Below are 124,718 nucleotides of genomic sequence, written 5' to 3'. Positions count from 1 at the left end.
ACTAAAACTGCAGAGTACAAAATCTGGTGCAGATGTGCATACCAACCGATCAGCTTCTAACTTCATCTTATTCAATTAAGCTTTGACAAAAAAAAAATAAAACTGGAAGCTGGATTCTATGCAGAGCTGCAGCAGATTTTGCACTCTCAAGTTTTAGTAAATCAATCCCTGTGTGTCTCTAATGCCGCGTACACACGGTCGGATTTTCCGATGGGAAATGTTGGATGTGAGCTTATTGGCTGAAAGTCCAGCCGGGTGTATGCTCCATCGAATATTTGTTGTTGGACATTCGAATATTTGTTGTTGGACTTTCCGCCAACAAATGTTGGCTTGCAGGTTCTCAAATTTTCCGCCAACAAAACTTTATTGTCGGAATTTCCGATCATGTGTACACAAGTCTATCGCACAAAAGTTCATGCATGCTCAGAAGCAGAAGCGGTCCGTCTTGTAAACTAGCGTTCATAATGAAGAATTAACATTAGTGACGTGGCAAATTATGAAATCTCCAAATGCAGCACACAATTCTCTTCTTATTTAATGGGATAATAATGAAGCTGCTTTGCTGGTGATACTGATGGAGTTATTGCAAACAAATTTTCAAAGGCTTTTTTTTTCAAGTGATATCAAGAATAATTATAATAATAATAATAGCATTAAATGAAAAACACAAAAAGAAAAGCGTGAATCAACATTCACCAAACTTACGTGAAATTAGCAGAAGGAGCCCAATGGGTGGCGCTAAAGAGCTGAAAAACACATAGTATGTCTAGTACGTCACTACGTTCGTAATTGTTGGCCAACATTTGTGTGACCGGGTGTATATGCAAGACAAATTGGAGCCAACAGCCTTCGAACAAAATTCCACGGTTTTGTTGTCGGAAAGTCCAATCGTGTGTACGGGGCATAAGGCTGTGATAGGGACTATACTTCTTCAGGGCCATAGACTGATGAGTGATTCTGTGTTCCTGGCGGTGTACTGATATGGGTGCATAGTAAGTGGAGTTAAAAAATACACTTTTCACTCACATTCAAAGGCAAAAAAAAAAACTAAACCTGCAGCTGCTTCAGATGAAATTCCTTATTAGGCGTAGTACAATTTTGCTCCAACAGGGAATAAATATAATTTATGATCCACAAAGAATGCAGATAACACTCTGAATCAATATTCAACATTTTTTATACTAGTAACCATTAATGATTCGTCCATATTTATGAGTAAAATAAGAATAATTTGTAAATAGTTTTTGTATTTCCCATGTTGCTTTAATCAGAACATAGGACTGAATTGAAGTCCGCAGTGACACGTTATCATATAATCCACTTGTTGGGATCTAATTTATCCAGATGACTATCTTTTAATGTATTCACTGATAGCGCACAATATGCAGAGTGTGTGTTGGGGGGAGGCTAACCCATTGGCTAATCATATTTCAATCGGCCATACAGCTGCTAGAACGAGGATGTAGAGACCCCATTAAGTCAGGAATGAGATGTTTGCTCGGTATAATCTATACTGATCTGGAACAGCCAAATCTCATTTACATCTACACCTTGAAGTCGCCGAGACCATTACTGGGGAACAATCCAAGAAATGAATTATTCAGCACGGTACAGAATTATGTATTAGCACAGAATTTCCAGGAACACAGGCACACAATCAGCAACTAAATAAAATTATTTTGGTCTCATTCTCAATGTTGTCTTATCGGAGCTGATCTTATTCAAAGTGAGGCAGAAATGAATTATAATCATTCCAATTATCTTCAAGATAGTTTCTATAGGACACAGGTTGTCAAAGGGAAAAAAGTATTTTCTTGCTGCTCTGTGGCTCCATTTTCCAGTCGGTTTGTCCTTCCTGCTGCTTGAGTAACTTTGTGTGTCCCCCCTCTCCTTTTGCATACTGGGATTGCATTATGCGCTCATGATGCACATAGACAACATTGGTGTGGATAAGATCGCAGTATATTCAGGTACAGTGATCATCCTTAAAGGGCAACTCCAGGCCACAGCAAATTCCATCCAGGAAGCACTGAACCGTATTAGGGGGTGATCAACCTAGGGTGGCAGTGGTGCTCCTTTATATATAGCATGCAGTAAGTGAGCATTGTCACCCTAAGAGAGGTCATGTTTGACTTTCAGGATCACCCACTGAAGTAAATAAAGCCTCACAAAGTAAACTAACACACCTTATACATCTAAGGACTAGCAAACTGTCATAATTTACATGTTTTGTTCTGGATTTAGATACACTTTAAAAATGAAAAAAATAAAATAATCGTGACTGGCTAGCAAAGTATTCAAATGCACATGCACCAAGTTAATGGTGCATGTAATGGTATTTATTATTGGAATCTCTATTTCAAGGAAAAGCATATGATGAAATCTTGTACTTGTGCTAGTGCTTGAACTAATGTGTATTTGCTAAAAAAAAAATATATATATATATATATATATATATATATATATATATATATATATATATAGATATAGATATATAGATATATGCAAGGTACAATGCCCAACTACCTACATTTCACAAAGGCTTTCTGCAAATTAAGGTTCATTTAAGGATAGCTGTGTGCAATTGATGCCATCTTATTTTTATGTATGGTCAACACAGACAAAATGGAAACAGTGGTTAAGCCGCGTACACACGGGCGGACTGTATGGCCTACTTAGTCCATCATACAATCCGACGGACAGTCCGTCATACTTTCGAATGAACGGACTTGACCACACACGGATGCACAAACAGTCCGTCGAAAGCTTGCGCGATGACGTATACAGCGCGTACGACGGGACTAGAAATAGGAAGTCCAATACACAGCAATGCACCCTTCCGCCGTGTAAATCCTTTCTGAGCATGCGCCATTCTTAGTCCGTCGAACTAGCCTACTCACGAGCGGATTGTCCGCTGAAACCAAAGTATGACGGACAGAATTTCGAAAAATCCGAAATACTTAGTACGCCAGACTGCACGCTGAAAAAGTCCGCTGAAGCCCACACACGAGTGGACTGTCCGCTGAAATGTGTTTCGACGGACTAAGTAGGCCATACAGTCCGCCCGTGTGTACGCGGCATTAGAGAGACCCACAAATTCACCTTTTTATTTTAGGCAAGTCATGGTTGCGGGAGCATAAATTCTATAGCAAACCATACATACATATTTTTGTTTGGTAAATTCTGCGAGTATGCCATTTGCTTGTTTACGCATCATCAATGCTCCAATCCTTTAATATATCAGGCCTATTGCAGTCAACTCAATTTATTTTACTCTGGGTTTTTGTTTTGTTTTGTTGGGTTTTTGTTGGGATCGCTATAAAATCTCAACAAAAAGCATGACTTTTAAAGCTTGTATAGATTTTCTATGATTACCAAGGTTTGTTGCCTCAGTCCATAGACATGCTGGTAGGATATCTAGCTTCTGCCCACAATTGTACTTCATTTGCGGGGATGTTCTAAAGTTCCAAGTAACATGTCAACACCCTATAAATGCAAGTGAGAACTAAAATGTATTTTACAATTTGAAAAGGAGCTTGATTTTATGAACTACAATAATATTCTGATCCAATTGATTGCTTCTTAAACCCTTTTAAACATCACCAACTTCTTGCTGTCCTTTAATTCATTTAAATTAATTAAAAAAAAGGAAATAGGGTTGTGACTGCCATTGTCTACATCCAATGTAATCCAATGAGTTGACCACAATCTTATTTATTGAGTTCCTTTCCAAACATGATTCAGTTGGTATCCTACATTGTCTTCTCGGTTGCCTCTGTTGGTCTTGAATTCTGGTAACTGAAGTCAGTCCATCATCCTTGGGTTTTTATTCCACTTTTCAATTAATTGTCTGGGTCATTGTGAATGAAACTTTCTACTTCGCTTGATAGGGTCTTTGAAGTGACCACAAATGCTCACTTTATATATCCACATATGCTGTATAAAGGCAGATTAGGCCTAATCTTTTGAGAAATGCCCTGTGTGTAAGGCACAGATAATTCCCAGGTTCAATGGTATTGTACAAATACAGTTTCCAATGGAAATGGTGAAAGATGTAGATATCCCCATTTTATCTATATATATGATTGTTGTCATAACAAGATTTAAAATTAGGCATAGTATGCAAATCCCTGCTAATGGCAGGGACAAACAAGCAGCAGAAAAATGTATTTCTGTACAATTTTTTTCTCCATTGTCAAAACAACTTTCATCATATATGAGGTTATTTACATACTAGTAAAGTAATCTATGCTATGTTATGACCAGGAAAACAATTATTGTCTAAAAGAAGTCATGTTAACATAGAGCGGTGACTTAGAGGCCAAAAGTTGTGTGCCTACAGGGTCCAGTGATGAAAAACCTACCTTGGTCATTGTATAATCATTATTGTTGTCCTCAAAGTGATTTAGCAGCTCAACACACATGTGTACTCTATGCTCAAACCTTTCAAAGATCAATTTTCCCACTGGTCGAATTAAGAGGTCCGTTTTTATTTGTTTTTTGGCCTCTGGATATAATAGGATATGGGCTCATACCCCTAAAAACAATTACAGTGCCTCTCTGAAGACGAACTGACTTAAAAAGCAGAGTAACAGAGCTGGTAAGAATTGCATGGCTTGGTAAGTTGGACTCCAAAAACTGGTTTGAGCATGCATTAAGGGCATAAAACAGTTCATTAGTTCCAAAGATAAAGACATAACTTGCAAAACATTTCCAGGAAAATAAAATTAGTGATTTCCTATCAAATATCATAATATGTAAGACTCATGGGAAGTTAAAGAAGTTGTAAATGCAGGAAAAAAAAAAAACTGTAAAACAAAGGCATAATAAACTAGTATGCATCGCATACTAGCTCATTATGATATACTTACCTTAGAACGAAGCCTTCCAGCAGCGCCCGTACACCACTGAGCTGACTGACATATTTTCCAGAGATACTTCCGGGTTTGCGGGCTTTGACACTGTGAGTGGCATGTGTGCAGGAGCCGCCATTCACAGCACAGGGCTTGGAAGGAACAGCACCCATGGCTGTTCCTTCAGAGCGCATGAGTCAGTGATGTCACTGGCTGCAGGTAATGTAAATATCTCCTAAATGGTTTAGAAGATATTTACACTACCTATAGGTAAGCCTTATTATAGGCTTAACGATAGGTAAATGTCAGCAGAGGAAATTTAAGTCCTCTTTAAATGTCTACAGATATTGTAGAAAATACATGTAAATATCATCCATATTCAACAGAACTTCAACAACTGTCCAATTTGGTTGTTTAAAGTAGACTTAAAGGAAACATTTTTTTTTTCATTTTGGATAGAGTAAGGTAGGGTTATAACACCTGTAAATTCTATTTTTGCCATCTGTGCCATATTAGGGAGATTTCCCTTTACTCCCTGCCCTACAGCCAAAACAGGAAGTGAGAGAAAATTCCTCTAAATCTAAAATTCCTCCAAATCTAAAATCCATCCCTGGTTGCAACTAGGGTAATCAGAACTAGCATCCCCATTGGAAGATATTCCCACTATTCATGTTATGGGACCAACCCAAAATTTGGCATATTCTTTGACTTTCACTTTCAGGGATACTGGTAAACAGGACTAATAGAAAGGGTTAGTCTCCCTAAATGATAGCTATAAAACCCTGGGGAGTATTATAATTCCTCTCCACCTTATCCACAAAAAAAAACATTTATATATAGATATACCTTAAGATCTAACATACTGGTAACCTTCCTGTGGGAATCAAGCGATTGCCATACTTAATTATTTTGAATATTCTTTGGTCATTAGAATATCTAAATGCACAAAGTCCATATCTGTCCACATATCTGTCTACATATGTGGTCATACTATGACTTTACATTTATCCTCTACAGAATCTGGACATTCAGCAAAAGTGTTATGTCCATGTTTTGTGTATATTTGTCTATATGGATGTATGATACCAGGTAACCCACGATCAAGCACCAGTCAGATCCAGAGGCCTAAATATTATGTTTGTGGCTTTAAATTTGACCTCTAAGGCTGGCCAATTCTCTTGCACAATTTCCCTTTAGATTTTCCAAAAAACATGTAATATGAGGTCAGAACTAAACAACTTTCAATTGTATCCAATTAGACAGGCCCTTGCATTACATAATTTAAAGTAAATCTTAAGGAAAATTGTACAAGAGAATTGAACATGTATGGCCAGCCTAAGACCCTTGATGGCCTCGGCCCCATAAAGTCATCTGCTGTTGCTCACTGGTAAAAAGGCTGTTGACAAACAGCAAACATCACATCAAAGGTCTGGGACATTTTCATGCACAAAGCATCAACTTGACGGTTCTCACAGTCTCTGATATTATATTTGTGACACCTCCTCTTTTTTGTTCTCAGCAACACTCCTTAGAATGAATCATTTGCTCTATTCTTTTTAATTGTGATAGCCAATTAGCCATCAAGTATGCCCCAGTTGCCTGTAACGGAGCATTAAACTGGCCTTTATTTAATGCTAATTTACCATAGCTGTTTTGTTTAACTTTGCAGTATAAGCACCAGGTTTTGTAACAAAAAAAAGGTATAATTTAATGTGGAGTTGCTCTGTGCTCAGCAAGGCTCCTCTTTTTTACTCCGCACACCCAGTTCTGCTGGGCAGGAAGAGCCGAAGCCTTATTTCCGAACACCTGGAGCCTACAAAACAGAAAATTAGCATTGATATAGATTTAGTTGAAATGTAATCTCTTAAATCTGTCCAAGATTCGGAGAGATAATTACACTTTCACTGAATTGCCAAGGGTCAGAGTCTCTGTGGACCTGAGGAGTTGATTTACTAACAATAGTGTAACATTAAAAAAAAAAAAAAATAGTGTCGGAGATTATAATGTTAATATATTCAGCCACAAGGGACTGAGAAGTAATGTTCAACTCATTCAGTATAAGTTGATTCCTTTGCCTGTGTAGAGATACTAATCCCTTGCAGCAGTTAATTACAAAGAAAAGTTATGTTTAAAATTACACAAGCAGTACTAATCGATTGTAATAGAATATTGGCAGCGTCTTTCTCAGCTAAGCCATGAAAGAGTGTAAATAGAAAAAAGAGGAGAGAAGGGCTAAAAAGAGAAAGAGAATCATCTACTAAAAGAGTTTTCCATTAAATGATTCACCAATATGGTTTTGACACTCATTTTTAATTTACTATTTTATCTTTTGTATAGAGATTACTTATTTTGATGATTTAGATTATACAGAACTATTGATATCATTCCCTGGCCCTAAAAAGCCTAAAATACCTACCGTAGTCATGCAAACATTCTAGACTAGATAATAAGGGATCTACTAGTATGTCTTCAGCAAAGACAGATAAGTCAGAATGGGATCCTGGGCAAAATAACTTTGAGCTTTGATTCCTCCATCCCTTCCATAGACATTTATTTGCCCTATTTGCTTTGTCCAACTAAATCAGACACCACAAGTACATCCACTCTTGTAAAATGGCAGGTAGGGGCACAATTTTGACCAATTGCACAATCCTCCAGTTTACTGTAGGAGTAAGAAGGTTTTAGTTGGGCCACCTGGACATCCGCCAGGCCCTAAACTCATGGCTAGTTTGCCATGGGGATGATCGAGTTCTGTTTTTTTTTTTCAGGAAGAAACTGGCGCAGCTGTAGTAAATCCACAAGAAAATGGGAATAACGTGTAAATGTCCACCAGTGGGAAGAGGATCCAGGGTCTTGGTGGTGTAAACGAGCTTAAACTTTGAGTAGTAGCCTAGAAACGCCCATAGAGACTTTATGCAGTGTTATTATATTTTAAATGATGGTTGGCAATATGTAAGTAATACTGAAATCAAAATATGGAATTTAGGATTTCAGGTATGTGAAACCATTACCCCCATGGCAACATTACCCTTTGTGTAATGTGATTCTACTGCGAATTGGACCCTCATGGTAATATGACCCCTTTAGGAAAGTGATTCTGTTAATATCAATTACAATCTGACTGTACAATCTTTATATATTCTCCTTTAAATTCATTATTGTAATAATGTGAGTACCTACCTAAACAACCTATTCCATTTGTATCGACCTACCAATAACTTGCACAGAATTGGTATTGGTGGCAGATTGTGTAGTCAGGTTGTAACATGTGATGAGTTTTATTCCTTTCAGAAGAAAAATATGTGAAAGAGGCAGGGATTCATATGCTTGTTCAAGCAATGTAGAAAGTCTAAGTATGGCAGCTCCCAACAATAACAGGACTTCCTCGAACGGCTGCCAGAGAATGGATCCAAATGTAAACAAACCAAATGGGCACCAGACCATAAGGTGAAAGAGCCCAAGGAAAAGTTTAGCAGTTCACAATTTAAACATCAAAAATGTTGAGGCCCACCCAACATTCCACCTTCATCAGAACTTAGAAAATTATATATACACTTGAATAAACTCAAAAAAGATCTATAACCGCATGAATCTATATTCAATCTGGTAAAAGGTGCTCCTTTGCTGTTGCAAGTAACACCATGTGGTCAAACAAATTACCTGTGTTGAGTCCATTCAAGTGTATATATCATCTTCTAAGCCAGTGGCCACCTTTCTAGTGCCGTGACCCCTTGATAAAATTTCCCATGTTGTGTGGACCCTTAACAGTAAAATTATTTTTGTAGCCTGGGTTGTCAGCACCCAAGGCAAGACATGTAATTTGTGCCCCTAACCCATGGACATTTAGCGTTCCCTGGGTCCCTTCCACTCGTACAGTATTTAAACCCTTTATGGTACATGTTCTCATTTCTTTCCCTTTTATCTGTTTCTATCCTAAATTTCTTGTTTTTTTTTTCCCCCATCCCTCTCTCTAGCCATTTCTCTTGTTCTTTCTCTTATTCTTTCTCTCCCTTTTTCTTTGTTCCTCCCCCTTTTTTCCTCTCCCTTCCATCTATTCTTTATTTTTGGTCCTTCTCTTACTCCTTGGTGAGAGTGGGGGGAATGGGATGAGTGACAACGCTGGGGGGGGGTTCTGATCAGCCAGCTTAGGTGCTCTTGATCAAGGTCATCTGCTGATCTGAGAACTGTAGTGGGGACTTTTAATGGCAACTATAATCACAGGTACTCACTGTGTCTCCTGCTTCACTGTGGCTCCGACTTTGTGATGTTCGTAGCAGTGACACCTATGCCGAAATCAAGAGGTAGGGTCTCCTCCAGCCTCTCCCACTTATCATTCCTCACCAGTCAGCTGACCTCTAGTCTCTGCCCCTCAGCCATGCCGTGAACTGAATGGGCAGCTGCAAAGAGGCTAAGTGGGCAGCTGCGGGCTCAAGGATCAGCCCAGCTGGGCGGCCACAGGCCCCAGGGACAGCCCTGCTGGGCGGCTGCAAAAAGACTGGGAGAGCGGTGCGGGCTTCAGGATTCGGTGACCCCTGGCAAATCATCATTCAACCCCCAGGTTGAGAACCACTGTTCTAAGCACTGATAAAGGGGAAGTGTGGTAGCCCCTGATATATATTGGATATTTTTAATGGTCGTCTGACACCCATTGATGTTCAATTACATTTAATGGTGTCAGTAGTCGCACCATTGCTGATGTCATCATGTTACTGGCCATTTGTGTAGTTTTTTGTCGAATGAGAAATTTTACTTCCAGCAACATGGTGTACCACCTCACTACCACTGAGATGTGAGAGCCTTCTCGATGAAATCCTGCCAGGACGTTGAATAGGATGTAGAGGTGCTGTTGAATTTCCCCCCATGTTCCCTACACTTAACAACCCTCAGTTTCTATCTGTGGTACACTGTAGAAAACCACCTACACTGACTGCACTATGGGAAGAAATTGATACATCATGCAGAGCATTTTCTGTGGACACTCTAGTCAGTGTTGTTCATGCAGTAGTTTGCCAAAATCAAAAATGTCTGGATGCTAATGGTGACCATTTTGAGCATCTAATGTGATTGCATTATTCAAGCACGACTTACAGCTACCCTTTGATGTTTATATAAATCTAGTAATAACATTTTTATGCATGTATTTTTTCATGTTGAAGTGTGTATAGATTATTTGGGCCCCTCTCTCTATATACATATATATTTTAGCTTCTTTAAATCTGTCTTTTAGGTATTATTTTAGCAGTCAAATGTAACTCCTGTACTCAAAAAAGTACCCACAGGGTGCACTATCCACTGCACCAACAGATGTTACTACTTAAAGGTACTGAACAGGCTGTAGCAGTGTTAATGGCTCCTCTCACACAGTCCCATTGGTGAGTGAAGCCAATGGAACTGTGTGGGAGGAGCCATTCTTCCTGAACCATTCTTCCTGGCCTGTGGGAGGAGCCATTACTTCCTGACCTGTAGTGACCACTGTCATTGACCACAATTCACATGTTTTTATACATGCCAGTCTTGAATGAATAAAGAGGAGGGTCTGAGACATTTCTGTACCACTGAATTACCTTTTTTGCCAAATGAAAACTATTATAAAGAAAGGTAGGATAGAGGTAAGATGGTACAACTGTTATTTTATCTTATCATGACCCCACCAGTATCACAAACCCATCATAATTTGACTTCTATTTTATATGACCCTTCTTGTCAAGTGACCTTAAGAATAGCTTGTTTCTATTCTAGTATGAGCTCCCTACTAATGTGGGTATACTGGTAATGTACCCTCTGTGGAAACATAATTCCAGTGATAACAATATCTAGAACATGATCCTCCTGGTAATAGTATCACCCCCGTGGTTAGATGACCGATCTACCCATGTTCCATGACACCTCCCTGAGGACATAAACTTTTTAGTAATTGTTCTATGCTGCCTGGTAGTATGGTCTATCTGGTAACATAATCCAACCGATAACAAGACACCCCCCCCCCCCACAGTAACATGACCCCCTCCCCCCCTTCAGCTATGTGGCACCATAACCCCATAACAACAGAACACTTCTGGGTATTGGACCTCATGATAATATGAACCTTATAGTAAAGTGATTCTCCTAGGTAATGTGGCAACTTCAGTTATGATTCAATAGGTGACATGATACTTCTGGTAGTATGATCCCTCTCATAATGTGGCACCATGGATAACTTGCCCCTTGGCTTCCCTTGCAATGTGATTCTTCTAGTACCATTATACCCCTACTAACCTAACCCCACCGCTAGCATGCTCTGCCTGGTGAAAAACAACTGTGTTTTCATACCGTGCTAAAATAATTACTGTAATACATAAAGTGACAAGTGAATAAATAAGTAATGAAAAAAGTCCAATAATCCACCACCAAAGGTTGAATTAAACCCACACAACATGCTGGTAAATCCTCTTAAAACATCAAAAAATGGCGATAAAATTGTGAAGTACTAATTCCTCCGGTGCATTAACTTCCACCAACCACTAGGTAGTCCTACTCACCGGATGAGGTTGACACCTATTACAGGAAGTCAAAAACGACAATGCATAAGGATATCCCCACATGACCCCTAATGATGTCAAATGTTGCTGATAAAACGTGTTGGTTCCAGTGATACATACCACGTCACTTCTGCCATTCTTTGGAGTGCAGGTGGAGCGCAAATGGCATCCCTGCCATACTTCAATACGTGATTTATGTAAGTGCAACCTATATATTCCTAATACATTTTATTGATGGTACTGCACTATGAGGAGCTTCTGTTCTTGTTTTTCCAATAAATATGCCATTTCCATTCGATGATTTGTGCAAATTTCTGAGCTGCCAGTCTCTGGATATCCTTATGCATTGCCGTTTTTGACTACCTGTAATAGGTGTCAACCCCGTCCAGTGAGTAGGACATCTACTTAGTGGTTGGTGGAAGGAAATGCACTGGAGGAATTAGTACTTCACAACTTTATCATCATTTTTGATGTTCTAAGAGGATTTACCAGCACTTTGTGTGGGTTTAATTCAACCTTTGGTGGTGGATTATTTGACTTTTTTTATTACTTATTTATTCACTTGTCACTTTATGTATTATAGTAATTATTTTAGCGAGGTATGAAAACACAGTTGTTTTTCTCTATACATTTTGGGGCCTTGAGCTTTACTACCAGCCGCTGTATTTATACACTGATTTTTGTATTATATATGTATTTTTTTGCATAATAATTTTTGCATTGTATATTTAAAAATCCAGGATGTGCAGGTTATAAGGCATTTTTAGATCCTTTTTTCTTTTTTAGCACATGATCTTTCTGGTAATGTGACTCCACCAGTAACCCAACTTGTAAGATGACTCTTCAGACCACCTGTTTTTTTTAGTAATGCAATCTCTTTCATGACATATGCATTATAGTACTAGGATTTTTATGGTAACGTGGCACCTCTTGTTACTGTGTTAGAAATAGGCCTTTTGGCATAACAGAAAAAACGTTTATGGAGTAGACAGAGAATGGGTAAAGCTTATGGCACTACGAATAACCATAGTTTACCCAACTATTAGGAGCAATGCTTCCAATTTTGCAATTTGGGCTATTTCTGAACTCCTGAGGAGCCAATACAATAGCCTCTGGTAGGCAGAATTGATCAACTTCACACAAAGACGTTTTCCACTTTATTGGAGAATTTTCCTCCATACCAGTCCAATTATTTCCCTCATTGTGGAGGAAAGGGTCAAAGACTTTGTGTACCACTATCAATAATTGGTGAGTATCCAGGTCTCAATGCTGAGTCGACTTCCTCAAGGATAAGTGAATACCTTCCCATACATTGTTCCCAGGTAGTTATCAAAGTGTATATGGCCACCATGACTACAAGGGCTCCGAAGCTCTGATTAAGATAAGTTAAAGGATTCAGATGCAATCAGAGAGAAACCATGTAAAAATGAAAGCAAGTTTGGCTTTGGATGAGCAGATATTGAGATATTGTACAGAGAATAATTGGTAGTGACCTAAATGTTCATATTAGAGTCCATTGGCATGCTGGTTGGCCCCACCAAAACTGGTAACACCTGGTTACAAAAATGGAATGATCACACAGCTTTGCCAAGATGCTAGAACATTCTTTACAGTATACATTGAACTACAAAGAGCATACAGAATACTCTTAATATCATCTTCAAAATAAGCCCTACTCAGACTGAAATTTGCCCAGTTATCCCACGTGATGCTTGAGTTGGAAGCATCACTTTTGCCCAACTGTATATAGCCACCATCTATTAAAAAGCACACACAGTAAACACATGTGAATGAGACAAATCATAGAATTCATATAATTAGGGGAGATAGGCCAGGAGCCTTATTGAACATTGTGGAGGTTAATCAAACATGAGATTTCCTAAAAAAAAATTCACAAGAAGGTCAACTGGAGGTGCTTAACCCCTTCACTGTCAGAGGCAAGCCAACCTTTACCCCTCTGGCGTTTGGTTTCAAGAAGACTTACAGTAATTGTTATTCATGCTACATTCCAGCGAAGCTACTCACCTGTCACTGTGCACTACCCCCAGCCACAGAAACACAGGAATACAACAAGCCATGCCCTATCGGTTAACGCTGTATTTACATGTAATGCTATTATGTAGCCTCATAACCTTTCACAGTCATCTGATACGTTCCATTCAATACACAGTCACAGTCTTTCTCTACATGACTGGCTTCTAAACAGGCTGAAAGTCAAAACACTTGGGCAGTATGTTTCTTCAGACAGATCAGCCCCAATTATACGTGGATTGTTCAATACAGCAAGACACGAGAATTCAGTATCTCTACACAAAGGTGTTTATTTCATATCAGCAAGGACAATGACAAGACATTGCAAAAGATTTTCTTAAAACGGCATGATCATTGCATTCTATCATATTATAATATTTTATGCTATTGATTTAATATATTTTTAATCAGATAGTAGTAGTAATGGTAATATTGTTGTTGATGATATTATTAATATTACTAATAGTTTTTTCAATATGTTTTTTTTTATTCCTTATTTAAATAATACCAATAATTTCCACAGCTCTTCACATGTTGAGAACATTATAAAGGGAATATACTGTATAAGTATCAAGATAATTTAAGAAGCACTTTAAAACAAATGCCCATAAGAGCTTACATTCTATAAGTAGAATGAGAGTACTTTTTTAAAACATGTTAAGCAGTATACTGCACATTGCAGGGATTAACTGCTAAAAATATATTCACATAAATACAATATAAATCCTGTATAACAATAATAATATTCACATACATAAAATTATTGATGATAAGAATGCAGCAAAAAACATATTTTAAAACAATTTAACCTTTGGCATTTAAATCATGGTGGTTGGTATACTAAAAGCATAGAGAATGTTCAGTTAACAAAGTGAATGTCCACTGAGCTTAGTAAATAAGATGAAGCTGTGTTTACTTTAATCAACCAATCACGTAATAGAAAAAATCCAATTTTTTTTATTTCCCTTGCACGTGATTAACTACTCAATGTACATACAGGTTTACATTTTTTACTATCATTCACCTTGTAAACTGTATGCTAGTAAACAGCCTATAATTCTTCAGTAAATCAACTTCACTATCTTCCATATAATCCAATATTTTAAAGGAAAATAAAAGGAATAAAAGACTTCTGTTGCTGATCTCCTTCTGAAAGTACTAGTTATCCAGCTGCCTGTGGCTTAACAAAATTTTTTGAAACATTGATACACAACAAGCATAAAGCAAGTGAAATCAGAGTCAAGCCAGGGATTCTATTGTACATGCTTGTTGCAGGTCAGTGACTCAGAAGGAGAGATTTACTAAAACTGGAGCACTCAGAAACTGGTGCAGCCATGCATAGTAGCCAATCAGCTTCTAACTTCAGCTTGTTCAATTAAGCTTTGACGATAAAACCTGGAAGTTGATTGGTTTCTATGCAGAGCAAAACCGGATTTTATATGGTCCAGTTTTAGTAAATCCCCCCCCCCCCCTCCCGAGAGTACAGAGACCACCGATACAACATGGCTGCCAGGCGTATAGTATTTTCAGCACTAGTAGTCACTATACATCTTCCTTAGCCTAGGTCCTATTTAATCCTGAGGCCTTTACACCATGTGCAACAGCAGCAGCAGCAGACTAAATCCAGAAGTGAAATCAAAGGCAACAACTGCATCTGGACTTTGTACATGTGTGGGTGGTAAATGTGCTTTATGAGTATGAAGAAGTAACTGGATGGTAAATGTTCAGCAAATATGCGATGTACACCTTTTAAAATATGTCCATAGTGTGTGGATGGGTGTAGGTGAGTTTTTCTGTACTAAATAATAAAACATGGTGCACCATATTACTTTCTTTGCCTATATAAATAATAATACAAACTGAAAAATTTATATATTATAAATTAGAGGAAATGAAAGCAAAAAATAAATAAAAAATACCCCACATATAACATATCAGGGTGTAAAAGCTTGAATTTAGAAGGAGCTAAAGTAGATGAGTGTGGCCTATGTAAAAAGCAGTATATTAAAAAAAATGGAGAAATATTAGAAAAGCATAGCTCAGATTAAAGAAGATTATTTATATGATAAGATTTAATTCTGAAATTATGGATTTATACTCAAAATGGAGTTATACTAAAGTAAAAACACCCAAACCTGATCTTTTAAGGTTTAAGACCCCTTTCACACTAAAGGCGTTTTTCAAGCGTTTTAACGCTAAAAAAATATGCGCCTGTAAAGCACCTGAAATGTGAGAATGTTTACAGAATGCCCCCCAGAAACAGCTTTTTCTGTTTGTGTGATTGGCTCACTGATTTTCCCAGAAGTCTACACTAAGATACAAGTCAGATTTCAGGCATCCCCTGAAACAAAAATTTCATTTTTGGTGAGATACTTTCAATAGGAACACCTCTAAAGGGATGCAGGCCCAGCAGCTTTCCTCATTATCCCCTTGAAGCTACTGCAGCTGATTGTTAGTTATGAAACCTCTCCCATTAGACTCACTTTCCACATAGACACAGAGAAGCACACATGGATTTCTTCAGAATAACAAAACGTAGGAATCTACAACAACGTTTGTTAAAATCCTTGCAATGTTCAAAGATCACCCAGAAGGGAATGTTTTTTTCCCAACAAAAGTGGAGTTACGCTTTAACAATTTTTTAATATAGAGTTTTGTAGATTAGCCACTAGAGGGAGCACTCAGCCACATAGGGGGAGTATTGTTTTTTGACAACCAACTGATTTATATGGCTTGATTAACGATAAAGCCTGATACACAGCACTAGTTTTTGGGTGTTTTCATTCAAACCCAGCAGGTTAAACAAAAAAAAAAAGGACAGCTCCACTTGGATCCGCTATTCTGATGATCCAACACAGCGATCTCTCTTTTGTGTTCCGATAGGGGGACTATGCCCCCCCCCCCCCCCTCACCAGAACACTTCGGTCAGCGCTCTCAGCCATTGGCTGAGAGCGCTGATCAGGTCAAACTGGCTGCCATACACCGAATATTGGCCGTTTTTTATTGAACCATCTGATGTCGTCCGACATTCGGCCATGTGCACTAGACTTAAGAATAGAGCATGTTAATTTTTTACTGAATGAGGTTAAGGTGTACTGACTTTAATTATCCAATCATGTTCAAGCATAAATCCTTTTTTTTTTAACTTGCGCATTATGGGTTATTCTATGCAAATGTAATTTTTAGTTAAGTTTACTTCATTTGCCAAGGTAAGTGAAAGAGCGCTTTGCAAACTGAACATGCTCTACTCCTTTAGTAAATCAACCCATAGACTTGCACAGTGAGAATGAAAAGTAAAGACCAACCAATTTAAAGCACAATGGCTTAATGGTTAGCACGCCTGCCTTGTAGTACTAGAGTCCTTGGTTTAAATCCCATTAAGGACACTATTTGTATGGATTTTGCATGTTCTCATGATACTTGTAGGTAAATTGTCTCCTGTCTATTTCAGTCCATTGTGTGTAGGTATTAATATAAGTTAGGAACCAGGGGCAGATGGACCATTGGGCCACTCGGGCACTGCCGAGGGCCCCATGCCACTTGGGGGCCCCATCAGGGTTGCCAGCCTCAGTAAAACCAGGGAAAGTATGTAAAAATCTGTGTTGTTTTTTTACATCTGTCTCTGAAATGTCCCTTACCGACATCCTTTTAATCTAAAAATACTGCGACTATAGCTGCCCCACCTCTCCAGTACCTTCTCGGCCAATAGAAACATGTCTGTGTATACTGTGTGATTGTGTACTGTGTGTTTGTGTATACTGTGTGGCCCCATAATCTTTGATTGCCTTGGGGCCCCATAATCTCCTATTGCCCGGGGGTCCCATGAGTTGTCAGTCCGCCCCTGTTAGGAACCTTAGATTGTAAGCTTCTTTAAGATCGGGGGCTGGTGTGAATGTACAATATGTAAAGTGCTGTGTAAATTTTTGGGGCTATATAAATATCTGTAATAAATAAGCACTGAAGAGCAATGCCAGTATATCAATTGAGCAAATATGGTGGCCCCTAAGTACAAATATCATCGCAAATCATATATAGAAATAAGGTTTAAAATGTGAACATAAATCAATATTTTTTTTACATTCAGCTGATCCCTTTTATTTGTAAATGTAAAAATATATAATAATATATGTTCTTTAAAAGTTTAATGACAATAGACAAGACATAGAGAAGCTTGGAAAAACTACACAAATCTATCCTTGAGTGAAATTCAGCATTTGCTTCACCAGGCTACAACCCATCACCTACCCTCCACCAGCACCCTCTAATATCTCATAAGTAGACCAGGCCCAACAGGAACCCACAAGCTCCTTCTAGAAGTCTCCCTAATCTTATATGTAACAGCAATCTATATGTTAATTGAAAACTTGTGAATTGGAAATTGAGGTGGCAAGTTGTAATTTGGCTTGTCAATGTCTAACAGCCCCCTCTATCTGGTGCCATGTTTTTTTTTTCTGGTGCCCCCCTGGCTCTCATTGTCACTCATTTGGCTCTGGCTTCTGTTTGATGGCCTCGGATGACAACTGTGGAAGTTTTATCCGTACAATTTATTTCATTACTGCGACCGGCGCGACTCATCACAGTCAATCACAGAGGACTCCCCTTGGCAGGTGTCAATCTCGCCCTGTTTTTTTGGATGAAGTCAGTCCATATTTAATCCAATTACAAGGGTCATGGCATCAGTGTAAATCCCCTTGTTGGAACTCTCCTCTTAGTCAAGATTTTAAAGTAAAAATCAGTGAGATCACATGGATGGGCTGATAAGGAAAGATGGGGGGGTGCTGGATTTGAATATCCCATGTTGAATTACACAGCAGATTTCTATTAAAAGAGTTATTCCATCCAGGATTGTGTGCAAATGAAATATCTTGTTATTTTGCTAAAGGAGAGTGGAGCTTAATGATGGGGGGGTGGGAGCATGGGGGGGTGGGGGTCTTTCCGCTCTATGCGCTTTCAAATACAATTGTAGATCGAACTCCAGCTTGTCAAGTTGAGCAAAAGTGCATTTTTAACATCCAGGACGTGACTGTCGACTTTCTGCGGATTGCCTCCAATCACCCCCAGGGAATCCAGCTAATGTCTCAGTCTAGAGCCAGGACTAGGGAGAGAGAGAAAACACAAATCAAGTATTGGACACAACCACGCTTGTTATTAAAATATCTCTAATGGGGAGGTGCAGAGCTGGAGACATAACACTGAATAAGGATTTTCTTTTGATGTTTAGAAAATGAACAGACACACCAAGATTACAATTTCACCAAGAAAACTTGTATCACAGTTAGCGCCTCAGCAGCGAACAGGCACAATTTTGACGCAAAAGGGGCAAAAGGAAAACTCAGCCTCACAGGGGTTAAATTGTCACTAAACTGGATGACTGGACCATACATACTGGTTTTCTTGTAACTAAATGGGCATAACTGTGATATATTACATTGTATTGGACAAACTAAAAGGCAATGGATAGAATTTGTTCTGAAAAGTCTTGTTATGTTTTTTGCGGATTTTATATAACTATATAACTATATAACTATATAACTATATATATATATATATATATATATATATATATATATATATATATATATATATATACATATATATATCATAAGAACTTCAGGGCTTATAACAACTGATGACGCAAAACAAGACTGAAAAGTATGAATGTATTTAGCCACAACATAATATTATTATCATTATTATTATTCCTAATATTTATAATAAGAATAATAGTAATGCATTATTATTATTATTATTAATAATAATAATAATAAAATATTAATGTCATTTATTAATCAATTATATATTTATCATGTTAATATCTATCCATCTCTATCACTCTCTCGCTTTCTCTCTTTATATATATATATATATATATATATATATATATATATATATATATATATAGTATATAGAGAGAGGGAGTGGGTGACAGATTACCAGGATTATATATTATATAGGTACAAAGATAGATGGGTAGATAGATAGATAGATAGATAGATAGATAGATAGATAGATAGATAGATAGATAGATAGATAGATAGATAGATAATTAATTGATATAATGGATACATTAAATATATATTATTAATATATTTTTGTTACTAATATTATTATTAAAAATAACAATAGATAGATTGACAGGCAGGAAGATAGACTGATAGATAAGTAGATAGATAGATAGATAGATAGATAGATAGATAGATAGATAGATAGATCGATAGATAGATAGATAGATAGATAGATAGATAGATAGATAGATAGATAGATAGATAGATAGATAGATAGATAGATAGATAGATAGATAGATAGATAGACTAAATTATTATTATTATTATTATTATTATTATTATTATTATTATTATTATTATTATTGTTGTTGTTATTGGTAGTGGTAGTAGTAGTAGTAGTAGTAGCAGTAAGTTGTTGTTGTTGCTACTATTATTATTATTATCAATTAATTGATTAATATACAGACAGAGTAGATAACATTGTTGATAGATAGATAGATAGATAGATAGATAGATAGATAGATAGATAGATAGATAGATAGATAGATAGATAGATAGATAGATAGATAGATAGATAGATAGATAGATAGATAGATAGATAGATAGATAGATAGATGGGTGGATGGATGGATAGATAGATAGATAGATAGATAGATAGATAGATAGATGTCTATACATTATGAAAGTAATAGCTATGTATGGATGAGTGATGTGGGTGGAGGATATGAGTCCAGGTGGATGTAGGTACACTGCACACAAGTGACGCCGGGGGAGCCCTGCCTGCCACTTACCGCTGTGCTCTCTGATGGGCAGGGGGCCTGGGCTGGTGCCGCAGCTCTGTGTTGCAGGGATGGTGGGATGAAGCTTCTCTGGGGCTCTGCAGTCTGTGCAATGCCACAGTAAACAATTTGTCTTGATGCGCTTATTATTATTGCTCAGGTTCTGCTTGGATAGAGAATTAAAGCTCATTATTACAGAGTGTGTGTGCTGAGAATTGCTCAGTCTATGTGAACACATGGGCTCAGGGCATCCTTCAAAACTTCACATCGCTAACTCACTCCAAACTGGCATTAGACACTTCTAAGAGATCCAGAACTGCGCCTGGATGACAGCACCCGGTGCAAAATCCCATCACCCTCCACTGATTGGGGTGGAGGGGCATCAATTTATACATCTTATACATTGTCTGTCTGAAGGTACAGTGCATGGCCATAGGGGTATTGCTCCAGCTTTGTTATCACATGCAGTATAAATTATATATTTAGTAGGAGTTACATTTATTGTATAATAGGTATAGTTTTCATATAGCACAATTACAGTTATTGTGTATCTGTATGTGTATAGAGAGAGAGGAAAGAAAGAAAGAAAGAAAGAAAGAAAGAAAGAAAGAAAGAAAGAAAGAAAGAAAGAAAGAAAGAAAGAAAGAAAGAAAGACAAGGTATACTGTGTATAGTAATATTAAATAAATTATAGCCAAAGCATATTTATGGTTGTAGCATTTATAAATAATTGAAGTGCAAACAGCTATAATAACTATACAGTATTCTGTTTTATAGGTTAGTAATATAAAATGGTATAGCTTTCCTATAGTGTAAACGAAATAATATTCCATTTATAACAGTTTATAAATATTGCTTACATTATTATATTACATTTGAATTAGTCATAATAAGTAAAAATACAAAAATGTATATAGAGCAGTGAAGTAGTAAGGTGGTCACACCTGAAAAAAGAATGAGACTGATTTCCAGAGGTTACAGCATTTTGCCAATAGTTGCTCGCTGATTTGTCGGATTTATTTGATTTCTGATTTATCGGATTTTGATCTCTGATCTATCTGAGGGTAACGGTGGGTTCTTATTGGTTTAATAAATACCTATTGTAGGACCCCCATTAAAACCCCTTAACAAACTAGCTTACAACCAGTCTATGAGGTCCAGTTAAAGTCATGAGTGATCCAGTTGTTCTTTGCTATACCATATTCTATTCTCCATATCTTTGGAAGTGGCTCAGTGGGTATGAAAATATCAATTAGGGGTAGCCTTGCCAATTTAACCCTCTGTGTTCCCTGGGGTGGATGGTGATGCTGTGCAAACTAATATTATCTAAAACCACTCGGAAAAGCATAACCATAACGAGGTCTAGTTATACTGGAGATGGATGTAGGGTGTGAATGAGTTTTACAGCCTCAAAAACTTTTTTTTCGACATCCTTTCTACATAAATTATGAAGCATTCACATGTGGACCTCAAAGGCATCTGTAGAACTTATGAACTTGTTTTATTCATTATGTCACCCTGTGTTTAATTTTTTGGGTGTTGGCAGTTTTGCCCTATCTAGGTTGGTGCTAAAGGTCACGTTGTCAGTTAATCTATATGGGAAAAAGTAATACTAATAATAGATAAGGTGACATTTGAGGGGGGAGGGGTGGGAACAAAGAGAGAGAGAGAAAGATAGAAAAGAGGATAGAAAGAGGAAGAAAGAGAAAGCATGAGGGGAACAATAGGAAATATAGAGACAGAAAGAGTAATAGGAGAATGAGAAAATGAGAGGGGGCAGGGAGAAGGGGGCATGGTAGACACATTGGATAGAAGAGAGAGAGAAAAAGAGAGGAAGAAGAGGAAGAAGGGAGGGCAGAGGAGTTAAAGAGACAGAAATCAGATCGAGAAAGATGGATAGGAGGGAGAAGAGAGAGGGAGAGAGATAGAGATGGAGAGATAGAGAGGGGGAGAGAAAGAGAGGGGGGAGAAGGAAGGAGAGAGAGAGAGACTGACATAAGAAAGAGTGAAAGATATGAAGGAGAAAATGAGAGAGAGATGGAGAGAAAGAGAGAGAGAGAGAAGGGGATGCAGGAGTGAAAGAGCTAGAGAAGAGGGAGAGGAGCCAAGAGAAATGGAGAGGTATAGTGAATGGAGAGAGAGGAGGTGGTAGAGGGATAACAGAATACCAGAAAAAGAAAAAGGGGGGCAAGGAGAGACCAAGACAGAAACATTTATTGCAGACTCTTTCCTGAAACCTCTGACATTCAGTACTATAAATAATAATTATTTATAAGTGAAGGTGTGTGATTAGCATTGCTGTATAAAAATAAATTATGTGTGTGGGTTTTTGTGAAACCCAAAATATTTTACTCTACTGCATATGTACATGTTATTAATATCTGTTGTTGAATGTAATGTTTATAGTCAAACCAAGAGCACATTTTATGTACTTGTTGTAACTGTTGTATAATATTTAATATCTCTTTATTACTGTGTGTAGATAGTGGAGCCGGCAGACGGTTTCACGCCTGATCAGCTCCTGGAGAGCTCCAGTTTGGACAGAGGCAGGAGAAGCACCTGGTCCTACTCCGGATCCATCTCCTGCTATTGACAGCCAGATAAGCAGCCGGGAGCCTCGGTGTTTCCAGCGCTTTCTTCAAGAACCCTGCTGGGTTGCAGGGAATCCGAGTCCCTTAATGGCAGCAGCCCCTAATGACACCTTTGTGACAGCTCTTTCCCAGGATGCCCTTTTAAGCCAGTGAAATATTAGCCACCAGCTTCCTGAGAAACCTGCTGGAGCACTACTGCACCTCTACTGTGTAATGTGAGCAAACAGCCAGGACATGGCCCTATCACCTTGTCACCATGACAGCTGCCCCTGGATGGATAAATTAATTTTGCTATTAACTATATATATATACAGTTAATAGCAAAATTAATTTTATCAATGAAAACGTGTAAACCTAAAATATTGACAAGACAAAACTATGCATGTTAAAAAGTTATATATATGTTTTATACAAGCAGTGACACGAGGTAGATATACAGTATATATAATAAATAGAGAGAGCGTTATATATATATATATATATATATATATATATATATATATATATATATATATATATATATATATATATACATTTTTATTTATTTATTTTTAGAAATAGATATCTTTCTAATCCTTCTATGCTCCATCCTGTCCATCTCTCTCTCTCTTCTCTCTCTCTATATATATATATATATATATATATATATATGTATACTATATTTTAGAAAGGTATTAGATAGATAGATAGATAGATAGATAGATAGATAGATAGATAGATAGATAGATAGATAGATAGATAGATAGATAGACAGAATACAGTGATAGGAAAATAGATAGATGTGTCTATGGAGAGAGTATATTGTTAATCTCTCTCTTTCTTTCTCTCTCTCTCCTCCACAGACGCGTTTATCTATTTCCATGTCTATCTATCTATCTATCTATCTATCTATCTATCTCTACACTTTTCTATACACTTTCCTTGTGTCTCCTATTTATTAAATAGTAACGTCCCCCTCTCTCTCTCATTCTCTCTCTCTCCCGCCCCCCCCCCCCTATCTATCTGTCTACTATCTATCTATCTATCTATCTATCTGTCTACTATCTATCTATCTATCTATCTATCTATCTATCTATCTATCTAGATAGACAGACAGACAGACAGACAGACAGACAGACAGACAGACAGATAGATAGATAGATAGATGTGTGTGTATCTAGAGAGAGAGAGAGAGAGAAACGCATGTTAATCTATCTCTCTCTCTCTCTCTCTCTCTCTCTCTCTCTCTCTCTCTCTCTCTCTCTCTCTCTCTCTCTCTCTCTATATATATATATATATATATATATATATATATATATATATATATATATATATATATATACACATAGATAGTAGATAGATAGTACACAGATAGTCTACATAGAGAGTAGACAGATAGTAGACATATAGATAGCAGAGAGCAGTAAAGAGAGAGACATTACTATTTAATAAATAGGAGGAGAAACAAGGAAGGTGTATACAAAAGAGCAGATAGATAGAAAGACAGATAGATAGATAGATAGATAGATAGATAGATAGATAGATAGATAGATAGATAGATAGATAGATAGACCACTACTCCTTATCTATATCCTATCCCCTTACACCTTATCCATTGCAGGCCATAAGTAAAGCTTCACCTAACACTTTAACCCCCTCTCTCCAGTGCAGGGTTAGATGCAGCCCAGGTGACAGTGCCATCGTGTCCTGGAAGTGACAGGTGAGTATATGTCACACGGCAGGCTGGGAGGTCATGTTTACAGAGCAATTAGCAAAAGTGACACAAATAGCTCCAGATGTGAGGACACACCGCCCAGCTGCTGCTTTAGGATCTCTCTATTCAGTGTTAAATCAATATGGAAAAACAGATAACACCTGAGCTCCCATAAAAAGCACACTCACCTCTCCTGACTGTCGGTGTACGGAGCACCCTATACTGCCATTACCCCTCACACTGTCATTATCACTTATAGGTCATCCCAGAGATAAGGAGAGATAACCTTACACAAATGACACACTCACTGCTCAGAGAACATGCAAGACAAGGGGGTATGAGTTGTATATACCTGTTAGAGAGAAGGGGGGGGGGGGGGGGCGAGAGATGTGTATCTATATTTCCTTTAATAATATTCCATATATTTTAGAGAGAGAGAGAGAGAATAGAGAAAATACATAATATGCAATATATATATAGAGAGAGAGAAAATATATAATGTGCAATGTATATACAAATAGACGATGCAATATATATATATATATATATATATATATATATATATATATATATATATATATATATATATATATATATATATATATAAATAGACGAGAGAATACATAATATGCAATATATATAAATGGACGAGAGAATACATAATATGCAATATATATAAATAGACGAGAGAATACATAATATGCAATATATATATAAATAGACGAGAGAATAAATAATATGCAATATATATATATAAATAGACAGGTAGAAAATACAAATTAAAATAAAATGCTTTGATGCAAAAATGTTTCTTAGCACATATTTGTCATCCATAATATAATGATAACAACAATAACAATAATAATAATAGTAATGACTATACCTTGTGTGAATTGTTAGAGATCCAGGCCTTGCTTGACTCCCAGTATATAGCTTGGACACAAGTAACTTGTGTCCCGTGATGTCAGAGGCGCGCTTCAGCCAATCAGTGCGCAGCTGGCACTGATATTAAGGGAAAGTTAAAGGCTAGGCGCACAGCCTCCTTTATTTCCCCTGTCACTGACATTTAAACTGTGTGGCAGATTCTTATGTAGAAATTGGAGATCAAACCTGCCAGTTAACGAACTATCAAGGAAAGCAAAAGTCCTGAAGTGGACAGATCCTGGGAACTGGGGCTCACAAGCTGCAACAGGTAATAATCCCTGGCCATGCTACTTTTACAAGGCTAACCTGATGCTTTTGTAGTTTTTGTTTGCTTTGCTTGTCGGTTGAGAAGGGACCTAGAATTAGATTTAGGAGGGTTTTGATTGTCACCCTGTCCTCTGCTGAATATTGTATGGTGTGTGGAGTCCTATGGAAGTTTTAAAGGGGAATATGATACATATTAACATTAGATAAAGAAAACGACCCTAGAAGATTTTACACCTTCAAAGGAAAATTGTTAAAACAGTTTGGTGAGACTGAGATGGGTTGTCTGGCTGCTTGTAGCTTTGAGAAACGAAAGAATGTGATCTGCATAGCTGAGGGAGCTTTAAATCCTCATAGTTTGTGATTTGATCCCTATTTCGGAAGAACTTGTAATTAGCAATTCGCACCGGCTAAAGTACAGGGGATTCAATTACAGTTTACTGGTCACTCCCTCCTCTCCTTCTGATGGGACAGGTTAGGAACTTACTTAAGGAAATTGAATTTCAAACCCAGAAAAAAAATATATATATATCTGCTTCTTCTTTTTTTTTTTTTTTTGCTAGCTGAGAATTCAATTGCAAATATTTGCAAAAGAAAAGGAATATTATTTAATAATATTATTAGTAGCAGTACTAGTAGCGTTAAAACTATTATTATCATTATCAATAATATTATTGCTGTTCATAGTTTTATTATAAATAATAAAATGTATTAATATTATTATTAGTATTGTTGTTATTATTATTATCATTACATAATATAATTCATAATAATAGTAATAATAATACCAATAATAAAAAATAATCTTCCGAAAATAAAGTTAGCCAACTGCAGAAAAATATTATAAAAACTCTATATTTTATATATAAGCTAAAGACAACATTTTTGATGATCATTTGCCAAGAACCATATATATATATATATATATATATATATATATATATATATATATATATATTTAGCGCCTGAAAACATTTTGCCGCTCCAAAAATTATATATATATATATATATATATATATATATATATATATATATATATATATATATATATATTATTATTATTATTATTATTATTATATTTTTTTTTTTATCTGTAATGCTTTCAATTCTACAATATTTTGTTTTTGAGGTGCCGACTTATACTAAAGGCTTTTGCATTTAAAAAAAATACAATTTTACCCAGTCCCCCTCTCTAATTAGAGATGTTTATTGGAGATTATGTTTATCCAGCTGTCATGCAGTGAAAAAAAAAAAACTGTCGAGTAATTACCAGATAGGCTTTTCATATGCATATCAGTGTGCTACAATCATTTGGTATTAGATATTATAAAATTTAATCCAATCCATGTGTCTTAAGATCCTTCTGGCTGTGAGAAAAGAAGCACATGCTATATGTAAAAAATGTGTTCCTAAAATGCAGAATGTCACATTTGGCGCAAAATGCCTTTGAACGCGCGCTAATATTCAACGCGCTGCTCAACTTGGCAAGGTAAACGGCTCACACATATTACAGATGTCAGGAGGGGACAAACTGTTTGATAAATTGGCCTCTAATTGAAAATATATCATGTTAGCAGCGGTAGTCTAGATATGAAGGGTGGAAACGCTTGGTTTGATCTACAGCCTGGGATCTCCTGTCGCTAATAAAACTCACATTGAGCTGCTTAGAGACTTGATTAACAGGCAGATTTAAGAGTTACAAGACTCTCGGAACAGATTGTATTAATCAATAGCATAGCCAGTCAGAGGGTGATGTTCTTTTTTTCTTCTTCTGAAGGCATTTAATTCCCGATGGCTTTATAATGCTTTTGTGCCGGTTTTATCAAAGGGGCAATATCATATATATTAGGAGGGCCATTTTATTTTTAGATCCCTTAAATGAAGGATGTGATATATATATATATATATATATATATATATATATATATATATATATATATATATATATATATATACAGTGAGAGAAAGGATGATGAGGGAAAGAGAAGAGAGAAAGCGAAAAAGAGAAAGAAAGGAGAGAGGGAAAAAAGAGAGAAAGAGAAAAGAAAGACAACGCTAATATATATATATATATATATATATATATATATATATATTCATATTTATTCATATATTGTTTATTGTGTGTAAGTGTATGTACATATCATAGAAGAAGTATGGAGAAATACAGAAAATAGACATCCCCTTAACATGTCCTAAAACATCTCCATCTAATATCAATATAGTTCACTACAGGGAAAGTTGCAGCATCCACTGACGCCATTCCCAGTACTGTCTATATATTTACATATATATATATATATATATATATATATATATATATATATATATAGTACTTGGAATGGAATGCTAATATATATATATATATTAAAAAAATAATGCATGGAATATTTTTTTAAAGGGTTTATATATTATTTATTATGAAAACACCCCCTATAAAAAATCATGTCTAATTTTTCATTTTTTTTTCTAATATAATATTTATACTTCTAATATATATATATATATATATAAAATATATAATAAAAAAATAATGCATGGAATATTTTATAAAAGGGCATATATATTATTTATTATGAAAACACCCCCTATAAAAATATTTATATTTCTAATATATATAAATATATATATATATATATATATATATACAGTACTTGAAATGGAATGCTAATATATATATATATATATATATATATATATATGTATATATATATATATATATATATATATATATATATATATATATTAGAAATGTAAATATTATATATTATATTAGAAAAAAAATGTAAAATGAGACATGCTTTTTTTAGAGGGGGTGTTTTCATAATAAATAATATATATACCCTTTAAAAAAATATTCCATGCATTATTTATTATAAATAAATAAAGCGTGTCCCATTTTTATCCTAACGTTCACTGTATGGAGAAGCCCTGTGTGTCATTGTTTAAAAAAAAGAGGATGTATTTCCATTTAACTCCATGTCTTGGATATTACCGAGCTCAAACACCGCCCCATGTACACAAATAGTCATTGGTTATCCTAGAGGCAAATGCATTTCAGTCTAACACGTCAGAATTGGTGTTTCTCTCTAGGTTCAAAGTGAACTGGACAAGGGGACTTTAAGCATTTTTCTGGGTATTAAAAAGGTGACTTGCAGAATAGATATTAATATAAGGAGACATGCACAGGACTAAAAGATCCACTTTCACACTATACACCCCACCTAAATGACTATAGTATAAACCACTTCTTATCCTTAATAGACAACACGTATTATAATTATACTGTAAAACCCTACAAAGAATATAAAACACAATACACCTTCATAAACAGAAATTGCGTTGGAAAAAAAAAACTTGATTAACATTCACATTTACATTTACTGACATTCTCCAATAGTAGACCATGAAATTATACTATATTATAGATACAATCTTCAAAACTATGTTACAGAACATTAAAATAATGAGAACCTTAAAGGAAGAAATTAATGATTACATTATTTTCTATCAAAATGTCTAGATACTGATATATATTAATGCCAAGGAATGACAGAAGAACATTTTAGCTTAATGGATCCTATAAGTGTCTTATTATTTAGTTTAATGGATCCTATAAGTGTCTTATTATTTAGTTTAATGGATCCTATAAGTGTTTTACTATTTAGTTCAATGGATCCTATATAAGTGTTTTACTTGGTGGGAAAATTAAAACTTTTTGACCTTGTTTCTCTACTTTTACGCCCAAGTAGCCTTCTGCTACAGTAACACCTTTGGATGTATGCTTAGGCAATAAAAGTAATTTTATATGGCCCTAGAAACACAAAATTCAGTGTGTAGATTGAATGATACAGTTAAGACCCTAGAGCACTCACCTTTACAGAATGTAACTGACACAGTCCAGCCCCTTGCCTAGCCTCCATTAGTATGACGTCACTTGTATTCATTAACTCCCTGCCCTTATCATTTTTTTTTTCTACTAAAACTTTTTTTTTTTTTTTTCTCTTTTGGGAAGACACACAAAGCCTTAGTCTGCCCTAGGGAGAAATAGGACCACGATTCAAGGAAAGGCATTAGTTGCTGTTAATCCCAACGGTTGCTAATTGAGAGGTGTTTTTTTTTTTTAAAAGGGATGAAGGGGGGAAAACTGAAAAATTGCCTGGGAAATGGGATCGGATCATTTTATGCTGTGGAAGGCTATGTCATTATTTTAAAAGAGAAAAGGTAAGACAAAAGAGTAACCAAGGCTAAAAAGGATTGCAAGACTTAGGACTGGATTTATAATTAAAACTTTATAATTAATTTAAAAGTTGTAAACTACTCTTTTTTTTTTTTTTTTGCTTTTTCTTTTCTGGATTAACTCATGATACGGTTCACGTAATGCTCCAAAAAAAGCAGGCTCCTATCATGGAGATGGGTATATGAAAATGCATAGTGCTCCATTAACCCTTTCCCTGCTGAAGTAGCCTGTTCAGCAATGGCCTGCTTTCAGCCAGTAGCTCGGGATCCACATGTTCCTCTATGTCCTGCATGCATGCAGCCTCCCAGTATTTCATAAAATTGCTTAACATAATCATAGAATGTTTTGTTTGATGTTTGAATGTGCCCTACAAGCTGGAAAAAAAGGATGGGGCCCTCTACTGTACATAAGTCTCCTGTCATTCTAAATACTCCCAAGCGACTGACATTTCAATTATTTCAAACATCTATTTACCTGTCTCTTCCCCTATAGCCTCGATAATACATCCAATTGAGAAAAGATCGAAAATTGAACATAAGAAAAAGTAGTGGGAACATTAAGATGTAGTCATTGCATTGTAAAATACAACTTTGTGGGAGAAGATAAACTTCCCTGATTACTCCAGAGTAATGTCTGAGTATAGGAAGAATTAGCCAATCATGTGGGTTTATTCCCCTAACACTGGTTATCACAGTCTGAAGAGTCCAAGATAGATAGAGACAGAGATAGATAGATAGATAGATAGATAGATAGATAGATAGATAGATAGATAGATAGATAGATAGATAGATAGATGATAAATAGATAGAAAGAAAAGAAACTGATGTGAGAGAGACAACAAGACAGATGAAGAGATAGACTGAAGATAGATTGATAGATAGATAAATACATCCATAAGAAACAAAGAGGAGAAAAAAAGAAAGAAAAAGAAAATGATGATGCCGGGGCACAGAGATAGATAGATAGATAGATAGATAGATAGATAGATAGACAGACAGACAGACAGACAGACAGACAGACAGATAGATAGATAGATAGATAGATAGATAGATAGATAGATAGATAGATAGATAGATAGATAGATAGATAGACTGGTGATAGAATGATAGATAGACTGAGGACAAATAGATATACAGATATAGATAGATAGATTGATAGGTGATAGAAGGATAGATAGATAGATAGATAGATAGATAGATAGATAGATAGATAGATAGATAGATAGATAGACTGATGATAAATAGATAGAGAGAAAAGAAAATAAACAGATATAGATAGATAGATTGATAGGTGATAGAAGGATAGATAGATAGAGAGAGAGATAGATAGATAGATAGATAGATAGATAGATAGATAGATAGATAGATAGATAGATATATAGACAGATAGATAGAGAGATAGATAGATATATAGACAGATAGATAGAGAGATAGATAGATATATAGACAGATAGATAGATAGATAGATAGATACATAGATAGATAGATAGATAGATAGATAGATAGATAGATAGATAGATAGATAGATAGATAGATAGATAGATAGATAGATAGATAGACAGCTCTAGATAGATAGATAGGTGATAGAAGGATAGATAGTTAGATAGATAGATAGATAGATAGATAGATAGATAGATAGATAGATAGATAGATAGATAGATAGATAGATAGAGAGACTGGTGATAGAATGATAGATAGACTGAGGACAAATAGATAGACAGCTATAGATAGATAGATTGATAGATACGTGATAGAATGATAGATAGATAGATAGATAGATAGATAGATAGATAGATAGATAGATAGATAGATAGATAGATAGATGGTAAATAGATAGAGAGAAAGAAACTGATGTGAGAGGGACCAGAAGACAGATAAAGAGAGGGACTCATGATAGATAGATAGATAGATAGATAGATAGATAGATAGATAGATAGATAGATAGATAGATAGATAGATGGTAAATAGATAGAGAGAAAGAAACTGATGTGAGAGGGACCAGAAGACAGATAAAGAGAGGGACATATGATAGATAGATAGATAGATAGATAGATAGATAGATAGATAGATAGATAGATAGATAGATAGATAGATAGATAGATAGACTGATGATAAATAGATAGAGAGAAAAGAAAATAAACTGATGTGAGAGGAACAACAAGATAGATAAAGAGATAGACTGATGCTAGATTGATAGATTGATAGATAGATAGATAGATAGATAGATAGATAGATAGATAGATAGCTATCTAAAGAGGTAGACTGATATTAGAAGGATAGATAGATAGATAGATAGATAGATAGATAGATAGATAGATAGATAGATAGAAAAGAAACTGATGTGAGAGGGACCAGAATATAAAGAGAAGGACTGATGATAGATAGATAGATAGAGAGAAAAGAAAATAAACTGATGTGAGAGGAACAACAAGATAGATAAAGAGATAGACTGATGCTAGATTGATAGATTGATAGATAGATAGATAGATAGATAGATAGATAGATAGATAGATAGATATCTAAAGAGGTAGACTGATATTAGAAGGATAGATAGATAGATAGATAGATAGATAGATAGATAGATAGATAGATAGAAAAGAAACTGATGTGAGAGGGACCAGAATATAAAGAGAAGGACTGATGATAGATTGATAGATAGAGAGAGAGATAGATAGATAGATAGATAGATAGATAGATAGATAGATAGATAGATAGACAGCTATAGATAGATAGATGATAAATAGAGAGAAAATAAACTGATGTGAGAGGGACCAGAAGATAAAGAGAAGGACTGATGATAGATAGATAGATAGATAGATAGATAGATAGATAGATAGATAGATAGATAGATAGATAGATAGACTGATGATAAATAGATAGAGAGAAAAGAAAATAAACTGATGTGAGAGGGACAAAAAGATAGATAATGTGATAGACTGATAGATAGATAGATAGATAGATAGATAGATAGATAGATAGATAGATAGATAGATATGCACTCAATAGTACAATTCCTAATTTTGCTGGATGTGAGTGTAATGCATTTTCTCTCTCTATCCCACTATAGATATATAGACAGACATAGATACAGTATACGTGTGGCTGCATGTTCTGTAGAATGTTCTGTAGAATGTTCTGTGGGAATATTATGGCCATCCTGTGTATAGCTGTGTCTATAGGCAGGTTGTCGTTGTAGACAAGCAATGCAGGTGTGCAGAGTGGACAGGGGCCCAATGTGTGTTGCAGGGTGTAGGAGGCAGTGTGGGGGTCTCTTTGTAGAGGGGGACATCCTAGGAAGTGTAGGATTTGTATAGAGGGAGAGCAGAGGGGCCCCGTGTGGAGCAGTATGAGTGCCTGTGTGTAGGCCGAGGGGGAATGACAGGCAGGCAGCTCATTATCCAGCTCCCATTGAGGCGTCCTTTCACTAACATGCAAACTCTCTGGCAGAGTCGTTTGTCTCTCTATTGTACTTTATTTAAGAATGCAATGCCTGTCACTCCCCTCATTCACTGTCCACATACTTTATTGATGAGCTGTGACTTTTAACACTTTCACATGTCAAGAAAAGTCAAGTGTATACATCTAATACTTTATTTTCTCCGCTCACATTCCACTTTACCACTCTCTCTCTATCTCTCTCTCTCTCTGTCTCTCTTTCTTTTTCTTCTTTTTGTCTTTTTTTTCTGAACTGTATTTTTAGTATTTTATTTCTCCCCCTGCTCAGAACTTGTGAAATCAACAATTAAGTCAACCAGTGATCAAGCTGGTACTTTAAATGTAACCTTAAAAGTGGCGCCCAGGGGATGCTTTGGGGTGTAGTGAGGTGTGCATTAATAGTGCAGCACAGGACAAATGTACTTTATGGTGTGTGGTCACAACATACAGAAACTCACTGCCCCCCATTACTAACTGACACCTTCAGCCAGCATATGTCAAGGCACAATGACACCCTGACACAGCACTTGTGTTCTCTACTCACTTTCCAACCACTTAACTAAAAATGAATATTAATAAAAATAGCAGCAACCAAAGTAGCATGGTCTAGGGATAAAAAATATACAGCTATCCATTATATTTATACATGTGTGTGTGTATATATATATATGTGTATATATATATATATATATATATATATATATATATATATATATATATATATATATATATATATATATATACATATATATATATATATATATATATATATACTTTTTTTTTTTAAATAAAAGAAAGATTACACACACGTATACGAGTGTGCAATCTTTCTTTTATTAAAAGAAATATATATATATATATATATATATATATATATATATATATATATATATATATATATATATATTCTGCTATACAGTATTAGTATAATATACATTATAGTTAGACTGTATACAATATATATATATATATATATATATATATATATATATATATATATATATACCCCAGGAATAAAATTAGCAGCTATATATATTTCTATTATTTATTTATACATCTAACTATATTTCTATAATCTCTTCTCTTTTTATCTTTTAATATGTATACATTTATATATACGCAGACACATAAATTATCTATCAATTTTTCTATCACTGTATGTAACATATATCTATCTTATACCTTACAGTATTTGTCTTTTCTTTCTTTCTATATATTTACTGACTCCCATCTATCTATCTTTTTATCTATCTATCTATCTATCTATCTATCTATCTATCTATCTATCTATCTATCTATCTGTCTATATATATCTGTCTGTCTGTCTGTCTGTCTATATATCTGTCTATATATCTATCTTATACCTTAACAGTATCTGTCTTTTCTGTCTTTAGTTTTTTCTTTATTTTATTCTTTCTTTCTTTCTTTCTTTCTTTTTTCTATATAGTATATCTTCTATCTATCTATCTATCTATCTATCTATCTATCTATCTATCTATCTATCTATCTATCTATCTATCTATCTATCTATCTATCTATCTAGGCTTCAGGCCCAGTAACACAATCTGCTGCTAATTCTCTTGTTTAACCTGATTGCCCCTAACACTCTACAAGTTATATATACATTACCACAATAGTGTCCTTTTCCTCCCATTACCTGCAGGCAAAATAGTTCTTGTCCTGTTGATTGGAAAAACATCTGCCACATAAAAAAAAAAAAAAGTAAAACTGACTCTAATGTGATGGTGTCTTTGATAATAAAAAAAAATAAAGAAAGAAAAACAGTCAACAAAGACACGTGGAAGAAGTTTGCAAATGTTTGCTGAAGAGAGAAGGACACTTCAGGCATTTTTCTGAAGAGTGCTCAATAAACTCAAGTCAATGGCAGTTCACTCCTTGTGTTCTGAGACTTCAGGTTTTGTAAAAAAAAAAAAAAAAAAAACCGAGCTGGCCGGGAGCCATTCACAGCTCACAAAGCCCCTGTCTTCCAAATATTTATGCTCTTTACATCTGAATGATATTTTGCTCATCCCCATTGTCTTCTGAGGCTTTTTTAGGAAAATGCAAATCGCCCCCCTATTCACACACACAAAATAGCTCTTTACAACAAAAATGCTACTTACAAGGAAAATTATTTCATTCCTATTGAGAGCAGTACACAATTAGCAGGGACACCACTGGAGGTAGAGGGAAGAGGCAGGTGAGTGATACCTTCTAGTGGATTTAAATATAAATATATATATATATATATATATTGTCCTTAGATCAAAAAAAGTTTGGAAGACAGAAAATCCTTAAAAAAATAAAAAAATGATAAAAAAATAAAAATAAAAATGAGTGTTAAATCCAATAATGAAATCTTGAACCAGCTTGTAAAAGTGGCGTTAGTGTGACAAACACATACTTATAGAGAGGGGAAAAATACACAGTTAAAAAAAAAAAAAAATCTGAGCAGTGGAAGAGGAAAAAAAAAAATCAGCTGTATTCATATTCAAAGGCAGGAGCCAATGGGGCCAGGCGCTGGGGGGGAGCAGCCAATAGGCAGTGGCGAGGCTAGCCCAGTGCTTTGCATAAAGCAATATTTTGTGTGCGGGGACAGCTTTTCATTTGCATGTCTGGAGTGATTAGTGGGTTTGAAAGCAAGCCCAAGAACAGGCTCATTTCCCGCTCTGGTGGAGAGGCAGGAGGAAGTGTTTTCCTGGGAGATGATGACAGAGGTCAGCCTGCGCTAATGGGCCAGTGAAGAACAGTGGAGGCGAGGCACAAGAAGAGACTACACATACATTAATACCCTTCACCCATCACCAATCAGCATAGGTGTGCTCTGTGCCTGCCACTGCACTCTGCACACTCTGCACTGCCAGCCTCCCTCTCTCCCTCCTGCACCCACTGACAGCCTCGCTTACTGTCAATCTCTGTCTCCTCTGAACAAGGCAGCAAACATCGAGCCTCGGTGCCTGGGAACACCGCTTTTATTTCCTGATCACTACACATCAGGGACTCAGCTTCGCCCATTACAGCCAGCTTCACCCTCATTCATCCAAGGGGGGAGTGGGACAGCCTGGCATGCCTCTGCAAGGTGAGTGAGAGCTTGTACCTTGGGTGGGCACACTGGTGGGTGCAATCACTGAGCACAGCCCTTTATTACACTTGTGGATACACTTTCTGATCACTTGTGGATGCAGTCCTTGGTTGTCTTTGTGGGTACAGTTTATTGATCATTTGTGAGGACAGTCCTTTATTAGATTTGTAGGTACAGTCTTTGATTACTTGTGGGCACAGTCCTTTATTACAATTCCGATCACTTGTGAGGACAGTCCTTTATTAGACTTGTACAGTCCCTTATTCGACTTGTAGGTACAGTCTTTGATTACTTGTGGGCACAGTACCCGATCAATTGTGGGCACAGTCCTTTATTACACTTCTGATCACTTGTGGATACAGTCCTTTATTAGACTTGTACAGTCTTTGATTACTTGTGGGCACAGTACCCGATCAGTTGTGGGCACAGTCCTTTATTACACTTCTGATCACTTGTGGATACAGTCCTTGATTACTTATGAGTGCAGTCCTTTATTAGACATGTAGGTAGAGTCCTTGGTTACTTGTGGGTACAGTGTCTGATCAGTTGTGGGTACAGTGCTTGATTACTTATGAGTGCAGTCCTTTATTAGACTTGTAGGTACAGTCCTTGGTTAGTTGAGGGCATAGTACCTGGTCAGTTGTGGGTACAGTCTTTGATAATTTGTGAGCATTAATTACACTTATGGGTACAGCCCTTGATCACTTGTGTGTACAGTCCTTTAATTACACTTGTGGGTACAGTCTTTGACCCCTTGTGGTTACAGTCCTTGATCTCTTGTGAGTGCAGTCCCTGATCACATGTGGGCACCTTGTTTACACAGTGCATTATAAAATATGGGTACAGGTCCAATTGCGTGCACAGTCCTTGCTCAACTGCGGGTACAGTTCCAACTGTGGGTACAGTTCCTGATCACTTGTGGACACTGATCATACTTGTTGGCATAGCCCTTGCCCAAACTTGCAGGCACCATGTACGGTTACATTTGTGGGTTTACTAATTGTTGTGCTGCTTTGAAGCATGCAATGCATTAGTGGTGGATTAGTGGGAAAGTTTGGGTTGTGTTAATTGTAGACTGAGGTTTGTATTGCTGTGCATAAACATGGTTGTGCCCAGGGCTCTGAAGTATAACCGGCACACTGGGCTACCATCTCTCTGCATAGATCCTGGGAACCAAGCCGTACCCCCCTTTGTGATAGGTGTGTAGCTCTGTTCACAGTTGTGTTGCTGTACTTCTATGTTAATCGTTGTGTAGCTGAACTCCCATTTATGTATCTGTACAACTATAATCATTGTTATGGAGCTGTACATAAATTTGTGTGGCCGTACTGCTATGATAATTGCTGTGTAGCTATACTCACATTTGTGTATCTGTAACGCTATGATAATTGTTATGTAGCTTTACTCACATTTGTGTATTTGTAATGATATAATAATTGTTGTGTAGCTATACTCACAATTGTGTATCTGTAGTGCTAAGATAATTGTTGTGTAGCTATAATCACAGCTTTGTAGCTGTTCTGCTATGATAATTGTTGTGTGGCTGTAATGATAATTGTTGTGTAGCTGTACTTACAGTTGTGTAGCTGTAATACTATGATAATTATTGTGTAGTTGTACTCACAGTTGTGTAGCTGTAGTACTATGACAATTGTTGTGTATATGTAATGCTATGATAATTGTTGTGTAGCTGTACTCACAGTTGTGTAGCTGTACTGTTATGATAATTGTTAAGTAGCTTTACACACGGCTGTGTAGCTGTACTGTTATGATAATTGTTAAGTAGCTTTACACACGGTTGTGTAGCTGTACTGCTATGAAAATTGTTGTGTAGCTGCAATGCTAAAATGGTTGCATAGCTGTGTCCACATTTGTGTAGCTGCACTGCCATGAAAGTTGTGTAGTTGCACTCGCAGTTGTTGTGTTGTTGTACTCTTTCTGTGATAGTTGTGAAGCTGCCCCCGGTCGATGATTGTTGTGTATCTGTAGCTATGTAGTGTCTTTGCGTCCTCAGCTCTCCCTAGCTTCCTATAGAAAATTGTGTCTTCAGAGGTTACTTTCGAAAATAATTTAAAAATCACATTTAACTTATCCACATTAACCCTTCCTGCACCTTACCCAACACCCACCGCCATTAGCAGCCTAATTAAAGTTAATAAGACATATTTTAATTATTTAATTGCTCTCTCTCTCCAGCCACTATGCAGTAAAAAAAAAATATATATATATATATATATATAATATATATATATTAACCCGTTTTGCTGCTGTTAATATTTTTGCTGTTTATATATATCTATCTATCTATATATATATATATATATATATATATATATATATATATATATATATATATATTAACCCGTTTTGACGCTGTTAATATTTGCTACGGGTTTTTTATTTCTCAATAAATATGGATTGCGTTGTCCTTTGCATGAACACAAGAGCAGTAGAATAAGTTGCAACGTGCTAAACATAAGTGTGATTATTGTACTTATCGTTCGTTAAAGGAGAGAATTTATTTTATTTTATTTTTTAATTAAAAAAAATAAAAATAAATAACATTACAAAAAATTACATAAGCAATAGAATTATTCTTATTTATTATTGCTCCTAGAATTTGTAAACTGTGATATAATGATTGTTCTTTATTGCCTGGATAGTATAGTATGGGGTTTTGTTATGTTAGGGGGGTGCTGTTTATATCCTGGAAATAAATAGCAGTTTGATTTTTTTTTATTTTTATTTTCGGCTGCTTCTATGGCTGCTAGGCCAGGCCCTTTCTAAAGTTTCCAAAATGAAAGCAGATCCTACTTTGATCACCCCCTCCATTCAGAGATTCTTCTAGTAAAGCAGAAAGAAGTTTCTGCTGTTTTTTTTTTTTTGCGACAGTTTGTGAAGGTTTCTCCTATGTCTTCCAGTGTGTCGTGTTTGTTTTAGGTGAACACTTGCAAAAACTGTATGTAACGTGTTCAAACTGGATTAAGCATTTTGTTCGCAGTGAGATTAGTGCTGTCCTCGCCTAGCTCGTCTATAGGATCCTTCCAGGGCCGATATGCTTGGCTGGCCACATGTGTACAAAGCCATCTCTGGCGTCTTCATCAGCCTCCCTGGCTCTTGCGACGATCTGGGCGACAAATGAGCTTGCCAATACGCCGTTGCATTATTAATTTTAGCTGTAGTGAAAATATTTACTTTCTCCAAGCCGAGGCTAATCTGAGATGGGGGGGGGGGGGGGGGGCAAGAAAATCTGTGTAAAAAAAAAAAAAAAACAGCAAAAAATGAATAAAGGATGTGCTAAATAATATACATTTTCCCTGTAGTTGTGCATGGAGAAAATAGGGATTTTATTGAGTTTTTTTTTCCTTTTTTTTTTTCTTTTACTTTTTCTTCTTCTTTTTTTTTTTCCTCTCTCCAACCTCTTCAATGCCTTCTCTTTTGTAATTGTCTCTTGCCAATTGAGCACCCCCACGGGGCTGTTGTGTGGCTTTACAACCCCCTAACAACTCACACAATTACCTCTAAAAATAAATAAATAACTTAAAATTACTTTGCTAATTTCCCCCCCAAATTTGTAATCAGTAGGATTTTTTTTTTTACCCGAAAGAAGGTCTCTGCAAAAAAAAAGCAAAAACTGTATTTTTTTTTTTTCTTCAGTAAGTTAGTAGAGGGATTGTATGACTCTGCCAGGGACACTTTGGTTTGGCTGGATGTACTGAATAAAAACACTGTTGGCTTTGTTAACTGGCCTCACCCCCTCCTGGTTCTACTTTTTAAGGCACTGAGGCGAGGTAGACAGCGTGTGTCAATGTACAGTGGAAAATATAAGACCTAAACAGCCAAAGCAAAAGAGTAAAAAAAAAAAAAAAAAAAAAAAGCGAGAGTTTAAATTAATACCCATGCAAAGAGCAATCCATGAAAATATTATCAACACTTTTGTGTCACCCAGCTGTTGGTCTTAACTCCATATCTAATTAGTAGGCAGGACTATGGTTTCTATGGTAACATTTTGCCCTGTAATCTTTTTTTTTTTTTTTTTTTCCTTTCCCCCTAAAATATTTAAATCTTAAACATATTATTGATGCAGTTCCAGAGTTGCTCATTTTTTTTTTGTTCCTTGTAGAGGGGGAGTTTGGAAATAGACCGTAAGGTGATGCCATGGGAAAATTATTTCAACAGTAATTAAAGTGTAATGGGATTTTAAGCGTGTGTGAAATAATATTTTAAAAATAATCTGTAATAGTTGTCATTATTAGTAAACTTAATACACCTTTTCTATTATATATTTTTTTTTATCCTAGAGGGACAATACTAAGAGCAGATGCTGAAGTGGGCACTTCCTTTGGGAGAAGAAACGCAATTTTTAGGTAAGTTTGAGAAAATATATATTTTTTTCTGTTATTATTATTATTATTATTATTATTATTATTACTTTTTATATATTTTTTAAAATGACAAAAATATTTTTTCCTAATATATACATTTATTTACTTAGCTTAATACTCCTTTTTTAAATATAACTATTTAAAAAGAAACAAGTGAAATAACAATAATAATAATAATAATGAGATAGGTATAACTAGACAGAAAGTGGAGAGGAAATGAGGGCCATTTTCCCAAAGCTGTACCGTAATTAATAGGAAAATCTGTTTATGTATTAATAGAATTCCGTAAAGGGACCACGTGGGAATATAGTGCAAGCAGGCAAAATGCAGAACAGTAAGTAACACTTTTTTTTTTTTTTTTTAAATAGCTACAAAATAAATTAGGGGGGTTTTCTGTCAGATTCTTTTATTCTTTTGTGGGTCTGAGGTGGCATCAATCAATTAAACTGGGTGATTTATTTTATGACCTTCTAATATTTTTAAAGCCTGTTAAGGGACTTTAGCTAAGCTGTCAAAGTTATTTACAGCAGCCAGAATAGTGAAGTTTTTTTTTTAAATGGCTGTTAAATGCACATGTGTATATATATATATATATATATATATATATATATATATATATATATATAAATCTTTGTGCTGAAATTGCTGTTTATTGGCCAGTTGACTGCCTTCTATCGCCACAATGCACTATTTTTAGGATCTTTATTGTCGCTAATGACCGCTGTTTTATTGATCTCTATTCTATTTTGTGTTGTTTTGGAGTCTTTTGAGTGTTGTGTTGTGTTGTGTCGGCATGGCTTTGCAAGGACGATTTCCTCACAAAAGGAGGAAGTTTTTTTTTTTTTTTTTAATCTTATATGCAGTTTTGTATTGTTTTTTTTTTTTTTTTTTTATTGGAGGGTTTGTGGTCTTCCTCTATAGGCTATGTAAGGTGGAATAATATTGTATCCTGGTTGTGTTTGAAATTTGCCACTGTGCTAAAATAGAGATAAATGTCATTAGGGCTGGAGAGATACATAAGATACATGTTGATGGTGAAACAGCGGTTGGCATGATGTCCATCAAAGAAATTGTATTAAATTATATATATATATATATATATATATATATATATATATATATATATATATATATATATATATATATATATATATATATATATATATATATATAACATATTTTTTAATAGTATTTTTTTAAATAATATCATGTTATAATATATAGTAAAAACACATTATGGTAAAATTGTCTTTGTACACCCATTCGAAGGGTATATCTATCTATCTATCTATCTATCTATCTATCTATCTATCTATCTATCTACTTACCTATCTATCTCTCTATCTACTTATCTACTTACTTACCTATCTAGCTCTCTATCTACATACCTATCTATCTCTCTATCTATCTACATGCCTATCTTTCTCTCGCTATATATATATATATACAGAGAGAGAGAGAGAGAGAGAGAGAGAGAGAGAGAGAGAGAGAGATGTAGGTAGATACCCTAGAGAAGAAAGACAATTGAATTCGATTTTACTGTAATGTGTTTTTTATCTTGAATTGGAATCTAGAATAAGGTTGATTCAAAAATTAAAATGAATGACTAATAGTAAGTATCAGTTATATATATATATATATATATATATATATATATATATATATATATATATATATATATATATATATATATATATATATATATATATATATATCTTATTTATATATATATATCTTATTTATATATATATATATATATATATATATATATATATATATATATATATATATATATATATACACTTTTGTTGTGTTATTTTTATAGTCTAAATTGTTGATCGATAAGGCTGTTTTTATTTTTTGTTTTTTTAAATAAATTGATGGCATGGCACAGGAAGGGTTAATGCCCTCGGAAAAAAAAAGAACATAGCATTAATTTGTCTTGTATATTCACGGTTTGACCTATAACGTGTGCTATTATAGAGCAATCTGTGTCTGAAAATGTCATTACAAGGTGTCTGGTTGTGCCGATCTTTATCGGTCGATCCCCCCCTGTTATTTATTTTTTTATTTTTTTGTATGATTATTTTGGGGTGGCTCGCGGTAAGGTCATCGCTGGCTTGTATGACAACAATTCCTGGGGGTCTTTAAAAAAATCCAGGGGCTCCAAATCAGCACCATATGCTTTCTTATTAGCTGTTTAGGAGTGGCTAATGATCGCCAGAGAGCCGCAGTCCTTAGCCCTCCCGAGGGAAATCAGATCATGATGAAGACTTTAACCTTTTAAGTGAAATTTGGAGTTTTGGCCATTGTCAGTGTCATTTCTAAGTTGATAAATGGTCGCGGCAAATGACATTCCTGGAGGGGGTGGTGTGCGGTGGACAGGTGCCTGCAGCAAAAATTAAAACTCAATAAGTGGATTTTTATTGTTGACAAATTTGTGGGGCGACTTGAATGGGAAGCAGACAGTCGTGGCATCTCCATCACTCTTCGCTCGTTCTGGGTGGCTCTGGCGCTAAAATCGCCGAAATATCGCTTAAAATAGGCGTAAATTAGACATGTCAAAAGTGGCAAGTCAGAATTTCCCTGGGTGGCTAGCTTCCCCCTCTCAGATCAAGACAATTTCATCTATTTATTTATATTTCCCTTTAAATACTTTTTGTTTCTAAGCTTGATGATGCTGATCTGCCCTAAACTTTTCGCCCAAGTTTATTTATTTCTTTGCGTTTTATTTCTTTCTTTGCGTTTTAGAGTTGTGGTGATTGCAGTTGTGTTGTTAAAAGATTAAAATAAGGCACAGCCCCTTCCCTCCCAAGAAAAATAAGAGCAACTAAACTAAAATGGTGGGGAGGAAAAAAAAATCACAAATCTTGCTTTGAACGCTCTTCCCATTTCTAGAGGCGTATTTTAGGCTCAGCGTAAATTAGAGGCAGGAAAAAAACCTTCTGGTTTGTGTTTTTGATTGGAGCTTTCTGGCAGAAAAAACAAAACAAAACATTCCTAAACTCTGCTCCATGCACACTTGCCTTAAATAAACTCTGTTCTCTTTGGAGTAAAAAACGCTCCTAATAATAGAGCATTTTTGTACAGAGTCTAGATGAGTTTAGGAGAGTTTTCTGCCTCCAAGCTCCAATCAGAAACAGGAACCAGAAGATTTCTTTGTATAACAAATGCTCTGTATAAGCGTTTTTTCTGCCAAGGGAACTGGCATTTTTGTTAAGTCCAGTGTGCATTGAATTTAACTTAAACCCTTTGCTGGCCAGGAGCTGCCTATAGATTGGTTAATTCACAAATATATATATATATATATATATATATATATATATATATATATATATATATATAAAGATAATAAAGAGGGGGTTAAAATGTCAGTTTATTGTGAAGATTGGTTTGCGCCCAACCCAAATTTGCATTTTCCTTGTAACAAACCTGCTGGCAAGAAGTGGTCCAACTTCTAACTTGCCCCACTGATAACCAAGGGATGCATATAGAATGTGGTGTAAGGGGTCAAAATATAAAATATACATTTTATAGTAAACATCCCTTAAAAAATATACGCTCTGTCCTTTCAGCCTTGAAAAAATATATAAAAGCTGAACCCCTTAAAAAAATAAATAAATAAAGACACCCTTCTTTTCAGCTTATTTGATGAAGAGTGTAATACTTTACCTCTAGCTGAAATCTGCATTGCTTATAACTTTAATTTCCTTGTTAATAATCTGCAGGCAAGAAGTGGTCGCTATTTTAACCTGACTAATTAATGACCAAGCTATTCTTACAGATAATGATGTAAAGGGTTAATTAAAAAATATATATAGTTTGAATTTAAAAAAAGGAATGGGGAGTGCCAATCTTTAAAAATATGAAAGCGGTGCCCCTCCACCCTTACAAATAAAACGTGTGCCCTTTCACTCTTATGAAATGACAGTTGTGCCCCATCCAGCCTTAAAAATGACAGTTGTGCCCCTCTACCCTTAAAAATATTAAAGTTGTGTGCTTAAGAAATAAAACATGTGCCATTTCACCCTTATAAAATTACAGTTGTGCCCCTCCACCCTTAAAAATGAAAGTTGTACCCCTCGACCCCTAAAAATATTAAAGTCGTGCTCTTCCACCCTTTAAAAAAATATAAAACTCTTAAACAAATGACAGTCGTGCCCCTCCACCCTTAAAAAGGAAAGTTGTATCCCACTACCCTTATAAAATATATAAAAGTTGTGCCGCTCCACCCTATAAAATTGAGACACTTGTGCACCTCCATCCTTAAAAAAAAATCATAATAATTCTGAATGAAAAGCCCCCCCCCCCCATTTTTTTTATATCTGAAATCTATGTCTTATCTAATCTGATGGCAAGAAGTGGTCCCTCTGCTAATTTGACCTATTGATGGCCAAGGAATGTCTATAGTTTGTGGTGTGAGGGGTTAGTGAAAAATATAAAGTTAGAATTCACAAAAAGGTAATTAGAAGTGGCAGTTTGCATGGTGAATATCCTGCTGTAAAAATATAAAAGTTTTGTCCCCACCCTTAAAAAATAATAATTCTGAATTTAATGACCCCCCTTCAGGGATATCGTAAATCTGCGTTGCTAAATACTCATATTTCTAACCTCAGGCAAGAGGTGGTCCCACTTTTATCTCCACCTATGGATGACCAAGGCATGCCTATAGATTGTGGTGTGAGGGGGGGGGGGGTAATGAAAAAATGATAAATATTATTAAAGATTATTTCATAGAAGGTGATAGGAAGTGCCAGTTTGTATAATGAACATCTTTTACAAATATAAAAGTTGTGCCCCCCCCCCCCCATACTTAAAAAAATCTGCAGACAAAAGACAAGAAGTGGTCCCTCTTCTAATTTGACCCATCGGCGACCAAGGATGCCAATAGATTGTGATGTAATGATAAATATAAAGTTAGAATTGAATGGAAGGTAATAGGAAGTGCTAGTTTGCATAATGTACATCCTTAAAAAAAAAAACAGTTTTGCCCCCCATCCTTAAATAATCTGCAGGCAATAAGTGGTCCCTCTTCAATTGATGACCAAGGGATGCCCATAGATTGTAGTGTGAGGGGCTAATGAAAAATATAAAGCTAGCATTAAATATACATTAATAATAGGAAGTGCCAGTTTGTATAAAGAAAGATTTTTTTTTTAAGCCAGTGTGCATGGAGTCTAAAGAACATCCCTATAGACGTTATGCCCCCCCCCCCCCCCCACACACACACACACACACACAAATATACTAGCAAGAAGTGGCCCCTCTTATAATTTGACCTATTGACGACCAAGGGATGCCTCTAGATTGTGGTGTGAGGGGGCTAATGGAAAATATAAAGCTAGCATTAAATAGACAGTAATAGGAAGTGCCAGTTTGTTTAATGAACATTCTTTAAAAGTATAAAAGTTGTGCCCCCCCCCCCATCCTTAAACAATCTGCAGGCAAGAAGTGGTCCCTCTTGTAATTATGCCCACTGATGATTAAGGGATGCCTAAAGATTGTGGTGTGAGGGGTTCAAAAATATAAAGATATAAAGATATCCTTTAACAGAAGATAATAGGAAGTATCAGTTTGTACAATGAAACTCTTAAAAATATAATAATTGTGCCATTTTCCCCAGGCAAGAAGTGGTCCATCTTCCAAATTGGAATATTGATGACCTAGGGATGCCTATAGATTATGGTGTGGGGGCTGTAATGAAAAATATTGGAATTAAAACAGATGGAAAGTGCCAGTTTGTATACTGAACATCCTTTAAAAATATAAAAAGTTGTGTCCCCATCCTTAAATAATCCCTAGGCAAAAAGTGTTTGTTCCTCTAATTTGACCCATTGATGACTAAGGGGGTGCCTGTAGATTGTGGTGTTAAGGAACAATATAACGTTAGAATGAAAATAGAATATCAATAGATAATGCCAGTTTGTACAATGAACATCCTTTAAAAATATAAATTGTGCCCCCCCCCCCCCCCTCCAGCCTTAAATAATTTGCAGGCAAGAAATGGTCCTTCAAGATTGACCCATTGATGACCAAGGGATGCCTAAGATTGTGGGGTTAATGAACAATACAAAGTTAGAATTAAAATAAAAGATAATAGGAAGTGGCAGTTTGTATAATGAACACACAAAAATATAAAAGTTGTGACCTCCCAATCCTTAAATAATCTACAGGCAAGAAGTGTTTGTTCTTCTAATTTGACCCATTGATGGAAGCCTATAGATTGTGGTGTTAATTAACAATATAACGTTAGAATTAAAATGGAATATAACAGATAATGCCAGTTTGTACAATGAACATCCTTTAAAAATATAAATTGTGTCCCCTTCCCAAGCCTTAAATAATTTGCAGGCAAGAAATGGTCCTTCAAGATTGACCCATTGATGACCAAGGGATACCTAAGATTGTGGTGTTAATGAACAATACAGAGTTAGAATTAAAATAGAAGATAATAGGAAGTGACAGTTTGTATAATGAACACACAAAAATATAAAAGTTGTGACCTCCCAATCCTTAAATAATCTACAGGCAAGAAGTGGTCCTTCTTCTAAATTGACCCATGGGTGACCAAATGATGTCTATAGATTGTGGTCTGAGGGGTTCATTAAAAATATAAAGAAGTTCATTAAAAATATAAAGAAATAATTAAATAGAAGGTAATAAGAAGTGCAACATCCCTTTAAAAATATAAAAAGTTGTGCCCCTCCACCTCTTCTTTTTTTTTCTTTTCTTTTTTTTTTAGAAGAAACTCGTGCTAGGCTTATCTCTGAGCCTGAGTGATATTCAGATCCGGCTAGAAAGGGTCGTTTTTATCATGGTAGCATTTGTCCTGACGATGCAATTTTCAAAAGCAGAGGACTGTCATAAAGTGACAAGCCTGCCACAAGTACTTCAAATGATCTTTTCAATTAGCCTCCCATGCATGATCTAGGGCGACTTCCGCCTATTTCCAGAAATTAAGCTCAAACTTGACGTGCAGCTAGCTTTATTTTAAAGACAAATGTCAGAAAGACTCATCATACTTTCCCCCTCTCTTCTATATTTGGTGCTTATTTATTTGCTAAGAAGCCTGCGCTCCTGCAAGACGATTTATCAGCCCTCTGCGAGCTGAGCAGAGCACATCCTCTCCAGGGAAAGGCTTCCTAGCTGGGATCACCCTTCAGGTTTGGGGGACCTTCTATTTTTATTTTTATTTTTTTTAAACCCAAAAACGCCTAAAATAAGAAGATGATAAGGTCTGCTAAGGAACCCGATGGTCTTTAGGAACCTATTTCACTATTGGACTTCCTTATTTTCCCCAGAACGGTGCCTAGGCTCATTTGCTGACAGTTTGTTGTGAGCGTTGGCTGCTTGTAGGAGGCGTTGGAACAGATTGGGGGGTTATTTAACTGCTGGAGTTGGAGTTTGTAGACCCATTTTGGAGCATGGGATGGCTGGAGCAGGACGATGTTTGGGGTTGGAGAAGAGTTTTTAGGTGTCCTTTATTTTTATTTTTTTTAAATATTATTAATTGGGCGTCTAAGTGCGTTTGAGGCGTTGACGCATTTTTACCGTTTTTTTTTTTTTTTCTTTTCTCTAGGTCACAGCGGTGTTAACCAGCTTGGTGGCGTTTTTGTCAACGGCAGACCCTTGCCCGATTCTACAAGGCAGAAGATCGTAGAGCTGGCTCACAGTGGAGCAAGACCGTGTGATATTTCCAGGATCCTTCAGGTGACAAACGTTACTTTCAACGCAAATGCTCTTCTTTAGTCTGTTTGCTTACTGTGATACCCATTTGAATTATAATGCTGCCCCTCCAGCTTTTTCATTCGGCATTCATCTGCTTGAATAATAATATAAAAAAAAAAATAGGTATTTTTTACCTTTTTTTTTAAAATAATAATAATAATTTGATATTCAGATTTATATGAACTTTGCATGTTTTAAACGTGCATCTGTACTGATTAGCGTTGATCTCCTTTGTACTGATTAGCGTTGATCTCCTCTGTACATAGACTCCTATGTTTTGGCTCTTACTACTCCCTCCTCTTATTAGGACTAATTAGGACTGTTCTTATCAGTTCCAGTTTAGATAGTTAAAAGAAAAAAAAAATCTCATTTTTTTTTTATTTAACTGTTTAGTGATTTAATAGAGTGTGTAGGGCCACAATAATGTAAATGATCAATCCAAGCCATAAGTTCTCATGTACCATTGAAGGTATATTTTTGTATTATAGAGCCATGCAGATGCAAAAGTTCAAGTGCTGGATAGTCAAAACGTAAGCTTGTCATTGTTTAATGCCTACTATAAAATTGTACTATTGTCTTGAAATTATTGATAATGTGGTTTGTTGTCGTTGCTCTGTGCAGGTCTCCAACGGCTGCGTGAGTAAGATTTTGGGGAGGTATTACGAGACTGGATCCATCAGGCCCAGAGCCATCGGGGGCAGCAAACCCAGGGTGGCCACCCCAGAAGTGGTTAGCAAAATAGCCCAATATAAGCGAGAGTGCCCCTCCATCTTTGCCTGGGAGATTCGGGACAGGTTGCTGTCTGAAGGCGTCTGTACCAACGACAACATCCCTAGTGTAAGTCAATGGGGGGGGGGGGGGGGGGTGCGTTAGCGCGTGTTGGGGGAAACGCGTGGGGTGGGGGGGGGGGGAAACGCGCTGTACATTGCGCCTGTTGTAACTCAAGTCCCCTGAAGCTGGAAACAATCTGTAATGATTTAAGTAGTATAAACCGACCAAAACAAAATTAAAAAGGCATTTAACTATTTTTTTTTTTAAATTGTCGGACTTGCTTTGTTACCTATGACTTGAACTGTCCCGATCTCCCCCGCAGGTATCTTCGATAAACCGAGTGCTGCGCAACCTGGCTAGCGAGAAGCAACAGATGGGCGCAGATGGCATGTATGACAAGCTGAGGATGCTGAACGGACAGACGGGCACATGGGGGACCCGGCCAGGGTGGTACCCGGGTACATCAGTGCCAGGCCAGCCGACACAGGGTACACACATATATACTGTATATATATATCTTGTATTATATTGTATCGCTATGTTCAGCATTGTGACCTGCTGGTTTCTAGTATTTGCTGATTGTAGATATGGAGGATTTTGAGGTTTATATGTTGGATAAAGAAATGCATTTTTACATTGATATCATCAAGTATTTGTCGCAGAATAATTGTTTTGAAGTTGCTGAATGGATTTGTGCTGCATTGTGTTACATTGGAATGGCAATGAGATTGTTATTGTGTTTCCTTGATGTGATAGGAGGAATTAATCTGACTTGTGTATGATATTGTACTAGATGGGTAAGATATAGACAATTAGATAGATAGAAAGGCAGATAGATAGAGACTAGAGAGAGAGAGGGATAGACCAGAGATAGATAGATAGATAGATAGATAGATAGATAGATAGATAGATAGATAGATAGATAGATAGATAGCTACTATAGAGAGAGACCAGAGGTAGATAGATAAATATAGACTAGAGATAGATGCATGAATGTATGTACTGTAATACATAAATACATACATATATATATATATATATATATATATACATACATAAAGAGAAAGACAGAATGAATGAAAGAAATACAAAGATAATAATAGATACCAATATATACCACAAGAATCTTCTTTGGTAAATCTAGCCCCAGAGCATCTATCTTGTGACAATATAGATACACTGGAGCTGATTTACTAAAGTTGTTGATCATTGTCACTTAATAATTGAGTGAAGATTCACTTTATTTATCCAATCAGGAGAAAGGCAAATCTCTGTTTATTTCTTTTGCACATGAGTGTGTATTGAGAGCAACCAAAGCTAAATTCCCAAATGAGTAATTATCAGCCTCTTCGGTGAATCAGCCTCATGGCCAGAAACATAGATAGATTTTATATATATATATGCACACTTCTTATGCTTTCTTACAAAGTAACAATATCTATTGTTACTTTGTATCTTGCAATAAAGATGTGTACTGCAAATACTGGTCTGTACTTCTATAGACAGGAGAAACATTACTGACCTATAAGGTACACGTGCTGCTTCCCATAGACTGTGTATATATATATATATATATATATATATATATATATATATATATATATATATATAGTCATATATAGATATAGAGAGATAGGTGTATGGGCAGACAGATACTGCTGTATATATTGCTCCATATAGATGTGCTGTTGCACTCCACATAGGTAGATCATGTTATGCTCTTTTTTGGATATGTATAATACTGCATGCCTGGATAGTTTATCCCTTGCTCTTGTTTTCTATTTGTATATGCTTACAAAGATTGAAAGGCTGGCACACTGGGCATTATATAATGGCAGAGATCCCCCACAGTCTTCTAAATTGTGTTCTCCGTCTGCCCTTTGGTGTATCTTACAGTGATCGTAGGGTCAGTACTTAGTAGGGTATTCCTCACAGGGCATATGGCTTATTCCAGGCAGAGTTTGCCCCTAGTTGGCAGATGTGGCACAATATTATGAAGGTGATATTCAATAAATAGGTGGATGAATTAATAAAGTGGTTGCCTTGTCCTCCAGACTTGCAAGCCTGTGTTTAACACAGTCAAGTTGAACATAATGTATATGTGTTTAATTTGTGTTTTAAAACCTTTCCTTAGCCATGTTTTGTCTGTGATTTGGACTTTGATTTACCCTATAAATGTGGTAAATGCCTAAAGTAGTACCAGTGGGCACAGCATTGATAGGTTTATGTATGACATGGATTTTGCAGGGCTGTTGAGGATTGAGATAAACTGTGTAGGGCTTCTATGGCTGTGTGTGTTTTTTTTTTTTTTAATCATATTTGTACCAGGGGCACCAACATAGCAGAGCGTTGGCACAACAGAGCATGGGGTAACCACTGACATTTATGCCCCTGGGGCATATCATATACATAAAAGCGCCTGTGGCACAGTGGTCAGTACAGACTCTAAGACAAGAGGGGCCACTAGGGAATTACGTTTACAGTAATGCCCAACCCAATTCACTCTGCAGACAAACCCATGCAATTTTTGAATCAATATTTTATTTATTGAAAAAATGTTTTTCCAACAAATATTTATACATAGAAAAATATCACAATACAAAAAAGTATATATATACACCATATAACACCCAACATTACATATTAAAAACAATAGACATTCTAATTTATCCCACCCCTATAGTCCAAAAGGTTCAAACACATTCCCGAGCTTGCAGCATCCTTCATATTCTAACTAATCCCATTCCATTATACAAGTGTACAGATTTATTGCAGAGCTCGTGCCTTCTTTGTGGTCTGCTCTGATAAAAAATATTATCAATTAATAATAAAAATGTATAATATTATTAATTTTAAGCCACCATTTGCACACTCCACTGCATTTTCATTGTTCCTTTTTTTTTAAATCAATGTGATAACGCACCCAATATCTCCTCTGTACCTTGGACAGCTGCCACTGCTGCCCTACCCAGCTTGTGCCAGAAGGTTGGTTGATAGAGAAGTCCTTATGGCCATATGGTAAGGCTTCTGCACAGCAGTAAGTTATAGGTCATCTGCAGCACTTATGTACCTTTTCCTGCCTGCATTTGGGAAAGTAGAGAACATCTTGTGAGTCCTATTTTATAAAATGTAGACGTTGCCTAATTTTGGAATTCATCCCATATCCAATCGGAAACTGGGAAAATGTTTTTTTTTTTTTTTTTTACACCACTTCTGCTTTTTTTTTAATTTAGTATTTTTTTGGTGTTATTAAGTCCTAATGTGTGAATGGGGCTTTAGTGAGATCAGCAAAGATGAACTGTACTTTGAAATGGCTTACTTCAGATATCTTCCTATACACGGCGATGTTTAATGAATCAGTGCAAAGCACAGTATTCCATATCAACCAATCCAATTCCAGGTTGTTTTCTCGAAGCGGTCAGAACATTTAAAGTCATTTCTGATTGGTTGACATGGATTACTACACTTTTCTATATTCATGTTTATTATTGTAGGCATGCTCCTGGGGAGAAGGGGGCAGGGTCTTCCCCAATTCCAGGAATCACTTATATTAAAGTATCCATATGGTGTATAGATGACAATGGAAGGAGAGTTTAATTAATTTCCAAAATCTCCTATATACAGCTCCTACTCTCCCCAACCCCTGATGGACGTATATTCATTCAAACTAGGTGCAGGGACACAACCTGCTTTTTGTGTGCAGTCTAGAAGTGTCTGCCCAATGTTCTCCACAATGGATGTTTCTGTCACACAGAAGAATTTGTTATGGGAACAGTCCTGTCGCTATGTAATTGCTCATTAGAGATCGTTTTGTTTCTCATTAAGGAGACATGAATAAGCGTCTAGTTGGAGGGGCAAGCTGTGGAAATGTTTCACAGGAGACCCTTGGACACGATATGGTCCTGCTTGCCAATTAGAAAGACAATATAAGAAGGGGGTCTAAGATGGGAAAGTGGGGCTCTGATCACCGATGATCCTTATACTGGTTGTCAGCCACAGAAGGACCCTTGAGCTAAAGAGAGTGACACCTCCCTGTCCGCTAACAAAAAAAAAGATGGCTCCAGGTCATTGGATCAACTTTAAAGCCTTGTTTACAGAAATTCACTCCACTTCTACTGCCGCAGCAGGCTAGGGCCACATCAGCGTTCATGTGCGTCTGGAGGTAAACAGCATGCCCAGAGCCTGATGAATATTATCATCCCGGATAGCCATAGGTTGGACCTTTATCAAGGAAGAAGGTTATTACAGATTGGGAAATTCCCAGTTGCATTCTACAAACAGATTACTTAATATTATTATTACAGTACTCTTTGTCTAATTTAGCTGTAGTCATACATGAAAGTGAAAGTAAAATCAGAGTAATAATAAAATAGTTTAAGGCAGTATAACAGTGGAGAGGAAAACAAGCATTCTGGTGAGCCACAAAGCCAAAATCAGGGATCAGATGAATACATACATACCTACATAAAAAAAAATGAATGATATAAGAATAACAGGGAGATATATAAAATTGAAAAAGTGAGAATTTTTGGTATACAATGGTGAAATAGCATGAAAGAGCAATAATACCCCTGGAGGCAAACAGAGGTTGTCTGAAAAGAATCCACACAGCTACAAATTGTAGATAGATAGCACAAACCAAACAGTGTGCACTATTGTGTTTTTTGAATTTTTTTTTTCTCCTTTGTTAATTTACTGTGTAATTCTATGTGCTGCAGTGTGTTGCAATTCATTACAGTGCCTCAAAACACACAGTACAAAAATTGCAACATGTACTATTTTTTCAGTGTATCGCAATGCGGGGTGTTGGTGTGAACTGAAGACACCGGAAACAAGGCTAATTGCCTTATTTGTGCGTTGGGATAATGTTGGACTACACTGCCCGATGCTGCTGGCCTGGAAAAGTCCTTTGAGTTCTTAAAGGTTGAAATAGCATGCTGGGATTTATAGCGCCCCCACAACTAAAAAGAGGTTGTCTGATTTTATATATATATATATATATATATATATATATATATAATATATATATACACATACATATATATATATATATATATACTGGAACATATGGTGCCTCTGTAGACTGAACTGATGCTTGTTCAAGACTAGAAATGTAAAGCAGTTAATGAGTTAAGATAGGCAGGCATAGATATATAGATAAACAGATGTGCGTTATGTAAGTTTACATCTTAAATACCTTTAGTTCTATTTATCTATACACAATTTTTGTTTCTAAAACTCATTAACTGCTTTAAGTTTTTAGTCTTGGACAAGCGTCAGTTCAGTCTACTAACAGAGGTGCCATATGTCCCAGTATATATATATATATATATATATATATATATATATATATATATATATATATAAAATCACACAATCTCTGTTCAGCTGTGGGGGCACTATAAATCCCAACATGCTATTTCCACCTTTAAGAATTCAAAGGACTTGTCCACACCAGCAGCATCAGGCAGTGTAGCCCCACGTAGTCCCAACACAAGAATAAGCAACATGCTATTTCAACCTTTAAGAACTGAAAGGGCCCATTCAGACTTTTGGATCAATTTACTTTAGAGTCGAGAATTTACACAAATTGTGTGAATATTCACTTTAATTATCCAATTATGTAAAAAAAAAAAATTCTTGCTTACTTTGAATACCCAATCATGCGTAGATTAAACTTTTTGTGAATGTTCTCCGATATTTTAGTAAATTATCCTCCATGCATTGCATTAACACAACATATTATCACGTTGCATTTAGGCTTTATGCACACTAGTGTCAAGTTTGTGGTTACTGGGACATGTATCTTCTGGCAATGTCTTTTCCCAGAAGATCTGTAAAAACGCTGGCTGTGTACACATATTTGAATGCATTTGCTTATAGACACATTAAGAAACACCTGAGCACCTCAAATATACATACAGCTCTGGCTAGTCTTGCGCAGTGGCTATAATAGCCCCATGGGAGTCATCACTGGTAACTGGCCATTGCAGATGCAAAAGCCCACCGCACCTGGATGCTAACAGTGCACAAGTATTTCCTTCAACTGTGACAAATAACAGCTTCCCAGATCAAAAGGGACAAAAAACATAATTTCCATGCTGAAGGAGACACATAAAGGTCTCTTGCGTTTACATGCATCCAGTTAAGTTCAGCTTTGCAAAATCCACACCAAATCTGCGAGAAATTAAATTATGGTAATCTAAGCTAAACTTTTCTCATGTAGATGGTTCTGATCCAGTCAAATCTGTTCCCTTTATGGATCTGAAAGTTCCATCTTGACGTCAGTGTGCACTAGGCTTTAGGCAGCCCATTTTTATACAGCACACACACACACACCTATACCTAGAGCAGCCATCCTCAGCCTTTTATAACCTTTAGAGAAACTTGTAAAATAATTTGAAGGTACAAGCGAACCTCTACTAAAACCAATTTATTGAAGGCCAGTGAGAAAAACTCCTCTTACATTGGTGGTCACTAGGAAGAATGGAACCCTTACAGTGATGGTCAGAATGGCACCCTTAAAGAAAGCTCGAAAAGACCATTGGTGTCATAACTCCGCCAAGTGGTGTTGGCCATGGAACTATACAGGCTCCATCAAATGGGAGGTCAGCCAGACACCATTGAAGGAACTCCCAATATCCATTGGAGGAACCTTAGTTTCTAGTGGAATGACTGACCTAGAATCCTTTTGTATTTTGGCTCTCACTTGCACATACACAGTACAATGGTCAATGTATCCTGCAAAATGATGGCTCACTCGTGCATTCCCAGTCACATAAAAACTAAGTGCCAGTGATGTAAAGAACTCATCTCTTGAACACAAGGCTTTTTAGAAGTAGCATTAATTAGAAGTTGTATCTCTCTTAGAACAACCATGCTCTTTTACACATCCCCTCTTTCCCTGTCTCTCGCTCTCCTTCCTAATGTGCTTTCCTTGCTCGGGGAGGTTGCTGTTTCATAAGAGCCCATTACCCAGAAAGCATAAGGCAGGGTGAGGTCTCAGAGGGCTACAAATATGTTCCCAATATTAGCAACACCATGAAACAGTGAATGAAATAATAGACACACAGAAGGCTCGACAGAACAAAAAAAAGGGAGCGACATCTCAGTCCTGGAGAAAATTCTCCAGCGATTTAGTGGTTTTAAGGATCACTGAGACACTTTTCTCCCTCTCTCTTTTTTTTGCTCATAAGTCTAAAGCTCTCTATAGGATTTAGACATTTTCTCTTTTCAACAGATGCTCCTATGTTTTGATCCCAGCTCTGGAGCTGAAAGGTGCCTGGATCGGTTTTTGCTATCTTATTTTGCTGGTTTTCCGCCTCACTGATTAAGACACTAAGAAACTCAGGAATGATTCTAATTTCCCAGAGCCCCCTATTTCCCCCCTTCTCTCTTCCAAGAAACAAATCCCATACACCGCGTCAGATGGTCTAGCTGTAGGATAATGGGACACACATTCACTCTCCCTTCTTTATGGATTAGGTCCTGTAAGGTGGAGCAGGCCTATTCACTGGCTCCTTTTTAGGGCTTTCTAAATAGACCTTAAAGAAGATATCTTAATTGAGTGTCAGTTTTTTATTATATGTAACTCAATATCAGAAAGCAGCGCACTCGAGGTATTTGAAGCTGAAAGAAGCAGAGGGAGCTGCTAGGTGTGAGCCACTGGGTAAGCCGGCTCCTTCTTTACACATTCCCAGAGAGCGCAGCCAGAGAAGGAAGGAGGGGGCAGTTTCTATTCTCTGGATTTAAAATTATACACAGCTAACGTTTTTAACCCCGGTTAAGGCCTCTCAAAAGATCGTTTAAAGCAGTTTTTTTTGTTTTTTTTGGGGAGAGCCAGCACACAAGGCGTAAGCATACATAGAGATACTGGAATTCTTATGTAGCAGCAATGAATACAGACCCATACAGTATATAATGCTATAAGCAACTATCCTATATACCCATATTTTAAAATAAGATCTGGGGATGCTATAGAGCTGGATGAACCAATTTGTACTAACAGGGCAAAATATACCCAATCATCTTAAACTGATATATATATATATATATATATATATATATACTGACTGCCTATAAATTTACATTTTCTGTCTTAATCTGTCACAAATCTGGGCACTTTAAGCTAAGCATAAGATAGAAACAAAAAATACATGCTGCCTTTAACTAAAAAATACTTCTAAGATAATCAGAACATTCAGATATGCACAGATATAGGTAGCTGTATATTTATTTTATCTATTTATTACAGGTACTTATATAGCGCCATCAACTTATGCAGCTCTTTACAGATATATCATACATTCATATCAGTCCCTACCCTCAAGGAGCTTACAATCTAAGGTCCCTAACTCACATTCATACACATACTAAAGCCAGTTTAGACAAGAGCCAATTAAAGTGTAAGTAACCCCCCCCCCCCTATTGTTTTCATTCAAGGAAGCTGCCATCTTTGCCTCTGTTTAATCTACAACTGCCATGATGCTGCACATGTGATCAGTTATGACACCAAGGATTGGATGGTTTGACAGTTTGGTTGAGAACCAATAGGATTGTTACATTTCAGGCACGTGCCATAAATGAAACAGTTTTATGTATGGGTTTTCTTCCGCTTTAACCTACCAGCATGTCTTTAGAGACATAAGCCATTTCAATTTTTAGAGTTAGGTTTGCCCCCCCCCCCCAAGTCCCCTGTTGGCCCTTTAATGTGAGAGAGTATTTATTTCACTATGCAATACGGATGCTCAAAAAGTAGAGTGGGAAGAGCAAGCCAGGTTCTTAAAGGATTTAATAAAATGGCAGCACTTATTCAAATGGTTGTTGATGATGTCATCATGATTCGTGCACTACTAATGCAAGGAGTAAACATATGGGTCTGGTGCTGGCTTGATTTATAACAAGGTCCTTAAAGGAAGCTTGCATATAGTGTCACCTGACACTTAGAGGTTGATTTACTAAAGGGGTAGAAACCGTTCACTTAGCAAAAGAAATGTACATTTGCACATGATTGCGTATTGGGTATATACAAGTTCACATTATTTACTAAAATTGGCGTTGGTAATTTAACAACCTCAATTTTTTTTAGCAAATCAACCCCATTGACATCCAGCTTTCTAACACAGCTTTCAGGATTGGGCAAGGGAGGTTTCCAGCACTGAATGTGAGTCTTGAGATATCACTACCATCATGACAGGTTCTCCTAAATTAACATTGATAAAATGATGGTACTACATTAATAAGTACTAGGATGGAAAGGAATAAGAGAAAAGGGATTTTTTTTATAGTATAGTGGATTCAAGAGACCACTAAGAATCTTTTGACATACAGTCTTCAACCTGGCATGATTCCTTTAAATCAAAGACAATAAACAACTAAGAAAATGCCACAGTTAAGATAAAGCACATATGTTCTAAAAGCCTACAACAAACAACTATAAAATGGCACATTTAAGGTATATGACATATGTTCTGTAAGCCTGCAGTATCTGGTATTGACTCATTCTGTCTGTAATGGATGGAGTTTAATTCCACTTGTATTAGGTTCTATATTAAGTGATTGTTGACTACGCAGTGATGATGATGATGGGAAGAGGAGTTTGAACAATAAAGGATGATTGCTGACTGGTTGCTATGGGTACTTTAAAAATAAAAATTGCTTATGTACAATGTAGGAGTCATATGAAATGTATAAAAACAATGTGATCAAAGACAATGATCAGGCAATCGAGGAACGATCGCATGTTTTATAGGTACATGGGGTGACATCTCTTAACCAGCCGATCTCTGGGAACAATTAATTAATCAATCAATCAGGTGAGATGATTTTTTACTCAGCAAATCTTTATGATTTCCCCCAAAATAACGCCCATACCAGGCATATCAGCACATTCATTGGGTGGATCTTCCACCATTCATCTTAATACTAAGACCACTTAAGTCCAGTAAAGGTAGCTTTCTTTCTTTAATAATTTAAGAAATAACTACAGTAGCTAATCACAGACTTTCAAGAGTCATCAAGGAAACACTGATTAGCCAATAATGAATGCTGTACACCAACACTGAAGCATAATTCCTACCACTAACATCAACAATGGAGCACTATTTCTCCCAGTGACACCAACAATGGGGCACTATTCTTCCCACTGACACCAAAGATTGGGCACTATTCCTTCCACTGACACCAACAATTGGGCACTATTCCTTCCTAAGCCACCAACAATGGGGCACTATTCCTTCCAATGGCACCAAGAATGAGGCCTTATTCCTCCCACCAATACCAAAGATAGGGCACTGTTTATTCTCACTGACACCAAGACATTTTTTACTCCCACTGCTCATAGTCCAGCCCTCCTAAAATCTGAAGGACCATAAACTGGCCCTTTGTTTTTAAAGTTTGGAGACCCCTGCTGTACACCACTGACCTTACTGTGCTTGATTCATTTAAAATGTATCAAAACTTTTTTTAGCTTTAGGTAATGGTAAGTGATTAAAATCTCCGTCAGGCCTTACTGCTGCCTGTGTCCTTGTTAGGGAAATTCATGCTCTTCTTGGTGACCACTGTCACATGCACAAAAAGTGAGGAAAAATCCCACATTTTAAGTTGTCACCAGAACAGGAATAGAAGGGAAATCTTCCATTGGGGATATTTGCTCTGATCACAGCTGTATGACGGGGGATTTCCTTGACTTTGGAGTGATTTTCTCTTATTTCTTGTTGTGTATACAATAAAGGAAGGGAAAGCTCACTAATGAGATACAGATGGCAAAAAAACTCCTCACAGACATTTGAACCATTCCCTACTTTATCTAAAATTAACAAAAAGTTTGCTTATAAATAGACTTTAAAGTGAAGCTCTAGCCAAAAACAACAATATGAAAATGAAGAGCCAATTAAAAGATAAAATAACGAAAACAACTTTTACTGCAATATTCAACGTCAACACAGAGATTTTCCCCGCAGTGCATTTTATGCTGCTAAACATCCAACCCACTTCTTGTGAGACCAGGTCTTCCTGGACCTGCACCCAAGCCTATGACTGAGTGAAAAGAGAAGCACTACAGTCGTGAGCTCATCTCTCCATCACTCTGTTTTCTCAGCATGCTTTCTGTTTCTGGCAGCACATGATCTAATTGGCTCCTTGTACTGCTTCTTCCTATAACACTCCAGCCCTGCTGTACAGGGCATACAAGAGGTTGATGCCAGGCCAGATTCAGGTCATTACAATGCTTGCGTTTAAAAAAATATATTTAATGATGTATTCATGATTATTTGGGGAATTTGTGTTATTTATATCTGCCTAAAGTTCATATTTTGGCCTTGTAAATTTCTTTTTATTGATGAACCTCAAAACAATTTGCACAAGGAGAACCATGTATATTAAACTAAAATATCCTTGGATATTAAACAATTTCTTCCTTTTAATGGTGTGCCATAACAGCTTGCCAGGTGTTACAGGTCTACAAATCACAGCATGCCCTACCAACATTCGCAGCTTGATCTGGTGGCTAATGCTGGGATTTATAATCCCACTATAACTTCCAGTGACTTTTCCATTTCTATAAGACAAGTGGCCCTTATCACCAATTAAAAAACATGATAGACATATTGGTTGGATAAGGATATAAGACAATGGTAGTTCTTAGTATTAGTATACAGGCACAGATCTCTCACTAAGCATGATGGGTATCGAGGCATGAACTCTTTGTCATACCTAGCCAAGATACACGGCAACTTTTACTTTCTGTTGACTCTTTGTCGTGGTGCCTGCACTCCGAAGGGAACATTGTATTTCCTATGGAGAAAAGAGAATGTCTGCTGACAGATCACAGAGATTCTCCAATGTGCTGGAAAAATGCATGCGATACATAAACAGCAGCAAACACACTCAATAAATTAGTATCAGAACACTTCAGAAGCCACAGAGCAGATTTGATGAGTAAATAGAAGGACACTTGTGTGTTAACATGTGAGCCGGAGCTTAGCTAAGCTCCACTAAGTACTTTTTTTTTTTTTCTATTCTGCCGCTGAGTAAATAGCTGCAGTGTATGGACTTATCCCATTGACTCATTTAGGTATTTTTTTTCTCTTTTGGTCCTATAGAAGTTTAAGAAAGAAAAAAAAGTCCTATATAGCTTTGAGTAGCACAGCCCCAAGGACAGTGATTAATGATGCTTGAGCGTAAAGGTTAACATACTTGCCTGAACAGTCTGTTGACTGGACCCCTTGTGATACAATGTGGATGACTGCGAAATTCAAGAGAATCCCTTTGTTCTGCATCCTGATTGTGTCCTGAAAATTCTACCCACGGAAGTTTGCCAATCCCCCTGGCCCGAGTGTTTAATAGTTTCTCTTACTCTACCGCCATTGTGCACTGCTGAAAGGCAGCCCCCCTCCTATTCAAGTGTTGGTGGTCATCTCAATAGGTCTACAAACGTCCATATGGTCCGAACTGTAGTTGAATCTGATGATTTAAATGGAAGAGAATGTTGGGGTTTTAAAACATTTCAACGTGTTTGAAAAGACGCCACCAGATTCTGTCACAATTCTATTAACCCTTTTAAGGCACCACCATTGTGCTCGGATATTGCTCTGATCTTAATTCCCACAATATTTAATTACAGAAGGTGCAGGCTCTTTCAAATAAGGAGCTCAGCAGTTTTTGGGCTGCTCTGAGCGAAAAGTCAGCAATCCTTGGCATTGTGATTCCAGATCCTGCAATGACTTTTAAAAAGATATCCAAGCATCTTTTCCATTAAAATCTACACATACTCTGGTAGATCTTCTACTAGGGTAAAACAAAAAAAAAGTGACCTCAACACTGTTCACTCTTGCAAAACGTTTCCTGGTGATGTTGATGACTTTTCAGCTTTTAGACTGAGACAACTGATATTTTTTCAAACGTGTGATATATTTGACTTGCCAAGATTTCCCAGTATTGTGGAGATTTCTGAGATCTGTGATACAGATTTCCATCACACTAAAACTTACTTACTTATAATTGCTTGTCATTAATCCATGCATGAAACTAAAACATAAAATCTATGGGCAGAATTCTAAGTATGTTATTTCTTAGGATAATTGTGTTGCCCTGCCTGGGAAAGTTTTCCCGCATGTTGAAAATTTTCCACAGCCCAGGAAACAGAGGCAACAGAAATGATATGTGCAACCAGTAAAAGAAAAAAGAAAATATTTTGTTTTCAAATCTTTTTGGAAGACTCGTGGCCTTTTTTATAAAGAATTTGCAAACTAAATCAGGTCATGAAACTTCTAAGTGGGTCAATTTTCGAATAGAACCCTCCTTCTGCTATTTATAATTCAGTGATCTATAGGCTGTCACAGTTTAAAAATGGTAAAGTAGCTTTAAAAAGTTGAGAATCAAAATACAACATTTTTGGAAGAAAAATGGCAACTTGGCACAACAGTGTTAAATGTATGTTTAGGAAAAAAGGGAGGGGCTTGTATTATAAATACTGTTATTATTTTATACTAATCCAGTAGAATGTTTTTCAAGTCATAGTTGTAGCTTTATTAATACGGTAAATAATTTTTTTTTTAAAAAACTGTGAAATTTAAAAAAAAGATCCCAAGCAAACAAAATGGTGAACTAGAGCTTGATGACGAAAAATAAATAAAAGAAAATCAGAAAAAGAGATAATCTAACCATAATGCACCTTTCTAAATAGCTCCCAGAGAGGCAAATAGTAAAGTCATTGGGATAAGCATGATGAGACCACTGTGAATATATGGAATATTGGAGATCTAGCCAATGCTGTATCTTTTGCCATGGCAAAATATTCTGCCTTTGATACCCTCAAACTCATTAATTCAAATAAGTACAGGTGTGACAATAAACTAATTTAAGAGGTACAATAACGTCATACGCTCATTATAAAGATACTGAAGTTACATATGTGTGTTACTAAAGTCACTACATTATCTTCTAAAATGATATGCTAATTTATTATTATTTTTTTTAAAAGAAATCATACTTTTTCCTTGCACGCCATATTACAAAGAATGGACAGTCCCTTTATCTAAATATAAAATTCCATTTTCTGCAATTACAGGCTGTTCTTGCTGATGATATAATTACAACTGTTCGCTGTAATAGGTGTCAGGGAATTGCACACTCATACAATGGTTGAATAAAATTGTAGAACAATGCGCTCACTTCTAAATTCAGAACCTTTAAACATGAAATTGACTGTAGGGAATTCAAATCGAAAATCTAGATAAATATTTCTTTTAGGAGATTACAAGCTTGGCTTGAGTTCTTAATCACATTTTCCGCAAACCTATCAACATTTAATTGATTGCAATTGCTGACAACAGATAATCTCAAGAGAAATGTTAACACTTTTGTTGTAATTGGTAAAGTAGACGTTTAATTTTAAAAAATGCAACTTGTTTAGGGTCTACTAGCTTCAACTTTTGTGTAAACATTTTGGTTATTTGAAAATTGTCTGAAAAGTTTACTGTTGATGGATTTAATTGGTCATTAAGGTTTAATTTATATATTCCAAGGAAAGAAAATTATATCTATCTATATAAACAAAAGAGCTTGATAAAGAAACTTTGCTTTATTTTTGTGGCCCATATCTGTGTTGAGCATTTCATATTTTGCCAATGGTAAGGTTGGTCTAATACCAAATTTTTGTTTATGTAGATGGCTGTCCGCAGCAAGAAGGTGGGGGAGAAAACACAAACTCCATCAGTTCTAATGGAGAAGATTCAGATGAGGCACAAATGAGGCTCCAGTTAAAAAGAAAACTACAAAGAAACAGAACATCATTCACCCAAGAACAAATAGAAGCACTAGAAAAAGGTATTGCTTACAGCAATGTATGGGTAGCGACCAATCAAGTAAGAGCAAGGAGAAACTTGAAAGTGATAAATACATTTGCTTAAAGTAGACGTAAACCCGATCACTAAAATCTCATATAAGCATTAACATGTTAATGTAATTTCAAAAGTCAGGTTCTCTTTAAATCTACAGTTTTTATTAAAATATTACCAGATGATCTTGTCATGAAGATCCTTGTTCAGACACTTCCTGTTAAAGGGTGACAATGACCTATCCCTGTTTCCCAATTGTGCTCCTGTGTTGTCATCCAGACACATGGGGGTTGATTTACTAAAACTGGAGAGTGCAAAATCCGGTGCAGCTCTACATAGAAACCAATCAGCTTTCAGGTTTTTTGTCAAAGCTTAATTGAACAAGCTGAAGTTAGAAGCTAATTGGCTACCATGCAATCGCACCTGATTTTGCACTTTCCAGTTTTAGTAAATTAACCCCATGGGCTTCTGATTGAGACTCCAAGTGGCTATTCCAATATATTAAGCAGGCATGGTCTGCTTTTGTCACCAACAGGAAATGTACCCTGAGAAATGATATGCAGCCATGGCTGGAGCACATGTGGATATGATGTAGCTAAAACTGGAGCGTGCAAAATCTGGTGCGTTTCTGCATAGAAACCAATCAGCTTCCATATTTTATTATCAAAGTGTAATTGAAAAAGGTGAAATTAGAAACTGATTGGCTACCATAAACAGCTGCACCAGATTCTGGGTGCACCAGTTTTAGTAAATCCCCCCAAATGTGATGCAATAAAAGATAAAAAAATGTGAAAACAAGTATTTTGAAACAAAATGACTTTCACTGTTATAATGTGACAGTGGCCTGTCCCTGTTTCCCAATTGTGATCCTGTGTTGTCACCTTGGTACATGGGCTTCTGACAGAGACTCCAAGTGCGCAGGCATGGTCTGCTTTTGTCACCAACAGGAAATGATATGCAGCCATGACTGCAGCACGTGTAGATTGCAAGTAGCTGCAGGAGAAACAAAAAAACAAATAAAATGCCTTTCACTGTTATAATGTGACAGTGGCCTGTCCCCGTATCCCAATTGTGCTCCTGTGTTGTCACCTTGGCACACGGTTTCTGATAGAGACTCCAAGTGGCTATTCCAACACGTTGCGCAGGTATTTGCTTTTGACTGCTTTTGTCACCGACATGAAGTGATATGCAGCCATGGCTGGAGCACATGTAGATAGGAAGTAGCTGCAGGAAATCAGAAACAATGGGGGGGGGGGGGGGGCTAAAACTGAAGCGTGCAAAACCTGGTGCAGCACTATGTAGAAACCAATCAGTTTCTAGGTTTCATTGTCAAAGTGTATTTAAATAAGTTGAATTTAGAATCGAATTGGCTACCATGCACAGCTGCACCAGATTCTGAGTGCTCCAGTTTTAGTAAATCCCCCAACGTGATGCAATAAAAGATGAAAAAAGTGAAAATAAGTATTTTGAAACAAAATGTCTTTCACTTAGGATTTACATCTTCTTTAAATAGGCGGTTAGGCCGACTCTTCCTTCTGCAAGGCCACACAAGCAGAGTTCGTCTTTCCTACCCACTCATCAGAACACTTTCAGTTTAGAAAAAGATAGGAACAGAGGTTACAACAGCTGAGCCTCTAATTGGATATGTTTAACATCTTTTATAATGAAAACTGTATAGTCTTCTTAACCAACCTGTTCATTTGTGTGCTTGCAGAATTCGAGCGAACCCATTATCCTGATGTGTTTGCCAGAGAAAGATTAGCTGCCAAAATAGACTTGCCAGAAGCTAGAATACAGGTAACGGTTACTATGTAATTAAATCAAATGTTTGACCCCCGGTTTAACGCATGCACCACTTATTTTCAAGCACAACAGTCATCTCGATGGGAGAGGAAGACCCTAGAAAAGCACAGCTTTATTTATAGACTTCATCATGTGTTTGCAGAGGATGAAAGTCCTTCCACTCCACTGACAAATTTATCTCCATTCTGTAACATGGAATCTCGGTGGAACTCATGAGAAGTTCTCCACATGGAGATTAGGGCATTGCATGGGCAGGGTTGATTATTAAGCATTTGCCTGAGGGAATAATATTTTAAATGCTTAAAGTCTGTAAACTCTAACAAATTTCTCTTATTGCTCGATTTTGTTTTTTTAAAGCTGTTCTTCGCAGCATCTGAGCACCACAAACCAAAAACGTGATTTCATTTCTTTTTACTAGTCAAAGCAAATTCCCCCATCTATCCATCCATGCTTTATTTTGTTGAGAAATCACTTTGAAAAACAACCCCTAGCATTTCTGGCTGTGGCCATCTTGAGTAAGGGCAAATGACTCATGTAGCATTTACTTCCTGGAATCCATCTGCACTTAGCTTAGGCATACATGCAGGAGGGTGTGCTTAGCTGAGAAAGAACATTTCCCCACATGTTATAGAGATGATGTTAGGGGGAAGATTTAAGACTAGTTCCATAGTCTTAACAGTCCTAACACACTTCCTCTCCCAGGGTGACAATGCTGCTCCTCCATAGATACAGTCCAGTGAGTGAGCACTGTCACCTTAGGACAGAAAGTGTGTTACTGGCAGGATCAACAGGTGAAAATTAAAGAAAACAAAGTCTGAGTAAACGAAAAATGAAAACAAATGCAGCCACCACATATAAGTACTGGTAAGCTGTAATATATTACATTTATGTTATTGGGGTCAGATACAATTTAAATCAATTACTGCTTTATGTTTAGTGGATTTTGTATTTTTTCATTCTTTTGAGGGGGTATTTGGCCTTAGGCTGTTATCAGTTTAAGGTATATGGTAAGAGCCCAAGAGCTCTACCACCCCAAAAATCTAGTTTGGGCTTGTCAGTGAGTTTGAATGATATAAGGACTGTTAAATTACAGCAAATGTAGGTCCTTGGTGTACTAGAGTACCATTGCTCTTGTATCTTAAACATGTGATTCCCGTGAAATGTGTGATATATACCGAAAAATAGGTTCGATCAACAGGTTGCTCTTTCTTGGTATAATGCAACTTATTAACAAACAATTCTAAAATACAGACCACAGATATAAAGCAGTGTCATGTTGCAATTTGGACTAGCTGTGTTGAAAGTTGGTCAACCTTTTTGACCTTATCTACTTTTTAGGTATGGTTTTCAAATCGGCGAGCAAAATGGAGAAGAGAAGAAAAGTTGCGGAATCAGAGGAGGCAAGCCAGCAACACACCCAGTCACATCCCTATCAGCAGTAGTTTCAGCACTAGTGTCTATCAACCAATTCCACAACCCACCACCCCAGGTAAGCATGAAGAATGGGGTATAATGCCAACTTTCCAGTACAGGTAAAACTGTAAGACAGAAAAGTGAAATAACGGGTTTTGTAAATAGTTTTCATTAGATATTTTGTTTCATGGTATGTGCACCAGCCTTTGCAGACAATATATCCTTCAATTTTCAAAAATTACTATATGTATAGCTGGTGGTAACCCCCTCCCTTATTGGTCCTTCCTCCACCAACACTATCTTCTTTTGCCCCTGGAAAAGCATAACCCAAAATTGAAGAAGTCCTAGACAGTCATACTTTGGCTGGGAGCAGAGCAGGAAGGGGAGCCACTCGGTTCCCATTCAGGTAGCACACCTTCATATCTTAATGTCATTAGTCTAGATGGCAGTGCTCAGGAAGGTCCCACTCCCAGCAGTGGAGGAGGGTAAGGCACCTCTCTAACCACTGTAATTTCTGTTTGTTATCTGTATTGTGGTTGGGGGTTTGGAGTAGGATTAAATAGTATAGGCATGTTTTAAATATCCAAATGCCCAATGAGAAATGTATAGCACTCATTATGGATAATAACTGGACAAAGATTGGCTACTGTTGAGTGCTCATCCTAAAGGCATTGAAGAACACACACATGGCATTTAGCTAAGCTATAACTTTTCCCATTTGGTGGATGTTTCAAAATCCTATTAATGTGCACAGGAACAAGATAGCTAATAAATACTATTTACAATGCTGGATATATAAAAAAAATAAATACATTGACAGAAATGTGAAAGTGGTCATTCAACAGGTAAATAGACCATTTGATGGGTCCATATAATAATATAATAATTTGACTTTTTTTCCCTTATCCAGTGTCCTCATTCACGTCGAGTTCTATGTTGGGAAGAACAGACACAGCACTTACAAACACATACAGTGCGTTGCCACCAATGCCTAGTTTTACCATGGGAAATAACCTCCCTATGCAAGTGAGTATTGCCATGTGCTTTCCTGTTGATGAATCTATGCATATACATATGTGTTTACAGTACAGTAGAAAAAAGTAGTTATTACTAACACTCCATAGTCATCAGATAGTTATTTTTAAAAATGTCTATTATATAGATATATGCAGATGATGTGTGACAAATGGTAAAGCAAACAGATTTTTTCTTAGTTTTCATGTAATTATTTTTTTTTTTTTGTGCTAAACATATCCACTTGAATTTAATGCCATTGCTTGAAGAACACACATGATAGATTAATATACTGTTAGTAACAACACAAGTAACAAAATTCTTAAAAACAGATTTTTTTTCACATATTCATTTATCTAGAGGGTGTGTGATAGGAGAGTTGTCCTTTGTGAAAATGGTATACACAATCACCCCATTAGATTTAAAATATGAATACTGATAGATACGTTTAAATACTTTAACAAGACTTAGCTCACACTGTACCCATAGTATTAGTGTTCCAAATGACAATCTATAGTTCTTAGTCAGTAGCCATGTTAGGCTGGGTAGAGGCTATCCCATGTCCCAATGTCCCATGGATTATTTTTTTTTATTTTGTGGTGGTGCTGAAAACAAGACAAAAACCATTAAGTGTACAAAAAAACACGCATGTGAACACACACTAAAAAGCGCAATTAAGGGCGTGCTTTGTCCATCTCCCGAATGGGTGGTTCTCTCCCTGAACCCCGAAGCGCAAGGCTCCTGACAAGCACATAGGGTGGTCATGGCGAACCTTGGAATCCCAGATGTTTTGGAACTACATTTCCCATGATGCTCATGCACTCTGCAGTGTAGTTGCGTTTCATGGGAAATGTAGTTCCAAAAAATCTGGGGTGCCAAGGTTCCCCATCACTGACAGGGTATGACATGGTCCACCTAGCCAGAAGGACTGGCGGATCCCTCTCCTCATGGTCAGCCGAAGCCAACAATGTCCCATGAATGGCTTACCAGGATGCCTGTTATGTGTAGCAAAGTAAAACTATCCCAGATATCGTCAGTTTTCTTGCTTTGTTAATGAGCAAGGCCCATTATATGTTGATGATCTGGATAATTGGTTTATCTGTGAAAACCGGCTGAAAGGAATAATTGGGCGCTGTTATGTTAATTCATGTTCCCTGACCAGATAGTACAAACACTATTTCATAAAGTGTGGCTGCATATTAACCAGGCCAAATTCATTCAACATTTTCAGATTTTTCTGATTGGTTGCCATGATTTACAGCACACTAAAGCTGTTCATAGATACATCGAAATGTGACTGGTTCAGCAGGGACTGGCCAAAGTTTTACCTTTCTATGGCCATTCCCAATTTACAGAAATTGATCTAATGATTGACTTTTGTTGAACAGGATGTTGGAAATTTTTAATTCAATCAGTGACTGTAGCCAACCAGCTTCACTAAAACTTGTGCAGACAGAATCTGGTGCAGTTGTGCATAGTAACCAATCAGCTTCTGACTTCAGCTTGTTCAATTAAGCTTTGACAATACAATCTAGAAGCTCATTGCTTATTACACACAACTGCACCAGATTCTGTGTGCACTAGTTTTGGTTAATTCCCCCCCCCCATGTGGTTGATTTACTAAAGGCAAATGGGCTGTTCACTTGGGATGTTGCACATTGCAAGGGTAACTTCACTGGAACTTAGTGAATGTGGTGAAATTCGATGTTGCAAGGAATAGCCAATAAAGTGCAAGAAACAAAAAAGGCTTTTGCTTGAACATTGCTGGATGATGGAAGCCAGTTTCCCCTCAATCACTAAGCACTGGGGAAAATACCCATGCAAAGTGTAACATCATTTGCAAAGGGAACAGCTTTTTTGCCTTTAGCAAATCAATCCATATAGTCTTAAATCAGCCTCATTTGTGATGATCACACACAAGAAACATGGCTGTCAGTGCCGCGACAAAAATAAATGACACTAAAAATGTCCTGAGTGAGTCATCGCCAGACCGGTATTTATCATTTCTTCCGCTCTGTGCTATTATGACTGATTACAGTTCATGAAAATAACTGTGCGCCTCTCATATTTATTCTGCTCTGTCCACCACCTCCCCCAACAGCCGAATCCCCCCAAAACTGATACTTCAGTTGTGGACTTGCATTGCTCGCCTGCTGGCTTATTATATCTCTTTATTATATGCTATAATATTAGCTAAATACTGAGAAAAAATGGTAACCAATGAGAAAATTAGTTTTATTTTAGTTTTGTCCAGAAATGTCAGCTAAATCTCAGTAGGGGTAACAAAAAAGCTTGATAATAAACAATGTGCTAAAAATAAACCATGGTTCATTTTCGAACCATGGACCGAAGAAATGTAAGCCCATTGACATCATACGTGTTGGGCTTCATTAAGTAGCCCTGCCAAATGCAGTCACAATGTATAGATAAGGCCATTTGCCTTATGTACTATTGTTTCAGTTTATACCAATGTATTGCACTGGTGTGTACTGAAAAAAAAAAAAAAAAAGGATGTTCCATTCTTAGGAAACCCAGCACGTTAGGATGCACTATACCTCATCTCAACATGCTTCCGTTCATAAAATGTAATGAGATGTCATTTTGTGGCATTTCAATAAAGATAAAACAAATAAATAAAGTGATAGTGTGTTGTTTTGTAACAGCGCATCATACCACCCCGTTGAAGAGCATAATGCATGACTGCTAGTGTGAATGGGCCCTGGTAGTCGAAAGACAATTTGTTTCTATAGGGAGAATGATATATCTTTGTTACCACAAAGAACCATTGGCACAGACATACAAATTTAGTTTCATGAATTAGCCCCTAGATTCCTCCTTTATCCCCAGTTGTTGTACATATATAACCTTATTCAATAAAGAGTTTATATTCTTAAGTATCATTTTGAAACTGCAATAATCCATAGCAGCCAATTGAAATCCATCATGCGCTCATCTTATTTCAGCAGAGCGACTTCTGATTGGCTGATGTGGGTTCCTGCTCTTAGGTTAGAAATAAATCTATCAATTTAAAGTGGAACTAAACCCACCGAGCTAACTGTTTCCCAAAACAGGTATATTCAAGGCAATGCTTGCATGATAACTGTCACACTTACTAGTGTGCTTATGTTAGCTCTCAACCAAACTGTGAAGCCATCTTGGCTGGTGTGAAAACTGATCTCCTGTGCAGCACCATGGTGCCTGCAGATCAAACAGGCAGCTTCCTTGGGCAGCTTCCTTGGCTGTAATGGAGAGAAGGGTTTAGTTCCATTTTAACTGCTTCCCAACATAAGTTACATTCAAGGCATGCTGTGGATAACTATCACAGTTGCTTGTGCTCTCAACCGAACTCTCAAGCCATTAAACGTCTGGTGTCATAACTGATAACTTGTTCAATACCATGGCAACTGTAGATCAAACAAAGGCTAAGATGGGAGCTTCCGTAATTGTAAAGCATAGGAGTGTTTAGTTCCACTTTAACAAGTACTCCTTAAGAATAACAACTTTTTTTCAAAAAGTCCTATTGTTCCGAAAATTTTACTAGGATTTTTTTTATCGAGCAATTATTATAAAAAGACGTCCCAAAAAAAAAAAAAGGAAACAGGCCACGCCCTGTTTTCACCCCATTGTCTGCACTTTAATAATTTTACATTAATGGACAACAGAAACTCTGGGAAAAACAGAATAAATATAAGAATTGGGTTTATTTGTCAGCTCCATGCCAAGGCCTCCAAGGCTTTTATGATTTTTTCAGATTTTTTGCCTGATTTACTTTATGTGCCTCCTCTACCCCCTGAGCAGCTAACACTGCTCTCTTACCCTAGTTTTACTCATCAGTGGCCCATTTAGTCCCTGTGAACCTAAAAAGCACCTAATAACCTGAATAATAGGAGGTTAATTTATAGTTAAGTAAGCTAGTCATTCTAAACATCATCAATAACTAGATATTACACAAACAGATTTACTCTTGAATGGGGGGATGTATAGTGTTATAATTTGACATTCTTCCTCATTCATATACATTTTTTAAATTATAAAAAATTATTATATAAATAATTTTAGATTAAGCACTAGAGGGAGCTCCCAGTGGCTCAGTACTGCCTGCTTCACATCTGCTGAGATGAGCTATCAGCCACATGGGGAGTGCATCAGCTGACTTGTAGAAACGGATTTACTAAAATAGTTGTGAACCTTCACTTAATAAATTGTGTGAATATTCACTCCAATTATCCAATCATACGAAATGCAAATTCCAGTTCAATCTGAATACCCAATCACGAGAAGATTACATAGGTAAACTGGAATTTGCGTTTTACCTGATTAGATCATTGAAGTGAATATTCACACAATTTATTGAGTGAAGATTTTCAACTATAGTAGTAGATCAGTCTCTACGAGTCCGGCCAACTCTTTGAAAATGATGAGTGAAGATTCTTTAGGAAATCAGCTCAATAGATTTGTACTGTGTGACTGCAAAGCATAGAGCACAGGCTGAATAAGTAATGAGTACATATGGCACCTCTATACACATACATAATGACACGATATAGACAGAAATAAGGTTTTAAAACATTAACATATTAGTAAGGCTTTATCAAACTGATCTTTTTTGACTTGTATATATATTTTTTTTTTTTTATTGAAAAGACTTTATTTTCTTTTTAAGGGCTCAGAACTTTTGCAAGGGTTTGATGTTTTTTGTTGCCTGTAATCGTATACACATAGGCCTTTACAGTTGTGTTAGAAGAGAAACATTTACAGGCAATAAAAAAAAATCACCAATGCGTTCAGGAGAGGAGCTTTTAGGCAGAAAAAAAACACTTGATGGGCCTAAACACGCCTAAACACTAGACACATTTAGTTCTTGAGAACTCATTCATTCAGAATAAATTAATATTGGTCAATGGCCAATGGAATCAATGAACACTCAAAAGCTTGACACACCTAAATGCACTTTAACCCGCGTGCAAGGTATTGTCCATATTCCCATCGCACATGTTCCTGGACATAGGCTTGTCAGTAGTGGGTGCTGTAGCAACTACATTCTGGTACATGGGCTCATCATGAAACAATGCACATATTCGCCAGCACATCATGGATCATCAGATATCATCCAAAGCTTTCATTGCAGAAAGGTCACATCACAAAGGACCGAGTACAATGTTTTGGAGCCGTGCAGGATCCCTTTGTCAGGCTTGTGATGACACTTGACTGATGAATGGGTCCTACGTGGCTCTGAAACATTGAACTTCGTCCTTCGTGATGTGATCTTTCTGCAATGAAAGCTTTGGATGATATCTGATGATCCATGGTGTGCTAGCGAATAAATGTGTGTGAAAAATACAGCTTTAGGCATGTTTTTACAAGTGGTTGTAAATTCTGGAGTTTTTTTTTTATCTTAAAGCATTCTATGCATTAAGATAAAAAGCCTTCTGTGTGCAGAAGCCCCCCTAATACTTACTTGAGCCCTATCTCTGTCCAGTGAAGTCCACGAATGTCTCAGCCGTCCGAGGCTCTCACTCCTGATTGGCCAGAGACACAGCAGCAGTGCCATTGGCTCCTGCTTCTGTCAATCAAAGTCAGCTAGCCAATCAGGAGAGAGAGGGAGCGGGCAGTGCTGAGACTCTGTGTCTGAATGGACACAGGGAGCTGTGACTTGGCTCAGGTGCCCCCATAGCAAGCTACTTGCTGTGGTGACACTCAACAAGAGGGAGGGGCCAGGAGAAGAGGAGGATCTGGACTGCTTTGTGCAAATCCACCACAACAGAGCAGGTAAGTATAAAATGTTTGTTATTTTTAAAGGAAAAAAAAAACAAGACTTTACAATCACTTTAAGCAGCTTTTTTCCTGCCAGAAGAAAAGGCATTCAGGGAAGTTGAGCAAACACTCAGCGTGCATGAGCCCTAAGAAGTGCCTACTTAAAGTAAACTTTTCATTAGAACATTAGTCCGTGAATAACATAGTTAGGCACAATTAGCCACCCTAAAATTGCACCACACTACCCCCCAGTGCAATATGGATGTTTCTCAACCAGTCCTCATTGGGCTGCGGAGCAAGTATCCCTAAACTTCAGCTTGCGTTACATGGTGCTCGTGCACCAAGGTTCAGGGCCAAGGTTTAGGGCCATCTGGAAGTGCAGTTTTTATAAATATAGGTGCTGGCACCTAAAGAAGTGGGTTTTTGCATAAGAATCCTGCCTTATTTACTTTAATAAGCCAGGTAACAGATTTACTGATAAAGAATTTTGATACATATCTCATTAATTATTTAATTGTCAACTGCAGGTGTTTTGCTGAGATTACCATGTTCAAAATGACATGCAGTTTTTATTTTAATGATGTAAGATGTATCTTTAGACTATATACACTATCTGCAAATTTCTCTTGTATCGGCATAAGTTGTCTGTTGACACAGGTGCAAGTTGTCCCTTGAAAACCAATGTAATGGCATCCTGGCACAATTAACTGAACCCTTCTCATTTCCCAAATTTTGGAAAGAGCCAGATATAGGGCAATAAGGCAAACCTTTTCTGAAAACAAACTGCACTTGTGTCAAGAAACAACCCTAGCATCATGCTGGATAACATTGCAGCTGGGTGTAGGAAAACCACTCTTTCTTTTTTTAAAGTCTTTTCCAATTAGACTGTTAATATTCACTGCATCCTTATAGTCTGTATTATAAATATTATATTAGAGACCCCTGCATTACTGTACATCTTTCTGAGCTCCCATAATGCTTTTGCACCATGGGAGATGAAGCCAAGCAGCAGACGGTGTCATGAGGTTACACATTGCTCATCAACATCAACAATAGCATATGTAGGTCAGTGTCACAGAAAAACACACGCACACTGTTAGCTTTTTTTTTTTTTTTTCCACTGGGCAGATGATGGATACAGGAGGTGCAGTGATTGTATTTAAACATCACAAATAGCACTGAGCAGTAATTTTGCTTTTCTTTCTTCTTCCAGCCCCCTGTACCCAGCCAGGCTTCCTCCTACTCATGCATGTTGCCCACAAGTCCATCTGTAAATGGGCGGAGCTATGATACATACACACCTCCCCACATGCAGACACACATGAACAGCCAGCCAATGGGCACCTCTGGTACAACCTCTACAGGTAGGCATTCCATTATTTTCCACCCTCTCTCTGCCACTCCCCCAAACACAGCCACTGCCGAACGGGATAGCTACACAATAACACACAACTCAGTGTCTGCACATGTGCAGTTTGTTTTAGATCAGATATATCTAATATGATAAAAATGAGCAAAAAAGCCACAAAACAATGCATGCTTAATAAAGTCTTGCATCCTAATTAGAACAGTTCCTACAAATACCCTAACACCACAAAGTTGCATGTGTTGTGTATTGTGATAAACTAGATAAACTCTGCATGATATAATAATATACTCTTATTTTTCCATTCATTTTTCTAGGTCTCATTTCCCCTGGAGTGTCAGTCCCAGTACAAGTACCCGGGAATGAACCTGACATGTCTCAGTACTGGCCAAGATTACAGTAAAAACCGTGTTAATTTAACCAATGACTTTATGGAGAACAGTTGGATGTTCAGCAGTATTTTATAAAAATCCAGGACTGACTTGGAAATATAAAAAAAAAAAATCAAAAATCAAAAAGACTTCTCTGGACAGCAGCTGTGTACCGATAATATTGGAAAAGACTGCACAACAGACATTTGCACACTGAAAGCGGTATCTATATCAGTTGGATCAAACCTTCATTTTGATATCCAAACTTTTATCCATTTGATGTACTCTTTGTAAACTGACTCTGTTATGTGATATTGAACAGAACAACGCAGGCGGGTAGCCCGGATCTGCTCTCTGTTGATCATTATTTTTTATTTTATTTTATTTTATATTTTATTGGAAGCCATGATCAAGCCACGAATTTAAAGAGGTTTTTATCAAGATATATATATCGTCCCTTGATTTTGTCCATCCTTGGACCAATTTTCCTCATTTTTTGTATCAACTTCCCTTGGGCCAGTTGCCGGAAAAAAAAAAATATAAATCCTCACCTTCCCCCAGTTTCCTGTTTGGTAATCCCCAAAGGTTGATGTTTAAAGTTCCAAAAGTAAAAAAAATGGAATAAAGAAAAGAAGAGAGACGTTTGGTAGATGAAAGGTAGATGATATCTTCGATATAATCCAATTTGTTTTATGTCGAAATGTATGTTTTTGTCTTCCCTAGAAATCTCCCAGAATGATTTCTATAATAAAGTTAATTTCATTTATATTTGATGAGGATACTGTATAGATGTTTTATACACATTTTCATGCATCATGAGTTCTTTTATTTCTCTTGGAAAGCAGGTCATCTCATTGTTCCTAGATAGAGTGTACAAAATGTTCACAGTCCAAACATCCTTGTGCATATAGACCATTCCTTATACCGATTAAAAGTGCTTGCAAGAGTTTTCAATTTAAGTGTTTTTCAAGTTGTTCACAAATACATATCAGAATTAACCATTGTTGATTGTACAAAACCATACCAAAGCCTTTGTATTTCCTTTGTTATACTATTTCATTTAAACCTTTAGCGTGGTGTTGCAAATTTTTGTTAACAGTCTTGGACGTTAAGTCCGTTTTTTTGTTTCAATTGTAATTTATTTTTAAATAAATTAGGGCAACTGAAAAGACTGTGCTGTGCAGATGTCAACTACAGGCTACATTTTTTTTCCATTGCCTATCACTTAAAGAGCAGCTTGCTCTGGGTATTGACAATTTAAAATGTTTATTTAATATTATATAAATAATGGTCTAATATCGAACTACATACTGTAATATAATAACCATCTACAAAAAAAAAAAAAGTTAATCTCCAATTAATTTTAAAAATTAAGGTAACTTAACAAAATTAATTATAATGCTATACTTACAACAAACTAAAATTATAATAACACAACAAATAAAACTGTATTCAAAGATGGGATTTTTCTGCTAAAGCTTTACAGGGCTGAAGTGTGAAGCCGGTAACATATTTTATTAACAAACAAGAAATGTAGCACCTTATGATAAAACTCCAGTTTGCAATGAATGATATGCTGTAACAAGACTAGGCTGGCCATACATTATATAATTTTCCTTTAGATTACCAAAACTATATAATATGAGGTCAAACCTAAACATTTTCAGGTTATATGCAATCAGACAGGCCCTTACACTACATATTTGAAGGTAAATCTAAAGGTAATTAAATAAGAAAATTGTATAATGTATGGCCAGCAAATGGGTAAATTTAGTGCAAAATTTGTTGCAGCTGTGCATGGTAGCCAATCAGCTTGTTCAAGTAAGCTTGGACTAAAAAAAAATGGAAGCCGATTGGTTTCTATGCAGAGCTGCACCAGATTTAGCATTCTCCAGTTTTAGTAAATCAATCCCTACCAACTTTTGTGCCCAATGTGATTCGTTAAGATTGTGTTTGTTGCCCTGGCAGAATCCTTGGGGCAGCTGTGTCTATGGATTGCTCATGCAGATATTTAATTTCAAAGTTTTTTTTTTATCATACTATCCTGGATGATAAAAACGCATGATCTAAATACCGAAATTTTAAGACTGAATAGGGGAGATTTACTAAAACTGGGGCAGCTCTGCGTAGAAACCAATCAGCTTCCAGGTTTTATTGTCAAAGCTGAATGGAACAACCTGAAGTTAGAAGCTGGTTGGCTACCATGTACAGCTGCACCAGATTCTGAGGGCTCCAGTTTTAGCAAATCTCCCTCAATATGTCTGGACTGCATGGTTCCATATTCAATAATGATGTAACAATTAATATGATTTGATGCCCCAAAAATTACACTTTAGATACAAATGTCTTGTAGGTTGCTATGGATTTGGATAGTTTTAATAATAAATATGTTTTAGGGTTCATTTTTAAACCTTTCACCCCAAAATTTCTACAACTTTTACCCAAGATTCACTCAGTTTTTTAATTCAGTTGGGAAAATGTGTGAATCCAGGGTGAAAGTTGTGTGAATCTTGTGAAAAAAACAAAAAAAAGATAAATAGACCCATTAGTGTATTCATGCTGTTAAATGTTTTGTGAGGACGTAAGGAATGAAAAAGCTGCCTAACTGTATTGAGACTGGAGGCCGATTGACTAAATTATATATCAATAATCTGCACACAATAATTTGTGTTAATTTTAAATACCAATCATGTGTATTCAGAATGAACACAGCTATCTGTTTTTCACATGATTGGATAACTGAAGTGAATGTATACACAAATTATTTTCAAGTCTTTTAGTAAATCAGTCTGTATATATCAGAAAATGTAATGTCTCTAAGGACAGGCCAACATCACACGCAAAACAGTATTGTCTTTTAAAAATAATGACATTGCATTATCCTTCTTGGATAGGTGTACAGGGTTGTAAGAAGAAAGATGCTAGAGAAAAGAAAAATGGAGGCGTTCTTCATTTCAGCCAATCAGGTTGCAGTTATTTAAAAAATAAATACATTTTCTGGTTGCTTTGGGCAAGGACAACATTTAACTATTCTTTTATTTTTTATAGCATATTTTTCATCACATTATTTATATGCTAAAGATTTATTATTTAAACATTTCAGTTGTATTTGTTGTCTATGAACAAGCAACAGAATCCACCGACCAAATAATCTATTTCAGATTGCAACTGCTCATTGGGAATTTTGATGTCACTGTGACCAGAGTAATATCACAGGCAATCATTTTGTACATTGAGTATTGGTTGAGCTCAGAAAATGACTTTCACCCTATAATATAAGCAACAGCTACACAATAATAGTAGTAAAATTTTTTTTTTAAATAAAATCAAATGTATAGAAAAAGCTTGTGGTAGACAGGGGATGCACAACAACCAATATAGGTCACAATACTCCACAATGCCTAGGGCTGTCCAACTGGTGGCACTTGGGCCAGACGCTGCCTTTACAATCTGTTTGTGGCTCTGAGCACTACTGACAAGATTAACACATTTTGAATTTTTTAAATAATTCATTTTTTACAGTATTATAATTATATGTATATCCAGCTCAAATAGGTAATATATTTTTATAAAATACATGTCAAAACACTTACATAGGAAGAAGTGAATCGTATAACTGTCTTAGCTTATGTGTTACAAAGCAGTATGTGGGGTATTATCATACAGAAGCTTGGATTTGTATTTTCGGCAATTGGAAAATTTTTACCCAATATTTTAAACCCTTGTTAGGTTGCTGCTTCAATATTTAGATTTAAAAACTTGCATTTTACAAGCACATAACTCAAAAAGAGGTTAACTGCTGTTAATTTTTTTTTTTATATTTATAGATTTTATCTATGGTAAATGAATCCTCCCTGACATACACACTAACATGTGTTCTTTATACACACACACAAAAAAAGTAAAATCAATAAAATTGTTTGCAGAAACAAAGTTTCAAGAAAAAGAATTTTCACAGTAAGGGTTTTTTTTTTTTTTAAACTACATCTACTGACCTTAATTTTTAAAATACATTTTATATTCAAGACAGAAATTTATATTCAAAGAAAAGTATGCCTAATACATAAAACAAAAAACATTTACAGTAGATAAAACATCCTATGTACATTTAACTACCTTTCTTTTAAAATTATTTTATACCAACTTGAATATTATATACCCCATCACAGAAACGCCATTAACATTTTTTAATTAAACGTATTTGCTGATAGTGTGTATTTTTGTTTGCAGTTCCAAGACAGTTGTCACCCATGCTCAGAAGAGATTAGTTTAATTAAAAGTATCAATGTTTTGGCAAGAGGATTCAACATTTTTGATTTATAGTTGTTTAAAAAAAAATTCTAGTTATTTTTTTTTTTTGTAATGTAACATTCACAACACAGATCTCAAACAAATGAACAAGAAAATATTAAAATGAATATGGTGGCTGCTACTGCTGACTTGTTTGTGGGGGTGCAGGATCCAGGGCTGTCACCCTTCTTCTGTCATTCTTATGCTTCTCTACTTCGTAAATCACTGACCGAGTGCAAAACTGTAGATATCAGGTGATTGACATCTGATACGTGCATGCTTGTTGAGCGTCAGTGCCAGGTGAATGTACCCTTAGCTCGGTGAAAAAGGTGAAGCTGTTAAATTTTCAAATCATGTGTATGCGAAAATCCAGTTATTTTCTCCTTCCACAAGATATGGTGTTCCAAGCAAAAATAACATGTTTTACTTGAGTACTTTTGTGGTCAGTCTTACAAGAGTATTTAAAAGACAGTTAATGAAAAGTTCCCCAACCATTCATCAAACATTCACCTATTGGGTTCTTTCCCATTGATATAGAGAACATTTGCCAATTCCAGATTTACTGAATTGGTTGCATTTCCTATCATGTTATAGCAATATTTGATATATCTTTATTACATCGAATGTTACCTAGCATAGAATCCTCCTATGCTTTCATTGGCATCCTTCCCATTCTTTAGTTCTTTAGCTTCACCCAAATGTGCAAGGTGACAAGTTGATGGCAACCACCAGGTCGAGGTTCCCCTTCAGTGCAGAGAGTGAAGCTTTAAATGGGAGATACTAGATCTGGGATTGGTCATAGTTCGGGTATGCAGAGTAATCTTTTGTTGAAGGAGCTTAGTGGCCCTGGTTAAGCTGCTCTCAGAGGGCACATAGTGGCCTACATGGCATTCCAGGAAGAAGTCCAAGAAATGTACATCAATAGGAGCACCCCAGTGAAGGATTTAAAGTCTAAAAGTACTTATTCAATCATGAGTATCCAAAGTGGCAAGTCAAGGCATTTTGGGGGAAAGGTTGCACCTGCTTTATCAGGGCTTAAAGCAGAACTCTCTCAATCAATATTGCCTATTTTTAATCCTTATCCTGCTAACATTAATAAGTAAATATGGAAGTATATTTACATGTTTTACACTTTTTTTCACATTTGTTTAACATTTTTTCAGTTACTTCCTGGTTTCCAGGCCTAGGCAAATGATGTCATGCATCCAAGGAGTCTTCAGGTGGGGAGGAGGGTTTTTCTCAGCTAAGCACATCCTCCTCCATGATAGACAAGAGTTAAAGGTCCCGGAAGCCACACATCAGAACAAGACCCGCTGTATGTGAACAAGTGCCAGTCTGACAGGGCTGGGCTCAGCCCTTCCTTCTCTGAGCTGGCCACTCAGCTGTCGGCTAATTGCCAGCTCCTATCTCTCCACAGTTACTCAGCTGTTGATTATATCCTGCTCGTCAGTCCTGCCTACTTTAGCCGCCCAGTCCAGAGGATATCTGTCTTCGCCTTGGTCAACATCACAGAAACTCCTGCGATCTTGTTTGAGACTTCCTTTGCTGACATCCCTTCTGGCTCCAGATTCTGCTTGCTGTTCCACTAATCAGAAGATTCCTGACTTCTGGCTTGGCTGACTATTCGTTCCAGTTACTGAACTTTGGCTATGTTTTAAATTACGTTTGTTCTTTTTACTTTCATTAATAAACCAGTATGATATAACTGTACTTTTGTCTCGGTCTGATTTCATGGTTTTTGACACAGTCTCAGCCTGGACCTGCCACTTGGTTCACACACAATGGGTCTTTTTCCGATGTGTGGCTTCCAGAACTTTTAGCTCTGGTCTATCATTGTCCGGAGCGTAGACAGGCTCCCTTCAAGGAAAATAATTTTCACAGTAAGGTTTTTTTTTTAAAACTATATCTACTGACCTTAATTTTTAATGATATTTTAAAATAAAATATGTATAAAGTAATAATATGGTTGCATAAGTGTACACACACTTAACCTAATACTTTGTTGAAGCACCTTTTGATTTTATTACAGCACTCAGTCTTTTTGGGTATGAGTCTATCCGTATGGCACTTCTTGACTTGGCAATATTTGCCCACTCTTCTTTGCAAAAACAATCCAAATCTGTCCAATTGTGAGGGCATCTCATGTGAATTTGCTTTGAAATTTACCCACCTGCGCTGTGGGACCTTATCTTAACTGTATTTTGATACTATCAAATGCATTATGCAAGTTGTATACTCTCACTTTTTTAATAAAACCTTCATTAAAAAAATTTAATAGAAATTAAAAACTTAAAGTCTACCCTATAGCAGTTTTACTGTTACAGGGCGGCACCTGTGTGCCGAATCACGTATATATACATGATCCAACACTTCCAAGTAGGGAGCACACATATGTGCCAGCTCGCTTCTGCTGTGCTTACACGCAGCAGAAGCCGATTGGCGGGAGCAGGGTACCTGATGTCCACCAGCACCCGCCGATCATTAGGCTGCATAAACAAGGCAGATCACCATTCTGATAGGAGGGAGGGGATGGAATTTGTGTCCCTGCAAAGCAGGGAATAAATTCCACCTCTTCACCTAGTAAAAGCAGAACACACAGTATAGTAAAACACTGGCTTGGCACACAGTTAACCCTTTGATCATTCCTGATGTTAACCCCCTCCCAGCGAGTGTCATTATTATAATGATAGCGCACATTTTCTTTTAGGACTGATCACTGTATTAGTGTCACTGATCCCCAAAAGTGTCAGTTAGTGTCTGAATGTCCACTGCAAAACCATTTCTAGTAAAAAAAAAAAAATACATAAAAATATCCTATAGTCTGTAGACACTATACCTTTTGTGTATACCAGTCAATATACACCTTTTGTGATTTTTTTTTTACCAAAAAATATGTAGCAGAATATATATTGGCCTAAATTTATGAAAACATTTGTTTGTTTTATTCCATTTTTTATTTGATATGTTTTATAAAGAAAGTAAAAAATATATATTTTTTTCAAAATATTTTTGTTTATAGTGCAAAAAGTAAAAAACCCAGTGATGATCAAATACCACCGAAAGAGAGCTTTATTTGTGGGGGAAAAAAAGGACATAAATGTTATTTAGGTACAGATTTGCATGACCGCACAATTGTTATATCACAAAAAAATGGCTTGGTTAAGGGGGACAAATCTTCTAGAGGTCAAGTGGTTAAATGGGGTTTTTGGTGCTCAGATGCAGTGTAGTTCTGCTTCCAATGCTGTATATAGTAAAGGAAAAACTTAAATTACATTTTTATTTCTGAACAAAATTATCTGTTAAGCTCTGTTAGTAAAATAACTTCAGCTGCATTTTAAGCCCTGATAAAGAGGGTACATACCAACTCCCCGAAGCACGTTGATTTGTTCACTTAGGATACTCATAACAAAATCATTTTGAAAGCTAGACACTTTAGTGTGCCACTTTTATTCTCTTACATTTTCTGGAAATTAAGCAGTGGCAACCCTTAAGCAATGCTAGGAGTCATGACTGTGTCAGCTAACAACAATCCTTATAGATTACCTTTTATAGTGGCAAGTTCTCTTACCTTAAATGGTGCATTTAACTACCTTGCAGATATTATCTTGACAGCTGCATTAACAGAACGCCTGTGTCCATGCTACTTTTAACAGGTATTGCTGCACTAACTCAACTATAATTGGTGTCAGTGAAGACCGAACCTAAAAACTAAATTTTTCTCAATGTCTGCAAGGGTGTTATTTGTACAAAAAGAATATTTTAGCCCTATACCCTATATATTTGAGGTGTAATCTAAGTGAAAACCTTCAGGCTTAAACACAAATAACCTGACAGTAGCAGAATGAAAACTATTTGTACAAAGCCCAGGGATAAACACATTTTTTATACAAAAACATCTATCTTTACAATATTAATAATAATAATAATTATTCAGGTGTGAAGGGTTGCTGAGTACATTAATGGAGATAGTTTTGCTGCTTGCAGTCTAGATGGAAATGGGCGTTATTCTTCTTATAACCAAATTATTTCGATGGGATAATGCTCAAAATTATAATTAATAATTATAATATTTTTTTTATTATTCATACCCCTTGAACTTTTTTATACATTTTGCCAAGTTACAACCAACAACGTATTTTATTCAGGTTTGATGGGATAGACCAACATAGAGTGGCACATAATTGTGAAGTGGAAGGAACATAATAAATGGTTTTCACAATTTTTTACAAATAAATATGTGAAAAGTGTGGCGTACATTTGTATTCAGCCCCCCTGAGAAAATACTTTGTAGAATCACCTTTCACTGCAATTACAGCTGCAAGTCTTTTTGGGGATGTCTCTACCAGCTTTGCACATCTAGAGAGTGATATTTTTGCCCATTCTTTGCAAAATAGCTCAAGCTCTGTCAGATTGGATGGAGAGCGTCTGAACAGCACTTTTCAAGTCTTGCCACAGATTCTCAATTGAAATTAGGTCTAGACTTTGACTAGGCCATTCTAACACATGAATATGGATTATGGGTGATTGAAACCATTCCATTGTAGCTCTGGCTGTATGTTTAGGATCGTTGTCCTGCTGGAAAGGGCAACCTCCATCCCGTCTCAAGTCTTTTGCAGATTCTAACAGGTTTCTTCTAAGATTGCCCTGTATTTGGCTCCATCCAACTTCCCATCCACTCTCACCAGCTTCCCTGTCCCTGCTGAAAAAAAAGCATCCCCACAACAAGATGCTGCCACCACCATGTTTCACAGAGGGGATAGTGTGTTCAGGGTGATGTGCAGTGTTCGTTTTTTGCCACACATAGCGCTTTTCTTTTAGGCTAAAAGTTCAATTTCGGTCTCATCTGACCCAGGTGTGGATCCAGGGGGGGCAATGGGGAAATTGCCTCCTCGAGAAATTAGATGCAGGTACGTGAGTTAGTGGGCAGCTGAGAGAGCGGGCGGGCCAGGCAGCTGAGTGGCTCAGTGGATGGGTGAGAGAGTGGGCAGCTCCGTGGATGGGCGCTTGGGTGGGTGAGCACAGGCGGGCTGGGCAGCTGGGTTTTTCGGTGGATGAGAGGGTAGCTGGCCAATCAACGAGTCGGTGGGTAGGGGAGCAGAGAAATTACATGTTTGCAGTGTTCCCCCACATGGCTTCTCACAAAATGCACTTTGAAATAATGCTCTCCTTGCCCAGGCTGTCAGTTTAGGTGGACGGCCATGTCTTGGCAGGTTTGCAGTTGTGCCATACTCTTTCCATTTGTGGATGTTGGATTGAACAGTGCTTCATTAGATATTTGTTCAAAGCTTGGGATATTTTTTTATAACCCAACCCTGCTTTAAAACTTCTCCACAACCTTATCCTTGACCTGTCTGGTGTGTTCCTTGGCCGTCATGATGCTGTTTGTTCACTAAGGTTCTCTAACAAACATCTAAGGGCTTCACAGAACAACTATATTTATACCGAGATTAAATTACACACAGGTGGACTCTATTTACTAATTAGGTGACTTCTGAAATCAATTAGTTCCACTCAATTTTAGTTAGGGGTATCAGAGTAAAGGGAGCTGAATACAAATGCACACTGCACTTTTCAAATATTTATTTGTAACCAAGTTTAGAAACCATTTATCATTTTCCTTCTACTTTGTAATTATGTGCCACTTTGTGTTGGTCTATTACATAAAATCCCAATAAAACACTTTAACGTTTTTAGTTGTAACACGACAAAATGTGGAAAATTTCAAGGGGTATGAATACTTTTTCAAGGCACTGTATGTGTACATCCTATACTGGTACAGTATAGTACAGTTGATTTTGTCATGGGTTAATTGCTTAATATCTTAATGAAGGATCATTCATCAGATGTAGAGATAACTTTCCTTTATTTAGGGATAAAGGAGAAGTGAGATAGAGATGAAAAATCTCCTGTTGATTTACTTCATTTTGCCTATTTTAGTTGGCAAGTTTTCCAAATATTGGCTTTTCCTTTAAGAGGCTTTTTTTTATTTCTTTATGGAAGAAATAAAAAATGATCCCACCTTTTGACACACAATGGGATTGATTTACTAAAACTGGAGAGAGCAAAATCTGGTGCAGCTGTGTAGATAAAGTGGAAGTAAAGGCAAAACCTAACTAAAGGCTCGCACACACAATGAGATTATTGGATGAATGATCGTCTGCTTTTTGTTTTGTTTTTGCATGCTAGTCTCCAGTCTCTAATCTCCAGTCTCCATACCGAAAATGAAGAGGTTACTAAAGTATGAAAATTTTCGTTGGACAGAATAAAATTTGGAAGTGATGTAATGTATTGTATTTCTATTGTATTTTCAGACAAAAACTATAATGATTAAACAAAAATCATATCATTTGGTATTGTACGAGAACATTTTTCCTGTTTGTCCCTTTGGAAAATTTCAGACAAAAGCTGTGTACTAACGATCAGATTATCGTACAATCGCTTCAAAAGCAGTATTTTTTGTACAATTTTCTGATCCTGTGTATGGGCCTTAACTCTAAACCTACTCCCACCCCCATTCTAAACTTAATCTACAGTATCTCACAAAAGTGAGTCCACCCCTCACATTTTTGTAAATACTTTATTATATCTTTTCATGTGACAACACTGACGAAATGACACTTTGCTACAATGTAAAGTAGTGAGTGTACAGCTTGTATAACAGTGTACGTTTGCTGTCCCCTCAAAATAACTCAACACACAACCATTAATGTCTAAACTGCTGGCAACAAAAGTGAGTACACCCCTAAGTGAAAATGTCTGACTTGGGCCCAATTAGCCATTTTCCCTCCCCGGTGTCATGTGACTTGTTAGTGTTACAGGGTCTCAGATGTGAATGGGGAGCAGGTGTGTTAAATTTGGTGTTATCACTCTCATTCTCTCATACTGGTCACTGGAAGTTCAACATGTCACCTTATGGTAAAGAACTCTCTGAGGATCTGAAAAAAAGAATTGTTGCTCTACATAAAGATGAAAAATGAACAAAAATGCAGCGCTCAATGGGACCAGTAGTAAAGAACTATTGCTGATGGTATAATCAATAAAGTTAATTTATTGGATGCATGCTGGGGTTTAAAATTAAAAACAACATTAAAAACAACTGTCAATGAAAAAATTAGATGCTAAAAATTATTAAACTTCATAAGCCCAACTCATAGTCATGGTTGAAGTGATCCGAAAATTTGTATATATACGATACCACCATGACTTCCAGATGGCAAGGGGTTAATGTCAGCAAGTGTGCTCCAAGCTCCGATCCTGATTAGCAAACCCAATGGTCCAATGTGCATGGAGAAAAATAGAGGTGGAGAGACACCGCTCTCTAAGGTGCACTTAGTGGCTGTATTCAGGATATCAGACTCGATGTCATCCAGGAGGTGTATTATAGATCGCGCCTCTAAACGGCCTCGGTCAAGCTGGCTGATCGGGCTAGCTGGAACCTAGCATGCCGAAGGGCACTCTGGATAGTGCGCACTGAATCCGGAAGCCGGGAGGCAGGGTCAGGGCCGGAAATGAGGAGTACCGGAGAGCTAGGGGGATCGCAAGCTCAAAGTAGCCTTGGCCGCTTCTGCACAGACTACAATCTCACCAAAAGCTCACCAAAAGCACCAGACTCACCAAAAGCAAAGAAAAATCAATTTGTGGCAGCTACATAGCAGGACATTCTGGCTTTCTAGATGTGAAGCTCTATAAACTTGGATTTTCCAAATGCAGTGCAGTGATTATGTTCTTGCTGTCATGGTCAACATTAGAGGTCGACCGATATGGGTTTTTCTCTGGCCGATGCCGATGCCGATATTTAGAAATCATGGAGGCCGATAGCCGATATATGATGCCGATTTTTTTGGGCCGATATGTTAGGCCGATTTTATTTTATTTATTCATTTTTAATCCCCCTTGATCTAACACACCTTTTCCACTGGGGCGTTTTTTAAGGCGCTTTTGGGCTAAAAATAGCGCCTGTAAAGTGCCTGCAAAATGGCTCCCCTGCAGTCTGTGTGAAAGACAGAGTGCTTTCACATTGAGGCGATGCGCTGGCAGGATCTTAAAAAAAAAAGTCCTGCAAGCAGCACGTTTGGAGTGGTGTATACCGCTCCTCCACCACTCCTGCTCATTGATATGAATGGGCACCACTGCCGAAGTGCATGCAATGCGATTTGGCAGCGGTGCTTCATGGGCGCATTTAACCTCTTCCTTGGCCGCTAGCTGGGTTATATGTGCCCCACTAGCAGCCAAATAGCACCGCTAAAATGATGGTAAAGAGCCACTAAAACTTGCGTTTTACCATCAACGTCTGCCCACTCCAGTGTGAAAGCAGTCTTCATAAGTGATACAGAAAATTTCTTACACTTAAAGCGGAGGTCCACCCTAAAATGGACCTTCCGCTCATCGGAACCCTCCCCCCCTCCGGCGCCACAATTGGCACCTTTCAGGGGGGAGGGGGGTGCAGTTACCTGGATAATCCAGGTAACTGCACCCACTTCCGGGCTAGCTCTCTGCGGAAAGGGGCGTACATTACGCCCCTTTCCGCAAGTGCCCGCCCCCTTCCGCAAGTGCCCCGCTGCCTGCTGGGAAACACACAGATCCCAGAGGCAGCGGGGACCGCCCTCACTGCGCAGTGCGGCTCACGCATGCGCAGTAGGGAACCGGGAAATTAAGCCGAAAGGCTCCATTTCCTGATTCCCATACCCAAGATGGCGGCGGCGGCAGCACTCGAGTGTCGATCTAGAGATCGGCTTCGGGTGCCGACATCGCGGGCGCGCTGGACAGGTAAGTGTCATTATTTTAAAAGTCAGCAGCTGCAGTATTTGTAGCTGCTGGCTTAAAAAAAAAAAAAAAAAAAAAACGCGGAGTCCCGGCGGACTCCCGCTTTTAAACATTTATTAAACAAAACAAACCTCCAATCAGTTTACTTGTATGTATGATCTAGATTAAAAAAAACAAAAAACCTATATATTAAATAAAAACAGGTAGTCAAAACTTTTGGACAAAAAAAAAAAAAAAATGGGCTAACTTTACTGTTTTTATTTTTTAAATGGTGTATTTTTTTCCCCAAAAAATGCATTTGAAAGACCTCTGTGCAAATGCCGTGTGACATAAAATATTGCAACAACCGCTATTTTATTCCCTAGGATCTCTGCTAAAAAAATATATATATTTTTTGGGGGGTCTAAGTGATTTTCTGGCAGAAAATACAGGATTTTTACTTGTAAGCAACAAGTGTCAGAAAAGATTTAGTCTTTAAATGGTTAAACTGAGAACTTCTACACAGAGATGACTTAGTCATTCAGAAGTGTAAACATTGTATCATTTAGTTCTTTTCTTGGCAGTCTGCCCAGAGTGGAGGAAAGTGTTGCTATGACGACTCAGACAACTCACACTGACTTCTTACAGAACTCATTTCAAAGTCCCGCTGTAGAATCGGCTTTTTATTAACATAATCGGCCGATGCCGATTATTTAAAAAACGGCAAATATCGGCCGATATATCGGCCGGCCGATATATCGGTCGACCTCTAGTCAACATTGCCCAGCTAGAAAAGGTGTGAAAGCTATTTTACCAGCAACTTAAGTGAATTTCATGACTTTCTTTCATAGAATGACAGAGCAGAGATATTCTGGCATCTTTTCTTTAAATGTTAGACTTCTCTTTAAAAGGCACATATTAAAGTAATTATTAAAGATGAGTGAAATTGAGTTTTAAAAACCCTGAAATTTAAGCCAAAAAATACAACAAATACTGTAGCTGTTGACTTATAATAAAAGGACACTTACCTGTCCAGGGGTCCAGTGCCCGGCTCACCTGATCCGATTCCTCATCGGTCTTCGGGTCCCCAGTGCTGGAATGTTTACTGTAAGCAGCTGTCTGTGGCTCCTGGTAGCTTCACAGCTGGCTGCCCACGAGCCATGCTGCACTTTGTGAATGATCCAACTGGGAGTTGGATCTTAAAGCGGTGTTCCACTTAAAATAAAAGAAATTAAAAGTCAGCAGCTACAAATACTACAGCTGCTGACTTTTACTAATCGGACACTTATCTATCCCAGGGTCCAGCGATGCGGGGGATCGAAGCCCCGCTCGTCTCCCCCTCCGCTTGGCGGGCCGGCATTTTTAATATGGGCGGCCGGCTGTGGCTTCACAGCCGAGCACCCACTACACATCCCGCGACACGGGCCGTGACTGGCCACACAATTATCTGGGACCGGTCACGTGTCACAGATTATTGACAAGAGGAAGGGGGAGTGGAGATCTCCCTTCCTGTGCCGAGGGAAGTGAGCCCAGGAGCCCAGGCGCCGAAGGAGGCAGACTATGAGGGACCCCTAGCAACAGGCATTTAGAGGTGAGTGAGTTTTGGGGCGGAACTCCACTTTAAGAACAAGAATATATGTTTTTCAAGCAAATCTTGCTGAAGCAGCTACTGAATGAAATTATAAATTTTCATTTTGGCAAAATCTCACAAAAAGTAAAATTGGTCATTTCACAGCTGAAATCATTATTTATTATGTGGGAAATTGATTGCCATTCTGATTAAAAGCACGATTGACAAAAATGTAATTAATATTATTTTTACAATGAGTACATATGAGTCACGTAGAATAAATTAATTTACTTTGTGCAGCAGAAGAAAAAAAAAAAAACTTCCAGCAACAATGAAAAACACAGTGAAATTTTGTGGTGTTAGTAATTCAGTTTGAGTAATTTAATTCATACAGGTACTACTCCTGATTAAAAAAAAAACACAGAAAAGGACAAAAAGTTTTTTTGTTTTTTTTTTACTGAGATTTATTGAGATTTTTCAATAAAAACAAAAGAGGTAAAAGTGGTACATAAATGAAGGGAAAACATGAAGTGCCAATACACCTTGTACAAATATTGCTCCCCAAATGCAAAGTAAGAATGGCAATAGCCTGATAGCGTGAAATTACATGGGTAAAGCAAGACTTATTGAATACCTATTTGTAAACGCAAGTTAAGCATCTGTAGCACAAGGTTGTTTGTTCACAAAAGTTGCTAAAAAGACACCATCTAGGCAATTGAATCAATATCAGGCAGCCCAAGCCACTGATATCTTAACGCTTCTATGACCCAAATGAAAAACATGAACAAGGGGCCTGGCACAAACACACAATAAAAAACAAAAAGAAAAAAAAAAGGAGGGGAGGGGAAATATCTGCCACAGCCTGCGCCCTTCATTCAGAGCCTACAGGAGCTCAACAAAGAGGAGAGGAAGCAGGTAAAGACAAGCAACAAGAAGATAAAAGAAGAGAAATAAAGGGAAGAGAATGGAGAAAGGGGGAAAGGCACCCCAGGGACTTCAAGCTGGAACCTTCACAGTTCTAGGAATCGGGGGGTCATTTGAGAAGGTGGGAAGTGGTCTATCCATAGTTGCTAAGTCCATTGAAATTTGTCATATTTGTCTTCAAGGATTGTCGTTAATGAGCGTGCCGCGAACCCAATTTTTTAACCTCTTCAAAGCTTAGAAGTTGTGTTTTCCATGACCGCACTATAGTTTACTTTGTCACCACAAAAATATGAGTGATTAGGGCACATTCCCAACGGGTAACATCTGCTATAGGTTTATGTAAAAATGCTTCCCATGGGTCACTAAATTTGCATGAAAGACCGTATTAACCAGTGTATATACCCTAATCCATAACCTCAACCTCTGGACTTTAGGACAGGTCCACCATATGTGTTTCATATCGCCCAAATCCGGGCAACTTCAGAAGCAGTTGGATGGATATGATGGTAGATATTTTGCGATCCTAGCTGGGGTAACGTAGCAACGGGACATAACTTTGAAAGGATTTTCAAGAACCAGGACGCTGCGAGAAGATTTTATGCAGGGCCTCACACATTTAACACCAGTCTCCTAGTTGTGGAGCAGAGCCAAGGTCATTTGGCCATTTGTGACAGTAGAGTGGGGTTTGTGATCCAGTATTATTCAGTATAGCGGAATACAGCAAAGAGATTAGATCCCGGGTAGTAGGGTTGGTTTGAGATCTGGTCTCGAAAGCAGTGGACAGTAATTGGTGTTCCTGGTGTTTGGTTAGAGACTCCAAAAAGTGGTGAATTTGCATATATCGAAAAATAGTGTAAGGCCTGGTTCACACCTATGCAGGTTGCAGTTTGAAAATTCAATTAATGTTTTTGATCCATTGAAGTCCATGGAACCAAAAACCAGAAAAAAGTCCCTGGCCCTTTCCATAATATGCAAGGATGTGAATGTGACCCATAGGAAACCATGTTAAATAGACTGTAGTGTGTTTCTGTAAAAGTGAAAAGGCACTAAAAAAGGCATAGGTGGGAGCCAGGCCTTAATTATTTCCTTCTGTCTGGCCTTCACATTTGCAAAAACATGGCCTTTAAAAGCACAGATATACAAAGACAAAAGATATACAAAGCTGCACTCGCTCGTCCCCATCCCCTTTCGTGGCCGGCCGGGTAGCGTGCTCGGATAAGGGTCTGATATGGACCTAGGGGGGGACCCCCACGCAGTTTTTTCGGCGTAGGGATTCCCCTTTAAGTCCATACCAGGTGACGGGGCCATCAACGCTTCCTTTGCTGGTCCCGGCTACCTGGAGCTGCGCTCAAAAAGAGCGGACTTTTCTCCGGGCGGGAAAAATCCATTCATTTCAAAAGTACGGCGGACTGGCACACACACGGCCGTATTGTCCGCCGAAATGCGAGTCCGGCGGACAGATTAATGTGTAAAACTCCAACCTTAGTCTGCCGGACTTATGGGTAAAAAAAGTGCGCCGGAGCCTACACACGGGCGGATTGTTCGGCGGACTTGAGTCCGCCGGATTGTTTGATCGTGTGTACGCGGCATTAGGATAGACAGACAAAAAAAAACATTTTGGCAGAAAAGACAGCTATCATAGGCATGCTATATTTTATAATGGCATCAACCTTTTTGCCTGGAGGTTAAAGAGGAAGTAAACCCTGATGAGTTTACTTCCTCTTTCATTCCCTGCAAAGGCAAAGCATAATGGACTACTATGCATCGCATAGTAGTCCATTATGTGTCACTTACCTGACACAGGAGCCAACGAAGTCACCGTTGTCCCCTGTAGTACAGCGCATCCATCTTCTTGGTGGGTCTCGCCGCTCTGCCGCTGTCATTCGGTGAAGCCGTCACTCCCGTGCATGCGCACGGGAGCCGCCACTCGTGTCATATCGCCGTTGACCGCGGTGCGCTCAGTGCCTGTAGGTCAAAGTTGGTTGTAAGGTTTTACAATCACTTTAACTTTAAGCACTTGGTGTGCGCTCATTTTTTCTTATTCTCTACCTAAAAAGCGAATGTAAATTAAAAGTCTTCAATCTGTGTAGCTAATGCTTCTGCCAAAAAGATGTGCACACAAAGCAAAGGTCATTTTTTGACCATCTACATATATGATTGTATAGAATTATTATAGTTCTTAATTAGTAATTTTTCTTTTTCTCCATTCTCCTTTCTTAATTAAGCTATTAGAAGAAAATTCTATGTTGAAAAATTGCATTTTAATGTTACAGAATGACACTGTAAGAAAAATATCTTTATAATGTGGTCTGATATGTGCCCGTTGGCTAGAAAGTAGAAACTATAAGCGTTTGGGATTTTTCTAAAACATACCCAAATTTTTAAACATACGTTTTAAACTATGTTTTAGAAATATGAATATTAGAGAAGTACTAAACTCTCCTAATTTCAATCAACATGAACTATTTTAATTCTTATGCTGCTAGCATAGCATTAGCAAGTAGGTAGATTATATTTACTTATTTTTATCTTTTATATATTTTACATTTCTTCAATTGGTTCTTGGTTTCTGGCCTAGTCCAAAATGATGTCACACATCTCAGGAGACATTTTGGACATTCATGGACATTTTTTTTCTTTCATCTGGAGCAGGGGAGGAGGAGTTTTCTCAACTAATAACAACCACCTGTCTGCATGCCTGAGCGAAGGGCAGATGGATCCCAGGAAGTAAATGCTACATAAATCATCTGCCCTTACTTAAGATGGCTGTGGCTAATAATACTAGAGCAGTGGTTCTCAACCTGAGGGCCTGAATGATGATTTGCCAGGGGTTACCGAATCCTGGGCTGTTCCTGAATCGCACACCACCCGACCCAGCCTTTTCGTGGCCACTCAGCAGGGCTGTCCCTGGAGCCTGTGGCTGCCCAGCTGGGCAGTTCCTGCAACACGAGGTCGCCCACTCAGCCTCTTTGCAGCCACCCATTCAGTCCACAGCATGGCTGGGGGGCAGAGAATAGAGGTCAGCTGACTGGTGAGGAATGTGAAGTCGGAGGGGCTGGAGGACACCCTATCTCCTGATTTCGGCATAGGTGTCACTGCTGCAAGTAACCACAAAGTCAGAGACACAGTGAAGCCAGAGACACAGTGAGTAACACTACCTGTGATTATAGTTGCCATTAAAAGTCCCCACACAGTTCTCAGATCAGCAGATGACCTTGATCAAGAGCACCTAAGCTTGCTGATCAGAACTCCCCCCAGCACTGTCACTGATCCCACCCCCCACCAGCATTGCCACTCAGCCCAACTCCCCACCAGCAGAGACACTTACCCCACCCCCCCACTAAAGAGTAAGATAAGGAAGAAAAATTAAGAATACATGGAAGGGAGAGGAAAAGAGAGGGAGGAACAAAGAAAAGGGAGAAAAATAACAAGAACGACAGCTAGAGAGAAGGAAAGGGAAGAAAAACAAGAAATTGGGCTAGACAGAGATAAAAGGGAAAGAAAGGAGAACAAAGAGAAAGAGTGGTACATCCTAAAATGTACCATAGGGTTTTAATACTGTACGAGTGGAAGGGACTCAGGGAGCACTAAATGTCCGTGGGTTAGGGGTGCAAATCACTTGCCTTGGGTGCCAACAACCCAGGTTACGAAAATAATTTTACTGTTAGTGGTCCCCACAACTTGGAAAATGTTATCAAGGGGTCATGACACTAGAAAGGTTGAGAACCACTGTACTAGAGGGTGTTTTTCAATATGATTTGTGCAAAACACCTCTTGGTTATCTGAAAAGCAAGGAGGAATGAACTGAACTATACTCCTTAGGTCCTTTTCACACATGCAGACCATTAATTTCATCAGTTCACTCACATTTTTTCAGAGAAAAAACAGATGACGTTTAATCAGTTTTTCATCCTATTTCATCCGTTTTTATGTGAGTTTTTTACATCCATCATCTAGAGTCCTTAACCACTTGAGTCCTGGAGCCATTTTTTCATGCAGAAACTGACCGCTTGTCCGTTAATTTCCATCCCAAATACGAGTGGAACATGAAACGTGTTCCAAAAGATGAGCTTATCCTTTTAACATATACTGTAGAGTGGAGCTTTTGCCCATGAAAACGAAGGCCCCTTTCACATGGGACGGATCAGTAATAATCCGCCCCGTGATGATCCGCTTGCTCAGTGGGGATCGATCCGTTGTCCCCGCTGAGCTGGCGGCGGACAGGGCGGTCTCTGCACACTTTGCAGGGACCGCCCTGTCAGCTCTCCGCTCTCCTCTATGAGGGATCGGACGAACACGGACCGTCTGTCCGTGTTCATCCGATCCACTCTGCAGACGAATAGAAAAATAGGATTTTCCTCCGTCTGCAGAATCGGACAGTAGCGGAGGCGGACGATAGCGGGTGTCTGCGGATGTTTATCCACAGACACCTGCTATCCCATAGGAATACATGTATGTCCGTATTTCATCTGCAAACGGATGGATGAAATACGGACATAATGTCCGCATGTGTGAAAAGGGCCTAACAGTCATTTTGTTTTAAGAACGTTCCTTTGATTTTTTAAATTGTTAGTGGGGTCAAATCAATGTTCACGCTTGACCACAGTCACGAGAAATTTCAAAGGAACGGGATGGAAAATGTTTCTGGAATGAACAAAGTTTCAAACAGTGTACAGGGCTGAGCATAAATGAGTACACCCCTTTTTGAAAAGTAAGATTTTAATCAATAGCTCAATGAAAACAAGAATAATTTCCAAAATATTGACAAAACTTGGAACATTTGTTTAGCTCATTACATAAAAATGCATGTGGCTTTCGATCAGGAATAAAAAATAAATTTTCAAATTGAACGTTAAAAGCAAGTGAAATTTTCAAATAACATTGAATGTACAAAGACTTTTTGTATGAATGCTTGTACGAACATTATCATCTTAAAATCTACTAGTGTAGCCAGCATTAGCTTTTGCTTAACCACTTGCCGCCCGCCCTATTACAAAAAGACGGCGGCAAAGTGGTTTGATAATCCTGACCGGATGTCATATGACATCCTCAGGATTATGAGCCGCTGCGCGCCCCCGGGAGCGCGCATCGCGGCGATCGTTGTTGCGGGGTGTCAGTCTGACACCCGGCAACTACGATCTCGGTAAAGAGTCTCCGACGGAGACTCTTTACCACGTGATCAGCCGTGTCCAATCACGGCTGATCACAGTGTAAATGGGAAGAGCCGGTGATCGGCTTTTCCTCACTCGCGTCTGTCAGACGCGAGTAGAGGAGAGCCGATCGGCTGCTCCTCTGACAGGGGGGGGTCTGTGCTGATCGATTATCAGCACAGCCCCCCCGAGGATGCCCACACTGGACCACCAGGGACACCACCAGGGAAAAGGTAATCCTCCCTAGACCACCAGGGATGCCAATGGTCAGCACAATGGATGCCAATCAGTGCCCATAATGGATGCCAATCAGTGCCCACAATGGGCATCACTGATTGGCATGCATTATTGTTTGGCACTGATTGGCATCCATTAGTACAGTATAACACCAATGCCGTCTATGAGTGCCCACCTGTTATGAGTGCCCACCTGTGCCGCCTATGAGTGCCCACCTGTGCCGCCTATGAGTGCCCACCTGTGCCGCCTATCAGTGCCCACCCATGCCCATCTGTGCCGCCTATCCATGCCCATCTGTGCCGCCTATCCATGCCCATCTGTGCCGCCTATCCATGCCCATCTCTGCCGCCCATCCATGCCAATCCGTGCCAGCTATCAGTGCCAATTTGTGCCACCTATCAGTGTCCATCCATGTCGCCCATCCGTGTCGCCCATCCGTGCCGTCCATCAATGCCACCTCATCAGTGCCACTTCATTGGTGCCCATCAGTGCCGCCTTATCAGTGCCCATCAGTGTAGCCCCATCAGTGCCCATCAGTGAAGGAGAAAACGTACTTATTTACAAAGTTTTGAAACTGAAACAAAAAAAAAAACTATTTTTTTTTCGAAATTTTCGGTATTTTTTTATTTGTAGCGCAAAAAATAAAAACCGCAGAGGTGATCAAATACCACCAAAAGAAAGCTCTATTTGTGGGAAAAAAATGATAAAAATTTCATTTGGGTACAGTGTAGCATGACCGCGCAATTGTCATTCAAAGTGCAACAGCGCTGAAAGCTCAAAATTGGTCTGGGCAGGAAGGTGTTTAAGTGCCTGGTATTGAAGTGGTTAAAGATGAATTTCAGGTATGGTATATTTTTATATAGTTACATAGGTTCATCTTAGATCAATCTAACTATGCATATACAACACCTGGCCAAAGCCCCATGGAAACTGGAAATCATTGAAGTAGATGCTGCTTTGCCAGTTAGTTCTGTGTCCCGTGCTGAGTGGCTGGCCTAATGCATTAAAGACATAGGAGGTCAGCTGCTCAGCAGGAGCTCCATCCAAAGAATGCTTTGCATTGCTGCTCAAGGTGGAGAGCAGGGTGGCGATGTCATGCTCTACATCTTATGGGCAGAAATACTAATTCCTTGGTAGGTGAAATAGCTCCTATACTGTATATGTGTTTCATCTTAGTATTTATCTGTTTGTCTGTAGCTCAGTTTTAATGTGTATACATTGGGTCCTTTATTTCTTCAATTATATTATCAAAAACATTACTTAACTCCTTCAGATCCATGCTATAACCAAATGACGGCTACAGCGTGGATCTGTTTTGCCGGGAGGCCGTCAATAGACGTTCTTCCCTTTGCACGCTCCTCGCGTGCCCCCTGCAGGGCACGTGCGGTGTGTGCTGTGATCACCGAGTCAATGAGATCATACCACGTGATCAGCTGTCAGCTAATGAAAGCTGATCATGTGATGTAAACAGAAGAATCCCGGCTTCAGTGCTACCTGCCAGTGCCTACACCGTGCCATCAATCAGTGCATAAGTGTCAGCAATCAGTGCCACCTATCAATGCCCATGAGTGCCACCTATTAATGCCCACCAGTGTTGCCAATCAGTGTCTCATCAGTGTCACCTAGTAGTACTGCCTAGCAGTGTCACCTACCAGTGCCGATCAGTGCCACCCATCAGTGCCAGCTATCAGTGCCCCTCAGTGCCACCTATCAATGCCCTTCAGTGCCGCCCATCAGTGCCCACCAATGCCACCTATCAGTGCCCACCAGTGCCACCTCATCAGTGCCCATCAGAGCCCCCTATTAGTTCCCATCAGTGCCACCTATTAGTGCCTATCAGTGCCTATCAATGCAGTCTCATCAGCATACATCAATGAAGGAGAAAAATTACCTGTTTGCAAAATCTATTAACAAAATATAAAACATTTTTGTATTTTTTAAAATAAAATTTTGGTCTTTTTAAGTTCTTTTAACAAAAAATAAAAAACCCAGAGGTGATCAAATACCACCAAAAGAAAGCTCTATTTGTGGGGAAAAAAAAGACAAAAATGTAATTTGGTTACAGTGTTGTATGACCGCGTAATTGTCGTGACAGCGCTAAAAGCAGAAAATTGGTCTGGGCAGGAGGGGGGTTTAGGTGCCCAGTAAGTAAGTGGTTAAAGCAGTTGTGAAGTCAGAAGGTTTTTTTTTATCTTAACGCAATAAGATAAAAATCCTTCTGTGTGCAGCAGCCCCCCTTGGCCCCCCTAAAACTTACATGAGCCCCATCTCTGCCTAACGATTTCAACGAGTGCCTCAGCCATCTAAGATGCTCCCTCCTGATTTTCTGAGACACAGCAGTGGCGCCATTGGCTCCCACTGCTGTTAAAGTCAGTCAGCCAATCAGGAGAGAGAAGAGATGGTGCCAGGCCACAGCTCCATGTCTGAATGGACACAGGGAGCTGTGACTTGGCCCAGGTGCCCCCATAGCAAGCTGCTTGCTGTGGGGGCACTCGACAGGAGGGAGGAGCCAGGAGCACAGAAAAGGGACCTGAGAAGAGGAGGATCCGGGCTGCTCTGTGCAAAACCACTACAAAGGGCAGGTAAGTATAAAATGTTTGTTATTTTTATAGAAAAAAAACAAGACTTTACAATCACTTAGAGACAACATAACATTGTTCATTGATCAATGATTCTTTTGAGTTATCTTCATGTATCTACCTATCAACTTCTAATTACAGAAAAGGGTATTTTTTATTTTTGCTGGGGCAAGGGAGCCACCAGCTCAAAATACCTTGGGCATACAAACACACAACAGCAAAACTGTTTCAAAATATGTTTTTGTGAAAAAAAAGATCCCGTGTTTTTTTTCCTTCGAAGAACGGTTTCCGCTCGGCAAGAAACCTTTAAAATATAGAGAACAAAGCTAGTAAAGACTAATAATTTTCTGTGTGGGATTGTGAAATACTGATAAATGAAAGTTAAGAAGCCTATATTTGTGACCCATATGATTAACTCTGCAGGATTTACCATCAAATGCCAAGTTTTATGTATTATTAAGAAACCGAGAACTGACATTTATTACGATTCACTTTATATGATGTTTTTCTCAGCAAGAACCTTGTTTCACTGTAAATGGTTCACTTACTTTAAAATCGTACATGGCAAATTTTCCTTTTCTGAAGGTTCTTGTGAAGGAAAATAGCAAGGACACTTTAAGCAGATTTCCATAACAGTTTGATTCAAAGGAGGTTGGTCGAAAATAGAGATTGATCAGAGCACCTAAAATATAGAACGGTATAATGCCACAAGCCAATCACATTTTTCTAGTGATGTGAGCAATTGAGAACTAGCAACAATGCTCAAAGCAGGGGGGTAGAATCAAACAGCAATGATCAATATGTTTCTATAGTAGGTACAAAAAGTTTTGGTAGGATTTGATGAAGAAAGGTAGCTAATGTATCTCATAAAATATTTGATGTGATCTGCCAATGAGACCCAGTGCCCACCGTGAGAAAATACATTCCAGTTGAGTGGATACAGTTGTTTTTTTGCTTGAGTTCAATCTTTTTAAATTATATATACCAGTGAGCTGTATACAGTGTCCAATTTAGGACATACCTCAATGTGCTTCTTACTTGTCAGTGACCTACAAAACTTGGTCAATTGTCCCCTAGCCATCAGTCATGGTCATGTTATCCTCCTTTAACCATTTTATTGTCATCTGTGCCCCTTACTTCCCCCATTTTCTCCACGTGACCATTGTCAACAAGACTGAATATGAAGAAAATGAAACATTTTTAGTTATTTTAGTTTTTACTTAAACTTGTTGAAACTCATATATTATATAGATTCATTACACACAGAGTGATATATTTCAAGCATTATTTCTTTTAATTTTGATGATTATGGTTTACAGCAAGTGAAAACCCAAAATTCAGTATCTCAGAAAACTAATATTACATAAGGCCAATAAAAAAAGGATTTGTAATACAAAAATGTTGGCTTACTGAAAAGTATGTCCATGTACACAATAGTATGCACTCAATACTTGGTCGGGGCTCCTTTTGCATGAATTACTGTATCAATGTGGCTTGGCATGGAGGCGATCAGCCTGCGGCATTATGTGCGGAGGTGTTATGGAAGACCAAGTTGCTTTGATAGTGACCTTCAGCTTGTCTGCATTTCTGGGTCTGGTGTCTCTCATCTTCCTCTTGACAATATCCCACAGATTCTCTATGAGGTTTAGGTCAGGCAAGTTTTTGGCCAATCAAGCACAGTGAAACCATGATCATTAAACCAGGTATTGGCACCAGGTATTGGCACTTTTGGCAGTGTGGGCAGGTGCCAAGTCCTGCTGGAAAATGAAATCAGCATCTCCATAAAGCTGGTCAGCAGAGGGAAGCATGAAGTGCTCTAGAATTTCATGGTAAAGGGCTGCACTGACTTTGGACTGGATAAAACACAGTGGACCAACACCAGCAGACGATATGGCTCCCTAAATCATCACTGACTGTGGAAACTTCACAATGAACCTCATGCTACTTGGATTCTGTGCGTCTCCACTCTTCCTACAGACTCTAGGACCTCGATTACCAAATTAAATTCAAAATGTACTTTCATGCGACTTTGGACCACTGAGCAACAGTCTAGTCCTTTTTTCCTTAACCCAGGTAAGACACTTCTGACATTGTCTCTGGTTTAGAAGTAGTTTGACACAATGAATGCAACAGTTGTGTGTAAGGAACCTATATAATATATGAGTTTGACTTTTTGAATTGAATTACTGAAATAAATTAACTTTTTGATATTTACATTTGTGTTAGATGCACCTGTAAACTTGTCAGGAATTTTAAAGCTGGTATTATCTTAATTGCATAGTCATTGGTCTAGCTTAGACCAATGTAAGTATGCATGTTTCGTACTTGACAGACCACTGTGGAAGCTGACAATTTCTAGTAGTTGGAGCTACTACAGCTCACCACTATCTTCCCAGATTCCTTGCTGAATGGCTGCCCCACTGCTTACTGGCCACAGGGGTTGCTCCTTTGGCACCGCTGACATTCACACAATGCCTCACCTTTTAAATTAATATAAGGCATTCTCTAATTGGTCTAAGTGGAGATCTGATGTCACTGCCCTACTTCTACATTACATCCAATCAGAGAATGTCTTGTATTCATTGAAAAAAGATAAAGTGTCCTTTAAATGATGGTGGTGCTGAACAAGTGACCCCCCTATGGTCAGTATGTAGTGTGGCAGGTGCTCAACACAGGGCCTAGATGATTGTGGCTATAACTGAAAAATGAGCTTATATCAAATAAGGAAGGCACTTGTTCTACATATGTGGCTGAAAGGTGTTGAGCTAATCATATGAACACATAAATCAGCAAAACCAAAAAAAAAAAAAAAAAAAAAAATATATATATATATATATATATATATATATATATATATATATATCCAGAATACAATGTGAAATTGCTAAATTGCTAAAATGCAGGGCAAAAACTTTGAGCAATTGCACACCCACACTGCAATCAGTAAAGATTTCAAAAATTGTGAAGCCAAATCCAAGTAAAAATTCCCAATGTGAAAATCTCTATAAAGAGACACACTAGATAGTGAAGGTTCTCTCACTCAGAATAGCCCCACAAGCGGCTACCACAACAGTATGACCCCAGTATCTCAGCGGTCACATGAGCTGGAGTGGCATATGGATCCACAACATGGTATGCCCCTGAAGACATCATGTAATGACATAAAACGTAGGGTGAAGCAAAACATACTGACATCACACAGAGCTGCCGTTGGAAAAAGTTTTCAATGTTTACAATTTTTATCAAGAAACGCTATTGGCATTCATATAATGTGAGTGTTCAATATTATTATTATATGTGTATGCACTTTTTGCAAGTTCACTGTGTATTCTAGATTTATATATGCTTATTTTGATTTTGCTGATTCATGTGTTCATATGATTAGAGCAGCACCTCTCAGTCACATTTTGGTCTATTTTTTGTCTAATTTGTATCAAAATATTGCACAAGCAACTTTTTATATTTGTCTATTCAAGACCTGAGAGTTAGATATAGAAGCATTTTATGATTACTTGTTTTGCATAGTTATTGTTAGATCTAAATGAGCTTGCACAGTCACATTGTAACATGTATGGTGAGCTTAATGCCGCGTACACACAATTGGACTATCCAGCGGACTTAGTCCAGCGGACCGTGTGTGGGCTCTGGTGGACTTTTTCTTTCCAAAAGTCCAGCAGACTTTGAAAGAAGACTTGACTCAAAATTGTCCGCCGGACTCCACTATCAGTTTTTCGGCGTAGGGGTTACCCTTAAAACCCATACCAGCCGATGAGGCTCACAAGGTGTCAATCTCGCCGATGGAAGCGGCGACATTGACTTCTTTTGCTAGTTCCGTCATACCTGAAGTCACGTTCAAAATGAACAGACTTTAGTCCATGTGACCTAGTCCGCTGGAAAAGTCAGTTCGTGTGTGGTCGTGTGTGGATAAGTCTGCTCATTCGGAAAGTCCGGTGGATTGTCTGCCGGACTAAGACCACCGGATAGTCTGAGCGTGTGTACGCGGCATAAGGGTCACTAGGGAGCATTCTAAGGGTTCTTATCACAAAGATTTTCTAATTTGACAAGGTTGATCCATCTCTTCTCCCACTGAGAAGAAAGGTAGTACAGTAACTAACCATACATATGTTGCAACATACAAAGAGCATTTGGGCAGACCATGACATGAAGGAATCTGCCCATCTATTGTCAATACATTCATACAATGTCATACGCTCAGATGTGAGACACTGCAGTTAGAATTTTTTTTTTCTTAACCATGCTAAAAAAAATACATGTAATATACTTACCAGTGCCATCTCTGCTTAATGCAAACATCACACTGTTCAAGGAGATGCATGCAGACAGTCAACACCCAAAAGCATATCGGATATGAAGGTGGCTTTGCATTGCATTAGAAGGAAGACTCCAGGAACGGCCCAGCACAGACACACTAGAGATGTAGCTACCAGTGGATGAAACTGCAGTAGGCAATGGCAAGACACAGGCAACCAACATATACAGAAGATAGCCATGGTGCATATATGACAGCTATAGTGTCTGGTGTGAGACGGGGATCCATCGGGGAATCTGTTAAGGAAAACTGTGCTGTAAAGCTTCAGTATAGAAAAGCAGATGTCAGACCGCAGGAACTGGGCAAGTCACAGATCCTTGTCTGTTCATTATGAAGCATTCGGTTAGGTCTACAGTATATTTATTGTTCTCTGAACTACTGCTACAGATTGAAATGAACCCTGTTTGCCTAATGCAGTGACATATCCTAGAGGAAATCTTCAGCTAAAACCCTCACAGAACAGTTGATATCATTATGGTTATAATTGCTACTACAGATAAAACTTTTATCCACAGCCATAGTCCCTATGTTTTATTGACTATGACGACAGCTCTCCTGCTACCTACCCTTGATTTAGGTATACTTAAAATCAGGTATACTCAATGTTAAAATCAATGACACATTGTAATGGGTGACACTGCCAGCTGCTACAGAAAGAGTTAGCTGGAGATGGGGCATCAAACTGTTGCCAGGGCCCCATGATTCTTAGTTATGCTCCTGTCTAGATGGTTTGAAGTCTTCACTTTTTGGGTTTTCGCCCACTTTAGGACAACAGAAAAAGCAGCCTACATATTTCCCATTACAGGTTCCCTTTACATCTGACTGTAGTGTACCTTTAAGCTAGACAATCTTTAAACACAGGAGACAGAAAGACACTTGAGAGTGAATTACATAAAAGTAAAGAAGAGGGAAATTCTGTCTCATGGTTCCTTTCATGATCAGAATAATAGCTTTTATAATTAGGTTTAGAACTGTCGTCTGCTAATGGCACATCATTGATTATATTCTTACTGCCAGTTTTGACTTAAAACTTCAATGTATACCAAGGAAATAAAGAAGTCTATTTGTAAAAGCCAATTTTGAAAAGCAAAGGAAAAAAAAATGCTTTAACTAATGAAATAGCTGATGACAAAATAGTAGTCTTTTTGATTTTAATCACAAAAAAATAAACTGGTAGTGACAGGTTAAGATGGATAGATTTGACATCTTGGCAAATCACTGTCTTTGATTCAATTATTGTAATTCGGAATAAAAGCTGTATACAGTATGTGTTTATGCCACACTGAAGTTTCCTCTGTGATTGACAGTCATCAAAATTCATGACTATTAAAAACCAACGTGTGCATATTACAAACCATTCTGTAGAGAGGGGAAGTCAGGCATGTCTCACATTCATTTGTATAGATATCTTCACAAAGGGCCTTAACAAATATGTGGGTGTACTATTGGGAACTTATCAAGAGTAGTGAGACTTATGTCCTAAGCTGATCTTGGGCTCAGTACTTATATATAGCTTGGATAGTCAGGCCTAAAGGATTGCCCCTATGGTTCCCTCCTCACAGGTGTTCTTTAAAGGGTCAGTCCACCCAAAAAGAAATATTTCACTTTTAATTACAGAACGATGCACCATGTCTCTCCCTTGAGCGGCTAAAAGATGGCAGGAGGGAGAGGGGGAGAAACTGGCTTTCAGGGAGAGGGAGAGACACAGTGCATTGTTTTGTAATTGTCCTCCCATCCCGCTGCACTGATCCCCCAGTATGCCCAGGCCCCTTACAGCAAGCCCAGTGGTACCCCCCTATCGGCAGCCCTGGTCCCTGTGCACAAAGCCAGCAGTATAAAGACATAATGTCGTTTGATGAGTTTGGTGTGGAAGAACTCAAGTGGCCTCAAGGCACATACCTCAATCCTATTAAATACTTTTCGAAAGGATTTGAACGTTGATTAAGAAACAAATCCTCTCATCCAACATCTATTCAAAAGGTTCTTTTGCTAAATGGGCACAAATTCCCACAGACACACTGCAACATCTTGTAAAAAGCCCTCACAAAATAGAAGAAGAGTGGAGGCTGTTATAACCACAAAGAGAGGAAACTATATATTAATATCCATGGTTTTTGGAATGGTATGCCCAAAAAGCTTATGTTGGTGTAATGGTTATATGTCCACAAACTTTTGGCCATATAGTGTATCCATCAGAGACTATTAGTACTGTTGGTGAGAGTTGAATTACAGGCACAGCTGCTGTGGTCATTATGTGAGGATCCCACTTGTTTTTATATTATGGAGAATACGGCAAGAGGAGCTGGAACACAAAGGTAAATGACAACGTGCAAAACACCCATATAGGTCAGTTGGGAATTATGTTCAGGGCCATTTTTAAGGCAGGGCAAAAGGGGCAGCTGCCCTGGGCCCTGTCATTGTTGTGGGGCCCAAAGCAGCTGCTTCATACTTGCCAAATTTTAAGTTCCCTCGCCCCTTGAGGTTTTAGTCCTGTGCTATGTCCCAGATGACTCACCTGGAGACCCTGTGTTTACATGTAAATTACTGGCATTCATATGTAAATAGAGGCGGCCGGCAGCATTGATATGTATATCATGCTCCCCTGAGGTCATATGCATAGTAATCTCTAGCAACCAATCAACAAGCAGAAATCATGTGCTGTAACCTCTAGCAACTAACCAGTGAGCTGTAATGTGTTCTGTAACCTCTAGCAACCAGCCAGTGAGCGGTAATGATACACTGAAACCTCTGGCAACCAATCGCAATAGCTGCCTGATCTGATTCAGTAAACTGATTTTGAGTCTAGCTGCTATTTATTGTATGTCTCAGAGCAGGTGGAGAGCGAAACTACATGGGGAGGGGGCCCTCAAGAAAAGTTTTGCCTAGGGTCCCATCAATATTAAAGACGGCCCTGATTATGTCAGAAAGATTTCACTGCTGGAGTACCCAAGACACAGGAATTCAGGGACTTACTCAACTCACAAAGCTCCACTTATAAACTAATATATCAGCTTTGGGTATACGGACCATTTAAAGTAAACCTGGCATGCAGGAAAGAAGGTTGCCATGACCAATCCCATTCTAAAAATGCCAGCTGCCCTACTGTTATGCTAAAGTCCTTTTTTAGAGACCCAGTAACTACCTGGAGTTATTGACCCAAAGATGACCAAATCCAGAGAGAAGTCAGAATCAAAGTCAAATCTTAATACCTGATCCAGGTACATAATTAAGAGTGCTAAAGTGAAAGGCTTAGCCTGACAGCCAGACAGTATTTTCAGGAGAGCTCGTGAATGGCAGCTCTAATGCTTCTTATCAATACAGATTGCCTTTAAAAGCGTAACTCTAGCTTTGTTCAGAAAAAAAAAAACAGACGCAAAATGTACAGAGCGCACTTTCAGACATGGTTATTGCACAGAATAAAAATTATATTATGACTCTGTCAGGTGCTAAAACAGTCCTAAATGAGTCCATAATAATAAGTCTATGAACAGATAGCTGTCCTTAGTGGCTGCCAGCTTGTAGAAGAGATGCTGGAATGTAGAGAGAAACAAAAAGCAGCGCCATCCAAGTGTAGCAATTAAAGCATCGCTTTTTGCTCCTTTCTACAGGTCAAAAAAAAAGTCATTTGTATTGTAAGCATTTTTTACAAGAGTCATAGATTACTACTTGCTTATCTTTTACAAAAGCAGAAGGTTCTACAAAAGGTCAGTCCTTGCTGTGTAGGAGGCTTAAAATTGGGAGAGGTTGTGGAAGACAGTTTTATATCACAGGTCAGACATTTTGGCAAAACTGAGCACAGCAAAAAGACACAAGGTAGTTATACTGCATTAGCAAGGTCTCTCCCAGGCAAAGATTTCAAAGCAGACTGGGGTTTCGAGATGTGCTGTTCAAGCTATTTTGAAGAAGCACAAGGGGACTGTAGATGCAGTGGTTGGCCAAGGAATATTAGTGCAGCAGATGAAAGACACATGATGCTTCTATCCCTTCAACATCAGAAGAGGTCCAGCAGTGCCACCAGCACAGAACTGGTGGAATCCAGTGGGACCCAGGTACACCCATCTTGTGTCTGGAGATATCTGGTCAGAAGTGGTCTTCATTGAAGAATTGCTGCCAAAAAGCCATACTTCCGATGTGAAAACAGGGCTAAGCAACTCAACTATGCATGACAACATAGGAACTCGAGTGCAGAAAATGACAGCAGGTGCTCTGGATTGATGAGTCAAAATTTTAACTACAGTATGTGGCTGTAACAGGGGTCAGTTTGTTTGCTGAAGGGCTGGAGAGCAGTACAATAATGAATGTCTGCAGGCAACAGTGACACATGGTGGAGGTTCCTTATACGTTTGGGGCTACATTTCTGAAAATGGAGTTAGGGATTTAGTTAGGATCAATGGTGTCCTCAATGCTGAATAAAACAGGCAGATACTTATCCATCATGCCATCAGGGAGGCATGCGAATTGCCCAAATGTATTCTGCAGCAGCACAATGACCACAATGACCCAAACATACATCCAATGTCATTAAGAACTATCTTCAGCATAAAGAAGAAAAAGGAGTCCTGGAAGTGATTGGCCTCCACAGAGCCCTGATCTTAACATCATGAAGTCTGTTTGGGATTACATGAAGAAATGGGATTTGAGGTAGCCTACAGTGAATCTGGTAGGTATTCAAAGTGCTTCACTTTTTCCACATTTTGTTGTTTCAGCCTTATTCCAAAATGCTAAATGTTTGGAACCACCAGGACTCTTCCTAGAGTGGGCCGGCTGGCCAAACTGAGTGATCGTGGAAAAAGGGCCTTAGTCAGGGAGGTGACCAAGAACCCGTTGGTCACTCTGTGAATGTAATCCATTTTGGAATAAGGCTGCGAAATAACAAATGTGGAAAAAGTGAAGAGCTGTGAATATTGTCTGGATGCTCTGCACAACCACAGAAGATCTGTGGTTAGTTCTCCAAGATGTTTGTAACAACCTACCTGCTGAGGTCCTTCAAAAACTGTGTGCAAGTGTACCTAAAAGAATTGATGCTGTTTTGAAGGCAAAATGTGGTCACACCAAATATATAGATCTAAAGGTTTGACTGAAAACATTTTAACATAGCTGAATTCCAACTCCAGCCAAAGATTTTATTTTAATTTGGATAGAGCAGGAAAGGGTTAAAGCTAGTCAAGTTACATATAGCTTCATTTGTCTAACAGTGTAAATTTGTTGTCCCCTCAAAATAATTCAACACACAGCCACTAATGTCTAAACCACTGGCAACAAAAGTGAGTACACCCTCCTAAGTAACATATTCCAAATTGGGCCCAATTAGCCATTTTCCCTCCCCAGTGTCACGTGACTCATTAGTGTTACAAGGTCTCAGGTGTGAATGGGGAGCAGGTGTGTTAAATGTGGTGTTATCGCTCTTACTCTCTGATACTGGTCACTGGAAGTTTAACATGACACCTCATGGCAAAGAACTCTCTGGAGATCTTAAGATCTTAAAAAAACATTGTTGCTCTACATAAAGATGACCTAGGCTATAATAACATTGTCTGGACCCTAAAACTGAGCTGCAGCATGGTGGCCAAGACCATACAACGGTTTAACAGGACAGGTTCCACTCAGAACAGGCCTTGCCGTGGTCGACCAAACAAGATGAGTGCACATGCTCAGCGTCATAATCAGAGGTTGTCTTTGGGAAATATATGTATAAGTGCTGCCAGATTGAAGGGGTGGGGGATCAGCCTGTCAGGGCTCAGACCATACACCGCACACTGCATCAAATTGGTCTGCATAGCTGTTGTCCCAGAAGGAAACCTCTTGTAAATATGATGCACAAGAAAGCCCACAGTTTACTGAAGACAAGCAGACTAAGGACATAGATTACTGGAACCATATCCTCTGGTCTGATAAGATCAAGATAAACTTATTTGGTTCAGATGGTGTCAAGCGTGTGTGGTTGCAACCAGGTGAGGAGTACAAAGACAAGTGTGTCTTGCCTACAGTCAAGCATGGTGGTGGGAGTGTCATGGTCTGGGGCTTTGTGAGTGCTGCCGGCACTGGGGAGCTACAGTTCAATGAGGGAACCATAAATGCCAACACATATTGTGACATACTGAAGCAGAGCATGATCCCCTCCCTTTGGAGACTGGGCCACAGGGCAGTATTCCAGCATGATAACGACCCCAAACACACCTCCAAGAAGACCACTGCCTTGCTAAAGAAGCTGAGGGTAAAGGTGATGGACTGGCCAAGCATGTCTTCAGACCTAAACCCTATTGAGCATCTGTGGAGCATCCTCATAAGGAAGGTGGAGGAGCACAAGGTCTCTAACATCCACAAGCTCTGTAAAGTCGTCATGGAGGAGTGGAAGAGGATTCTAGAAGCAACCTGTGAAGCTCTGGTGAGCTCCATGCCCAAGAGGGTTAAGGCAGTGCTGGAAAATAATGGTGGTCACAAAAAATATTGACACTTTGGGCCCAATTTGTAAATTTTCACTTAGGGATGTACTCACTTTTGTTGCCAGCAGTTTAGATATTAATGGCTGTGTGTTGAGTTATTCTGAGTTGACAGCAAATTGACACTATTATACAAGCTGTACACTCACAACTTTACATTGTAGCAAAGTGTAATTTCTTCAGTGTTGTCACATGAAAAGATATAATAAAATATTTACATAAATGTGAGGGGTGTACTCACTTTTGTTATATACTGTATGTGTGTGTATTTGGAGAGAGAGAGACATTGAGATACCGCAGATGAAAATAGAAAAATAAAATGGCAGTTTAAAGGCGTTGTAAAGGCAGAAGTTTTTTTTAATCTTAATGCATTCTCTGTGTAGCAGCCTTCCCAGCGCCCCCATCTCTGTCCAGCGATGTAGAGTCTCTCGGCCGTTCGAGACTCTTCCACCTGATTGGCAGAGACACAGCAGTGGCGCTATTGGCTCCTCTGGCTGTCAATCAAAGTCAATTAGCCAATCGGGAGAGAGAGGGGGGCAAATGGACACACGGAGCTGCAGCTTGGGTGCCCCCATAGCAAGCTTCTTGCTGTGGAGGCACTCGACAGGAGGGAGGGGCCAGGAGCAGCAAAGAGGGACACAAGAGGAGGAGGATCTGGGCTGCTCTGTGCAAATCCACTGCAACAGAGGTGACTATAACGTGTGTTATTAGAAAACAAAACCAAAAAAAAACAAGACTTTACAATCTCTTTAACTTCCCTTTAAAATCTTTTCCTAAAATAACAGATAACGGCTATTTATATTATTTACTACTAAAAAATGTATTTAAAAACATACATATATATATATATATAAAATCACATGCCTGATGAAGGGGTCCTACATGACCCCAAAACGTTGCACCTTTTTGCTGTCATGTCATCTCTGAATAAAATCGCTTGGATGTTACTTAAAGATCCATGGTGTGCTGGCAAATATATGTAGTGATCTGTGATGTTACCAGTTGCCAGATGGTTATTGCTGCATCACAAAGTGCATCGCAGTTTGTTAAGTATGGGGCAGCGTAGTCACAGACTGGTCAGGGTGCCCATGCTCACCCATGTCCACATCCAAAAGCGCATCAGAACTGGACCATGGAGCAATAGAAGAAGGTGGCATGGCCTGATGAATTACATTTTCTTTTCTTCATAAATGTCCATGCTCTAATACCTAAATGTAAACAATTCCTGTTGTAAGCTGCCCCCCCCTCTTTTCTTAGCTTCCTATTGGCCACATTTTGCTTTGCGGTGGGTAGACCTAATGTTATATATTTGGTTCCATCAATACTCAAAAAAGGAAGAGGTGGCAAATCAGAAAATAGCTTTCAGCCTATTCACTCTGTTGTTGGTCACAAAATTCTGTTTGGCCTCCATGGATTTCTTTTCCAGGCTATTGCATAAACCTACTGTATGTAACTTGTTATCCTGTAAAAGTTTGAATATAAAAAAAAAAAAAATCACACTATAGCAAACATATTTTCATATAAGGATATCCAATACCAAAATATATTATAAAGAATAACATTTGCATTCCTGATCCCAATTATCCCCACTGTCAGGTGTTCCTCGGGAAAGACATTCTGCACATTATGACTGCAGGAACATGTTTTTATGTCTATGTTTTAGCCCTGCATTTTACACTATTTATTTATTAAGCTTGACTGCACATTTCAGACTTACCAGCATTAATGTATCTGTCAGTTTGAATTTCAATCTAGAGTTTAATCTGTTGATGTAATCTCTCAGTGTTGCTGTAAATTATTTAAAACCAAGGTTTCAGAAAAAATAAATAAATGAAAATATAAAAATACTGTACAATAAAAAAATAGAGCTCCTTTTGGGGAGATAATTTTTTTTATAATGATAATTAACTTTTTCTCATAAAAATGAAAAAACTTTGTTTAAAAAAAAAATCTATTTTATATATAAATATATATATATATATATATATATATATATATATATATATATATATATATATATACACACATGCACAAACATTTCAAGTTCAAGGGTTGCAACCACCAGTCAAAAAAAACCTATTAGTAAAATAAAATTATCTTATATAAAAGAAACCAAAACATTTATTTGGATACATCAATTGCTTTATTGCAAAACCAGCAATAAATATGTACTTTAAAAACTCATCTCCAGGCACGTTATGCTACTACTTCCCAACCTCCCTCTGTCACTGCACTACATGTTTTTGAAAAAAAAAAATGGCTCCCATAGGTTAGTGTTAGGGTCAAGGTTAGGGTAGAAAAAAAAATCCCCCTACCTTGCCCCAGAGCATTATAATCCTCATTTTATTTCAATGATGTAATTAGTCTCTGTCCAAAGTACATTATTAGTCTGCCTTCTCAGAAATATTATCCCAGTTAGAGCTTACCTCTCTGATCTACCAATCAGATAGATCTTACTTGGCCAGACACAAAAATAAAGATTTATTTGGATTGGCTGTAGTGAAATACTGAACATTTATTATTTTTTCCCCTAGTAGATGGGCTCAAATATGTGTACTGATACAGTAAGGTGTTATTGCCCTGTCATTTTAAAGTACCTTTAAAAAGTATTCACACCCATTGAAATATTCCACATTTTGTTATGTTACAACAAAAATCGTAAATGTATTTTATTGGGATTTTATGTGATATAGTGGCACATAATTGTGAAGTGAATTGTGAAATTTGAAGGAAAATAATAAATGGTTTTGAATTTTTTTTTACAAATAAATATGTGAAAAGTGTGACGTTCATTTGTATTCTGCCCCCCGAGGCAATACTTTTTAGAACCTCCTTTCGCTGCAATTACAGCTGAAAGTCTTTTTGGGTATGTCTCTACCAGCTTTCCACAGCTAGAGAGTGAAATGTTTGCCCATTCTTTTTTGCAAAATAGCTCAAGCTCTGTCAGATTGAATGGAGAGTATCTGTGAACAGCATTTTTCAAGTCTTGTCACAGATCCTCAATTGGATTTAGCTCTGGCTGTATGTTTAGGGTTGTTGCCCTGCTGGAAGGAGAACCTTGGCCCCAGTCTCAAGTGTTTTTCAGACTCTACCAGGTTTTCTTCTAAGATTGCCCTGTATTTGGCTCCATCCATCTTCCCATCAACTCCGACCAGCTTCCCTGTCCGTGCTGAAGAAAAGAATCCCTGCAACGTGATGTTGTCACCATGTTTCATGGTGGGGATGGTGTGTTCAGGGTGATGTGCAGTGTTAGTTTTCCACCACACATAACGTTTTGCTTTTAGGTCAAAAAGTTACATTTTGGTCTCATCTGACCAGAGCACCTTCTTCCACATGGCTTCTCGCACACAGGATTTCTTATGGCTTTCTTTCAACAATGGCTTTCTTCTTGACACTCTTCCATAAAGGCCAGATTTGTGGAGTGCATCGTCAATAGTTGTCCTGTGGACAGATTCTCCCACCTGAGCTGTGGATCTCTACACCTCCTCCAGAGTTACCATGGACCTCTTGGCTGCTTCTCTGATTAATGCTCTCCTTGCCCGACCTGTTAGTTTAGGTGGACGGCCAGGTCTTGGTAGGTTTGCAGTTGTGCCATACTCCATTTCCATGGAGTATTGATGGATTGAACAGTGCTCTGTGAGAAGTTCAAAGCTTGGGATTTTTTTTTTTTATAACCTAACCCTGCTTTAAACTTCTCCACAACTTTATCCCTGACCTTTCTGGTGTTTTCCTTGGCATTCATGATGCCGTTTGTTCACGAAGGTTCTCTAACAAACCTCTGAGAGCTTCACAGAAAATCAGTATTTATACTGAGATTAAATTACACACAGGTAGACTCCATTTACTAATTAGGTGACTTCTGAAGGAGATTGGTTCCACTAGATTTTAGTTAGGGGTATCAGAGTAAAGGGGGCTGAATACAAATGCACCCCACACTTTTCACATATTTATTTGTAAAAAAAATTGAAAACCATTTATCATTTTCATTCCACTTCAAAATTATGTGCAACTTTGTGTTGGTCTATCACATAAAATCCCAATAAAATACATTTATGTTTTTGGCTGTAACTTCAAATTTCAAGGGGTATGTATACTTTTTCAAGGCACTGTATAATGTTAAATATCTAAACAGCTTCTCCCTAAATACTGCCAGGTCAGACCCATACACAATACTTCTTAAGGAGGGCCTCTGTTAGACAACAATAATGGTTTAGGTCAGTATTGCCAGCACTGCGGCACATGTAGGTAGCCCAGGGGGCTCTTCTGACTGGTCCAAGCCGTACTTCTGCTTTAACTATATTCAACATAACAATGCTGGATTTCAGCAGATATGAAATATTTAAAATATATCTGGGAGTATTTTACATATCTAAAGATCTAAAGGTTTGACAGAAAACAGTTTAACATAGTTGAAGTGCAACTCCAGCCAAATATTTTATTTTAATTTGTATAGAGAAGGAAAGCTAGTCAAGTTTTTATTGTCATGTATAGATATAGCTTATTTTGTCCGTACAGACTGACCTATATATGAACCAAATTATTTATGCAAAACTGTTTCCTTTATAAAGGGATTTTTTTTTAAATACAGTATCTCACAAAAGTGAGTACACCCCTCACATTTTTGTAAATATTTTATTATATATTTTCATGTGACAACACTGAAGAAATGACACTTTGCTACAATGTAAAGTAGTGAGTGTACAGCTTGTATAACAGTGTAAATTTGCTGTCCCTTCAAAATAACTCAACACACAGCCATTAATGTCTAAACCACTGGCAAGTGAAAATGTCCAAAGGGCCCAATTAGCAATTTTCCCTCCCCGGTGTCATGTGACTCGTTAGTGTTACAAGGTTTCAGGTGTGAATGGGGAGCAGGTGTGTTAACTACTTTACATTGTAGAAAAGTGTCATTTCTTCAGTATCGTCACCTGAAAAGATATAATAAAATATTTACAAATATGTGAGGGGTGTACTCACTTTTGTGAGATGCTGTATAGATTTGGCTTAGAACCACTTGTTTCAGGAACACTGATCCCTTTTGAACCACCCTTATGACGGGACACTGTGACTGCCCAAAACACATTGGTTATACCCCTCTGTGAACAATAAACACATCAAGATTGATCTGATTGACTTTTGATCTTGAGGTTCAGCCCTCTGGTGTGAAGCTGAGCGCTCACTAAATAGTCTTCCTGTCCCTGTGACGACTCCCGCATCCCAAATTTCTCATACAGGTGTCACATGGATAGGAAGTGAAGGAAAATAAAAACTAAAAATCATAACACTTCCCTAGTCTATTCAAAAAAAAATGTGTCTATCATTTTGCCTTATGCAATACATTTGCACAAAAAGGGTGAAAACAGAGATATATATTTTACCAAACTTGAGAAACACTGGTGTAGGTCACCTAGAGGAGAATTGAAAATGAAACTGGCTATAAGCATATGCATAGGCAAGAATGTTGCATGTAACCTCCTGGAGTACCTACGTCATGGATCTCTGGAGACCTCAGGGTGCTCCATTGAGCATATGCTATAGCAAGTCATCAGGGGGACAGCTGTCTCTTCCCGATTCTTGCAGATATCCCCCAGATGGCACACCGTGGTGCATCATCAAGGGGCTGGCTGTGAGAACCTAGAAGAGACAGCCAGCTCCAAAACATGCCAGAGAAGAAGGCAGGAATGGGTGGGCAGAAGCAGAGTGGTGGATCGCAACAGAACACTGCTGAATTTCAGGATGAAAAAGGTAGAAGGGGAAAGAAAAATCTGCGGGTGGAGCAAGCCAAAATTCTCTCCCTAAAAAAAAAACAAATTTCCTATCCTCATAGTCCAAATCCCCCTCCCAGCACAAATCTTTGCCCCCCTCAATTTTACCTTTCAGCTCAACCCCCCCCCAATTCCCAACAAATCTCCCTCACCCATAAAAAAATCCCCCCTCCTAGCACACATCCTCTTTCACCCTCAAATCTTTCCCTCAAATCCCCTCTCCTAATAAAAATCTTGCCTCTCAAATTCCCCCTATAACTCTTGCACCCCAAATGCTCCCTCCTAGTACAAATGCTCTCACTCTCAAATCCCCCCTCTCAGCACAAATCCTCATCCCTCAATAACCCCTTAGTACAAATCGTGCCCCCCAAATCACTCCTCCTAATACAATCCTCTTTCTCCCCAAATCCCCCCTCCCAGCAAAAACCCTCTCCCTAAAATTTCCCCTCCTAGTACAAATCCTGTCCCCCAAATCCCCCCTCCTAGTATAATTCCTCTCTGCCCAATCCCCCCTTCCAGCGCAAATCTTCTCCAAAAAATCCCCCTTCTAGTAAAAATTCTGACCCCAAATCCCCCTCTTAGCACAATTCTCTCCAAATTACCCTTCCCAGCACAAATCCCCACCCAAATCCCCCTCCTAGCACAAATCCCTCCCTTCTAACACAACTCCTCCCTAATTCTGCCTTCTAACATATACACCCCCACTCCTCCTCCTAGCACAAATCCCCATTACTCTTCCCAGCACAACAGGCGGGAACTACAGGAGTGGCGAGGAGGTTCAGGCTGTGCTTTACTCTCCCCCTCCTGTCATAACAGTGAGCAGTCAGCAAGTGTCAGAGGATCGCTCTTACATCGGACTGTACACAGCCTGATTACCTGTGCATATCTCCCCCAAGGACTGCTCATCTCCCGGTAATGTGGATAGGGGGCGAGTAATCTCCCCATGTACAGTCTGATATAATAGTGATTCTGTGTCACTTGCTGTATGGAGAAGCACTGTTAGCAGCAGAGCTCGAACCTCCTCCTGGCTCTCTCCTTTCAGCCACTACCACTTCTCCTTTCCGGACCTTACTGTTTACATTAGTGGACTGCTCCAGGTTGTTTCCCCCCTCCTTTGCCCTGAGTGTGAGGATGGGGGCAGGAGCTCCATGGGCATGGGTACAACGTCCATGGAGGGGTGGCAGCCTGGACCTGGGGGGCACAATTGAAATCTGGGGGGTGCAGCCCACCCCAGCGGCCCCCTGGGTCAGGTCATGGAGTTTCCTCTATCCTGGCTCATTCTATTTCACTATGTTGTGCACAGGCACAAAACTTTTCAGGGTGTCAGTCCCTTGACTGCTTTTTCACAGCAAGGAAAAGAGTCAAGTGTGTGAACTGATATACTTCTACAGCTCCTCACTTTATAACAAAATCCAGCATTTCCATTCACAACTTCATTCATGAAATCTATTGTGTGGGACCTCCTGTATTTAAACATTCTGTCCCTTTTCTGACATGTCTGACAGATTTTCCCTCCTCTGCTAAAAAGCATTGATTTCTGTTTCTGAATTAAATGCTCAACAGTTTTCCCAGCATGGTTTATAAACCAAGCTACCACAGCTTTTTTCCTATTCCTTCTATTGTCCTAGTATTGTGCAGTCTGTCTCTAAAGCTGGCCATACGTGGCTCGATTTTCTCTTTTTCAGCCTGTGAGCGAAAACCAAAATCGAATTCTCTATCAACGCCAACAGCTCTGGATGTTGTAATATCTACTGCTGGTTATTACATTCAGTGGATGGTTTAGGCGATGCACTGGATTCAGGTCTTTAAACTGTCAAGTGGAGTTTTTCATTGGATCTAACGCACTATTCTCAACGCACATATTCCTGTAGAGAAATCTGTATTTGTAAGCGGGTGCTGAGGTGACCACCGGCTGGAACAGTGTGTAGTCAGAGAGTGATGTCACCAGCACACCAAGATCTCCAAAAATGAGTCCAAAGCTTTAATCAGAGATCACATCATTACAGCAGAAAGCAATGTTTTGGAGCCACGCAGGTCACATGCCTGATGAAGGGGTTCTGTGCGACTCCGAAACGTAATTCTACTGTAGTGATGTGATTGCTGATTAAAGCTTTGGACTCATTTTTGGAGATCTTGGTGTGCTGGTGACATCACTCTCTATTACATTGGGTTTAGTAACGTGGATTTAACAACTTTTCACAAAGTCAGTAACCCCCATGAAAGAAATTGAGAAATTCACGCATGGATAAGCCAAATGAGCACCAAATGATCATCTCAAGAGTCCAAAGTACTTTACTGGTATCAAGTAACAACTAAAAAATAAAAAGGTAGTCTGCATATTTCAGGAGCCAAAAATCCCTCTTTATCAGGGCTTGAGCCTAGAATACACAGGCCAAATGTCAGCTGGTTCAATAGGAACGGGCACACATTTAGCCCATGTGTATGGTAGCCAGTCCAACAGAAGCTGACTTCTGTCGAAGGCTCATGACTGAAAAAGGCCGATCGGCTCCCGATCAGTGGCTGAGAGCGCTGACCGGAGTGTTCTAGCAGGAGGGTGCCCCCGTCAGCACACAATAGCACATCAGGGGATATTGTTAGTACAGGGACTCCTTCCTGAGCTGTCAGTTATTTTTTGGGTTGAATGAAAAAAAAAAAACTAGTGGTGTGTACTAGGCTTTAGACAATGTAGGCAAAACAAAAGTTCCTGGATCTTAGCTAACATCACTTGGCTGCTAATGCAGGCACAATCACCCATGAATACTATCTCCTATTGGAGATTTCTATGCCCTGACGAAAGGGTGTTTTTAGCCCTTGAAACATATTAGTGCTTTTTGTTTCCTGTTCTTACTTGTGATACCAATAAAGAACTTTGGACTCTTGAGACCTTTTTGTGCTCTTTTCAGCTTCTCTTCATAGCTATGGTATTCAGGCAGCCACGGTTCCTTGATTACAATGGTGATTCCAAGCAGAGAGGAAGCAGTCACTTTTCGGCAGATAGTTTTCCAACCAGCTCAGTTGGTCTTTAAATTGAAGGTTGACAAGCTGGTGGGGTGCTTGCAGGGTCACCCACGGCTCAAATTGGGTCCGATTTAGTAGTCTATGGCATTCTTACCTCTTACTACATTGTGTGCACTGCTGACAGTTCCTAAAACAATTTATTATGATTTTAAAAAGTTTAGCCAGGCAGGAGCAACATGACAGGTGATTCCATAAGAAAATATATATCAACTATGGCAGATGGTCTTACTCTTACAGTACATTCCGCTACACAATCTCAGTGTAGGGGAATTACAGAAAACAGGGTTAAAGGTAGAACTTTCCTTTAGGGAAAAAAACTATTTTAGCAACTTATAAGAACACACATCAATAAAAGATCACACTGTTTATGTATAACAATAATATTTTACTGAATATTTCCAGCCTTTTAGATATAAAAGAAGAGTAAGTAAATAATAATGATGATGTTAGTGCCTCCTGTGTCTGTGAACGTATCGGCTCTGTAGAAATCACTAGAAGTCCAGGTGCTTCTTGCCTACGGCTGCAGTGCCACATCCTGAGCTCAGCAGTTTGGCCGATCCTGCCACATCCTGTTTGCTTGAGCGGCTCACTGTGTCTGACAAGTCTGGAGGCAAATGCAGTCTCTGTGGACAGAATGGAAATGAAAAGAACAGAACACAACCATTATTAAATGTTTATTTCAGGGAGCGCGTACACACATTGTCTACCTTGTTAGTCATTCATGTAGTCATTTAGTTTTACATGCTGCAGAAGTATCTATCAATCGCTTCCAAATCATTTGACGGAAATAAAATTGCATGTATATTTCCAGGCTGGTGTCCACTGACTCTTTAAATGCCAAGGACCTACCCTTTGTGCCACAGCCTTCAAAGGGTAAATAGGAGCTTCTGGCTGTTGCTTGTTTTAAAAATAATTGGAAGTCACAGAAATAAATTTTCAGTCAGATAGACATTGTACGTCCAGTTTCCATTTTCATGGTTTCACATCTACTTATCTGTTACAACAATTGCACTAAATATAACTCTACAATTCAATAGGCATTAGAGTATGATCACGCTGTCCCGTGCCCTCTGACTGAACTAGTCTGACATGCCTCTTCTGTGTGAGGGCAGTTATAATGAGCGACATAACAGTTAGTCAGCTATGCCAGGGGTAAGAGGGCAGAAAGTGCATTTCACAAAATAAATAAATAAATAAATAAGGTCTTTTAAGGCATTTCCAAGTGAAAACAAATAGTGAGAATTCATATCACAAGTTGGAATAGGATTACAAAAATAAGAAAAAATTATATGAGATTTTATTTGGGCTTTAAATGTTATGCTAATCTTTTTTTGTATAAGGAAGAAGTGGTTTTGGTGACTGAAAAGTCGCCCGATAGCTACAAAGTTGAAGCAGGAAAACATTAACTGTTAGGGGTCTTCAAGAAGTAAAGTGGGAGAAGCTGTTCTTTATTAACTGGCAAACAATTGTAAGATAAGATACACCTTTGGCGAATCCATGCCTGGTGGCGTTAACACGTAAGGGATGGAGCCAGTGATGTAAGACGTCTTTCCTAGACAGTGGGGTGGAAGGGAATGCTGGTAGTCTCTGTAAGCTGTATTGAGCAGTATCAAACACCTAAGGGGACAGTAACAAAGAGATCCATCCATAAGCTGTCACCCCTAATGTTGATGCCCCCTATGGGGGTCTGAGAAATATTACATGCAAGTTATATGCGGTTCACCAGTCTCACTTTCTATGTGAGTGTAATTTTATGTTCAGTTTTTTAAACAAATTAGTGTTTTTTTATGGAAAGCGATATGGTGGTCTGTTTGTTTTACCCTTGAGTATTATCTGTGGATTTGTGGGAAACATACACATGGTTTGATTGGATCTGGAGGGGAGTTTGATTGTCCGCCACAACTGGTAAAATCTCTTGAAGGGACATGCACAGCTGACCTACTGTCCATAGGTCAAATAGGGAGGTGAGCTGCTAATGATGGTGGTGTGTGTAGAACATTATGTGTTAACTTAAGAAGAGATATATATCAAGAATCTGAGGTTACTGAAAGACACACTATGGGGACTTTTTTCAGTTATCATTAGAGGACTTACAATACACCGTTGAATAAAGTGCAGTGCTGAATCATTTTGGTTTGTTCGTGACATACATAAAAAGGAATGAACCTCAAACCTCTGTGGGTAGGCATCCACGCAATCTCTTTCAGGTTAATCACTTTCCCATGATAGGCTTTCTATGGGCAGGATATTGAAAGCACAGTTAAAATTAAGCCTTTTAAAACAATGATGCAGGATCCTTTCCTGTGAGCCTAGCCCATGTAAAGTAGTCCTGATCATCAGAAAGCCCTTGCTGACTTTGGTCAACCACCAGTGGATAGTACCATTCCAGCCTATTGGGCCATATCTGCAAATGGTTCTGGTGAACATGTAAAGAGCCATACAAGACACTACACTGGAGGACAAAGGACAAGTAGGGAGACTGTAAAGGTTCTCATTTAGCTAGATCATGCTATAGTTAGTAGCCTTCACATTCAAGTGGACTTGCTCTATAATGTTGAAAACATTTCACCAATCATGCAAATGGCTTCCTCTTCTCAATTCAGAAATACACACCAGAAATAATACCAACATAATCCACATCAGCAAGAAGAAAGACCTTATTAGATCTTATGGGGAAATCATATGCAAATGCCAATTTTTGTCATGGTGGGTCTGTAAGCGTCACTGGGCTTAAAGCATCACAGTGTCTTTGCCAGGTTTGGAAGCACAATCGTTCATGTGTCAGCAAACACAGACATAACTCACCAAATACTGAAAGTTTTCTGAAAGCAAGAAACCATTAGTGTAGACAGAAGCAAGAAGAGGAGATAGCAAATTAAACTGAAGGCTGATTATATCTGTGTTCAGAATTAAGCAATCACATTCAAACCCATGTTAAATAGGAGTCTGTACACCTGTCATCGTTTAAAGTGCCTCTGATTAACCCCAAATAAAGTTCAGCTGTTCTAGTAGGTTTTGACATTTCCTTAGCCACGTCCTACAACAAAAGTCATGGTCCGTAGAGAGCTTCCAAGCATCAGAGGGAGCTCACTGTTAAAAGGTATCAGTCAGGAGAAGGGTACAAAAGAATTTCCAAGGCATTAGATATACCATGCAATACAGTGAAGACAGTCATCATCAAGTGGAGAAAATATGGCACAACAGTGACATTACCAAGAACAGGACGTCCCTCCAAAATTGATTAAAAGAGGAGAAGAAAACTAGTCAGGGAGGCTGCCAAGAGGCCTACAGCAACAATAAAGGAGCTGCAGGAATATTGGGCAAGTACTGGCTGTGTGGTACACGTGACATATGCCTGGGCTATGCCCACAGTGAAGTGTGGTGGTGGCAGCATCATTTTTTGGGGCTGTTTTTCTTCAGCTGGAACAGGGGCCTTAGTCAAGGTAGAGGGAATTATGAACAGTTCCAAATACCAGACAATATTGGCACAAAACCTTCAGGCATCTGCTAGAAAGCTGAACATGAAGGGAAACTTTATGTTTCAACGTGACAACAACCCAAAGCATACATCCAAATCAAGGAATGGCTTCACCAGAAGACTAAAATTTTGGAATGGCACAGCCAGAGCCCAGGCCTGAATCTGATTGAAAATCTGTGGGTGATATGAAGAGGGCTGTGCACAGGAGATACCCTCACAATCTGACAGATTCTGAGTGTTTTTTGCAAAGAAGAGTGGGCAAATATTGCCAAGTCAAAATGTGCCATGCTGATACTCATACCCAAAAAGACTGAGTGCTGTAATAAAATCAATAGGTGTTCAACAAAGTATGAGTTGTACTGTTTATAGGTCACATTAAAGGTGGAAAAAGTTCTGAAATGATTTATCTTTGTCTCATTTTTTTACATCACAGAAACCTGACATTTTAACAGGGGTGTGTAGACTTTTTATAGCCACTGTATGTATATTTAGATCTATGGACATGAATTATAGTTTTGGTTTAGAGAAGCCTGGTATGATTGTGTATCTTCATCATAGATTTGTTTATGCCTGCAAACTCCCTTTAACCACTTGCCGACCAGCCGCCGTACTTTTACAGCACCAGGTCGGCTCTCCTACGTGAACCGACATACCTGTACATTGGTCCGTGCATGTAAGATTGTGGCTGGAAACCCGCGTTCACTGTGCGCCGCGGATATGCGCCCGCGGGTCCAGAGGACTCAATGCTGTATACAGAGGCAGAACGGGGATCTGCCATTGTAAAAAAGGCAGATCCCCATTCTGACAGGGGACATTTCAGAGATCTGCTGTTCCTAGTGATTGGTAACAGCTATCTCTGTCATGTCCCAGGCAGCCCATCCACCCCTACAGTTAGAACACGCTAAGGGAACACATTTAACCCCTTAATCGGCCCCTAGTGTTAACCCCTTCACTGCCAGTGTCATTTATACATTGTTCAGTGCATTTTTATAGCACTGATCAATGTAATAATGTCACTGGTCCCCAAAAAGTGTAATTTGGGGTCAGATTTGTCTGTCGCAATGTCGAAGTCCCACTAAAAATCACAGATCGCCAACTTTAACAGTAAAAACAATAAAAAAGAGTCCCTAAATCTATCCCATAGTTTGAAGTTGCAATAACTTTTGCGCAAACCAATCCATATATGCCTATTGCGATTTTTTTTACCAAAAATATGTAGAATACATATTGGCTTAAACTGATGACATTTTTTTCTTTTTTTTTTGGATATGTATTATAGCAGAAAGAAAAAAAAAATAGTTTTTTCAAAATTGTCACTTTTTTTGTGTTTATAGCGCAAAAAATAAAAACTGCAGAGGTGATCAAATATCACCAAATGAAAGCTCTATTTGTGTGGAAAAAAAAGGACATACATTTTGTTTAGGTACAGTATCGCATGACCGTGCAATTGTCAGTTAAAATGATCGTAAAAAATAGCCTGGTCATTAAGGGCGTAAATCCTTCCGGTCCTTAAGTGGTTAATGTTTTGATATATTTTTAGTTGTTTGATACCAGTAAATTGCTTTTCATCTTTTTTGAAATACCCATATTCCATAAATTCCGATTTTTTGACCATTTTCAATGCTGTGGTTTGCAGTCAGCAGGGGCCCATGGAGCTCTCTCTGCTTAATGGAGCTTAGAGAGCTTTGCGATTGGAGGAGAGATGTTCATGTGACTGGGATCTTGACATTTTTTTTCCATCGGAACTTTAATTTGATTCTGTTGAATTCTGTTTGGCTTCAAAAAGCTGGTGGGTCACAGAGCACATTTTCACAGCACATTGCTGTTCTTTGTAATGCGAGTTTATCTATTTTACAGAGGTGGCAGCAAAACAACCATACCACTACTTTTTAAATGAGCCCCTAAGTACTAAATCAGTAAAGTGATGGAGCTTCTTTAAACTGAACAAACAAGAACTACTACCTAAAAGTAGTTTGGTTTTGCTGCTCTTGTTTTGCTTTCCTTTTATCTGAAATATTCCTTAATCTGGGCTATTTAATAATCTGCCTCTTTTATAATAACCCAGCTCCCGTCTCATAATTGAATTAGAGTAGTAAACTCATTTTTTGATTACCTCCTGCTGGGAAACAGTAAAATAGAAAGGTTTGCTGTACTTTTACCTCTCGTATTTCTCACTCGTGTTCGAGTGCAGTGCAGCGGAAAATGTGTTTTGTGCAGGAAAGAAAAAAAAAATGGGAAAAATATAGCAAATGTGTGGCATGCCCCGGGCTTAAAAATGCCTTGTTCAGATATGACAGCTGAGACCACAGCAGGAGAATAGCAGGGAGAGAGAATGGAGC

At 38.1% G+C, this 124,718-nt stretch overlaps 2 protein-coding genes and 1 long non-coding RNA gene across 13 annotated transcripts in view; 1 reads left to right on the top strand and 2 right to left on the bottom strand.

The window, feature by feature from the left end:
- Window positions 1-13,674: 13,674 nt before the first annotated feature.
- Window positions 13,675-35,783, bottom strand: LOC143938417 (uncharacterized). Of its 2 annotated transcripts, none has more exons than XR_013263748.1 (3): window positions 34,990-35,783; window positions 20,199-20,349; window positions 13,675-18,497 (listed from the first exon to the last, which is right to left on the bottom strand). It is a non-coding gene; the product is annotated as an uncharacterized LOC143938417 (long non-coding RNA). The 2 variants fall into 2 exon arrangements; XR_013263747.1 differs by lacking the exon at window positions 34,990-35,783 and adding an exon at window positions 25,354-26,171.
- A 149-nt stretch (window positions 35,784-35,932) lies between these two features.
- PAX6 (paired box 6) lies at window positions 35,933-77,027 on the top strand. 9 transcript variants are annotated; one of them, XM_077460886.1, is made up of 13 exons: window positions 35,933-36,411; window positions 40,716-40,781; window positions 41,079-41,133; window positions 48,379-48,509; window positions 49,016-49,057; window positions 49,149-49,163; window positions 49,621-49,786; window positions 63,966-64,124; window positions 65,850-65,932; window positions 67,277-67,427; window positions 68,262-68,377; window positions 75,333-75,483; window positions 75,803-77,027. In XM_077460886.1, the coding sequence occupies exons 3-13, from the start codon at window positions 41,124-41,126 to the stop codon at window positions 75,886-75,888; spliced, it is 1,110 nt and encodes a 369-aa protein (XP_077317012.1). In that variant the 5' UTR covers window positions 35,933-36,411; window positions 40,716-40,781; window positions 41,079-41,123; the 3' UTR covers window positions 75,889-77,027. The 9 variants fall into 9 exon arrangements, with proteins under 9 accessions (XP_077317012.1, XP_077317005.1, XP_077317004.1 ...); XM_077460879.1 differs by having other exon boundaries at window positions 49,149-49,364; XM_077460878.1 differs by lacking the exon at window positions 41,079-41,133 and having other exon boundaries at window positions 49,149-49,364.
- A 42,238-nt stretch (window positions 77,028-119,265) lies between these two features.
- Window positions 119,266-124,718, bottom strand: part of ELP4 (elongator acetyltransferase complex subunit 4) — a 522,158-nt gene continuing 516,705 nt past the window's right edge. For both annotated transcript variants that reach the window (XM_077460872.1, XM_077460873.1), the window contains exon 10: window positions 119,266-119,524. In XM_077460872.1, the coding sequence (XP_077316998.1) occupies window positions 119,393-119,524 (132 nt within the window). In that variant the 3' untranslated portion in view covers window positions 119,266-119,392. The remainder of the gene's footprint in view (window positions 119,525-124,718) is intronic.

The sequence above is a fragment of the Lithobates pipiens genome, unplaced genomic scaffold (genome assembly GCF_037356315.1).
Source record: "Lithobates pipiens isolate NorthernLeopardFrog02 unplaced genomic scaffold, aLitPip1_a1.2 Scaffold_10, whole genome shotgun sequence".
Lineage (NCBI taxonomy): Eukaryota > Metazoa > Chordata > Amphibia > Anura > Ranidae > Lithobates > Lithobates pipiens.
The sequence above is the reverse complement of the archived record's forward strand: the minus strand, read 5'-3'. Positions and strand labels throughout refer to the sequence as shown.

Coding starts and splice junctions, on each gene's coding strand:
- PAX6 (XM_077460878.1), top strand. CDS start 40,736: ATGCTGAAGTGGGCACTTCCTTTGGGAGAAGAAACGCAATTTTTAG. Junction 49,058..49,148: donor AAGTGCTGGATAGTCAAAAC/GTAAGCTTGTCA, acceptor TGCTCTGTGCAG/GTCTCCAACGGCTGCGTGAG. Junction 67,428..68,261: donor TCCACAACCCACCACCCCAG/GTAAGCATGAAG, acceptor TCCCTTATCCAG/TGTCCTCATTCACGTCGAGT.